General features: G+C 44.3%; 3 protein-coding genes across 3 annotated transcripts; all 3 read left to right on the top strand.

The window, feature by feature from the left end:
* Positions 1-27,319: 27,319 nt before the first annotated feature.
* Positions 27,320-97,747, top strand: UBASH3B (ubiquitin associated and SH3 domain containing B; the record flags this gene model as incomplete). Its single annotated transcript, XM_082493949.1, has 14 exons — positions 27,320-27,483; positions 75,704-75,761; positions 76,363-76,545; positions 77,079-77,277; positions 79,481-79,650; positions 81,814-82,022; positions 88,421-88,556; positions 88,946-89,066; positions 90,025-90,147; positions 91,901-91,993; positions 92,516-92,660; positions 95,558-95,664; positions 96,615-96,724; positions 97,610-97,747. The coding sequence occupies 14 exons, from the start codon at positions 27,320-27,322 to the stop codon at positions 97,745-97,747; spliced, it is 1,956 nt and encodes a 651-aa protein (XP_082350075.1).
* A 6,878-nt stretch (positions 97,748-104,625) lies between these two features.
* Positions 104,626-119,289, top strand: CRTAM (cytotoxic and regulatory T cell molecule; the record flags this gene model as incomplete). The annotated part of the gene is made up of 12 exons (XM_082493902.1): positions 104,626-104,674; positions 107,909-108,055; positions 110,784-110,936; positions 111,143-111,274; positions 114,219-114,389; positions 114,949-115,020; positions 115,198-115,263; positions 116,598-116,669; positions 117,175-117,279; positions 117,688-117,834; positions 118,209-118,292; positions 119,159-119,289. The coding sequence occupies 12 exons, from the start codon at positions 104,626-104,628 to the stop codon at positions 119,287-119,289; spliced, it is 1,329 nt and encodes a 442-aa protein (XP_082350028.1).
* A 2,348-nt stretch (positions 119,290-121,637) lies between these two features.
* On the top strand, positions 121,638-139,780 carry JHY (junctional cadherin complex regulator; the record flags this gene model as incomplete). The annotated part of the gene is made up of 8 exons (XM_082493882.1): positions 121,638-121,978; positions 124,945-125,443; positions 129,393-129,503; positions 132,078-132,730; positions 133,540-133,801; positions 135,720-135,800; positions 137,069-137,194; positions 139,577-139,780. The coding sequence occupies 8 exons, from the start codon at positions 121,638-121,640 to the stop codon at positions 139,778-139,780; spliced, it is 2,277 nt and encodes a 758-aa protein (XP_082350008.1).
* Positions 139,781-144,179: the final 4,399 nt, after the last annotated feature.

The following is a 144,179-nucleotide window of genomic DNA, read 5'->3' as shown; positions in this document are numbered from 1 at the left end:
ATTTAGAACAAGAGGCTTCTTATTCTCAGTACAAGGTGCACCGAAGGGATTCAGTAGAGCCTCCAACAAAGCTCTAGTGGGAAAACATCTGCCAAGGGACAAACCTGACCTGGAGAGTGGGGATGGACTGCAGAGCATCCCCTCTAACTTTATGATTATAAAGAAATTTTTAACTCCTCCATTCTGCAGAGAGGGCAAGCTTACGTACAGACAGGTGAAATCATGAGAGACATCGAGTCCTCAGAGGGGCTCTCATTACGAATTTACTGGTTTTTCTTTTCCTCAGATGAGTATTAAATGGAGCAATGCAGACCTCACACAGTATTTGTTCATTACAGCTAAGAGGGAGTGAATATCAGAGACTTTTAAAGTGGGAACAGCAAAGAACTTTCAGTGAAATTAAAAATTTAAATGTATTTCTGGTATCGGTTTCAGGTTCCTTCCCCCCCCCCCCCCACTTCCTGAAAATTAGTGTATAAGCCTCTGCCACCAGATTTCCCAGATAGCTTCCTGTAATACGACTGGAGGCATATGCCATCAGCACCTGAATATTACTTTGTTGTTAGGGACCTGCCATATGTTTCCTATTTAAAAAAAATTACTTTATATCACAGGAAGCCACTTTTTCTAGCAACAATAGTGGAGGTTCTTGTAATCGTTTCACCCATAGAGGGAAAAAATAATGACTAACCACCAACTATAGCAGCTTTATCAAAGTCACAAGTGTAACCCCTTTTTTGAGTCTTCATATTCAACAAATCTTATGTTCTGATTAATTTATTCAGTGAAATGGTGCTATTGCAACAGCAGCCAGGGGAAATTAAAAGACTTCAGGATATGAACAACATGTTGGAATATCCTCAGCTTCCTCAGTCTCGGTGCCTCCTGCCTGAAACCAAAACTCAGCTTTACATAGGGACAGAAAACTTTAAATCTGACAGAACCTTTGGCTCTTTGACAAAGGGACACCTCTCCATCATGAAAAGTGAGACCCAGTCACTTGACACAGAATTTCCAAAATCGTATTAAAGCGAGTTTCAGATACTACACACAAAACCATTACGTGGAGTATCTGGAATGGAAGGCAGCTGGGAGTTTGCCAGAGTTCTACTACGTTTTTCATTTGAAAAGGAAACTTTCTTTCAAACAACATTGATTTTCCTCCTGAAAAACATCCTGCGTACATTTCAATTTGACAGACCACTGCATCACACCGCGCCTGAGACGGGAGGCTGGGCAGCATCATGGGAGAGGGAGCAAAGTGTCTCCCATATGAAGAGGGACCAAAAAGCACTGCATTTACAATTCATAAGACACCATGATGTCTTATTTCTGGAACCTAAATCATTTGGGTTTTCAACTACAATATTTAGTGTTTGATTTCTAGCAGGAACAAAAAAAAATTCTTCTTCCTCAGAAGCTCTTCTGGAAAAGCTCCACATCCCGTTCCTCCTCTGCCAGCTGGCCAAGCTTTCAGAAACATGGCACTAGGCAGCACTTGCTTGTGGGTATTTATTTCCCTTCGATATTGAGGTAGACATTTGATGCGCCTCTTGACAGAAACTGAAAGTGTAAAAAGTTTTTTAAAAAAGTGACAAAGATAAGGAAAGCCTTCCAAAGATGGAGGGTGCAACGTTTCGGTATTTTCAAGGTATTCTGATGGGGACAGGTACATCTTCCATCTACTTTACGAGAAGAAAGGTATGAGAGTCTCAGGCTCTGCTTTGTGAGAAACAACTTTATTTCACTTTTCACTCAATTACAGCTGGGATTTTCAATCGCCAATGTCAGAAAATTTCCAGTCAGACGCAGCCAAGTGCTAAAGCTGGTTTGTCATCGAATTTAGGTTGTCACAACATGTATTTGAATTTGAGTTGAAATTCTCATGATATTTTTTGGAAAATGAAAATATATGACAAACTCTGCCTTGCTCTGAATATAAGCATTTTAGCTTTTATACCCCATTCTAAACTTCCTCCTGAGGAGTAAAAGTACTGCTCATCATGTAAAACTGGCACACACAGTCTATCCTGGTCTCGCCACACAATTCAAACTTGTCCCTCTGAAATGCCCACAAGTTCAGAGTCAGACACAGGAGACCCTTCCCCTCAGAGCTTTGGCTGAGCTTCTCTCAAGATATTTTGATGTTTCCAGTCCTAGATGAAACCACACAACTCCCAAATGCGTGAAAATTAGCAAACAAATACTTAGGGTTAAAAAAAAAAGATATAGTATTTTTCTGCCAAGTAGATATTTTGGACAAAGATCCTGGTTGGCTGCGGGTGTGTGCAAAGTGGTTCAAACTGCCATCTGCATTAGAGATGGTAATGGGATGTGATCGGAGCGCAGACACAACACGGCGAAGGCAGCTCTGCCTCGCTCACGCTATTGTCTTTCAGCCTCTGGGAGCTCTGCCTGCATCTGGCAGAAAAGTTGATCAACTTGGGGTAGCTAATCAGGCTGCTGCAATTTCCGGCCCTTTCTTTCCCAGATTCCTCAGATCAAAGTTCAAGTCCCAGAATTATTATTCCCCGAATGCTTAATGAGCTCCAACCGAGGGACACCAAAGGCAAAGCTAAAACATTGACCGTGCACTTCATTGAGTTTGGCCAATGTGGCTAAAAACAAGAGGGTGGGATCCATAGCATGCAAAATCACAATATACAGATTTGTATTTTAATCCAATTAAGATTCCTACGCGCGAGCAGGGACAGCAAAGGGCTTCAGTCACTTTGTAAAGAGACGTCTGCTTTCCTCATTGCTTTCCCTATATTAAAATTTTGCAAAGGTAAAAATTGGCCTTGTCGTCAATCATTTCTAAAGAACTCTCTTTTGGGAGAATAGCAGAGCCCCACAAGCACAAAAGCTTCCTTGAAGACTAAAGTTCAGGATGTTGAAATGCAAAAGTCAGATTTTGCCAGGAGGCACGATTTCTGAAGCCAGATGATTCCACCTCAGATTAAGTTATTGAAGATCTTTGCATGCAGAAACATTTCTTTGTTCTGGCAAACACTCCCTGAGTTTTCTATTCACAAACGTGACCCCTAGGAAAGCCAGCCAAGATTCTTTCACGTTATCAGGTCAGAATGTTCAGGGCCCAATTATTTTAATAGTTATAAAAAAACCCCCGACAATGGTTCAGTACGCCAGTGAGAATAGTATTCAGGGACTTAACAAGTCACTCTAACATCTGGCATGTTCTTTCGAGAAGACTAAACACATGGAGAGTCTTGCTGCAAAAGTCAATGGAAAGGAATGATAATTGCTCATTAGAATGCCTCCTCCACAGGTTATTTTTAACTTCCCCTACTCTTTCTAATCATGGTGCATGCATCAGATGATACTGAAAAGGGTCAGTGCATAGGTTTCTCCTCTCCAAAAACACACTTTTAACAAAGCCTTTTCATGAAGCTGAAGATTCACATGCTACACCAGTGGCACCTGTTTTGGTTTTAAACTACAAGCCGGGGCCCAAACAAAATCCTCCCAAAGCTCCGTGCTTTCAGCCAGCAATCCAGATTGCAAAGGCGCAGACACCGACTATAAAAATCAAAAGCTTTATTTTAATCTACGATGAAGACAATCGCTTTCCCTCTCCCTCAGCTTTAAGAGTGCTGTGCATGGGAAGAATACGAGATACCCAAAAGCAAAGGCATTAGAAGATGTAAGACACGGAGAACAAGGACAGAGTCCTAATACCAGGTGCCCAGTGCCAACAAAGCAATAAAGCAGAAGCCACTAAGTGTCAAATGAGGCAAAACAGCTATTCATCTACTTTTGAAGGAAGAAAAATTCTGGCTGAATTTCCACAGTGTATTTCACCTCACGTTTTCAATACTGGGAGCTGCAGGTTCTTTGCGTTCTTAACATCGGCGTTACCAGAGCATACCCACGAGTACACAGAGAAGAGGCAGCAAACTGGTCAGGTCTGCACACTGTTCTTGAAAGGATGGACTGCATTAGCCTGGCTTGGCAGGGACACCGATACATCCCTAGCTGTGTCTCCTCTGCCTTTCAGCCAGTGCAATGCAAAAGCATCTCAGCTCAGCCCTTCCTAAATGAGTTCAGGTCTTTTCGCTGAACCCATCACCATAGCATCTGAGCCTTTGTAAGTGACACAAAAACTATTTGCATGGGTCACCCCACTTCCTCTCAACCTAGTTACATAAAACTTTTTCTTTTTTTTTTTTTTTTTAATGGGGGTTCAGCAGAGCATTAGGAAAAAGGGGAGATTCTTTGTGGTGTAACATCAAAGACTGCACACAAGGAATCTTGTTCTGAAGCCTCTCACCAGGAAAAGCCAAACGAATGAAAAGCTCACATCAGACAGTTAGAAGACAGCAAAGGCAACAGACCTAGAGGCACAAGGAAAGCTTAAATCCAACAGTTTACAGCCAAGACTCAGGAGGCTGTGTCCTTATTTAAGGCTTTTTAAAACAGCAAAAAGCTGTTTGAAGAGGAATTGAAGGACATGCTCATAATGGGCTGTAATTTGTTTGTTTATCTGTCTGTTTTTAATGAAGGAACCACAGAGCCTACTGGAGGATATTTGAGTTTCACTTCTGTCACTGTCCCAGCCATTCTCCAAAAGCACTGGGACCACATCAAATAGCTGCCAGAGCTCCCTAAGAATGGGCCTTCAGAACATGTTTCAGAGCACTGGGCCCTGGGGGAAGGCAGTGGCTGGACACTCCTGGAATGCAAATCCTCTCCCGGCAGCCGGCCACCACCCCGACAGTAGCCGTGCGAGCATCCCTGGCGCCTCCTGCACCAACCTGCCCCCGGACCACCCTGGGAGGATGAATCGCCGGCAGAGGAATTGAGATCAGACGTAGAGGGGCTTTTCAGCCTCGATAACTGGAGCGAAGCTGCCGACAAGCCGGCCACCTGCGCGGCAGCCGCGTACGCCGGGGCGCTGGACACCCTCCGCTCCAGCTGGCCCACGTCTGCCAAACCCCTCCACCTCCACCAAACAGCTGTCTGAGCCGGCGAGGGAACACTCGGGCCAAAACCAAGGCAATGGTTTGGAGGGGAAAGCCTGCAGCTCCCAGGACCAATTCAGCCCTGAGCCATCTAGCGTCGGTTCCCTCCGCAAAGGGCCCCCATCCAACCGCGCTCCTTTTGCGGTTGTCCCTTCACACTTGTGACAAATCCCCCCCGCCTCCCAGGAACATATTCCTCACCGACACCGGGTTGTGCCGAATACAGAAGTAAACCAGGGTGGCAAACGACCCCGAAGGGCCCAAGAGCCTCCCTTCTGGGTCAAGTTTTCCTCCAAGGCCATGCTGCTTTTTTGCAGCCATATCCACAGTGCAACACTGACCTCCTGTGGCAGCCGCTCCTCACCCACCACCCGCAGCTCTTCCCTTCTCCCCCGGCCACCGATTATTTGGACTGCCTGGGCAAAAGGCGCTGAAAAACTCCCTCCGTGCGCATCCCTCTCCTTGTGTTGTCTTCCGTGTGTCTGTCACCACCGAAGGGACGAAGGAAAGCTTGCCTTTACTCGACCCCTGGCACCAGTCCCAAAAGAAAACCTACATGTTTTTTCCTACAAAATCAGGCTCGCGCCGTTCGGGGCCCTCACAAAGTCATCTGCAAACAGATGAGTTCCACCCATAGTTCAGTAGCAACGCTGAAGCATTTCTGTTTTTTCTCATGGCTGCCTAAATTGAAACAGAAATGGCCCCTTGCCTGTGTCAGAAGGGGGTCTCGGGGAAGGCAGAATGTACAGCCATTCCCACAGATACCACTCTTCTGAGCATTGGGTGGGAAGGCAGCTTGTTTGGGTTTTTAAGGTTGTCACAGCTAGCAGGTGTCGAAACAACTTCCAGAGTGTGTTTTCTCTTCCTGCAAGCTTATGCTCTTTTACTGCAGGTCATATGAAGATCCCTTCTGGGAGACAAATGCAGATTGTCCATGAGTTTCCACCTGAGAAATCATGCTGACCTGCCGTACAGCTCAGAGCTCACAGAAGCAAGTAATCCCACGGCAAACTCATGTGCTTTTAAAAGGTCACCATGGTAAAGACTTTCAAAACCTACTCAAAAAACGTCTGGCCTGCACTCGTGGCATTACCTGCCTTAGTTTCGCGAGCAAACTTGTTCCTGAAGAGCTCTGTTTTCTGGCTGGCACCACCACAGAGCGTGTTGCGAGTGGGGAGAGCGTCTCAGCAGCAAACCAATATCCCCATATGACAGTCCCAAGACACATGCCTCAACTCTATGAGAGCCCAAGACGAAGCAGGCTTTGGGATCACCTTGCGGGAAGAAGATGACAGCGGATCCTCCGGGGAATTTCTCCGTTCAGGACTATGGTAAGCCTGGCTACGCAACTGAGCTGTACACAAGCAGGCGATGCTGGCCTCAGCCACGCTCTCAGGTACCCTCTGGGATGCTCAGCAGCACCCAGTCCTCTACTGCCCAACTCCCATACTCACAGAAGCCACACACGTGTTCCCAGGAACCACAGTTTGACTATCTACGGAGTATACTATCTCCAGATACCTTTTGTTGTTGCCGCCCCCACTTTGCTCCAACTATTTTAGGATCCACTTTAAAACATCCTGGTATTAGAAGACTTTTATACTGAGCAGCAGCAACACACCCCTCAAAGACAAACAGCTGCCTCCTGGATGCGACAGGAAATCAGTGGGGACCACTGTGTCTCACAGAGTGAAACTGTACCTGTTGGGTTGCTCTGGGTAACCCCAAAACCCGACAAGGTCCTGCAGATATGGCTTGGAAGCCGTACAGAGGGTATGCTCCACTGACAGCAGTAACGTGCCACAGTGAAAGGGCACTTTCTCTGCCGTGCCAGCAGGAAGCGAGAGGGAACCAAGAACCGCTGCCCTTGCCAGAAGCTGTTAATCAGTTGGGTTTTGCCCCGGTGCAGAGCAGTGGCTCCTGCTGAGCTGAGAATTATAAACCTACATTTTCACTCCCACTGCCCCCAGCTTGCCCCTCATTTTGAACACTGGGTTGTAAATGATGCATAACCCTTCTGGGCCTTCTGCCTGGGCACAGAAACTTTCCCATATCAAGGGAATTAAAAACTAGGTTAAACATACTTGTCACTCCAGTAAGTTCCTTAAAGCAGATGCAAAAGACTTTTTTTGGTCACTTCTCATTAGAGTTTTGTGACAAGATTCCCTGCAAAGGCTGGAGGTGTTAGATCACAGCTGAAACACTGCAGAGAGGGGCTTGTGGTGCCCCATCCAGACAGCCACCTCCATGTGTTTAACAGGCTCGTTCTCCAACAGCTATCAGCCCGTCCAGAATTTATCAGGGTAAAGCCATAAAAGTCACATAAGAGATTAAACTGACAGTATACCTGAGTGCACACATTCGTTACCCTGAACGCTTGATCCTTAACTGAGCATATTGTAGCTCTATCACCCCTAAGGAAAGCCGGATGGCAATATTGATGTTCAGATATGAAGCGTCCCAAAGTACAAAAGATCAGGTTACCACATGGGGCATCTTCTCCACCAGCTCCGCATTATTTAAAGCCAAGGTAGAAGCATACAGAAGATTCTTTTTTAAAGCCCTGTTCTCAACACATGGTACACGTGTCATTGATACACAATTAACTGCATGTGTGCAATGACGGAGACATTGGCAGAAGAAATGTACATCTAAAGGAAAAGAAAAGCAAAGAGACATGCCGTGACATGTTATCATTAGGGAGTCATAATTTCCTTCCTGTAGTCATACAACAGCTGTCACTAACATCTTGAACACAGACCATGTATTAGAATACCATAGCAAATGCCTTTTCAGGCAAAAGAAAGAGAGGGCATGTTAACTGGGTGAATAGCAGGAAGAATATTTTGACAGCTTGAATGCATTAACCTCCCCGTAGAACGCCCACAACCTTTGCTAGAACTTGGCTTGGTAGATACCTTCCACATGCCGGGCCAGGAGCGAGGGACTCCAGCAGCTCTACTGCAGGCAGTCCCAGAGGCCTCAGCTGTCCAGGGGCCTGTTTTGGTAGGCAGAGGAGATGCATTTGCCCATAGCCACCTCTGGGGTGTATCTCTCCATCTCCATCCTCCCAGCTTTGCACTTTTAGCTTGGATTCAGAAGGGCCAAAGTGGATGTCTGAAATAGCGTGAATGTCCTATCTCGTAGACAGAGGGAATGATAGCATGAGAATCTATCCTCTAGCCTTGTCTTCAGGAGGAGGGAAGGCATTTTCTTACCTTCTAGCTATGACTGTTACCCAACATAGAGGTCCCACCAAAAATGCTATAGTTGCTGTTTCAAAACAGAAGGAATTCAACCTAACTTCTTATGGTTTCTGCCTCAGTCCTGAGAAAGCTGCACACCACTGTCTTCCCTAGCGATCTGCCTTCTCTTAGTAATGTCAGCCAATGCATCTTAAGAACACATCTTCCTCACATGGATGAGGTTCTCAAAGGTTGCCGTGACAGGACCACGTTCAGGCCCCTTGAACGTTTGCCGTAAGTAGTTTATCTAAGGCAGACTGATTATTAAAGCTTTTCAGTGCAGCTTTTCCAGGAGCGGTAGTTCTCATTACAAGGCAGGCTGCAACAGCTCATCAATCTTAGGGAAAAGATAATTAATCAGCACCCAGAGCCATTTTTGCAAATACAAAGCCTGGTTGAAACAAACCAAAATGGGGAAGGGGGGCAGGGGGGGAGAGGGACGACACAGACCATGACAGAGCTGTTGGCACTTGCCAACTCCTCTTGATTAAACTTATTTTCACCTCCAGGTGCATACACAGGATGAGTTTGTTAATTAAACCTGCCAGTCAACTCATTATGCATTCAATTAAAAAAGCCTGATGCCTTGATTTTATGCAGCTGGCGGGCTGCACGGTGACAGGCCGTGTTGTTATAGCGCATAACTTCTAATGGGGAAGGGAGAGGAGAAGCTCCAAAATATGGCTAAGTGCGATATTTGCTAATTGGACATCCTCTTGGTGTTTTGTCTTTTTTTTTCTTTTTTGGGGGGGGGGGCTATAACGGATAGGATTGTTTATCAGACATACAGCCTGGCTGTGTAAAGTGAATGTCGAGGCAGAGAGTGGAACAGCGTGTTCAACTCATTTGGAAACCCATCTAGATGCTCAGAATATTCATGATAGACTCTGGCAAGGTTAAGAGATGAGGAGAGTGGCACCTAGATGCCATGGTGATGAATGCTATGTGCATAGATTAGACAGAGGCCCTGAAGCTTCTATAAAATTGTGTGGTTTTAATTTAGATGAAAGATAGCCTTTATTCTTCAGGCATCATGCTGAGAGTTGGCAGATCTGGATGCAGGCCCTGGCTCTGCTACAAACTCCTTGCATGACCTTGAATAAATCCCAGAGGACCATGCTTTAAAGGTATCTACAGTTATATCTTTCAAGTGGCAACCCTTAGCCACCTCTGTGTTCCTCATCTATCCACCAGTAACTGAAGGCTATTGCTTCTGCTGTGCCTACCACTCTCTGAGCTATTTATATTCAACTGCCTAAGAACACACAGTATCTCTTATTATACGCTGCAAGAAAACCTGTTACAATGGATCTCCGATCTCAGATGACAGAATGAAAACCTCTAACATTTGTGACAAAAGAATTTGTGGTTGCATGCAACAGTTTTACAGTTACCTCACACTGACATTTCTAAGTCTGCTTCATGCTAGCCACAAATATGAGAAATGACCTACAACAGAGGTGACCCATCTGTTGTGCTCTGAGCCACAGAATTAATTTCCTTTCCACTGTTTCTGTTGTTTTCTTCAAGTTTGCAGGCTTTCGATATAGCTGCTTGTACAGACAAAAGGTATACTATTCCAGTACTATGTTAATGTGTTAATGACATCTCTCCATCTCAGACCAGGCTCCAGTTCCTGGAGCATTAAACTTTATTTAATGCATATACCCTCAATGGAAAGACCTTATGACACTGGCAATAGCACTGATTTCCCCTTTTTTGGGGGGAGGATGGGGGGTGGGAGGGTTGTGCAGTGCTTTATGATTGGGACTTTTCACGTTTTTACTGCAGCTCTTCATTTTGTTACTGGATATTTTGTGACTGATGAGGAATGACCCAGGTGTTCTGTGGAGCACACTAAACTACACCTCTGTTCTAGAGTTGACTGTAAGTGTGAGGAACTGAACTTTGACCAAGGAGATCCCTTGAGTCTTGTATGTTTTATTAGACCATGAAATGGAGAGGGTTTTGTTATTATTATTGTAACCTTCTTTGCTATCTGGTTTCATGCCGCCTGCAACTGCTGGAAGCAACGGCCCAGATTCACAAGGATGTCTAAGGACAAAAAAGATAGACCAAATACTTGGTAAAACCCAACAGATATCTCTAGTGACCTGAATCCCATTGTCCACCAACATATGAGAATCGGTCCAAATCCAGAATGACTCTTCCAGACTCCAGCTAAATGCAAATCAAGTCAAGCCTCTTTTCCCTTGCTAGATTTTTTTCTATTAGCAGCTGTGTCCATATCAAAATAAAAAAAAAAAAAAAAAAGCAGAGCAGCAAGGCAATTAGTGGTTGGCAGTAGCTATTGCAGCTGGTCTGAATTTTTTATTACAACTTTCATTGAGAAATACTAGTTTGTCAGAACAAAAAGAAGTCGTGAAGGATGTAGAGTCAGATATTCTCTGTTGGCTCCAAAGCACAGGACGGATCATAGTCTGAAGAAGACGCTGACCTCTATCCAGCCAAACCCTTGCGACTGAGTCTGTTACTTGGAAAATGCCATGCTTTGCTTCAGATCCGTTTTCTGACTCAGACTTGGACCGAAGCCTTCCACATCCCAGGTGAGAACATGGCCCACTGGGCCAGCAGCTGCTCTGTTCAAGGAGTCTCATTTCCCTACGAAATTTTTCTAAAAATCACAGCTTAGCCTCACATCTGGATGGAATAAAGTGATAAAAACTCAGGCTTTTTTAAGCAACCTGTGATTCTTGAATTCCAGCCAACCATAGATGTTTATCACCTTTTCCAATGGATGATGGTTTGCAATTCACCCATGTGTGAAGAGTTTATTAACACATCCTAACACAGAGAAACCAGCAGCTACTGCTAAACTATCTTAAGACAGGACAAAGTTTTCTGTCCCTCCTCAAACTCCCAGTACATGAAAATGGTTAGGTTTGCGTGGAAGATACCCCGCCAAAGAGTTATGGCTGTTTCATCTGAAGGCAGCCCAGATCAGATGTTGGATCTGGTTCTCTCAAGAGACACAATGCAGGCAAGCGTGTGTGTGCACTGCTGTGTACGTGGAGGGGAGACTATACACGTAAGACGTAGTCCATCAGTCCAAGTATGGCCATGGCACTAGGGAAGAATACAGGAATAGGATACATACAGAAAGATCCTTCCATGCTCTGTCTTTCCAGTCTTGGACACAGGCACTTTAGGGATTTTCTCAGACAGAGGGTACACCAGGTTAAAACCAAACTTGCTACCTCAGAGGAAATTCAAAGTGAATATAAAATAAAAATAACAGATATCCAAGAGAAGCTGGAAAGCCTTTTTCCATCCCATCAGTGTAATTGCTGCTGTCCTCTATTCACATACATTTGCAAGGATAAAATAGAAAAAGAAAATCATTGGTCTACAAGTAATTGCTTTCTTCCCCTGACCTAGAAAATAATAATAGTTTGCATTTCTATAGCCCCTCCCATCCAGAGATCTCAAAGCGCTTTTCAATCACTTATTAATCACTGCTGTCAGACCCCTGCAAGGTAGGTAACCAAAGTACAAAGTACTTCGTACATGCCTGGAGATGCACAGAAAACACACGGCACAGTCACAAATAAGCACATAGGGAACCTGACAGAGTGCCTCTCACCAAGGAATAAGCTATATACCCAGTTGAATGGGAGCAGCCCCATTCCCCTTTACTCCAGTGCAAACTAACAGCACAATGGGAGGTGCACATCTGCACAGGCTGGGGCAGCTCAGGGCACGGTCCGAACTCCAGCATCCATGAGAATGGTTTTGCAAGGCTGTTCCTCGGGTCCTTGTAAACCATAAGGGTTCTCTCTGTGCCGCTTATCTCTCTTCTGATCTTGCTCTACACTCTATGGACTAGAAAGCTGGATGCTGTGCAAATTTTATATCACTTTTGCAATGAACGGCGACACTCTGGCTATACGTTCAGCATGCCTTCCAAATAATCAGCCTTCGGGCAACTGAAAATTGAGCATAGGAGCTGAGAAGGACATGTTGAGGGTCCATATATAAATTCGTCTCCAAAAACCTAATGTTATTTCGGTTCCCTATTCCTGTAGGCAACAATTGAAAATACTACCCTTAGCACAGGTCATTGTCAGCAAATTACTGCTTTCTAAAGATGAGGAAAGTGACTTAAGCAGCAAGGAAAGATTAACATAACCAGAACAAATTCAGAGTTACTACACTTTATAACGTTAGGTCCTCATTCCTCTAGCTCTTTTCTACTTGAAACACTGTTATTACTCTTATGCTGTATTGTGTCCAATACTTAACCAGATTAAAAGTATGCCTGAAAGACTATCTGTTTTAGCGTATTAAAGTAAATTAAATAATAATTGTTCCCTTACCACTCTGACTTTTTATCCAAGAACTGTAATAATATTTTACGTGTATTAAATTAAGACTCAATTTCTATAAGGTACGAAATATTCCCACTTGGTGGAATCGAGAGACAAAGAATCAGCTGCTGTACATAATACTACAGCCCCTATGCGCTCTGCTGGGTAGGAAATATGCCTGATTTGCAAACGTTGCTGAGTCATTAGCAGAGCAGAGCAGCTTTGGAAAGCACACAACTGAACTAGGAGCTTCAGTTCCGTTTTCAGAAGTGTCTCAAGACCTTGCAGTTCACGTTACTTCCCAGCGATAGTGGGGTCCTTAACACACTTTTGGAAGTGAAGCTGTACTCCTAATTCACGCTCACTACCCTCAACCCTTGCACCACACCTATTACGCAGTTTCTTCCATCTAAAATCCTCTACCGACCCTCAAGCCAGACGGCCCGCTAGTACCAAGTGACCTTTTAGGCCCAGAAGCTAAATACGTTAACAAAATTTCTTGCAAGAAATAGCCCTCTCTCTACTGAGGTCTGGAAGTGATTTCTCCCTGCTGGCAGATGTCAGAGCTGCCAAACAATTCACATCTTGGCACCGCTACAGGCTGGCCCTGCCAGGGGTCTTCCGGAGCACAGGACCATTACGAGCTTCACAGAGAAGTTTGGAGGGACTCAGTGATGCAGAGGAAGATGGGGAGGAGCCTTCAGGTCTTAAATGTCAGTGCCATGATGGTATTGCAAAATAACAAACAATGTTGAGGTCAGATAGGGTATTCCAGACATGAAGCACACTTACAGCATCCCCAAGAAAGCGAGGTTAATTTTGTGCCAGCATTTTAATATTTTACCCTGGATGCAAGTGAATTTGCTTAACAACTAAGAAAACTATTTTATTCTTATTTATTCTCATAAATGCCAAGAATAGCCTCATCGCACACTGAAGAGTCCCCTTGCACCTTTTAAAACTGCAACATGAGTAAGTCCTTAGCATTAGCTTTTTAAAGGAGGGACCTTCTCCATGTGAGTGTAGCTGCTCTGGAAAAGGGATGAGGAGGGGGAAAGACCTCTCCCACCCCTCACACGAGGGAGAACATGCAGCACTGATACAAAAACCATGCTACAAAAGCTGCAGCCCAGGAACAGCTACCCAGCAACTTGTTGTCTCCCCTTTCTGTCCCTCACGAGGGTCTTCTGGGACTTCCTAGCTCCTCCTCGACAGGCCACGTGCTCGCAGTAAGTAAACAGGACAGTCACGTCACGCGTGACCTCTGCCAAGGCCAAGGCAGCACCAGAGCTCACAACTGCACTTCTGTCAGCTGGGCTGAGGTCAGCTACACGGAAAGGCTCACCCACACCCTGCTTGGTCAAACAGTCACTCTCGTGGCCAAAAAACAGGGGTCTCGGCTTCACGGTCCCAATTCTTATCTTTCCTGCAAGCAGGAGGGGCAGGGAAAGACTCGTAATACACTTCCCATGTCTACAGTAAATCCCTGTTTTCCACACCTTGTCTTGCCTTTTGCTCTGAGGCACAGAAAACCTTTATTTCTTCGAAAGCAGAACACATACAAATGTGGTACACAGCAGAGCGTCGCCACCCTGGCAAGGTTACAGCCAGAGCCACCAAGCATTTGTCATTTCAACATTCTTGATTAACAAATCCTCCCGAGAGAACTCTTCCTCTGAAATGTGTTGGGCTGCAGAAGCACACATTTTATATTCTCTAAATGTCCTTTTGTTTTGTTCTTTCCCAGTTCTGAATACCCATCCTTTTAAGCCCATACCCTCACCTAGATAATCTTGACATTTTCCAAGCTGTGCGTTTTGTAGTCTCAGTCTGCCAAAAAATGTGCCCTATTCGCTCACTGCTTCCTTTGTAACTAATGCTTCAGCTGTTTCCCTGTGTGAGAACTAACCCTCTCTGTGTATGTAACATGTACAAGTATTGCTCAAACAGCCAGAAGGCAACACTAAAATTGGGGACTGAGAGCTGCATTAGATAAATTGAATGCTGGAATTAAATACTCCAACAAACTCCAGGTTCAATACATAGTGTACCCACTAGATGGGGCAGAAAGCTACATTCTGGGTTTTTTTTTATATTAAAAAAAAAAAAAAAAGAAAAAAAAAAGAAAAGCAAGCTCTCCAGGTGCTCCTTTCACTACTGTTTCACCTGGCCCATAGTCTAGGGAGAAGGCCAGGGCAGAAAGAGCTCTGGGCACTAAACTGCTTTTTTCACTCCTAAAACTGCTCCAGGCTGGAGCAGCCCAGCGCCGTGGCTGTGCTCCCATATTCCCCACACACACGCTGACCTGCCAGGCCTGAACTACTACAGCCAGGAATTAAATAACCCAGCCAAACCTACCCTCCCCGTCAAAGCTCTCGCTTAGGAGAGGGATCCTCTGACGAGGCTGATGTGCAGGGGACGTTGCAGAGGACAGACGGGCGTGATCCTTTGAAGAAGTGTATGTTCATGACACAGAGCTGCCCCGACTGACAGATCAGCATGTTGTAAGTGCCATGAACCCCACACAAACCCTCAGCTCCAAAGAAGCTGAAAGTAGCTAGAGGAAACGAAAGGACCTCAACTCTTCCCCTGCCAAAAATGTCCCTCCTGCACAAACGTTTTACATAGCTTAATGCGCCAAACCATTTGCTGAGCTTGGACAGTTGTCTTCATGTGTTGGTCACAGAAGAGCCTTTTGTCTAGCCAGTGTTGGTGTTAGGAAGTGTTGGAGGCTGGGCCCTGCACTCAGCCGCACTGCAGATGGAGTAACTCTGCTCACCCCCGTGGAACTGCACCAGCTTCACACTGATGACCCCGCGGGGGCGATCAGGACATCTGCCTCGTAAGCAATCGCTCTGGAAGCTGCATTTCCCTTCTCATCACAACTATGTCCAGTAATTGCCTTTCACAACATGAGCATGATATTCTAGTCAGAGGAATTTCAGGTACAGAATAGGAACAAATCACATATATTCACTAGTACTGCACTAACAAGCTCCCAGAGCAAGCAACCTCCTCCATTTTTTATGCTTCTAGGACATAGGAACTCACACACAGCAATGTTAGCAAACAACACATCGACCTGGTGAGGCCATGAACACTTTGGATCAGGATTCTGTGCTAATCCTGATCCAAAGCCCATTAGAAATGAGTAAGAATAACGGAAAAACTTCCACTGATCTCCCATGGGCCATCCAGAAAGAAACTCAAGGCTACTGACACACTGGGAAGCTCCTTTCACGTGGAGGATGAAGTTCAGGTAACAGGTAGGCTTTGCTGGCTGAAATCCCATTACCAATTGCATCATCAATCCAAACCCCACTGTCCCAGACCAGTAGCTTCTTCAGCACCTAGAAACCAAGGCTTTACGGGCACACGCATCCGGTATCTCTCCTCCCAGCAATTCCCATGACAACTGGAGTGGGCATTAGACCCCACTCCGCACATAACAAAATAACGTCAGTATTTGCTATAACCGCATGCTACAAATGAGCTTTCTAATCACCAGTCTCCTCTCCAATGGAAAGGCCATCAACCCACACCCAGAATTACCAGCTGATTAACGAAATTTTCCCACCTCACAAGGCTTCTTTTCTTCTTTATGCTTTAATGAGACCACGTTACAAGAAATGAAATAAAACTTGGCGAAGCTCCACGAACAAAAACAAACAAAACCTCAGTTCGAGTTACTGTGAACTTCCACTCTCCGAAGCCAGGAAGATCTGATTCACCAAAACAGTCGCTGTGTCCCTGTAGCTCTTTTTATAGCACAGCTCTGGTCTCTGCTGGGTGCCTGATTGCCTGTTTCTTGTTATACTGAACACCTGTGCAAAACCTGGCACAAAAGTTAACTTTTTGCTTCTTTTGACATGCTTCGTGCCTTCTTCCCCCCTCCTGCAGTGACTCATCACTTCCAACAGACCTCTTGAAAACGCGCAGAAAAGCCTGAGTCAGCACCCGAAACAGAACGAGTCGGCTCACTGGAATCCTGTACATCTCACTATCGAAATGCAGCTGCTCCTGGCCAGAAGTACACTAATATTTTAAGAGGGGTAAGTTTAAGGGAGGGAATAAGAAATCTTCAGTCCAGAGCGAGTGGGACTGACGAGCAGGCTGGATGCTGACTCCCAGACGGAATCAGAGCGCGTATGAATGAAGCCAGTTAATTTAGTTTGCCTTGCCTGTGGCTCAGACTGGCTTAGGTTTCTTATTTCTATGCTGAAAGCTCTCGTGTACCTCCAAGGATGGCAATTCATCGCTAACAAGCCGCAACCCTTTCTCCACCACTACCAAAGCACCCTGCAGTACTCGGAGGCAGCATGTGGCTCACAATCTCATTCTAGCTAAATATACTAATGCAGTCCCATTAAAGGTCTCGCGTCATGTCTGAAAACCTCATCTTCAATCACGCTCTTGGCCTGCAGATACTGTACCTCGATTCATTTTTTTCCCCCTCCTTGTTTTGTAATAAATAATTGCCAGGCTTTCAAGGAGGAGGATAAATGGAAACAAGTCGTTTGAGGCCTGCATTAAAATCAAGTGCTCTCATCTCTCTTTACCTGACCTGCTGGAAACTTCCTCTTCGGCCCTGCTCCAAATCAATAGCTGAGAGCAGCATGGTGCACGCTAAATAGCATCAAGCAAACCTACTTTGTATGGGAAGAACAGAAAGAAAGTCCATACTTAAATGCCCTAGGGGAACTTTTGACAAACAGGTAACCGCATCTCACCACAGATAAATTTCAGCAGAGCAACTCCCAGTCTTTTGAAGACATGCCTGGAAAATATTTCTATGCAATATTCAGTGTCAGAAGTCCCTTTCAGCATAGTTAAGCAAGGGAAGCTGATCCAAACTGATATCTATATATATGTCTGCCTTACTTATGGTGTCAAATCCAGAGCTGAGGGAGGGAGACAGGCATCTGTCTGTACATACTATAAGGATGCCTGATCTTGTGTGCCCCATCTGCTATAAAATGATGTGTTTGGATTTGCTGGGGTTTTCCGATTTGTCAAAAAAGTACCCAAATGTTGTGCAGAATGCAGTGAAATCTTTCTGAAATAAAGCAGAATTTCCATATATGCCATGGCAGCTCCGCCCTTTGAAATACCTCTGTGGGAGTACTGGTGGTCTGAGACTTTAACCTCTGGCAAGTAGCTTAGGAACAGCAAAACCAGGAAAAGAGTCACCATCAGTTGCACTGTAATTAAGCAGCTCCAACCTCCCTATTCACCCTGGTGAGAAATAATTTACTGGAGTCACTGTAGTTCTGGGGTTTTCACTACTGCATGATTTTTCTTTCAAGCAAAAATTACAAAAATGTGCTGGAACACAACTGCTGATAGAAAACTTCATTGCTTCATCTCTTCCCTAAAAAAAAGTCAGGGTACACAACCAGACTTAATAGCTCTGGGACGTGATCCTGATTTTGCCACTGTTTACAGGCTGGTTTAAACTCCGTGGACTTGAGTGTGTAAGGACGGGCAGGACCTTGCCCTCTTGGGAGAAATCAGTGTTCCCCCTTAAATGGACTTTTCTTTCATAAAAAAAGTCAAAATGTCACCTTCCCAGGGCAACTCCTCTTCTTGTGACCTAAGCCATATGGTACCCAAGCTGGCCAGAATTATCTCATGCTATGTTCAGCACGCAAAACCAGGGCTCCTGCCTCAGGAAAAAAAATCAACAATGGCATGGAGAATCGTTCAGTTATTCCAGCAACTCTTAGGAAAGAAGAAACTCAAGGAAGGGTAAAATAAAAGCTGCTCGCCATTCAGCAGGATTTGGGGGGACTCCCCTGAGGAGTGCGAGGCGCTCTGCCCGCCTTGCAAACAGAGAGCAAATACAGTATTACCAGCAAACACAAGAGGGAAGTGCAGCACCAAAATCCAGCCCTTTGCAGGGAAAAGAGCAACAGCTTTCAGTCTGGGCTTAGAGGTTTGTGCTCACGCACTGGGGCACAATGGTATAAAAGTTGGGGTCGTTTCATGGCAGAGCCTTTTCCCCCCTCCCCTTGTACTGATGCCAGGAGCCCTGAAGAATCTCATTTGCTTTACATGGCCTGCAGGAGGCCATTTTAGTGAAGAACACTGCAGGCTCAGGCTGAGCGCAAGACGTGTTGTAACCACAGCCTCCCACTGCTTCAGCAAATGCTGTCATTTAAGCCCAAGGTTAAATTCAGCCGGACCGCGTGAAGGTACCTTTGTAATTACCCATATTTTTCTTCTCTAAATTCAACTATTCCATCAGCTACTCTTTGACAGAATGCCTCTAAAAAGACAATGTCACGAGACCCTAGAGCAGGAATCTGAATCCAGCCACTTAGGACTTGGTCTTTGGTATTTCAGCGGTTGATACGGGAAATCCTACCAGATTTAATGGAGATAATGAGCTTTCAGACTGTACTTTGAACACAACCACAACAAATCTCCATGTTAATGATGCTACAGAAGAATTCAAAACCCCTTTGTCAAACAAAAATTTTTTTTTTTTTTTTTTTTTAGATTTTCAGGGTGTAAAGAGGATTTCTGCAGGATCCCTTTGCATTTCCAGAAAACCCAAAGGACGACTGTATTCCAGGAACTCCAGCAGTTCTCTGAAGACCCTTTCTCAGAAGAGAAAAGTCCTGCATGCTTCATCCCACACGTTCACTGAAGTAGCACATCTGTCCAGGCAGAGAAATGAAGGGGCCACAGCTGATGAGCTAATTGGGGCTGAAAGCTCCTGCACAGCAGCATCAGTGGCTCCTGTGCACATTCCTCCGCAGCCCCTCAGCTCTCCCTGCCCTGGGCTCCGGATTTGGCTGCCGAGCCCTACTGCAATCACACCTCCATGTCCTACTCTTTTCCATTTCTGAGCAGCTCTGGGCTTCACTAACTGTGCAGTACGTGTCGGCCCCTGCACCAGGGGCTGTCTCCTCTATTAGGCAGCAGCTTAGAGCTCAGTTGGAATTACTCTGGGGTTGCTTTTAGCCCAGAGTGACACCAAGGAAATTCTTTACTCTGAGGGTGGTGATCCCCTGGCGCAGGTTGCCCCATCCCTGGAGGTGCTCAAGGCCAGGTTGGACGGGGCTTGGGGCAACCTGGGCTGGGGGGAGGTGTCCCTGCCCAGGGCAGGGGGGCTGGAACAAGATTATCTTCAAGGTCCCTTCCAACTCTAACCATTCTGTGATTCCTGCAGGGCCATGGGCCATTTACACAGATCTGAGTGAAACAGGAATCCAGTTCAGAAGTAGGAAGCTCAAAGCGTTCATCCAGACTTTGTGTTCTTTAAAATGAGATGTATACAGTGTGGAAATGTTCCCTGGAGTCAAACAGAATGAGAAACAGATGGGAAATTATTTGCAAACAGGAACTCTTTTCTTTCCTTGTTTGCCTGCCTTGTTTTGTTTACCCCTCAAAATCCTAACAAGAAACACAAGTAGGATAGTACCACTGCAAGCTACTTCATACTAGCAGAGCTGGATAAACAAAACTACAAAGCACTGACAAAGCAACACGTTTATTTTTATGTGATGTGTTGAGTAAAGCATCAAGTCTTACCTTGGGCCCCAGTCCAGCGGACGCTGATGCATGGACTTAATTTCATTGCTGGGAGTACAACGGGGCTACGCTGAGCAGTAAAGTTAAACATATGTGCACACTTTTAGGACTGTGGCCTTAACCAGTAAATCTTAATTATGCTTTTTGCGGATGACAAGAGCGAGGTTTATGCTAAGTATTATTAGTGGAGATTAGAGTTTTGACTGAGTGTATTTAATTTGATGCCTCGTTCAGTCAGATAAAGACAGTAGCAGCTGAAATCAAAGCACCATGGAAATTTATGCTCTAAGTATGAATGTAACATTTTCATAAATGATTGCAAAGAGTTACACATGGAGCCACATACTGTGGAATTTAATTTACAGAGAACAGCCTCTATCTTTTAGCCATTCATATAATGAAGATTTAAATATGAAATAAATTGCAAACACTTGCAGCTGAAGCAGGATGTTGGATGATGTTCATTCATATTGAAATTACATCTTTAAGTTCCTCTCAAGCTACATGAATGTATCTATAATGGACATACACGTACATGTAAAACAATCCCCTTCTGTAATAAAACATGTATTAATTAAGTGTTGTTTTCCAGACAAAATTCTTATCATAAACATCAAAACTTGGTCTCTCATGCTCCTAAGCATGTTTGATGACTGCATTAGAAACATTTTTTCAAATTTGGTTTATCTCTACCATTTCTGCTTTATTGCTTTTTAATTATTTCTATTTCAATGAACTTTGTGAAACTTAATCATTTTCACTTTTGCTTGTAAGCACTTTCACTCTCTTCTCCATTCAAAGGCTGTTGCCGTATCCAAAGAGAGGAAAGTTTAAAAGCAAAAATAACTAGAAACATAAGAAAAGGAACCAAAGCAATCCTTAGTGTCACTCAACTGCTTTTAGTTTGTCATTGCCTGTCTTTGAGACTAAACCAAATCACCAATCTGCATACCTTTTCAAACAATTCTACAAAAGACTTAGGAAGATTTCAAGTGACCATAAACACCCCCTTTCCTTCCTTTTCAATATTATATCAAACAAATGCCTTTTTCTTGAAGTAATCTGACAAGGGCTGAATGCAGCTAAACAAATCACAACGAAAAACAATAATTACAAGAAAAGCAAAAGTCAAAAAGAAAGGCCTTTGCAGAAATGCTGCAGACTTTGTACAACCTCCTACAGATCAGCATATTTTACTGTGTGGGAGTTGGGGAAATCCCAGCAGCTTTCTATTGTATCGCGTTATTTCTTGGCTCGTTCCCAAGCAAATAAATAATCATCGTAATAAACTGGAGTCATACAAGTGTAGCAGAAACAGACATGAAATCCAATAGATAAGATAGCCAACGCTCAAGATGTTTCTTGCACATGGGCTAGAAGTTGGGAGCTTATTAATCTTTCGTTTGCTCAACTGTTCTTCCGCTAACAGAGAGCGCACCATGGCAGGAAGGGGCTAACCCTGCTTGTCAAGCCCAGAGTAAAAGGATTTCATACCGATGCGCTAATTCACCGGTGGCTTTAGTTCCCTTTGACAACCCCACCTATGTTACTGGGCAGGGACTGGAAGCATTTTTCGCAGCACACCGCACATGCGCTTCCCCGGCCGGCTGCGCTGCTGCCGCGAGCAAGTCTGCACGGAGAAATTAAAAGGAAGATTTGCTGCCTGCAACTATTTGTCGTATATATGAAAGAACTCAGTACTGCACAGGTTAGGAGAGGGTGAACTCTGTCTTTGCAAAGCCTCAGCTACTCACTACTCCTGTGTCCGCAGTTTGTTCATTTTTAATGACCCACGAAAGGCCGCTCCACTAAGACTGCCGAAGGAAGCTGCCATCCCTCCCAGCAGGCAAATGTTGCTCTCCGGTACCCCGAGCACCCTCACTCCATGGGACCACCGAACCGAGAGAACAGGGCCCCAGAGGAGCAGAGTTGGCACAGCAAATCATTTCCCAGGCACATCCCGCGAGAAAGCCAGCAGTCCTTCCTCACACAGAGTCCTCTGTTGCCTTCTAACCAAAAACAGCTCAAAGCTTTTTAAAATACAGATGTTATTTTATTTTTCTTTTACACTGAGAACCAGGCTTGAAAGTTAGGCAAGATGCACTGGATGTCATCTCCTGCCCCCTGCTCTCAGAGCGAAATATCTGAAGGACGCTTTGCCTCTTGGCTCATACCTGACGGTCCTGCTCAACTCCACAGCACAAATGAAGGGATTATGATGAAATCAAAGTGGATTTTGTTTGTAATGAGGAAAGTACACTCCAAATTTGAAGGAAATCCAAGCTAGAAAAGCAAATTCTCCTGTGCCTGTGGCCAGCTTGGATCCTCCAGGCCCAAGCTCCAGCTGCTCTCTAATGAAGCCAACAGTGCTGTGACCAGCCCGGGGCCCGAATCCACCCCCACACCTCCACGGCTGCAGCAGGGTTTGGAGTTACAGCCTCGGGGCAATAAAAGCTGGAGATGGATAAAAAATCCCTGCTCCTCAGGGAGTGCTCCGCAGCCCTAATGAATCCTCCCAGAGCCCAAATCTCATGGCAGGGGTTTGAGGTGAGGTACATACGGTGAAGGGTGAGAAAGTCTATTCACAGCCTTCTGGACAAAATAGAGAATCCCATTCTCCTATAAACCAGCTGCTCTTTCTATTTTTAAATACTCTGGAGGGACTCAAATATTGCGGTGATGAGAGAAGAGGAGGCTCGTGTAAGTACCTAGGCAGATGGACGCTTCGCAAAGGAAGGAAACTATCCCTGCGGGACACGGCCACAAATAAATGCTCATTCCAGCTCAATCATTGAAGCCCAAACAGGTAAAATATCGGGACAAAGGTGTTTCAAGCTTTAAGGCTAAGCTGCTCTCGGGAATGCTGTTCTTCCACTTTCACCAAGGCCCAGCGGTTGTTCCAAACGTGCTCAGATGAGTGTTATAACACAAAGCCCAAGCAGCCACAAAACACTGCCCACAGAGCAATTAGCAACAACATAGGAAACAGGCTGAAGTTTGCTGAAGTTTCTTTGGTCTCAGCTTTGTAAAAACTCTGACTAATAATTTTGACTCAATTTTCATGCTGTTTTGAATCAAGTGTGAGGCAGCTGTTCATTTTTCTCAGTGATAAATCGCCTTTCTTGACATTTGGAAACTCGGGAGACAAAAATGAAAGAGGGGAAAAAGTGCTAAGGGTGGACTCAATTTTATTTTTAATTATTTAGCACATTCAGATGCTCAGCCTCAAAGGCATGTTGACACCACTTCAACATTGAAGCAAATAATGGAAGGATGGACTTGCCCAAGCAAGATAAGGGGGGAGGCTGTAGCCCTCCTTCCCACAGCTGCCCATGGACCTGAAGTTGCCATGAGGAGTATCTGTGTACGTAAAATGGCAGAAACATGGAAATCCATGCAAGATCAGGCTCCAAGTCCAGGAAAGAGCGATCTTGCTGTGTCCTTCATTGTTCAACTTTTACTCAGTGTTTGCCTCATGGCAGACCTCTTCTCTGGGGGTGGGAAGGAGAAGGGACAGTCTTTTCCTTGTGGCTCCTACGAAGGAGGTGCTGGCCCAGGAGAAGCTCCACATCCTGTCTCTGTCCCGTCCCTCCCTCCCCTCCCGCCCCCCAGGGCAACAACACAATTCAATTGGTAATAATTCAAAAACAGAGTCTTGAACAAGGACTTTCTGAAAGCATCTGACCCCTTTTTTAAGGGAGGAAAGTTAGGAAAGCAAAACCCCTGCTCTGTTTCCTGCTGTTGTGCTGTTTATTTCAGAATATTTCCATTGTTAGAGAGTAAACCGTTTGCATGCGAACGCGAGGAGGTAGCATCAGGCTGGAAAGACGGCTAAATTTGGCTCAAATTCCTTAGGAGCCTGACCTCTTCCTATTGAAGTATATAGTAACACTCCTACTGACATCCAGTGCGACATTTTTAAACAACCACCTTACCCCACCCCCAATTAATTCTGTTGCATTGAAGGAAGTGATATAAATAATCCCCCAAGAACGCATTTTCCTGTAGGTAAAGGGATAGTATTTGAGTTTCACTGAGGATAACAGTAGAAGAGCACAGAGAACACACACAAGCCTGTTGCTGCAGGAACTCGCACGCTTGCCTGGCTTTGTGCACCCGGAGGCTGTTGCACTGAAGTCAGGAAAATGATTAGCAGGAATAAGTTAAGCACACATATAAATTTCTAGGATCAGGCCAGCAGAGGGAAGGCCATGTGAAAAACACAAGAAAGGTTTTATGTGAAAATCTGACAGCATTTTAAAATAAACTGCCTATCACAGGTTTCATACAGGCACAATCTTTTCATATATTTCAATTTTTTCCTAAAAACTATTGTCAATTTCGGAGACTGAAACACAATTTTCTGGGTGTTTGCTTTCTACTTTTATTTTCTTTCCTTTTTCCTATTTGATCAGTAAGACACCTTCCGTTTTCAGTTTTCAATCAAAAAAAAAGGTGAGAGGAAGCATTATTTCAAGGCACATATTTAATTGTTGAAAAAAAAAAAGACTGCTTCCAAATGAAAGGATTTTAACTAAAGAAGCACAGCCAGATCAAATGCAGAGACAGTCACTCTAAAGTTACAAGGACATGAGGCGGTTTTCTTAGCAGGCTTGAAGAATCATTTCAAGCCCATATGCATCCAGTTTCACTGATGGACTATGAATTATACACTCAGCTCGCCTGGATGTGTAAACATCCTATTTCTGTTCCTTATTGTTTGTTGTAACATCTTTGATGCTTCCAGTGGAGTCAGTTGTAGGAATTTATCCAACCAACAAAACTCCAATATTATAACTTCTATAAAGTGGATTTTTTTTAATCGATCATGTGGATCTGTCACAGCTAGAGGAAAGAGATTCTCATCTGGGCAACGTCCCTGGAAGCTACTTCCATAGCAAATTACATTTTTATTGTTATTTCCTGATTGAGTAATACAGCTGGAGCAAAAAAAACACACACAAGTGAAGCACATCGAGTTAAGTCAAAACACAACAATCCTCACAGATTTCTCTTGGCTGCAAACCCCTGTACATCGATCGGATTCTCCTGGGAACGGCCGGCAGTGGTTGTTTGGGAGGCGGGAGGGTGGGGACAGCATTAATCTGGGATTTTCATCTTCCCCTGTCACAGATCCAGAACTGGCTGTATCTTTGTGGAGCTCCCAGCATGGCTGGGTATGAGTTCATCGGTGATGAACACTTCTGGGGGCTCTGGCAATATATGCTTCAGTAAAAATATTGTTATTAATAATCCTTAACTCACCTCCTCTGTTAAAATGGAATAGATTGGGTGCCTGATCCTGATTTCGCGGCTGCGAAATGTCTAACACGGCTGAAATCCATGACTAAACGCTTCTTGGTTTCACCCACTGACTTTAATGACGTTCTTGCCAATTAATAGTGGGGGTAAATGAAAGAATCAGTGCCTCAGCTACATCAAAGGAGTTAAAAGTGACTTCAAGAAATGAACAAGTAGCGCTTTGTGCAATGTCCTTCTGCAGCTTGAATTTTCATGGCGCTTGTTAGTTCAGCCAGTGCGAGGATGACTTGCCGGCCTGTTGTCCCTGTGGGAACACAGCCCCCAGTGTAGCACAGGAGTGCTGACTGCAGCATGTGGCTGCTTCTCATCATGCCTTTGGATAAAGCGGCAGAAAATAAACTGGCACGGGAGGGGAATAAGCAGAGAGCTGGGAGGGGATTTTTTCCCATCCCTGGCTTCATTGATACAACAAAATGGAAATGGGCTGTTTGTTTTCCCTAATGCTTATAATAACTGTAGTGATAGATTTGTCATTGCCAGCACTGCTTCCCTTCCCCAACGTAAACTATTGTACTTTTAAAAAATGCCTCTTAGTGGATTTTATTTATTTGCAGGGTTGTAATTTCATGCTGTTCTCCGCAGCCCTGCAAGATGGGCCTGCTCTGGGAAGATCAGTAGTGATAGCCACTTGTTTTTGAAGGGGAGAGCAGGGAGGGTGTGGGGTGTATGGTAAAGGAGGGAAGAAGAGGATGTCAGAAAAAAGATAAAGGAGGAGGATGCCCCTTGCCACACACAAACCCCTTGGTTTACACCTCAAACATACCAAACTGAAGTCTGAACTCGAATACAGCTAGGAAGAAAGCAGCAGTATTTGTCCCACCCAGCCCTCAGGCACACGCAGCTTTGGCATGGGAGGGGAGCAGGGGAGAGGAGCCCAGTGCTGTGTCACTGCAGACCTTACCCTAGGAAGGACAGTCCCTGCCCTGGAATCGACATGCTCCAAGGCCGTGTATTCCAAGTGACGGCCTGGAGAGGGCTGAGAAGGATGCAGAAACGCAGGATTGAGGCGGAAATTTTGGAGCGCAATTCTTTTGCTTCTAACTACATCTACTTTAGCCACTGGTGCTACCACATCAAAGCGGTGGACAGAGCCCTGAAGTCATCATAGAATCAGAGAGTGGTTTGGGTTGGAAGGGACCTTAAAGACCATCTCATTCCAACCCCCCGGCCCTGGGCAGGAACACCTCCCAGCAGCCCAGGTTGCTCCAAGCCCCGTCCAACCTGGCCTTGAGCACCTCCAGGGATGGGGCAGGCAACCTGCGCCAGGGGCTCACCACCCTCGCAGCGAAGAAGCCCCAGCATTCTCGTGCAGAGCACCCTACCTCCCCCTGCTCTCCCGCCTGCGTAGTCAGGTCAGTATCGCGCAGAGCTTCTCCTCAAAACAAAAAAAAACCCAACCAACCAACCAACCAACCAGCTAAATAAAACCCCGAAATAATAGCACACGTGCTCTTGTTTTTTAAAGCAAGCCTTCCCTTCCCCTATCTGCTCCAGCAGCGGCCCTGCTCAGCGCATCCTCCCTGTGGGTCACCCCCAGAGCAGCGCCCGCTGGACTGGACCACCCCCCCATCCCCATCCCCATCCCCATCCCCATCCCCATCCCACGCCCCGATCCCCCGTGGCCGGCGTGGGGCTGGCTGCCGGCCGGGGCTGCACCCGCCCTCCCGGAGGCGGCTTTAAGAGCGGGGGCGGGCTGCCGCGGGGCCGCGGCTTCTCCTCGCCGCCCGCCGAGCCTGTGCCCGAGTCCGCCGGCGGTGGCGGCGTGGGCTGCGCGGGGCGCGCACGTGTGCCGGGGCGGCGGGGGGGCGCGCCCGGCGGCGGGCCGGGCTGGGGGCGGAGGGGGGGCCCTGCCCCGGCCCCCGGCGGGTGTGCATGGCCCTGCGCGGGCGGCGATGGCTGCGTGATGATGGCCCAGCGCGGGCAGCCCGCACCGCACGCCATGGCTGCCAAAGAGGAGCTCTACAGCAAAGTCATCCCCCGGCGGAACCGGCAGCACCGCGCGGGGACCATCAAACATGGCTCGTCGCTGGAGATCCTGCTGTCAATGGGCTTCCCCAAAGCCCGGGCGTAAGTCGCCTGCTCGGCCCCTTTTTCCCCGCGGCTCTTCCCCACCCCCCACCCCCCTTCTCCTTTTCGTTTTACGGCGGCGAGAAGCGACGGGCGCCTTTCTGCTTCGCTGCTCCAGACGGCCACGGGCGGGCGGAGCCGCGGGAGGGACCGCCGGGGGATGCCGGGCAGCGGGGGGCTGCGCGCCCGGAGCGGCCCGGGGATGCTGTGCGGCCCGAGGGATGCGGCGGGTACCATCCCCCGGCGGCCGCAGCCCCGGCTCCGGGGATGGGGGGGGGGATGGAGGGGGGAGAAGGAGGTGGCGGGTTTTGGGGGGGGCGGCAGGTGCCGTCCCGGGGCGCACCGTGGTCCTTGTCCCCGCCGCCCGCCGAAGGGCCTCGGAGCAGCCCGCCCGCACCGCCCGGCGAGCGTCGCTGCGAAGTTTGGGACCGGCAGGGAGGCAATTTTTTTGCACCCCTGGTTGAAGTCCAAGCCCCGTGCTCTGAAAATAAGGAGCCCTTGGCGCAATTGCTCTCGCGAACTCGGTCACCCGGGAGGTTTTCTTTAATCCGCGCGTAAGTCAACCAAAAAGGAACGGAGCAAGAGAAGAAAATTTCCGTAGTCCAAAGTGGGAGGTTTTCCTTGCCCGATTTAGCAGTGCCCTGGTGTAATCTCCCTGCATGTGCTTATGCTTTAAATTAATTAGGCAGCAACCTAATGACAACTTAATAATGACTCTCCCGGTTTTAAACATAGTGCCTCCTGAAGTGGGACTGTGCGCTTCAGAATGCAAATGAAACCAGTGGGGATTTGGATGATTCCTTGATCTGCTTAAGTTTTCCTTTTGTTGTTGATACCAATCAGAACTCGGTGGTTTTGCAGCCTACCTTTGAGCAGTTTTGTATACACACATAAACACATGCAGTTTTAAGGACATATGTCAGCTGTGGATTCATGAGATTGCCGTGGATCCACTAGCACATCCAGAAAATCTGATGTGTTTTCCATTGTCCTACTTAAGCTCTTTATGTCTGTCAGTGATCTATAGTTATCTACTGAAATCAACATACAGCATTTATATACAATGCCTGCAAACAGAGATAGTAGGAGAGTGGTGAATTCATGCTTTGCCCGTTTGGAAAAGCAGACGTGCATCTTTCAGTGTAGCTAGAGAAAAAAGCAGCTCGATACTATGAATGAAACTAGTTATTACCTGTACAACAGTGCCATCAAGGCTGACAGTCAGCCCTGGTCTTACCTAACCGTTAGTTGAGGAACTATGTCTATGGTTCATATTTTTGCCCAAGAAAACGCTAACATTTGACAAAAATGAACCCAAAGCTTCATCATACGAGATAGGGAAGGTTAAACACAGAGAGCAAGCCAGAGAAAGAGGCAGAATATCCCCAACTGCAGAGAGTACTTATTGTAAATATAACCAGGCAGATGTGTAAAACTGTCTTGATACTAAATTCAAGACGCTGCAATATAACCTTGTTTGACACCTCAGCTCTCTGCTGGAAGGGGGACTGCTTTCCCCATCTGAAGTAGCAATTAGAGCCTCTGTTCCAGCCTGCTGGAAATACTACAAACAATTCATCATTAAAATTCAGATAAGAAGCAAAATGGAAATAAAACCAAGCACTAAGTACTGCCACCAAGGGCACGCTATGGAATGGCACACAGGTTCGTAAGCGTGACAGATAGGACCGCATGCCAAAAGGACATTCCCTAAAGGTCACTGCTTCGCAGAAGCTGCTTTTCAACTCACGGCATATTACTCTGGAAGTGTGAATGAAAGATTACAGAGTTACCAAGGAGGTAAAAACACCCCGTCTCCCAAATACGTTACTGAGAAGTAGCCTTAGAGTAAAGCCCTTTTGAGTCTTCTCCCAAAACTCTCCCACCCCTGTTTTCTCCCCCAAAGCCACAGTTACAACAGGAGACAGAGAATTCAGTGAAACGGGGGATTTCAGATCTGTGCCTGTAGATCCCGCGTACAAATACAAGCCAGGCTGATACTTAAAAGTGGTGACCATCTGTTTGGATGGCTTATGCGAAACAAAGCTCCGAGTTGTCAGACTAGTCTGTCAGGCATGTCACAAAATGCCATCGCTGTTGGCATCCGTGGCCTCCTGGCTTCTTGTCGGAGCCGGGGGGACTGACTGGGGCAGGGGACAGAGAGGACTGTTGGAGCCGGGGTCAGAGACACAGGAGCTACCTGGAGATCCCGAGAGTGCCGTTTTCAGATGTGGTATTGAGAGAGTACCGAGATCCTGGGGAGCACTCGCATTGCCTAACTTTCAGCTTCTAATTCAGCTCAAGTAACTTGACATACCTTGCACCCCTGCCAATGGACAGGTCAGCTTTTGTCTCTTCAAAACAGAAATCATTAATTATTTGGCAATACTTCTCCATGCTGACGGTGCATAACAGCAATCAGAGCTGAGATGGCCAGGGTGATCCTGGGCTTGCACTGCTGACAGGAGCTGAGGATTCTTGTGTTCTTTTTCTTTTCCTGGTTCCGTGTTACTTTGGGCAAGCCACTTCCACGCTATGTATGCTAAAATAATCAAAGATGAAAGACTAAATATGATTTTCAAGTATTACTGGATGGTTAGTCTAGACTAGCTGAGCTAAGGGTAGAAAATGGTATGAGCCAGGCTGAAACCACGAGAGGATGTCACAGGCATTTACGCTTCAGGTATCAAGTGCAAAACTGCCATAGATCTTTTGTTCAAATTGAGGCATTATTGAATAAGCCTTTATTGGTCCATTCTGCTTGTGGTTTATGGGGGACTGGGGATAAAGGGTCCATCAAAGAAGGACGTACCCTTCCTTTCTGAAGTAAGATAGAGAGCAGGTATTGAAATTAACGGAGCTCCACTGATGTCAGTGTCCCACCACACAGAGCGAGACCCCGGAGGTTTTCCTCACTCCCCCACTGAAGTCATTGTCAGCACAGAGAAGAGCAGCTCTGTCGTGTGCTCCTGGACACACGTCTGTCTGCCTCTTTCCTCCTTCCCAACAACAACTGATTCAGCTGGGCTACTCTAAATTACACGGTGATGCAGCAATGTAGAAACCACCTTTGGATGCATTTATCTGTGGATGGCCATTGCTCAAACCACTGTAGTATGTCATCGCTTTGGACTCTGACTGTGAAGAGATGCTCTATTTTGCAGGGGTTTATGTCAGCACACAATCATTATTTTTTTATTTTGCAATTAGTCCATTATATTACGTACTGTCTAGTCACGCAGGAGGAGGCTGTCCCTATCCCTAGTTTCTCATTTAAACAAGGAAGGAAGGCAAAGGTGATGTTATGATTGCCATTTTGCAATTCGGGCACCAAGACAAACATTTTACCCGGGGTCACACAAAAGTCTAACCAGATCCCCACTGTCTCAGGACCCTAAAGACAAGAACAGGCTTCCTCTAGAAAGAGATTTTGCACAACTAACGTTGTACCTCATCTTGTTATGGATCTACTGTCAGTGGCTGCACCCACAGATCTGACGTGTCTGCCACCACCTCTCATTCTTGTGTGATAATCCCTATTTAGGTGTTGATAGTCTTCCTGAGAGTAAATAGTAAGGGGAAGCACAATGTAGTTTACAGGCCATCGAAACCACAGCAATCACTTAAATCTATTATGCACGTACAAGCAATTTAAAAATCTATGCGTAACATGTATCTCTGTAAAATGCTAAACAGAGGAAAATTTAGTGAGGAATGCTGTTTTTTTTTCAGGGTGGAAGAAGGCCTTTGACCAAACTAAAATTAGTGGAACTAATATAGGGATAAGCAGATGAAATTCTCTAGCACAAATCAGTGTTGCTCCAGAATCTGTGAGTTCAGTGATTCAGTTTTAAAAGCTTCATGCCAGCATTTAGATTCCTCCAAAACATCCTCAAAACCAGAAAGTTAAAATTCTACTTTGAGAAAAAAATCCTGCTTTCATTTTTTTAATTCTATGTCCATATATGTGCATGAATATATGAAAATACATGTGTGTGAATATATTAAAAATACAAAATTTAAAATGTTACTTGAGTTTCTGTATACAACTCTGAATTCAAGCCACCGCCTCAAGGGTACTGTTTCAGCAGAAATCCAGACATAGAAAAATGAAGATAATTCTCTGGTCTCTGTCATTACTCAAACTGGGTAAATCACTGTCCATAAACAGAACACTTAAATTAGAGGCATCATGCTTTTTTGGATGCCATCCTGTGTGATAAGCGTTAAGAGATGAGCGCTGGTCTTGAGACAGGTGGCAAAGCTTTCCCAAACTAAACTGATGTTTCTTTCCATCATCTCAGCCTGAAAAAGGGGGACCATCTTCTACAGACGGGTCCATAATGTTGGTTCAGTGTGTAACGCTGTGTTCCTGGGTGGATCTGATGATGCTAGACATCACTGCAAACACTTCCCCCTCATAAAAATGGGATAGACAGGAATATTGTACGGTTTACCATGAATCAATTTCACTGCTTCCCCTGTGCTACACATTTCCTCCTCCCTCCCTCCCTCCTACAAAAGACCACCTGGGTTTAAGGCTGTGTTCACGGGCATGAAGAGGAGTTAATTCACAAAGCTGTACCACATTTCCCCTGGTCCTGAATAGAACCAAGCCAGTCTGATTTTGATTTGCTTTCTCAGTAACTATGAGAATTTAGGAGTATTAAGAGTTTCATTATTCTCAAAGAAAAGAAGCTCAGATCCAGTTTACAAACAGTAAAATCTTCTCTTGTGTTTTGAAAATGTTTTCGAGGCTGCTAAAACATGTTTTCCCTAGTAACGGACTTAGCAACATAGCAGTATCTCAGCACAGAAAGGCTGCAAAGTCTCTCATTCCTCTAGGGTTTGAGCTGGATTTGGGAAAATACTGCTTGGAAAAAAGTGCTGCAGATAATCTTTCGATTTTGAAGTGGTTTCTGTTCCTTCATGGCCTTGCCTGCAGGGTATTAGTTTTCTGCAAATACTCTTGGCTGAAATTCATCTTGCTACAAAGGACCAGCCCAAAACATAGGCATCCCCTAAGTCCCATTTAAGCCCAAGCTTTAGAAGGGTTTTCATGAGTCACAGTGACTTGTGTTGGTGCAGGGTGGGGAGGGAAACCCCATCCCAGGTGAAGAAGCTGAAGGACAGAAGCGTTTCAAGAAGCAGCAGTTCAGAAGGCTGCACTGAAAGTGGAGTTCCAAGTTTGTTAATAGTACCGGAGGAAATCCAGGTGGTGTAGCCACAAGGGCTTAGCAAAAGCTTCCCGTAATGCTCTGTGCCCATCAGTGAAGACAGTGGGTTTCAGGTTTGGATAGAGCCACTGGACCACGCAGTAGAGAAACCCATCTAACCAAAATACTTCTATTTCCAGTACTGCATATCAGCCATCAGACCGATGGACATTTGAAAGCAGGAGCTTTGCAGGCAGCATCTGTGGCCTGTTTATGCTCTACAAATAGTGCAAGAGGAGGAATTTGCTGGAGGTGTGCCCTTTGGTCTATCACTTGGACAGGACCTGCTTCCCCTGCTGTGACCCTCCCTTCCTACGTGCCTGTCAAAGCTTCTGTGAGAAGTGGTGGGGCCGGCACCTCGTTGCCCACGGTGGGGTTTAACGGATGAGATTCTGCGTTGTAACTTGAGCAACAGTTTGAGCAATTAACTGGTCTAGTTCACGTATTGCAATTCCTAGGTTCAGCACTGAGGCCTCTGAACAATTTTGTACATCTGTGCTGGAAGGGCTCCAGCAGGTCTGCACTGCGCAGTGGAACACGGATGCTGCAATTGAGTTAGCAGCTGGCGGGAAGGTGCACTGGAGAAAGGCTTGAGCAAACATTCATTTGGGACTGTGTCCCGTGGCTGCTCTGCATATGGATTTTTTTTTTTTTTTCCATTGGCTTTATTGCAGATTTCTGCTATGGGACCTGGAGATGATTACTGCAGTATTCAGACTGTTACATGCCAGCGGCTCTATTGTGTTTGGTGTAGGGGAGATCTCTATCAGACAGTTCTTTATTTTAAAGATCTAAACAGATAAAACATAGAGGGCTTTTTATTTCCACCGTATAGTCTGGAAACTGAGGCACAGAGAAGCTTAGATGTATACATCGAATCTGTAGTTAGGCTGGCACTTGCACCTCAATCTGTAGAGTTGCAGTCTATTAGCTTAATCACAAGACTTAGATATCTGGTCTAAGTAGAACATCTATTTCCATGACATTGTATAACATTTTCAAATGGAGAGAGACCCTCTCTAATCAGAGGCTGAAGAAGTCATTCCTGTGATAACATCCCACTCTAAAATGATAATGGCAGCTGTAGCGCTCCATATTACCTCAGTGATTCAGGATACTGTATACATAACTGCCATTAATCATATCTGATATTGTGGAGAAGTGGAACAATCAGATATTCAGGTCTGATATCGACAAAGGAAATGCTTCTGCCACAAACATCGAGAAAATTGTTGAAGGACCGAGCATCCCTATAGAAGGATTGCTGCCAAGCTCAGGGAGTCACCGCACTGCTTGCTGCGTGAGTGCTGGCTGCCCGGAAAGGAAGTTTGCTCGTGTTCAGGGGAGGAGAAAAACCCGAAACCTTTATAGTGCCTTCACACACCGCACTTCATTGGGATCTCATACTTAAATATCTAAGTATCATCACCTGTAGCCATGAGTTCCTGGTTCAGTCAGAAGACAGCAATCCCTGGATTTCTGAGATTTTTTTTTTTAGGGCTATCTAACTTTGGCAAACACTGTAAGTGATGTCAGAAAGTTTCCTGGTCCCCGAGTACTTAGCTCATTTTGGTATTAAAATGACATGGTGACAGGAAAACATTTGCTTCTGCTTCTGTCTCTTCAATGATTTTTCTGTCTTGGAGCAAAGCCCCTGAACTTGATCCCACCCTCTACACTGGGAAGGAGAGGAGCTTCACAAAGCGCAACCCAGACCCCACGTGTCACTGGCAGAGCCCGAAAAATTACTTTGTACTGCAGCAAAAACCCATGGAGTTAATAACTTGATCCTTAGTGTGCAATTCCCTTTCAAGCTACATATCAGTTTCGAGCGATACAGATACCAGTGTTACCTTTTCCTTTTCTGTCCCTTTGCAGACTTCACCTCACAGACCTGACACTATTGCCAGGAGGCAGTATAAATTTACTGACGAGATTCTCAAGACAAAGACTCGCTGGAGAAACTCATGATTTCAGATATCCAGCATGGGCTATTTGAATGGAGCCTTGTTTGCATAAAATGCTGATTATTCTTCCCCTGGGAGGCTTGGTGACAGCGGCAGCATGTTGGCCCGTTTCTGCAGAATTCTGCAGCACCTCCTTATGAAGCGCTGTGGGGGTAATCACTGCTGCCACTTTGCTGTGCAAGAACCCAACTCGAAGGGCGCTGAGAGCACCCGGGACCTCCTGAATAAATACACTGAGAGGAGTCAGGGGGGAATCCCGCTCTTTGAAAGACCATGAGCAAAAGTTTCAAAGAAAAAAAAAATGGTGCTTTTAAATGTCTAGCGCTAACCCTGCTGGCTCCTGGTGAGACTTACGTTTTTAAGTCACCTTTGAAAGTGAATCTTAGACTCCCAAGCCTTGCCGGCGCTCAAAAACGTTGCCCTAGGTTTTAACTGGCGCATATAGTGGATTCACAGCATGTGCTCTGCAATTGCAAAAAGAATAGAGACATCCGTGTGTGTGTCTGTACTGCACCAGTCTAATTATCCTCAACAAGCAGAGTCATCAAAAGAGCTGTAGTTTAGCAGCTGACAGCGTTTTGGATTCCATCACCAAGACTCGCTGCAGGCTTTGTGCATTACAATGGGGTGCGCCGCGGCGCCTGTGTCTTTACTCACCCCCTATATAAACAGACCCGAAAAGAATAGGCCTCGGCTTTGCTTGGCATTATTCTCTCCCCGCCGTACGCTACGCTGCCCGGTCGGGCACAAAGACTGAATCTGGAGAGCAGCGTAAAGCGGAGGGGAAAAAAAAAACAACAGCAAGAAATAAGAGGATGAGTTGAGGGAATTGCTAAAGTCACCGCACCAAAGCAGCTGACAACCTACATAAACAGTGTTTCAGACATCCCGTAAACTCTTGTCTATGTTCATAAGACACAGGTGCTGCCCCTTTCAAGTCCACTCTCCCAGCATTTCTCCTGCAGCTTTGACAAGTCCCAGCAGCAAAAGGCGCTTTTTAAGGTACTCCTGAAAGTCACAGTGTGCAGCTAAGAGGTGTCGATCTCGCACACCTCAGGAGCAGGAGCCATCGCTCCTCCGCTTCCCGGGAAGCCTCAGCCTTCCTTTTTTTTTTTTTAAGAAGGATTCCCAGAAGAATAAAGGTAGGCACGGAGAGCAGAGTTGCGTGTGCAGATATGACAACATCCTGACAGGTATTGTCAGGACCTGAGTGGTTTCTGTCACCCACCAAGCAGCAGCGTAAAATTTAAACAGAAAGCAAGCAATTATAAACTGGAACCTGGAATGAGTGACAGGAGATGTGTCTGATGTCTCTGCTTTCCCCAGACACCAAATTCAAGTCCTTGGGACTGAAGTCTCCTGTCACTGCCAGCACGAGCACCTTGGTGGCCAGTCCCTGTCAGCAGGAGATGAGCAGAAGAAGGCGAGCAAAAGGTTACGCACGTGGCTGGGCAAATAGCAGCCCTGGGTAAACGTTGGGATCTCTCTCTTCTGTGCTAGAAATGTGGAGGCATACCCAAAGATTGGTAACTGATGGACACCCTGCCTTCCATAGCCTGACATCAAAAGAAGTTTTAAATGTGTTTCACTCGCACCCATCACCTCCCTGCTATTAAACGCACGGCAAGTGTCCCTTTTTTCGCTTTCGGGTAGTGTTAGCTCGGCTCTGCAGTTCATGATAGTGCAGAATTAATCATTCGTGGTTGATGACTGTGAAATAATTGCCAGTGTAGAGGCGGGTGTGTTTCAGAGAGATTTCTCATCTCCTGATTTGTGAAAATGACTATTTTCTTTTCTCCTCTACCTAATGAAATATAGCAAGTTCTTACACGACACAAATCTCATTAATGGCCCGATTCAGCACAGCCCTTGAGCACGTGCTTCTCTTGAATGGCTGAGATCAGGATGTTCCATACATTTCTACCCAGCGTGCGTCAGATGGCATTGGAAATACCTGAAATAGATAAAGTGGTACTGTTTCTCTTCTAAGCTGTTCCTCGTTTTATTGAGAGCGATTGAATCGGTTTCGTGACGCAAATTTCAAGCCCCGAGTTTGCGCTGACATGAAGCACTAGTATCGTTTTTCCCTTGTACGGCACCAGTGAGTAGAAGGCTGATTTTTATGCACCGCAATCCTGTTGTGCTGGGGGCTGTGCAAACAGAAAGGAAAACACCATCCCTGCTCCCAGAGCCGGCAATGTAAATAGAAGCCAGAAAGAGCAAATGTCTCTAGAGAGGAGGACAGGGAGAGGCCACACGAGGAAGCAGACAGTATCATCTCCTGCTGACAAGCAGCGATCCCAGCGTTGCCTCCAAAATCCTGTACTGCCAGTCGTTACCCGTAGTTACAGCGAGTTAGGTTGATGGGTGAAATTCACAGCTGCATGAGAATGGCACTGTTATGAACAGCGACTCTAAAATACGTATCATTCCCATTTTACAGGCTGAAAAATTTAAAATGAGACAATATATCAAGTCGCTTGATGCCAGAGAGGGCACCTTAATTAACATTTGCCGTCCACTCGAGACAAAGGGCGCTCCAGAATTGCAGGCTGTAAACGGTGTCAATGATGTCCTGCTCCCTTGTTCTACTATTATATTGAATTTATTCTTCACAATCAATATTTCTTTCTGAGAGTAGCTGCCAAGTCCTAGCGACTGTCAAATCACAATATATTACCCACGGATAAGTTGTAGTCAGTTCTCCCAGGCACCGTTCAAAGAAATCCCAAACTAAACAAGAATTGGATCTGGTTCATGTTCACACTAGTCCGTGGGCAACGGAAACAAGCCTTAGAATAAATGTAACTTAGAGCTACACCTTACAAGACACGTTTACATCCCCTTTACAGTCTCTTCGACCCCCTCCCAGTGTGCAGCTGTATCATAAATGAATTCACGTTCTAAAGGGCAAAGCCTCCAGTAGTGTAAATGAGCCCGGCACCATTTACTTCGTCGGAGCGATACTAATACACACCAGCTGAGGATCTTGCCCAGAAGCAACCCGACTTTCATTGCTAGAAAAGCTTCCTTTAGAGAAATAGGGGGGGGTTTATGTCTTTCAGGTAACGCAAAGAGCCTGTGTGTGAATAAGAATCAGTACCAAAAGCCTCTGGGAGAAAAATATAAACCTCCGGTGTTTCTCGCCTATTCACGGTGCATTTATATGTTGGGGCCACAGAGTCTTTTACAAAAACTAGTGACTCCAGCTCTGCGCCGCAGCACAGCTCCTCGCTGCTGTGTGCTGGGGGAGCCCCGGGGCTCACGGAGCTTAACCATGCACATAACCACGTTTTCCCGGGCAGCGCGGGTGCAGCTGGCTCCCCAGGCACCCTCATTATTCGGGGCCGAAACACGTCAGCCACGCGCAGCAGGCTGGGGAGAGGATGAGTCAGGATGGGTCCACGGAGACCCGAATCGTGCTGGCTCCCCGCGGCGGGCAGACAGCTTGTGCTGGGATGGCGCAGGACAGCTGAGCCTGTTTCCTTCCAATATTACAGTGATTACAGGTTGGCTGCTCCACCAGCATCCGTCGTCTGTGCTGTTTAACCCCCTCCCTTCTCAGACTCGGCCCTGATGTGTACAAGAGGCTTCCAGGGAGGGGGGGAGTTGCACAACTGGGCTGTCTTACACCAACCTGAAACCAGCTGCGTGGGGGTATTTTAAGTCTCACTGACCCACTCCCCCGTGGTACTTCCTCTTTTCTCCCTAAGGTAAAATTTTCTACTTGAAAATGGGAAGGTCAGCCTTTATAAGAATTCTCCATCTCATCATCCAGCTTCCCAAAGAAGCTCATCGGATGCCATCTCTGAGAGAGGAATTAACTCCCCATGAAGACCCTGACTTTAGGGCTCAACATATCTTTCCAGCTTCCACCAGTTGCTGCCCCAAAGCTGCTGATCCTCATCAGGATCAAAGGACTTGGGAATTCTAAGGGGGGGAATGGCGTGTTAGAAGAGCACAGTGCAACTGGGGCTTGCTTTGATTCCCATATGCCTACCAACATTTGACAGCCATCCTTCGCACAGCCCTGAGGCTCCTCAGAAAGCGCATGGCGCAGAGAGAAACTTCTGCTAGTGCATCGCCCCTGTGATTTCAGCCTAGGCTGTGTCTTAGCGACTCCAGCGCCCAAGAAACATGTCTCGCCAGGCTTCTTGTGTGAGTCAGCCTAACCAAGGGCGCTGGGCAGCCTGCTGCGATCCTTTTCATGTTCTCCTAGGAAACTCCTGTGACCAGCTGCTGATTTCTTTGCTTGCGCTCGGTGTTTAGACAGGCCCATCTGCTGCAAAGTGAACTTTAAAAGGCTAGAGCCAAGGCCGCCCAGCTAAAATGGGACAACAGGCAGGAAAAAATGAATAGGTCTTTTAGGATGATGCAGAAACGGGCTGCAAGAGCCTGAGGCCGGACTGGCAGAACTATGTCTGGAAGTAGATACGGGGCTCCTTTGGGCTTAGAGATCCCTCAGCATGGGAATAAGATTGCCATGTCTTAATGGTCCTTCCTCCCTCCATTTGCCCCACCTCTGCCCCACCAGTCTGCATGGCAAAGGGAGATAAAATTCTCCCACTGTTGGTGCTGCCACTGTCTCTTTCCAGTCATAGAATTAGGAGCTTGCTGAGGTGTCATAGGATTTCCCTGGACGACAGCTTAAGAATTTTACATACTTGCTGTCACCAGCTTGTTCTAGGGGAGAAGGATGGCAGAGACATCATTTCAGTCCTTCCTGATGGCCAGTGGGGTTATGCAGATATGGGATGGGATGAGGGCAGCGTACGCCAGAGCGTGCAACCCAAGCCGAACACCTAACACCCTCTCTGACTTCTGTGGGAGCGGGGTGCACAGTCACCAGGGTCTGTTTATCATCCTTTTCTGACATCTAAAGGTCAGTGGAAAACCTTGTCCCATCTAACAGGAAGCTTGAACGAGCAACGCAGCAGGGGCCGCAGCGCAGCAGCCTGCGCCACAGAACGGCTGCTGCCTTAGGAGGACAAATATCTACCTTGGTTCCTTGCACCACGGCCGGCTTCGAGGGCAAGGTGCTTCCTTCTTTTGGCTTCAGGTGCCCATTGGTGGAGGAGTATAGTAACTCCCTGTCTCACGGGTGCTTCTGACCATAAATACGTTAAAGATTGGGAATATAAAGGTGCAAGCTATGATAGTGATGGGGCACAGGGGTTGTATCTGGACCACAAAAAGGGCAATCGTGCCCCCCGGATCACCAAAAGCCAAAAAAAAAAACCCCAAACCCAAAACATTACTTAGCAGCACACACTGGAGGAAGTTGTATTACTGAGTTTTGGGGTTTTTTCCTTGCAAATGGGAGCTGATTCTCTGAAAGAAATTAACTATGAAGCCTGAGTGCTTTGCAGTGTCTGGAAACCGAGCCCTTTTCAGAGGTCCAAAATGGATTACCTGAAGTCAGCAACCACTTTGGAAAATCTTGGCTAACTGATGCTCAGTGTCTCTGCAAATTAAACGCCTCCCAACAGGCATGAAAGCATTATAAGGTATTTGCCTGAGGACACATGGAGAATCTATTGCAGTACTGGGTTTGGATCTCTGTAATTTGGATTTGCCATCAGGCCACAAATAACACGAAAACGTACTCTTATGTGGCAATTAGATACTGTTTCAGGCGTCTAGCTCAACTTTCCACCTACTAAATATTATTTGAATTTTGCTGCAGCATATCCCCAAGTCTTACAGGACCTTTCATGTGACTTTCATTTCAGTAATAGACGTGAAATTTTGTGGTTTCTTAGGTTGGGTGTAAGTAATGGTAAGGAAGGAATCCTTTTTCCACGCTGCTTTATCTTTCCCTTGCTTGCAACACATTAGTTTTGAGTGTCAGGAACATGCAGTCAGTTTATTTGTGGAGTATTTTTCTAATCACAAAAGTATTTGAAGCAGTTGAACAATTCAGATGAGATTATGCAAATGGGATTGAATGTTGTGACTAGATAATTGTCCCTTTGCTTCAAGGTATGCATCAAAGCAGAGACAAGTTTTCGGTTGGAATGGAAATTCCTGAAAACTATGGGGTTTTTGTTATTGTTGGTGGTGCGGTGGTCGGTGCGAAAACAGTTGGTGAATCCTAGAAGCATCCCGTCTACACCCTGCAAGGTCTGGGCAGAGTTGTTTCCACTGCCGAAGAGTAGTTTAAGGCACGGCTGGTGTACAAACATCCCTGCGGCTTTCGAGGTTTAAGGCAGAGCTGAGCTTTGCAGCAGCACGCTAGGCAGAGGGAATGCCATCCTTTGAACAGCGCGCTCCGAGGAACCACGCAGGTTTCCACAGGCTCAAGGAGGAAAGCAGGATGAATTTATGTGCCGACCTGGCAATGGATTCAAACGTGTTGCTCAAGTTCAAACACGTGAATAATTCCATTGGTTTTAATTGAGATTACTCAGGTGCGTAAGTGCATGGCTAGCTTGTGGCCTTTGAAACAATTTTGTTTTTAAATATTGTGGCGCAGGGTGGAGTTTTGCTGATAGTCTTTGCTGTTGTTGTTACTATTAGCTAACTGCCATCCCACATTAGAACTGCTCAATTTGGTTATCTGGATTAGTGTCTCTCTAATTTCATTTCCTCTTGGGTGTTAATCAAGAAGTTTTTTTCTCTTATGTGTATATGTGCATCCTGTTTGTTCTGAAATGTGCCATTCCATTCTTTGGCTCTAATTACTGCTGTACCCGCTGCCCGTGATGTTGCCCATGTCCCTGATCTGCTACTTCTAAAGGAACAAGGTTTCAAGTACAGACATTGCCTGTAATAACTGTGAATGTTCTGCCGCCCACTGCAATGTAAGGAAGGCAGAGAAATTTCCGGCAGCTTGCTTTGCCATCAGCAGGGTCATAAGTGTTATTGCCATCCCCATTTCACAGATATGGAAACTGCAAGTACAGAAGGATTAAGCTTCTGTTTTCAAACCTGGCTTTCGGTTTTTCAGTGTTGAACATGTAAAAACAGGCACGCGTGAGCACTCACACATCCAGTCCCAGATGCATCACGCTCACCATCTTTGAAAATCCTTGCACAACTGAAATGGAAGCATTCAAAATCAGCACCTGCTTTTGACATGCTGAGTCTATGTAATCTGTCCAAAGCCAAACTACCAGTCAGTCCAATTTGCGTATACAACCTAGTATGACACTTCTAACATAATCTACAAATACAATGGCTATTTTCAAAAGTGATTTGGGGCTACAATTTCAAAAGTATTTAGGCATCCAGACACACAACAATTCCATCTTGTTTTCAGCTATCTTTTTTAAAAGAAACCATAGGTACAGTCCTGCCCTAGTCCTCATGTGAAACCCAGGACCAAGGCGGGATGGGTTCAGCCATCACCTCCTGTTTGTTCTCAGCGGTTCTCTCAGCACCGTCTTGGCTGCTACCACGTTCTGCACCGTTCTGCACTTTCCTGCCTGCCAGATTTTGCTGTACGTCTGAAATGGCTCCACTCCTACCTGCGGCGTAAGATCACATTAATGTGGCATATAAGCCGGAAGAAAAAGAGGCTTATATGCTACCTTACTCAGGTTAACCTTTGTTTTTCAATACTAGTGCCTAAGATCTTCTAACCATGCGGAGGAGGCAAGGGGATCATCTAACAGAAGAGCTTTCTTTAAAGATGTAGATTGCATTATAGGAAATGAGACGCAATAATCAAAGGAAGTTCTTCATTCTCATTATCAGTTCTCACCGTCTCGTTTCTCACAGTAGAGTACTTCTGTATATCCAGCACAGCCCCTCTCAATTCTCTTCATTAGAGACTGGAGCCTGCCTGCCTCTCATCATCGCAACCTCTGCACAGCCACAATCACCTTCCCCAAGCCAGCATGGATTTTGCCTTTACTTTTAAACAACTCATTTTCAAACCTAGCAAAAGACACGGCTCCTTTCCCTCAAAAATCAATCGCTATCAAAGCTTTCTTTTGTCTAGCCTCATTCAGAGCCTGCTGGCTTGAAGAGGAATTCAGCAGCCTTTGAATCGGGTTGTAAGCATTGATTTTCCTCCCTCACTTGTGCGCTAGTGATATCCAAGTCATCTATAAACCAGCTTCAGCCAGAAAATGTGATTACTGGGCAGGGAGATTGGCGTGGCTTCAGCTGGTGGGAAGACCAGGAGGAGAAGAGAATGCGTAAATGTTTGCAATAATTGGTGACAATGAATCTTCTATGCTGATGGCTGAATGGGATCTATTAAGACGTGCAGAGCAGGACATTTAGCTTCCCATTCAAGAGAGCCCTAAACGCATGTTGACATCCCATTGATTGCAGCGAATGGGATGGACTGAGGTAGAGCAATATTTTGCGCTCTCCCTCCCGGTGCAGCGGGCAGCCTGTCACTGCAGGAGTCGGTTCCCCACTTCGCGTGTGTTCAAAATGGCTGCATAAGCGACTGTCAGTAGGAAACCCAACCCTCCGGCTTCCAGGGAGCGGTGTGCTTTACTGATAGCGGTTGAAGTTTTCAGAAAGCACTGTAGTAACTGGCGGGTTTGACTTTTGGGAGGTTTCTGAGTCACTGTGAGCATCCAGCTCTGTGCCCTGTTGGGTTCCCCCCGGGGCTATCAGTGCCAGCTAAAATGTTTGCAGAGGTTTATGTCTGTGAGCGATGTTTGGGGGTTGTTTCAGTGGAGATGTGGAGATGGCCATAGCCACCGTGACCTCCCGTCCAGCTGCAGAGCGTACCCCTCACCGCCTTCCTTCCCCACAGAGGTCGTTCAGCATTAGTGTAAACACGTGGCAAACCTTTCCTCCCCATCGTGCTAACGCTCTCCAGGCATGCCCCAGCTTTTGCTGGGGCTATTATTGGGCGTATTTTTTTCCTTCTCAGGGTCTCTGCTTTTGCAGAATCTCCTGTTCCCGTGATGCGATAGATGACAGCAAAGCAGCATCGCACGCGTCCCAGAAACACAGTCCCTGGCTTCCTTTCCATCCCTTCCCTCTCCCAGGAGCGCGTCGGACAGAGCACGGCACGCAACCGTCCTTGCTCTGGGCAGGAAACAAAGGTCAGAAATCTGGAGCTGTAAATCTGCCACCAGTGGCCATTTCTGGTTTTAGCTCTGGTTGCAGAAATACGCTCTGGTGACAGGTGATTTCACTGGCCCACCTTAGGTGAAAAGAAATGTCGAAATACAGGTTTTTTGTGTCTTCCGCTCCCCTCCTCTTTATGACGCATTCCAAAGAGAGAAACAATAACTCTCCCCCCCGAACTCTGCTAGTTTTAAAACTGCTATGACTGTTTATAAGTCATATTCTTCTGGTTTCTTGCCAAGGCCAGTGCAGCCCCTGGAGCACTTCTGACTTTTACCCATTTCCATAATCTTTACAAGCCATAACAGGAGCACAGAGTATCTAGAAGATAGTGGAGGCCCCTTCCTCCACCCAAACACCAGTACTCGGCTTTGCGCCCTGCGCTGCCTCCCCCACCATCCTGGGCAGCTTGTCTTGGCACAGCACGGGGGCAGTTTGTCTCCTGTGTAGTTCTGAATCTGGGAAGGAAAGGAAAGGGCTTCTTCCATCTCTGCAACCCTTCTGCAACTGTCTAGCTCACCCAAAACATCTCAAGGCAATTGCATATCTATTCAAAACCAACGTATCTATAATGCTGAAAATCCCTGAGATTACTGAGGGTTAGTAGCTGTAAAAATATACAGCAATATACCTACTTACTATATATATACAGGCATATGCACACATTTATATACACATACACAAGCATATGTTCCTACAATATATACAATGAAGCATGCAGGGTATGTACAGTTGTAGTTAGCAATTTGTGGCCAATGTGTGGTTTTCATTCTTTTTTTTTTTTTTTCCCTACAATACAAAACAAACCATCAGAATTAGCAGTAGAAGCCGGGAGAGCTCATTGGTTCAGAAAAGAGCCTGGAGACCGATGGCAAACAGCACTTACAAAAGCTGAAGGACGCATCCCAACCAGCCAGCCAGATATTGCGGAGGGTCTGCAGTGTTAACCAGCGATTCCGACCGCAAGCAAAGTATGTGCAAGGGCTGGCACCAGAAACACAAACCTGTCCTACAACATACTTGTTCTGAGGAGGTACGTCTTCCTCACCGCACTCGTAGGAACTTGATGCCTGATTAATAAAATCTTACCTTTGCACAACATATTACGTTACTATTTCACCCGTGCTTTGCAAGTTGTGGCCTGGATTAACAGTGGGCTATTGTCAAACAAATCTACAGGACAGGGCTTAAAAAGAACAGGACACTCAGCAAATCACCCTCAGACCCTTATTGAGGTGAGCGGTGCTTTGGGGAGAGTGGTGTGTATATATTGTCTTGCAAGGCCTCGTTTTCTGTGGTTTCATCTAAGAGATGCACACCACTGCTTGGTTGAACATGTACAGGATGTGAGCCAGTGGTTTCAGGAAATGAATGGGCTTAATTCTGATCACGTTTGCACACTGATAAATGAGCAGTCCAAATCCCCTGCTGCCAGTGGGGCTCCACCACGGTTATCACACTGAACTCAGCGATCAGTCCTGGCCTGCTACGATACCAGAGATGTCAGAAATCATTCGTCCATGCTGTAAAGACTAACGTCTTGCCCTTCCTCTAATGCGCACACATAAAAATATATGACTTGCACAGCCTGTTAGATGAAAGGTTCATTTAGCTTAATATGCCGCTCAGAAGTTCTTCTGCTCTTAGTCTGTGCCAATCAGCAACTTGGAAATTTCCTGAGCCAAACTTTGCATTTGGCCCACAAAGTTTGAAAGCCACCATTAAGCCAATCCTAATTTGTATTTCCTTTTCTTAATACATTTATACTTTAACCTCCACAACACTACAGGCCAGTAATTTCCACCACTCGGTAACACATTATCTTAAAAGCACTTGAGTTTGTTTGCTTGTGTTTTTAAGCACAAAAGACTTTCAGTGCTCTTTAAGCTGAGATCTCGGGTTGCCTGAATAACCATCTAAATCAACTCCAGAGGGGTGCCCAAAGCTCGTAAGCTTTTCTTTTAGGTGGCTCCATTAAACACACCTATTCATGTGACAAGCATCCAACCCTGAGTTTAGCAAACAAGATTCAGTAGAGAGGACTGAATTTTACTGGTAAAAAAAGACAAACATCTGCCTTCCCACTCTCCCCAAAGATACCTAAGCCCTTTACTCCTCAGCAGCTCGTGTGGGTGCTGCTTGTATATTTTTAAAACTGATAGACCTGGGAAAAAACATGGACACGGCATGCCCTTGGTTCTTTTAAGTGCATTTGACAAAGCTTAGCTATTTATCTTAGTATAAGTTTTGACAGCACAGAAGGTATTGGGTCACATATATTTTAATCCTGGCCTTCAGTGGGCATTAACAAATCCATAGTTCATCTGGGCTGGGCGTCTGCTTGCTCTAACTCCATCAAGTACTACGCTGAGGCCATGAGCATATTATGGAGAGATTTCAAACACAATACTGCGAAGCGACATGAAAATCAATGGGAGCACAATTCTGACTTGTAATCAAATCATAGTGAATACAGTTTGGAAGAGTCCAATCTTACTGATTTTTGAAGGAAATAAGAGAGAACCGGGGATGCAAGTTACTGCAAGAGTCCAGACAAACAGAGATCGGTGGCTATAATTATTTAGCTGCATTCGCTTTTAATGGGAAGCAAAAAGGCATCCAGTAGAAATGGGAAATCCCCCTTCTCCCTTTCAGATAAAAAATGAGCTTAAAGTTTCAGCGTGAGAACCTTGTCTCCTGCCTGCTGCTCGGTATTCCCCTATTTTCCAGTCTGCAACGAGGGCTGTGTAATACTTCAGTATTAAAGTATTCTGAACTCAGCCTAGGTTGAACACCCCAGAAATTCGTCAGCAAGACCGGGAGTGAGCCATTATCGGGCAGAGTCATGTGTTTCTCCTCTGAGCCAGCTCTGGGATGAACAGAATTATAAACCGGTTTACAGAATCATGTAAAAGCGTGATATAAGCAAATCCCAGTGCCTAATGCCTTTGATTCTTAGCTGAGCTTGTTATTGGATGGATGATAAAGGTTAATTGAACGTGTGTGGGGGACACAATACAGGGATAGTAGGAAGCAAAGTCTGCCCCTTTGGTCTGTGCAGTTTACCCAGCAGAAAATACCCCCATGTGGGCTTACATCTGCACAGCCACGGCACTGGAAGGACCTCGGAATTTGTCCTGCACTTAACATAGACTACAACCTGAACAAGAGCCAAATTGTGCAATCACTGGGATCCCTGCCATTCAGTTTCCTCCAACCTGAATGGAAAGGTCACAGCCTCTACATTTTAAAAGTGACCAAGACTAATATACAGCTGGTCTACCTTTTGGGAGCAGAATAAGGTGTCATTGTATCTGCTATGTGGGTGGGAAAACTCCTTACTTCTATTTGGTGTCTCCTTTGTCTAGTCATTTGTCCCAGCCGCTTGGTAACACAGCTTGCTTTAAAAGCCGTGGCTTGTCCCTGGAGCAGCGGGAGGTGTGCGGACCCTCAGGGGGGTCCGCAGGTGAGTCCAACGAAGGCCATGAAATCATGCTATGACCACCAGTGACTTCATGCTAGCTGCACTCGTACCCCGCTTTCTTCAGGACAGGTCACTTCAACTGCACGAGGACTTTCCCTGAGCATAGTCTGCAAGAAAAAGATGATCCCTGGCAAAACAAGAGAGGCCAAAAGGTTGAGGGACAGTTGCAGGGCTACCGGGACAGGGACTGTACCCAGAAGAGTTTGGGCGGAAGCACTTTGACAGTGAAGACTGAAATCTGCATGTGTCGTATGAATGAACCTTTCTTCTGCAACCAAATGCGCACCAGATGCTGGGATTAAACTGAAACTTTTCCCTACGGTCCCAGGAAGGCGGAATAAAATCTAAACATGGGCCACTTCAAAGCCCAGCAGAGTTTGAAAGCTACTTCGCTGTGATCTCTGGTGGTTCTCCTCTTAGCAGGTGCAGCGGTTGTAGTTGACAGGAGATTCAGCTGCTGACGGTATGGAAAAAGCTTCACACAAACAGGTCACTTTTCAGTTTGAGGGCGAAGCTGAAAGTCATGTGAATGACCAAGTACTGGGCAGTTTTACAACCACTGCCTCCCCCCATCACAATCACACATCCTGCACACGTCTTAGGCTGCAGGGCGGACGGGGGGTTGCCAAAGTCTACCGGATTACAGTTTGGGGAAATACTGAAGGCAGAGAATTAGCCCACTGGCTTCTCTTACAGCCTGCAGCTAAAACTATAGATTACAGCACCACGTAGCCCACTTCCTTGGGTGTTTGTGCTGAGAGATGATAAATCTCAATATTCGCCATATAAAGTCCATCTGCCTATTGTTGAGAGCGATTCCACTGACACAACAGCCTTTTAAGCAAGAGCCTCAGAGCATTTTACAGTACTGCGTGGCCGGTCCCTAAGAGTGCAGCAAGCTTTGCTTTCAGTTCCGTGCAGCAACTCCAGCCATTACGGATTTACCTACTTGGTGGCTTCTCGGGCAGCTGAACACCCCCAGATACAGCCAAGGGCTGTGCTCGTTTATGTGGAAAGGCAATAACCGAAATGATAGTGCTACTGCAGAAATTACACTGCTTTGTGAAAGGGAAGCTTAGCACAAGAAGGGCTGAGACCTATGCAACACATCTGACCCGCTCCCTCTTTGATGCTGGGAGGTCCCGAGGATGATATACTGTTTACTCCACTCTCTGTTTAAGCTGGGAGTAGTTCAGGGCAGGGATTGTGCTTTATCCGTTGAACAAACAGCACCTCCGGGCCTGAAGGAAGAAGTTAAAGCCTCTCTCCCAGCCTGCATATTTTAGCATGCCTGAGGAGCCTGGCTGTGAAAGCTCTGGGGAACGGCACACCGGGATCAGCTCTTAAACTAACAGAATACACAAGAAGGGAGAACATATAGTAAACAACACTGCGTTATTACTCTTTATTTGATAGGGGTTTGGGGGATGTAGGTGGAGTGATACGTGTTTTTTTTTCCCAGTCAAATCATAGTTTCTTGACTATTGGGCTGTGCCATGTTACAGTGAGAATTGATGGTTTGTTCCTGTGGAAATAGATGGAGCATTCGAAGAAACAACACCCTATTAGTTATGAGCAGATTTAACACTCCTGCAAAGCTACCATCTGCTACCAAGAAAGGGAAATTAAAGCAAGATGCCTGAGATTCTGACGGCTGCCAGGGCTTGACTGCCTCCTTGCCTTCTGCTTTCCCTCTAAGCAGCAATTCGTTCTAGGTAAGCATCAGCAGAAAAGAAAGCTGACACGTAGTTCAGGTGTTGTGCCATTAAAAGAGCATTTCTGTAACTTCCTGAAAATTAGAAACTGTTGGGTTTGTTTGAGGTTTTGTGTTTGTCATAGGTAATTGTCAGCCTTGGGGCTATAATTAGCTTTTCTGGACGATGTATTTATACAGGGGAAAACAGTGCTTTAAAGATCACGATTTTCCCTCTGTTAAGAAAATGGTTGTACCACATGCTGTTTGCTCTTTGCTGAGTCTTTCGGGGCTGGGATGAATGCAAAACTAGCAGCGCCGTTCATCTCGCCCCATCGATAGCACAGGAAGTGGTTCTCTGAGTACTTCCTAGACAACTTCAAGAAGGACGTACTCACCAAGGCAAGAGTCCCCAGTGGCACACTCCGGCTCCAGACCAAAAGGCTGAGGGGAATTATATTTGTATGGGGACACCCACGATATATCACAGCCTACAGTCAAGGGCAGCGCCTGTTCCAGAATGAGCTTAACCTAAGCTTGGAGGCAGAAGAAAGGAGAAAGAACCAGGTGTTATTATACAAGTCAGATGGGTTCACTGCTGGCAGAAAGAAGAAATACTTTGGTCTCTGTGAAGGCATGCAAAGGGACTGGAGTAAGCAGGGGCAGCGTTTGGATAAAGGAGAGAGGAATTTCACAGGACTCGAGGAACTCTGCATGAATTTATAAATAGCTGCACGTTTAGACTGTGATGCTTTTCGGTATTTCCAGGGAGGGTTGCCAGACTGCAGCCACAGCTGGAGACTGAAGGTCACATCTGTGGCACTGCACTGGGACCTTATCTGTGCCGTGATATCTCTGCGGCGCCTCACTGCACTGGAATGCAGCATCCCACCATGAGGGCACTGAGCTCTTTCAGGGGGATGGGGAAAATGATGCCAGAAGTGTAAGTTTAAGTCTTCTCCCTTTGCTGGGGCTGTACTGTCCCTAGCAAACTGTAAGCACAGAAATGACCAGCCAAGCTTGTTGGGTTTTTTGGTTCTTTTTCTGTATTCCAAATCAGTGAACACGTTGTGGTAAAAAAGCAAGCACACCAGATCTTGGTTTCATCAGCTCTCCTGCCCATTTGCAAGGTGAAAATGACTGAGAACCCCTACAAAGCCCACATTCAGGATTATTTCTATGCTGATGAAACACAAATTAGTTTTTGCAAATGTACTGACATGCTCAACACATGGAAATCAGAATTTCCAGGAAGTAGCTGGACCAAACTGTGACCATTATCAAGGTGATGGTCTTTACAGAAAAGGACAGACAATTCCAGAGACGTGAACTATTCACCATTATTAATAAAATTCATAACATGACTCAGATGTTTTCATCTCTAATGAGTTTAGCTAATTCCAACGTGAAATTTTACTCCATATGCTTCCTTTTTTTCTTCCATTATAAATGATGTCCCCATCATTCTACCGCTAACAGTCCTGTTTAACTTTTTGCCCTTAAGTCCCTGAACATATCATTATCTATGAAAAGACAACTCTTGAGGCAACAAACAATAGAAGCAGAAGAAAGATGAGAGATATTTTTATTCTTTTAATTTTCAGCGAGCGGGACAGGGGAATTAGCTCATTCTTTGTTCTCTCGCTGAATTACCATGTTCTAAGTTTAGTTACTAAACGCATTTGCACTGTGGTTTTCTCTCTGTTAATAGGGGTAATGACTACCTGAGACAGACGCGTAGAGTTTAATCCACCAAGTACTGTAAAGCATTCTGAAATTCTCAGAAAAGAGGGTGCAGGAGTAATGCTTACCTTCAAATTATGGAAAATTCAAATGTATTCTTAAGCAAAACACTGTTCCTTTAAGTCATTAAATATGTAACTGCAATACAGACACAAATAAATTATTTAAAGTTATTTCTAGTTGTGTGTGGGAGGTGGGTGGGCGATGAAGTTGATATTTAGTGGTTAGAGCAGCCTTTAGCCTTTACATTTCTCCCTGCTTTTGCAAGTGTTTTTTTTTTTTTTTTTTGGCTTTTTAATTCTGTCTGATACAGACAATTGAGCTTGCTTTGATCAAACATTTTTGGGGGGTGCATGAGGTTATTCGCATTCTGGAGTTTTCTCAGGCCTATTTCTGCACCATGAAAACGTCGGTTTGCAGCAATACAAAAGCAGTTTTGCTCTGTCCCCTCGGTGACATGACGAGAGGCCGGGAAAGACTCACGCTTCGGAAGGCTTATTAGACTCTTGGCTTCTATACTTTTCATTTAAGGATTAAAGCATACCATTTCCATGGGATCCTAATGGCTTTTTTCATGAAACTTCATCTGTCTACAACCAAAACTCAAAAACCGTTCCTAGGCCTGATTTACAGCCCTGTGAACGTTCTTTAATGAACCCAAATTTCAGTGCCAGTTTCTCTCCCCATCTATCACACGTCTAATCACTGTGGTACCCAGGTACAAATGTTCCTGCTGCAGGGGACAGAGTAAATTACACAGACCTCAATACTGAATTCTCCATTTGCCACACTTCTTTACCTTCTGTTCCCTCTTATAAAAATTATTGTGAATTAAAATTGTTAGGAAAAATTCTTAGCAGACAATTTCGCTTTTTTGCTTTTAAACAAACAAACAAACAAACAAAAGATTTGAGGTTTTGCCACTGAATTTAGTACGAATAGGATTTAGTTTCAGAGAGAATCAGCAATGACAGAAGATGAAAAGCAATGATTTGCTGAAAAAAAAAAGATCAGAAAGGTTCCAACAGGATCAAAAAATGCAGTTGCAGCTGACTGAGATCTGGACCGAGAAGGAACTAGAGACTCACGCACTGAGGACAGACGCATACACTGACACCTTGAAAGCTGACTATATCATTCCTGTAAATGGCTCTTCATGTGTATTTGTTTATGAGTTGCCTTCCTCGACCCTAAAATGAGCCTAGCATACATTTTCTGTCTTTCTCCACAGTCTGCTGGTCCCCATACAGCACAACCACAATCCGATTTTGTTGACAGGATATAAAAAATTCTCACCATTTAAAAAAACCTTTCTCAAGTTAATAAGAAAATTACTGAAGTTTTGAAAATGCCAGCATTTTTAAGGAGCTGTAGCTTAGACACAGCAAACGAAGCCGCTTGATCTATCCTCTCAGACCTTTATATACCATAGTACAAGGGAAGAAAATTCTGGTTACTCACAGCTAGTTGTTATGATATTTGTATTAATAATGCATACGCTGGTAGAACCAAAAAGCCTCCTTCTGACATCAAGGTCACAAGCTAGTAAGCACTGTTGCATATTGATGCCCTTGACTACAAAAAGCTCCACCTAAGTAACGGAGAGGTAACACCATGCGAATACAGGCAGGGAAAATTCAAGGAAAGGTGGGGACTGTAGCGCAGAACTGCCCACTTCACCATCCCACACAGAGATGGGCTTTGCATGGCAAATGGGAGTGCGGGGCTGGAAGCTGTTTACCCATAGAGCTTCCTAGAAAGACAGAAAGATTAGCTCTTGTAACGTGCCACGTATGTACAATGCGATTCATTTCCCTCTGCAAGTTACGGGCCCCACACTGAGCTGCATTTCAGCATGCACAGCATGGACATTACAGATGAGCTCTAACTTACGAAGTCTTTCGCGGATAGAGTTTTCAGAGGAGGCTAAAGAAGTTAAGCAATTTAGATCTTTGCGAAACAAGGTGATTTTTAAAACCAAAGAAGTTGTTTTGGGAAGCTCAGACTACAGGGTGCCTGTAAGAATCCCAGCTCAGATGCTCCAGAATGCCCAGGAAGAAAAAACCATCAAAGACTTTGTTCTGCTGAAGTACGTACAGCAGAGAGCTATTGACAAAGCAAGGAAATCCAGAGAAAAGCTGCAATGAATGAATGGAGGGAATAAAACGTACATTGGCTGAGTGACAGGGATGAGAACCTCATGCCCTTGCTGGAGCATCATGCGCTGGGGAAGTGGTTGGTAGGAAGGACTAACAGCCCAGCGCTGTTACCAGTTAGCGGAGACACTCCCTTGACATGACTGCCAAAGCTCTGTCCTCTGGCTCTGAGGGCCCTGGCTTCAAACCCTGCCTTCAGTCCATGCAAAAAATGCCCTTCCTGAAGCAGCCAGAAGGGAATGCAATTAAGGTTGCCTCGTGAAGTTCATAAAGGGTAATGCATGAAAATGAGCAGAGACAAATTACGGCGAAATATCAGGAAGAACATTTCTAATTGTAAGGTCGGCTGGCCTCGCTCCTTGAGCCTCTGAATGCTGAGCTGAGGAAAGCAAATGAGACAGTACTACCGGGAAGAATTCCGTGCTGTCTGGGAGATGGGCAGGATGAGTAACGTGGAAACTCCTTCTCTTCGGCCTTTCTCTAGAAATCCAGCCACAGTTTCTGGCACTTATTTATGAACCTGTGTCATTCAGAAATTAAAATCTTTTTTTTGTTGTTGTTGTTTTCTCTCCTCACTGGCACGTTTCCCTAGCATGGTTTAGGATGTTAGCACGGGCTTTACTGATCCAGGAGAAAGAAATATCTCCTGTCCTTAAACTCTCAGTCACTGCTGGAATTGGTCTCCCACTCATGTTAACATATTTGGCTCTTCTTTTTGGTTTGTTTTCAGAGTTTGCCTGTGAATTGAGCTTGAATTGCAAAAATACCACATGCGTGCACTGAAAAAAACCTCTTGTTTTCAATGTTTCCTGCCATGAAGAGACAGATATTCTGCCTGTTCTGGCCTTCTTGCAAGCAGCTCTTGTAGGCTTGTGTGGTTCTCGTAGTTTAGTTCAAGGAGGGAAGCGTGGGAAACCATCACCTTGACCCTATCTCCAGTCTTCTCACTGCTTAGGATCACCCGCTAACTTCTTTGGTTTTCCCTCTGCCTGTTTGCTGAACTGTAAAATGGGAATATCCCATAGTAACTCTAGCAAAAACCAGCAAGCTTTTTCGTGAGAGCGTAACTGTGGGAATTAGCGTATTTGTCACAAACGTACCAGTGATTAAAACCGTTTCAGGGTTCATTCATGCCTCGGTGGGGAATGTGAGCTGAATATGAATATGTATGTACAGTTGTATTCTGTTTCTCATATCTTCCAAGACAGCTGCGGGGCAGGGGGGTGGACAAATAGTAGCATTATCCTGAAGTACGTGTGAGTATATCTCACGCACTCATGTACAGGGGAAAAAAAATCATAAGATGGTGGTTAAATAAGTCTTTGTGTAATTTTTATCTACGATTTTCCACTGTGAGTCACCATAATTTACATGTTATCTAACATTGAGAGTCCCAAGTTTATGTTACTGTATGTTCTATTCAGTGCTCAGTGGGAGAAATCAACTTCTTGAGGCTCATCCAGCCTGCTTGGAAGAAGTCCTCTCAGGCTGAAGGAGTTAATGGTTTGCTAGAATAACTGTCATCAGACGATTGTGTTATAAAGAGCAGCAGTTACCGAAATACATTTTAGCCTGCAGCATACAAGAACAATACCGCTATTGTATGGTAACCACAGAACTTGGCACACAGATAAGCTTGAAAGGGAATCATGTTTTGTTTATTACGGAAGTGATGGAATCCATTGAAAGGTTATTGTTTGACTCCTTTTGAAGAAAATTCCAGCCCCTTTGTGAAGGGTGTTGGCAATCTTTGGGTCAAAGGCAGAAGGGAGTTTATTCAGTGATGTTACCTTTCTTCCACCAGCGATAGTCTGGAGGATAACAAACCTGCCTCCAGGTGACCCCTCAGAAATCCCGAGCAAACCACAATTGCTATTACAAAGGCAAGGAAAGGCTGAAACGTTCGGTAGAAGAGTTTATCAGGATTTTCAGTTTGCATCATAAAACCCACTATTAAAAATAAATCCAGATTTGAAAGCAGAACATTTTCAGCTCAGCAACAACAAATGCATGTTTTGTTGGCAAACTTAGAGCTCGCAGGCAGGAAGACAAGGCTGATTTTCAGGCAACATAAAACCTATACTCCTCATGGAAACAGACAAGGTGTGAGGCTGTCACTTATTTGGCTTTTACCCAGCATCGTGTGGTTCTGGTCTTAGTAAAGGTCCTCCATCGCTCGAGCTGCAGCTCCCTAGTGTATTATACTGACGGTCTCGGTTAGCGTTTTACACATTGCTTTGGCCACAAGCAACGTAAGAGGCTGCCTGGGTCCTACAGCTGGTGCAGGAGGCAAAAGGCTTAAAACAAGCTCAAGGAAGAACTTTTTCACGCAGCAAATAACTACAGAGTGGAAATAGAGGGAGGGTGTTGCAAAGGCAGAAGGCAAAAGTGGGTTCAGAGATCATCTATCACAGTCCTTCAGATGCACTTTTTGGCTCAAGAAATATTTAAACTGCCCATTGCTGAATGCTGCGAAGGTGCAAAGGTATGGGCAGAGGAAGACGACTTCTGCGTGCCTGCTTTTATACTGGTTTTAAGCACTCACTGCTGGCCACCGAACGGGAAAAAATAATGGTCTGTATAGGCCTTTTTATCTGATCGAATATAACACTTCTCATGTATCACAAAGATCAAGTGTCAAATACTGCAATAAAACCAAAAAAACAACAGTGCGTTAGAATGCTCACAGAGAAGGTTTTTTCAGCAAGTACAGACTTTTTTGCCTTTTCTGTATGAGTAATGTCTGAATTGATTCAAGCCACTTTGAATTGAGAGAAGAGAGGAGGAAAATGATGGGGACTTCAATACAGTGAGTAGATTTTTAAATGGTAGTGGATTGCCCCCCAAAATGCCCTTGCAGGTCTCCCTGTTAATGGCAGGGAGGGATACAGAAAATTATCCACACCTTCACCATAAACTGCCATATATGTTTAATTCCTGTGGGGAACTGCCACAAAGTTGGAGGGATGGAGGAATTGGAGTTCCTGACCCCTTTTTCTCTCCATCTTGCGCCTACTGCAATAGAGGACTGCAAAGCTTAAGGCTTATGAATAAGGACAGAAGCTCATGAGATTTGCTCAAAATTTAATAACCAGAACAGTAAAACTTGAAAATTTTTTTCTTTATGGTCTCCAAGGTTTTTAGGATACACATAAGTTGTTTTCTTAAGCTTTTCTCCCCAGCCAGGCAGGATATGGATTGACTTTGCTTTTTCTAATGAAACTCATTGATTCTGAAATAATCACTTGATATTAGGAGCTGTGCCATTAAAAAAAAAAAAAAAGGAAGTAAAATTACAGGATTGAGGAACTCTAATAATACGAATATGAAAGGGCTTTTAAACTTCTTCAAAGGTTATTATGCCCTCAACGCTTTGCTAATTTTTTTAAGTGCCTAATTTCATTTGAGTCATTTCCCCTATAAATTACATACTTAAAAACCTGCTGATGTTGCCTCCAATACTTAGAAAAAAAATCCCATTTTAGGCTTTTTTTCCATCCCCCACTGTATCTCAATTTTACGTTGATAGATACTTTCCATCATTTTTTTAACCTCAGGAGCAGCACAGATGAACTCAATTACAATTAGCGATCACACACAATGCAGAGCCATCTTAAATCTTCAGTCCTTCTAGTTATTTTTCAACAGAAGGTTTATTTTCTGTGATTTTAATTAACTTTGGAGGTGGTATTACTAATTTTAAGCCAGGTTCAGTAGGGAGCAGTGGCATTTCATATACTGTGGGATCTTATCCAAAATGCCTACACCTTTAATTAGGAATATTAAAGCCAAAGACATTTAGGCTTGGGTTTGTTAAGTTAAGCAACAACATCCATATAAAGCATAACAAAAGCAACCCGGTTTGACAAAAATACTGAGTGCCTGCTGATCCTCAGAGCTACAGATTTTAACACCACCTTTGAAATTCGAGGCAATTTTGTTTAGGTTCCTATTTGAGATGCCTGACCTCAGTGACTGACCTTTGAAATGTTTAGCCCCAAAAAATGACAATTCACAGTGCCTTGAGCACCCCACGGCTTATAAAACCCACCTCCGTCTTACAGATGCTGAAACCCAATACAGAGAACAGATTCTTCCCTCGTGTAGCTGTATCGAACCAGAGCACACACATAAAACAATCCTTTAGCCCGTCGTGAAAGAGTCACACCGATTTATACAGATGTCCCAAATGTTTTTGTAAGCCACTGGGATTTTCTCCTGTGGGCTTCAGCAGATTTTAGAAGAAATCTGTGGTAACCTAAAGAATAGCAGCAGCAGCCAGAGACCTCCCTACCTCTATTTTGTTCACAGTATAAAATGCGCCCAGAAATAAATAGATTTGTCAACATCAACCAGCAAAAGAGAACCAAATCCAGCACTGGATCTAGCTACTCAAACCCCCTCACAACTTTAATAGTCATGTTTCTCCTTGAGATTTGCTTGGCCTTCCTTTTCTGTAACGAAGAAGCTCCTCCATTAGAAAAAAAGCTACTTTAATTTCTCTTTCACCCATAGTCTGTCCATCCATCCTTTCATCCATCCATCAGGGTACCACAAAGAACTGTGATTTCATGACACAGGTGATGTGCCGCAGGAATTAATGAGATCTCATCTGTACTGGTGAATTGCCCAACAAAAGAGGTTCTGTATTCATGTAAACACCCCAGAGACAAAAATAGGGAAAACTCAGAGAAGTATAAATGTGTTTATATCCAGAACAGTCTCCACAAAGAATACTTTGTACAGTTTTATTATTGGTTTTTTTTCCCAGAAGCATCAGCAGTTCCTTAGGCATGTAATTTATACGAGGCTAAAATCTAAATTATGCATCAAAAAGGGAGAGATGCAACTAGAGGGTAATAACGCATTTCAAAAATAACTTCAAATGCGCAGTTCAGAGCAGCAGCCTATAGCTGGAAACGAGTGCCCAGTCAGCAAAGGCAGCAGAGGAGTAAAAATGACTATTCCCTACATTAAAAAAAAACAACCTAGTAAAGATCTTTATTTTTAAATCTGGCAGCAGCAGTGCTGTATCCTGGAATTCAGAATCTATTTGAAGGACTTATCGGAGGGAGTGATCCTTCAGAAATACACTGTACAAAGTAGACAAGTGAGGCTTGCACGTGGGGCAGCCGGGTTTGCAGGACTGAAGTCTTCCTTCATACATGACTGGATATCCAAAAAGGATGCTGCAAATCAACAGTGCAGGAGCTACCTGAAATCATGTTTCAAACCGAAAAGAGTCCCTTCTATTTAATAGATGCAGCGCTATGATACGGGCCAGGGCAGACATTCGTACAAATAGGAGTCCTAAAGCCATCGCTTTGAAATCTGAGAGCTCTGCAAGAGTACGATCCCTTTTAGTCCTCCGTGAGCTGTTCTTCACCAATGTACAGCAGGGTTATAACTTGCGGCTAAACTTCACTGAAACCTAGACATGGGTGATCTTTTACTAATAATTTCTATCAGGCTTCTTACAAGGGGTATTTGATTGAGGAGAAAGAAACTGTGAGTCATACGTAAAAGCTGCTTGCACGGCTTGAGGTAAAAGAACTTCCCCCTCCGCTCTTTGGATAGCATAGAGACCACACTATGAATAGTTTATCTCTCACAACTGATTTTTTTTTTGCTGTCTGCTTGTACTCATTGGAAAGTATTGTACTGTTATTTTTGTGATGGTACCGCTGAAAGATCCTGAGATAGCGTCACGCTGACGTCACGCGTTCCAGGCGTTTACAGTGCCGAGGAGAATTCGTGATCTAAATATACAGGAGAAAAGGATAGAGCGCACCAACAAGAGACAGAGAAAAGGCACAGACAAGCAGAGGGCAGGAGTACTTTCACATAACCTTCCATGTCAGCAGGCGATGCCCGTGTCTGGACTAGTCCTCGCGCTCTTTTTCCAGGCAGCGGGGAGAAACCGGCACTTGGAGCGCGTGAGTCATCTGACCTATTTTAAATGCCTGCCCTCGCCAAAAGTACACATGCCCTACAAGTGCCTCCATCGATTGTAAAGATGAATCTAGGTGCGGGTATCTACGGTAGGGATAACTATATTTAAAAGGAGGGATGTCACCACCACCAGATTAGTTCGTTTCCCTGAAACTACCCACAAAGTGAGCAATTGGTGCCACTGCTGTTGGTTTGATAGAGCGAATCCCCCTCCACCTTTCCTTGAGGCAAAAGCCCGTCCTACTGCCCTATCACGAGCCTTTTTAACTGTCCGCTTTTACTGCCACAAAGAAACAGATTCAAGGCAAGGTGGAGAAATCTAGGCATAAAATGATGAAGAGCCACCAGAACAGGATGATACAGATTCTCCTTCCATGTTGTCTCACTGTTTCCCACTAACAGCTGGCACTCAAAATATAAGCCAGATTCTGCTCCCGGCGACCCAGATGGAGTCACTCCAGATTTGCTGCGAATCCAGCACAGCTTCTGGGGATTCCTGCCAGGATAACTGAGAAGAGCACATCCTCTGCAGCTCCCTTCACGCTGCACTGTAAGAGTAAAAGTGTGAAACACTTGTTTGGGAGGTGACAAAGTCCTGTGCTTACAGGTGGCTGCCTTACACTCTCTTGGTAGACCAAGAAAACCCCATTTTTTTTTTTTAATTTGGGAGTGCTAGATACAGAAAAACAGCAATAGGGAGAGCAATAGCTCTGAGAGATGACTTTGGACATGGAATTTCTTATCTCTCAGGCTTTAGTTTCTCATCAGGGCTGTGATGCCAATTAAGGCTTTGACTATCACGGTGAGCAAATTTTTATCCTTCACCGATATTGGGGCTCCAGTTAGGTGTCAGGACCAGGGCTGGAGCTGGTCACAGATTTTTCCCTTCCTCTTTTAATGGAGTTTCTCATTTTCTTCCTGTGACTAGGTTTACTGCTCTCAGGGAACACAGTCACATTGAAATACTACCAGAATATGTGACCGTAATGTAAGGAGATACAACAATAATCACTGATTAAAAAGGAAGAATGAAAAGAGTAAGAGCTGGTGGCAGGATTGCTAAATGCTGATCAGCGCTGTAAGACAGCCTTTGATTTTTTTAATTAATTATACATTCCCTCATACTTTGTACTGCTGTTGATTTAATTGGACTCCTTATTTTTAGAGAACTACAGCAAGAGGAAGATAGGGTACAGCTTTCAGAAGCTCAGCTCTAGCCTAATTCTGCCTCATTCAATACCCCTGGGAACAAAATTAGGCTAATGCTGAGCTCTTCTGAAAGCCTCGTGGTCTTGATGCAGTTTAGTACGCTGCATGCTTATCTGTCTTGCAGGATGCAGTAATTTCTATGCAGTCCAGTCAGTCCACACAGGAATCCATGCGGAACGGGACTTAGCATCCACAAACATCCCAAAACCTTAATGCAGGAAAGTGTAAGTGTTGAGCAGCAGAAAACAGTACCGAGGTCTGTCTCCTACCAACAGAATTTGCCCCGATGTTCACTTTAACCTCACTCCATGCAATTTATTTTCGCCCTGTATAGAAACATGTCTGCCAATATGCTTTGCAGAGATAAATGTTAAACTGCAGAAGAGGCAAAGAGGAATGCACTGAGGAAGGTCTGTTTTCAGCTGCAGCCTGAAATCATCTATTGCTACATGTGAAAGGGAGAGAGAGAAAATCCCTGCGCGCGCACAGTAATTCATATTTCATGGAACCTCCTTATCTGTGCTTCCCACGGGTGTTTAGTGAAATTGTTGAGAGAGACAGGAGCCGTAAGAAGCTAGCAGAAGCAGGTCTGTTCAGAGAACAGGGAAGGACTGAGGAAAGGTCCATTATCTTGCGTGCCCCTACGCACATGGAACGGCAGCCGCTAACATTGGGAGCACAGGAGCCTGCGGGTCTGCAGCTGCAGGCCGTGATCCTGCAATACTTGGTGACTTTCGCTAAGCCTCGGTTCTTGTAGTCGTGGGCTCCACCAGACACGTGTGTCTTGTTGAAACACATTCTCCTCTTTTGGCTTTTCCAAGATAATTATTTCTGCAAAACTTTCTCAATATATCTGCAAGTGTGGCAGTATAAAAGTGCTCGTGTTGGTACAGTTTGTGCACTTTCAGTCCTGAACTCTTGTCCAGTCCTGATCTTGCTTGGGCTTTCACTGTCTGCACAAAAGCCCCACCTGCCCTGATGAATCTACAGCTGAAAAATGCGTAGAGCATGCTGTAGCTGCCTTTGAACCTTCACTGTCTTTGAACAACCAGCTCCGGGAATGCCAGAACTCACAGAGCCTCGTTTTGTGCATGTCTTTCTGATGGTTGATGCTTTGCTTATGACTACACCGTTTCTGTGAGGATCCTCTGATGTCTAATAACATGTAAGCTCACCTCACAATCTTTTCCAGCTGGTGCACTCCTAAGGTTACTTATGGCTATCCAGGAACCTATTTTTACAGAAGCTGCAAGACATGAATTATCCTTGATAGCCCTACGTCTCTGTCACACTGGGTTTAAATATACCAGCAGGTTCAGAAGTTATTGTAGGAAGTTGGAGAGACTCACAGACACATGCGTGGACACAGCATGGTCCTATAAGCCTCAGCTCCTTTGAGAACTAGACTAAAGAAAGGCCTCACTACTGAGAAAAGCTTGAAGCATGTTCTCAGGATGCCCTCAAATTTTAAAAGCTAGAAAAAATGCAAGAATAAATCACAATTTTAAGAACTGGGTTCCATTTTTTCAACTCCTTTGACTTAAAATTTTGTATTTTCATTTTTTGCTGTAATCTGAGGATCTCTAAGCCTGTCTCCTGGTTCGGTGATGGCAAAGCTGACTTGGGCAGCAGAGTGTAGGGCAGCGGCTCAAATGGGCAGTGACTCCCTGAATGCGTTTGCATTCAGGAGGTAATGCTGGGCAGGTATAAAAGCGGGGCTGGAGCTTTCTCTTCCTGTGAAACCCACTGGAATGAGTTTGTCTCTTGGAAGAATGGGATTCTGGACTCCAGAAGGGCCATCTCCCTTCACGCAGCACGCTTACATGCATGATTTACCACACACACCTTGCTATTAGCCTCAGAAATTTACTGCAAAGAATTATTCTTAACTGATACTTCGTATTCTCCTTTCTTGCCAACTTTTAACAAGGCAGCTCTTAAATATTTACCAAGAAGGGAGGTCATGTCAGTCTAGGTCCTCTGCCATAATCACACAAGCCTGCATAACAAAGTACTCTTTCAAAGCCAAGGGGACTTTGTAACCCATCCGTATCCACACTAAGCACCTGCCCTTCGTTTCATTTACAGCTCTTCCTTATTTCATCTCCCAAGAGCCCACTCTGACCGGGCAGAGAGAGGGGGTCTTGCTGTGAGCACAGCTGATATTTTGCAGTACCAATGCTGCAAGGTGCTCTCCCAGGGTACCACCGCTGACATGCCGCACTTGCTAATGCTGCTGTTCGTGACAGCTGCCTGGCCAGCGAGAGCTGAAGTGGCTCAGCGACACGCAGCACAAGGCAGGCTGCCTCGTCAGCGTGATGGAAATAAAACCTGCACTATTATTACCATTCTTTTTGCATTTAAGGAAAAAAAAATGCACTTCTTAGTATGCTTTCAAGCTATCAGACACACACAAAACAGATAAGAGAGGGATCGGTTGTAAAAGATTTGCATCGTGAATAATTTTAGAAGTACACCCCCACACCAGTACTTATACTCCAGCGCGGGGGAGAGCTACACTATGGAAATGAGGTGATGCTAGTGTGTATGTGTGTCTGTCTGTCTAACAATACCTGCCTGAAAAGATCAATCTGGATAACAAGGTCTTCAAGGCAAGCATCCAAAACTTGGCCTCCTACACAACCCTGGCAATAGGATGAAATGTGCCTCCACATGGGAGATGCTTCTGGTAAAGTGCTAAGGCGAAGTGCTAGCTGTCTTTGGTGACTGGCAAAGGAAAAATCATGAGAAAAAACACTTCATACTCAGACAACACATCTCATCTGAGAATCCTTATGGTCAAAACTCTTAACTCAAGGGAAGCCCCAAATCTCCCACTGTTTAGGTACCCAAGCAATCACAAAACATCAGTAGTCATATTGGCCAAGCATATGAATAGAGGACAGGCCGGGTTACGTCTCGATCCTCATACACATACACAACGAGCTTTTCTCAGGCAAAAGGAGCAAGGACTATCTCCTTACTCATTCCCAGTCCATTGCTCCCAGTACCTGACTTCGCAGGTGTCAGAAATTAAAATGATAATGCTGAGAGGAGGAGAAGGAAGGAGACAACTACGCTGTGGGACCCGCACATTGATTCTTGATGTGCAAGACATAGAATAGGAGTTGAGCATTTTTATGGTTGGCGCTGTAAAATTTGCAGGGTTTCAGCAGTGCTTAGCCCCTGCGAATTCCCATCTCTTGCAGTCGGATGAAACTGTGTGTTGAACACTTTTTAAGACCTAATGCTGCTTGCGTTTACTCAGGTGGCTCAGAAGAGACTGAGATGACTGGGGGAGAGACCCGCTGAGCTGATGTTTCATGATCTATACTGTGGTTGTGCCCTACTGAGGTCTCTGAGCCCCACTGTGCCAGGGACTGGAGAGTGCTGCAGATACAGAGAGCACTTTACAGTGTTAAACAGGCATCTTGGAGCAGAGAAAGGTGAAGTTATTCCTCCACAAACACAAGAACTGAGCACTAAAGTAACCAGTGCATCACGATACCCGCTAGATTTGGGAGTCCTTAATTGAAGGCTATGAACTGGGTCAAGGAGAATGCCACGGTGAGGGGATGGAGCGGGGCCGTGCGGGTGATGTACTGTGCTGAAGGTTGCATAGACCTTTGCTCAGGTATGCTGCTCTGGGTTTTTTTGGGGGAGGGGTTGAGGGTGTTAAGTACAGTCCTGCTCCAGCAAATACACATCCATTTGTTACTTGCAAGCATCAAACCCCCGGGTTTTCAGTGAACTGAAAAAAGTTACTTTTATCATGGCAAACACTTGTTTTAAAATCCTTAGAAATTCTGCTGGAAGAAAGAATAGCCCCAAAGCCTTGATTTGCAATAACCTTTCAGCACATGCTTTGCAGAAGAGCAGTTGGCGTGCGCATATGCCTCGCTGAAGTCTGTAAGTACGTGCTTGAAGTTAAATATATGCATAAGCACTCTTTGGTGTAGGGATAATTATTAAATCCAGGTCTCCTTAAGGTCTTCCTGTTTTCTTTTTTGAATTCACTTATTTATTCTGCATGAATATGATCAGATACAGGAATAAAGAACTGACAGGCCATAATCAGAAAAGTACACAGGGAAACATTCCCAGTCTGTGGTAAAGTTTTCTCATTACATTCTCAGATCCTTCTTTATCTCATTGTTTCTCAGTTTATCACAATTCTTCATTTCCTGTTCCCTTTTAAACTTCAAACATATATATTTTTAATGTGGCTTTTTTTAACCCTTCCATAGTTACTATTTAAACCTTTCAGAGACTCTTGGCTAGACCTCATGTAGAAATTCCAGATAACTTAACTGGACACTACAAGGACATTTTTAATGTAGAATCTGGTATTAGAGTTTAAACTCTGGCCAAGAGTTTATCGCTTCTCATTGTTATTAATATTATAACAGCAAAATAATTGTACTGTGCATTTTTACAGCTTCTGCCACTTGAGGCTGGTAAAGGACAGATACTAATGCAGCGATACTTCATTCCCATTTCGCTATCTTGCCTTACTTTAGCATGCAGGACTCTTAAAAGCATCCACATTTGCCTAAATTTCCTCCTCTTGCAACAAGAAGTAGAAGAGGCAAGCCAAAACTGAACTAACTTAAAAATCGCCACCAACGTTTTTGTGACGGCTTCATTTGACTGGAGTTTTCCTGATGCCCTGGTGCGCAGGATTACTTTAGAGAGTTCACCACAACTAGCAAAGACTTGTATCAGCAGAGGACCACAGAGTGATCTGAAGGAGACCAAATACAGTTACCCAAATTGAAATTCAGACCAGAGATGGCTAACTAACTTTTTTTTTCCCCCTAATGGAAACTTTGACATTAGCTTTAGCTTACTGGTTTAACCACACACTTCAAAATCTCTGAGGCAAGAGGCTGAGACCTCTGTGCAATTTCTCACCCCAAGATGGGGCTTCTAGTACCATGACACTCCCAACCCCAGCACTGTTCGGGGGGGGTGTTGCAGCCTTGAGTCAGTGGCAAGTGTGCCTCATCATCTGCTGCATTAACCCTCCTTTCCCCCATTTCCTACAGTGCTTTGAGATTCTTGCCCGGGTCTCACATACAAATATTGACACGACTTGGTCCTATCTAGATGGCAAGAAACAGTAAGCGAGGAATAGTATTTGAAATCTTTTGAAATATTTGTATTATTAAGAACAGCAAGGCTTAAAAAATTTCCTGAACAGAGCTGTCTAGAGCAGGAGGCTATTTTGAGTATCTCTTTTTGCCTTTAACCCAACTATCTCAGCACCCCACCCTTCTTCCTTCCACCTTCCTTAATTTCTTAGACTTCCTTCTTGTTGCTTTGCGTGAGTCTATTTTAGGTGTGAGATCATGGTTAGCTTCTCGCTAGGCATCTACTTCCCATTTTCTTTCTCTGAGGTTTGCCTTTTCAGCAAAGTTGTGAGTCCATTAGTACATACAACATGTTATTATCCTCATGATAAATAGACATTGCCCATAAAGAAGAGAAAATAACTACTTGAGAAGAAAATAAGGTGACAGAATGAACAGAGCTAAGCTCTTCCAAATGCAGGAAATAATGCAAAAACTGACTAGTGCAAAGAATACCAAATCAAGCTTGCCAAGTCCTGCTGTCAGGACATGGATGTCTTAACTCCTCCATCTCTGGCAAACAGATATTCAGACTAACCACAAAATAGCATTGCTTTGACATTAACCATCGCCTTTCCTCTTGGTAGAAAGTTATGCCAACTCATGCACTGACCAACTTTAATATTAAATTCCAGATAGGCCCATGAAGCCTTACTGTGGAGCCCACAGTGGGATTTAGTTGTGATATATTCCCTTCCCTCTCCTAGATGGGAAGGGACTGAAATGGTGAATGGATTTGGCTCTGCAGGCCAATGCTTCACCGTCTTTGAACAAAACTTCAGGGGTGCTGCTTGTTTGCATGTAAGTGGACAGTATAGTCCAAGTCTCATTGCTGTCAAGTCAGAGCAAGTTCAGACAAACATTCAAACTCTCCCTCTGAGGACGCGCATGATACAAAGACCTGGACTCTAACCTAGAAGGAAGTTTGCATCACAAGTTTCATCACAAGATCCAAACTGAGTAGTTCGATGCTTTGTTTTCAGTCTTTAGCTATACCATGTTGACGTTGGTCTATGTTATCTCTACCCGCTTCCTCTCTGTCAGGCTGGGAAAACTTCCCCTTAGCTCTGGGGTTTACTCTGTCTCTGGAGTCAACCCTCCACTGGCAGTCAAGATGAGCTCAAACCACATGGCTCCTACTAATAGGAGCAACACATCAAAACCTCCTGGCATCGCACCCAGAATTAGTCCCAGAAAATGAGGTGGCCTGCAGGGCTCCAGTTCCTGGTACAGCCCAGTGTCACCGGCTTCACAGAACAGCAGCTTTCTGGCAAATTGTGCAACTGCACCGCCCCCAAACTTCCTGTTTTGAAACCCCAAGAAGCTGGAAAATGTTAACACCGGCACTTTAAAGTGCTAGTTGTGGCTTTTTTTTTTTTTCTTCCTAAAGATCTACATTATACTAAAACATTGTACATACAAAGGAGTAAAGTGGGGCTGCCGTAAGGAACTGGGGGCAGAAAAGCAAGCGCGTGTCTCTCCAGGGAGCCCCAGGCTGGGCAGAGCATGGCACGTCAGAGCATCCATAGCAAAACCATCCCCTCTTCATGGCTTGTGTGGCATTACTGTCTCGCCACCTCCCATCTCGCCCTCTCCGAATTTGGCTGTATGAGGTGTGCTTCGTCGGTAAGTTTTTGGGCAGCAGGTCCTGGTGCTTCCAGCTGGAGCTGTGCTGGGCGCTGCGGACACGGCTGAAACGGTGGTTGCCAAAGGCGGGATTGTGCCACGCGGAGTAAGCAGGGAGGTGACAGATGGAGAGGCAGGTGCTGACGAAGTGGCAGCGAGACAATTGCAATTCACGTGTCGAGCGGCGCTCACTGGGCACCACGTGCCATGAGCAGCCACCTGGCCCGGCTTCCCGCTCCAGCAACCGTGTGGCAGATCCGCGCTCTGCCCCAAAGCCACCCGCGATGGGAAAAAGAGGCCCTAGCGATACGAGGACCCTGATACAGAAAACAGAGGTACAGCAAATCTCTGTTCCATCCCAGCTCATTTCTGTATAGGAAGAAGAGCAATTAGAAAGAAGACAGCATCGTGTTTGCCTTGAACACTGCAAGGGAACTTACTTATTTCCAATCAGCATGACAACTGCTTCCTTTTCTGGCTATCGCTGAAACTCCAGATGGTACATTTGAGCATACTTAAACCTCTAACTTGGCTCCTTGCGAAGACATTGTCTTCCTGGTTAGCTAAAAATGTATTAATAGTATTGGGATGAAAGCTCTTGCTCTCCTGCACTGCGCTATTTGAATAATGAAATCTTGGTCATTCTGCTGCATTCTGGCTAGTATAAAAATTAGCCGTTTGAAGGGGACGAGCCTCTGCTTGAATTTGCTCCAGTTATAAGCACCTTCTATCTGAATTTATTGATATTAGCTGTATTTGACTATTTTGCTAACACTCAGAATTCTGCAGACCCTTTCCCAGCAGAGCTTATTACCTGTCTTCCTTAACCCTGTCATCGTTTTCCAGTGATTGCTCTGCAGTAAAATTTTGAACCTTTCTGAATCAGCCAGCTGAGGTGCTGCCAACTCTTGTGGTTTTGTTAGGGAGTTGTGAGACATCATTTTCTTAAATCTGCAGCTTCAAGATTCCCGTTATTTTCAGAGACTGCTGCTCTTTGTTTGAGCAGCAGCGTATTTCTAGATTCACACATAGGGAGAAAAGCTTAAGCAAGTAAACTAGGAAGCCAGACAACAAACGTAATCCAAACCAAAAACTAAAAAGAAAACCGCTATTATGATGGTAAGCAAAACTAATAACAAGTTTTTGCACCTGAAGTGTGGAATAAAAGGACAGAGAAATTTTGATGGTGTGGGGCCAATTCAAATTGGCCAAAATACCTGTGCCTCGTTTCTCCTCTGTCCCGCGGGGACCTGGTGGAGCGGCTGGCGACTGCAAGCTCCGGACTTTGACATCTAAGCCCATGCCTCGTAAAAAGCTGTACTGTTATTGTTCTAAAGAAAATAATATCCTGTTTCCTTTTTAAACTGTGTATCTCTTTAAAAATGTTAAATGGCTGCTACATTCCTGCCTTTATCCCGGACACTTTTTATGAGTCTGTACTTCCCTCTTCTTTTGCTTTAACAAGCCGGCTAAGCAGAGGATTAGGGGAATGACTTGGTGCACATGTGCTAAAGAAGGGGGAAAAAATCCGCCTTCGAAATCTTACATAACTTAAAAAAATAAACATGTAAAACAGAGACACACGCCCAAGCCCTCACTCTTTGCACTTAAAAATAATCATCATCATCATCATGTGGCCAGGCTGCAGTTTGCCAGCTGGACTGTCCTCTGAAAAAATGAACATTTCAAATTATGGAAACGAGAAATACATAGCAGCAAGTTTCCCAAACTTATTTCTGATGGTGTTTCCTATTTCGCTCTCTTTCCTATGACCAGAGCTCAGTATTCAATAGCTGGGAGTAAGCAGCCACCCCTCGGGAAGGAGAAGAGCACTCCCGAGCCCTATCATGCTGTCAGGCACCTTCTATAAATATTTATGTGACCTACGGGATATAGCACAGTTTGAAATCTTGCAGCCTCCGTAGCCACTGTGCAGTCAGGCAGTTCCCCGTACTCCTCTGAAAGTTCCTGTATTTCAGGCAAGACCTGGGTCTTTACATAGCTGTGCTCTGCTTATAGCATTCGCTGACCTAAATTGGGGATGTTGTACCGAACGGCGTGTTCCTGAGGGGATCTCGGCGTATAGCAATGAACTCGCGTTTTGTGGAGGATGTGGCTGCAATTAGAGTAGCTCAATAAACGTGAGGAGGACTTTATGTCCTCCATCATGTGCGGAATGCAACAGAAGGATAAGCTAAGGTAATGTTTGAGGGATTGAGCCAAAGCTCAGTGAAGGGAAGAAAAATTCTTCTGCCATGCGTTTGTGTTAGAGTGGTTTCTGTCTCGCAAAAACACCCAGGTTTGGGTTGGTTTATTTTTTCTGAACAAACTGCAGAAAAGGAACCTACCCAACCCCCTACCCTAAACAGGAACTTGATCCCTAGTGATACCTTCCTGTCCTCTCCCTATTTATAGAAGTAAGGTCACCCAAATAAGAACAGAAACGGTATCATATGCTTTTTGGTGACCAACTGAATTCTGCATATTGACAATTCAGAGGAACTCATTTGAATAACCCACATCAGAAACCATTTGGAAAGAACACCTCACTGTGCCCATTTTTGTGTGTAGAACAACTAAGCAATTCCTGAGACACAGTCAGTTATTTGGAATTTGGGTATCTCTCCCTACATTGAATACAAGTCATTAAACGACATTAGACTACAACCCTACATCAAGTCATTAGACGGACAGAAATTTTGCTTGCAAAAGTGTTCAATGTGCAATTGTTTATTGAAAGCCTAAAATGGACACATTTCTACTATTGTACCATTAATGGTATAAAAGATGAAAACTGCAAAAATTAAGGAATTTGTAAAGTCACTTGACAGGTAATTTGAAAACACACATACACACACAAAAAAAAAAAAGTTAGGATTTTTTCTGTTTGCAAAGAATTTATAACTGCTTCCCTATACTTATAGCTATACAGCAGGGTTTGGATTCAGGACCTCCCGCACCAGGGCTGAGTTTCACGTGTAAGCGAAGGGGAAAGTTAACTATTAGGCTTCTGACCTGTACCTGGACTGACAGGCGTGCTCCAAACAGCAACTGCAGCCACATCCAGAAAAGGCCTATTTTCTGTCATTCCCTAGAGCCAGGCAGCATTTTATTTTCTATTCTTTTACCATAAACCAACACAGACTGAAAAAAGCCAAGCTTTACATAGATACGTATACCTATTTGAATATACGTTTACATAAATACATATTTTATATACACACACAAGCAAAAATAAAGGCGCCTATTTTATAATCCTAAGAAAAATGTTCTATTTGACAGCATTCGTCTTTCAAACTCATTTGGCATAATATTCCTATCTTACCGCGTCAAGCAGTCCTTTGAACTGAACCTAATGGTGAGGCGAGCCAAGTACTTCCATCATGTTTAATGCAGTTTCCAAAAAATCTTTATTTACACAGCTAAATATTTTATGGGCCAAAGATTCAGGGCTACTTGAAATGATGAATTCATCCCTCCGAGGGGTTTTGTTCATAGAGAAGAAGTTTGTCTAGGCTTGAGGCACAAAATGAAAGGGAAGATTTAGTCATTCCCTTTCTTTTACAGGCTGCCCCCATCCTTCCATTGCTCATTCACAAATCCCTCGGTGCCTCCGTAGGCAGACAAGCCGTAGGTGGATCTGAGGTAGAGGCTGCTGCTAGCATTTTCTGCAGCAGCATGCAGCAGAGCAAGCTCCCTCTGGCAAACGGAGAGAGGTCAGCTCTGCCGACGGCAGGGTTTGAATCGCTGCTTGTTATGGCAAAGGGGGAGCCGATGGAAACGGGGAAATTCAGTTCTAAGCAGCAGCCAGAGGGGCCAACTTTCTGTGAATTAGACATTGCTTCTGGAGAACAATCCTCTTCTCTCAACTACGCGTATAGATAGATGGATAGATATATGGATACTAAAGTGGACAATTAAGAAGTCATGGGAAATTAGTCTTCCCGCCATGGAAATAATGTAGTATGTTCAACCTACACTCTGTTAGTTCAGCACATCCTTTTCTGTTTGCCCAAATCTGATATTAGAAACATACATCTTATACATATATAGGAAGAAAAATTCAGCTAGACAGTGTTGATATGTTGGCATAAGCACAGATGAATAGATAGGTGAATGCATGTGTGTGCTGTCATAGCACATTTTTGAAAGGGAGTAACCTCGCAGTTTACCACAAATACAACATAATGGATGCACAGAAAAACCCAAGGTCAGGTTGGACGGGGCTTTGAGCAGCCTGGTCTAGTGGAAGGTGTCCCTGCCCAGGGCAGGGGGTGGGATGAGATGGTCTTTAAGGTCTCTTCCAACTCTAACCGTTCTGTGATTCTGTGAATCTCCTAAACAGGCTCTCTGGCCCCAAGGGTTCAGACTCAGCCTTGCTGTATTGAACGTGTGAGGAGGAGAGGAGGCTGCCGGCAGCGGTCTCTGCGCTGTACGTGCCCGAAGGGGCAGCGCCGAGGGCTTGAAGGCCGCAGCCCCTGCAGGCCAGGCTGGCCGCGATGGAGGCTGGGGACCCTGCATGGCCGCGGTGCGCAAAGACACTCCTCTCCCCCGCCCCAGCGCAGTGCCCTGCACGTCGGCTGGTCTCTGCTCTGGGCTCCAACACCCCAAAGTTTGCATACCTTTTTAGTGATAAAGTATAACACAGGTGCAGATAAAGAAATATCTCAAAACAGTTCACCCCCATCCCTTGCTCTTGTGCTGTTTGCATTAACTTTCCCGCGCAGCAGTTCATTACCCCACGCACTACGGCACCGTCGGCAGCCACACACACACTCCTGCTTTAAACTGGACCAGAACAAGCAAGCTGAGCACTAACAGAGGACGGGTTTCTGTGTGGTGCTTCTGAGACTGAAGGTTCTCTTTATGGTTAATGCATCATTCCCCATTACAGTCATTTCCTCTGAAGTAAATGGGATTTTGCCATTATACTTTATGTTTATTGACATATATTTCCTAGCTGAATTGACATTGCCCCGTTGCCTTTTTTTTTTCCTACCCTGAAATTGCAGCAAGCCAAAAATCCTTCAACAGTAATGAGTTAAGTTCTGTAACATGCAGAGCTGTGTGCTCTCCCCATTAAGTGGGCTGGGGTTAAAATGGGCACCATTTACACATTAATATGTATTCCAGGGCAGCAACAGGGGTTCTGCTGTAATGTTTCAGGCTAAGGGGTCAACTGTTGAGCTGGGATGCTTGCTAGCAATATTTTGATACTGTTTAACCAGTGATTGAGTAGACAAAGACTTTCCTTGTGACCTGACATTGAAGAGTGTCACAAGGAGGCCTTCGAGGTTGAAGAATCAAAAAAATCTGATTCTTTGTGGTGGCTTAAATACCTGCAGTGCTTTTGGAAGACACTTCTATTAGGATCTTCTTTTCCCTTCCCTAAACTCTCCATCTCCAGACCTGCAGTTGGACATAGCATCTCCCTTACTCTCTGTTCAAAATCGCTATTACGCATTGTTGTGCGTTGTGAAATCAACTCCCTGTACTTCATCTCAGAGGCAGCAGAATTTTAGAGATGGAGGAATTGGGTGGCTCAAGGAATGAGTAATGCAACACAAAGCCTATCTGAATCCAGCTGCAATTTTTGCATGACAAGAAATGGTTACTGTGCGATGCTAGTTTGGTAGATTCTGAAAAAGAAGTTATTTTAAGGCTTTTTTTTTTTTCTTTTCTGGTGTATCTGAGTCAGAAAACCACTTCTTACTACTAGCTACAATACTACAGCCAACACTTGCTACCCAGCATGAGTAAATCTGAGCACCTAAGCCATAGCTAGTCACCTAATTAAGTGACCCGATTTTCTGCAGAGCAGAATATGTCTTCCAGCTCCCACTGCACTCAGCAGTTGTGAAAATCAGGCCACTTTTATAAGTGGCCAAACATAGCTGTGACTAGTTTTGAGTACTCATCTTTTAAAAAGTTGATCTTGACAGGGCCTGGGGGAGCTGGAGCACCCGGAGGATAGGTCCTCTCCAGGTTCTGGCTGGTGGCTACAGAGGAGGGTGTTTGGGAGGGATGCAGTGCATGACTAACCAGGGGCTACCAGTTGTCAGCACCATTCCCAGCATTAAATTAAAAAAGAAAAAAAAAAAAAAAAAAAGAGCCTCTCAGCTTCAGGTCCTGTGATAAAAATATACCTTGGCTTTTGTTTGTTTTATGCAGTATTTCCTCCTTGCACTGAAAATTAAATTGAAAAGAGAGTTTATTGTCCCCATGGAAGAGACAGGCACCTTTTGAAATCACTCATGAACAAAAGCGTGTGGGGCCCAGCCTAATGTTTTCTAATGCCCTTTGGGGTCCTGGGAGCACAAAGGCAGCGGAGAAGGAGCTGCAGTCAATTCCAGCAGAGCTCTATTGTGCGATTTGTTCCAAGGAAACATCAATTCATTAAGGGAACAAGTCAACAAGGGTGGGTGGCAGAACCGTCTGTCCTGCTAGATTGTGCATGACTCCTTCAGAGATCTGCGCTGGGGTCTGGAGGGAGTAAATAACGAGCGCGAGCCAGCTTGTCTGCCCTCACTTTGCAACAGGAGAAACTGCTCATTTCAAAGCCAGAGCTTTACTGGGAGGGAGGTTTTAATTCACTGCCTCGGCTGCAACACAGACAGATACACTTTAGTGGCAAGATATATGGTTAGGAGAGTCGCATTTTAGTCGCGTTTTAAAGAGCATGAACAACCCAGGCAAGAGAGGAGGTGAACTGAGCAAAGGCAATATAACAGAAACGGACGATGAAATCAGGGTCAGGAAAATCCACGGCCGGCCATTGCTCCGCACAAGGAGCAGCCTCCCTGAAAGGTTCCCAGCCTGTGCGAGGGAGAGCTTTTTGCGCTTTGCTCTCGTCTGAGCTACTTTTCAAAGCAAAGCAGTGGCTGTTTTGCATAGTGCATCTGAGCCAGACTAGGGAAAGGTCAGCACGATAGAACAGACCAAGCTACGATGTTGAACGTGCAAGATACATCCTTCCAGAAGGCAGGTGCTTGGACCAGCGCTGTGCTGATCTCAAATGAATGCTGGCAGATAAGGGCAGCAAAACGCTTCAGGAGGAAGTATTTTCATAATCACACATTTGCAACACAGCCCTTTTTTGCAGCATTATCTTTCTGCCTTCCTCTTACTCTCAAAATGAACAAAAATATGTATATTCAAGGGGTGGGGAAGCCAAGGGCAGAGCTGAAACACAGCTGAGTCAACAACATATGTCTACGAGCCGGTGGGTAACGTTGCATATTCCCGCATGGTTATCAGAGTGCTTTCGAAAGTCAGCGCCGCAGACAGAAAGGGCAACAGAAGCGCAGTAAACATCCTACACAGCACTATGGGTAGAAACGAGAAATGCCGGAGGGTCCCAGCTGCCCAAATCCTAAAGCCCTGGAGTCATGGCCCTTTTCCCTCACATGGACCAGCTTCCTATAACCAACCAGCAGCACCTTCTCACAGCAGATAACACAGGGCGCATAGTACATTGATCTTGTGCCTTTGGTCAGACACATTCCCTCTAGCTTAAAGATGTCAGCAGGTCTTTTGCACTATTATCAAGCTGTAACGTACCATGTTTAGTAAGAATAGGTTATGGCTTGAGGCCGGCCAGCGTAAACTAGAAGTTTTCCTGTCCTCAGTCAGATTTTCTGTCGCTAACAGCAGGCAGCTCTGAGACGTGGCGTACAACCCACAGAGGAAAAGAGAGGCAGCTGCTTCGGCTAAATTAACAACAGGAGAATACCACTGGCTGTCGCCTTTCCCCATCCCTGGGCTGTACCCCTGCTCATCCTTCGCATGCTGAATGGCAGCCAGCGGGGCTTTGCCTTCGGTGGGAGCTGCACTGACGCCCGAGTGCAATCCCTGCCGTCTAACGCTGGGAAAGACACCTCTCTGTAGGACGTGGATCCTTTCCTGGCACTGCCCATCTGTAGCATCCCTTGTCCTTCCCTGGCTCCAGCTGCCTGCTTCTGCGAAGGCTTCTTGCTCTCCACACCTTCCTCCACCCACACCCTTTTGCACGAGCGTGTGCTGGTTAATGAGATTAAACCACCATCTCATTCATTTTGGCCTCCTTCCTACCAGATCCATAGCACTTGTTTGAGGCAATACTGCCCTTCTTCCCTTAAGTAGGAAGCTCTGAAATCACCTGTTCACGGGGAATTTGCCTCCTGACATCCAACTGAGGGCCTGACTTCTGCCCCACGACCCCCTAACATTTCTATCCTTTTCTGCCTTCTTCATTCAGAATTTTGGCTAAATATTTACGCCACTTGGATTCTGGGTGAATTCCTCACGTTGGCAGTCTCTAGTGTTACAAAGCTGAGCTGATCCACAGCTGCGTTTCGGTGCTGATGTCCCGCGTTTGGAAAACACTATCACGTGTCTACAAGTGAAACAGCACTGTGCTGGTTTGTTCTGCAACTGGGAAACTTGCTGAACAGAAGACTTGGGTCTTCCTAGCCGGAGTGAAAAGGGATTTATGGGCATCCTGAAGGGAAATAAACAAAAGAGCGCTTTCAATGTAGCAAGGACTGAAGGGAGCTAGCAAATTTTGGCAGGTTATTGTAACCTGAAAAATCTCTGGTTTGTGCCCCCTGGTGGCAGTTGAATTTTTCTTGTCCTCGGTGCTATCGCAACATCTGCGCGTCCAGACCCAAACCTTTTTGATTTTCATGCTGAGTAAATGACCAGCAAAGAGGTCATTAAATGCCAACAGCCGGTGCTTCGCTAGCCAGAAAGGCACCAGGCCGAGCAGGGAGAACCCAGAAGTCCCTATCTCACGCTTTGAACAGGCTGCATGGCTTTGCCCCTCAAACAATTTGACAGGTAGCACGTCCAAAAGAAAGCCCCAGGGCTGAGGGAATCAGTGTGGAAAGCATATCCTGAAGGTTTCTAAGCACCGCGTTACAGCCCTTCCCCAGCAAGGACCCAAGGTGCAAGCAAGAGATGTGACTACAGCCACATAATGCAGCACCCCTGAAATATTCTTTTTTTTTTTTGTTCTCTCTTCAGACAAAAAGCACTGGCATCGACAGGTGGAAGAAGTGTTCAAGCAGCATGCGACTGGTTGGTATGAAGTAATAAATGTTAAAAAGAGTGAAATAAATTAGTGAATTTAATGTCTATCAGTTTTTGAATTTAATGTTTTTAGCCATTAGAACGCGGAATGTTTGAATGTTGGGGCGTTATCTGAAAAGCACTGGCAGAATTAGACATTATTTAAGTGCTGTAAATATGCAATCCAGAAACAAGCCTTGTCTGAGAGAGTTTGTGATCTCGAGTAATAGCAAAAGACGGTGACAGAAAGGAACCACTACTCTCTCCGACCTAGCACCTAAACAGAAAGCTGAGAGCTGCCTTTTCAAAGATATTGAGCAATTTCTAGTGCTCTCCTCCCTGTGTTTTGTACACCGAAAGTCAGAAAGGCAGAAGCAGTGACCCAGGTTAGATCTTCAGAGCCTCGGTCTGAAACTAAAAACCAATTTTCTGTATTACTTAGTAGTGGTAATGGGCTGCAAGTGAGACAGTGCAGCTCTCTGCCTGACCTGCCAGAGCCGATTGTTCCCATAAAGGGAGAACGAAAGGGAGTGAGGACAGGGGAAGCTAATGTTGCTGAAAAAATACATGTCTTCATCTGTCACTCTTAACAGTTGTTTCTCCCTCTCAGGCTGTTCTCCCATGTGGGTGACCCATTCCTCGATGACACCCTGCCCCGGGAGTACGTCCTCTACCTGCGCCCCACCGGCCCCCTGGCTCAGAAGCTGTCTGAGTTCTGGCAGCAGTCGAAGCAGATCTGTGGGAAGAACAAAGCTCACAACATTTTCCCACATATCACCCTTTGCCAGTTCTTTATGGTAAACCAGAGCTCCTCTTTCCCTTGCCTTTATGCATGCATTCATGAGCAGCCCTTGCCAGCTCCAGGCTGGAGACGTTACACACTTCATTCAGTCCCTGCAGAAGGGGTTGTGCTCGAGAGTTCGGGGGGGTTATTACCAGAACCGCCTGATGCCCGGGCTTGTTGAGGACATAATTGGTTTTTAAACGGGTTGTTTTCAGGGAAGAGCAGCAGCAGAAGACCAAATTCTCATAATCTGAAGTGATGGTTAACATAAGAATAGACGGGGGGTGGGGTGAGGTTAGGAAGGTTACTCGGGGACAGCTGATCCTGCTTTGAGGACAAGGGAGGGGCAAACAACTTCTAAACATCCCTTTTTCTATGACCTTGCACTTTTTCTCACTGCATTGTAGCAAAGGTAGACCATTCACACACCCCCACCCCCCCAAGCCTTTCCTGCCTCTACCGAGCACAGAGCGCACCGCAGAGCTCGGCGCAGGCAGAAGGAATGCTGCTGCACCTGAGAAATGCCTGTTCCGTTTCCTTTGGCAGTGTGAGGACAGCAAGGTCGATGCTCTCACTGAAGCTCTGCAGGCCACCGTGATGCGGTGGAAATGCAAATTCCCTGCCCCTCTGCCTTTGGAGCTCTACACGTCCTCAAACTTCATCGGGCTTTTTGTCAAGGAAGAAAGTGCTGAGGTCCTCAAGAAGTTTGCTGCAGACTTCGCTGCAGAGGCTGCTTCTAAAGCAGGTGAGTGACTACACTGGCAGCTACAAAGAGCTCACGACTTGGTCAAGGCCTGGGCATTTTCAGAGACCAAAGTTTTGATGGCATGGAGAAATTAAGGTCATGAAGCCAATACCTGAATTTTAAAAGCGGCCTGAAGGCTAAGAGCCCGAGAGGAACACCCCATCAGGTGCTTTGGGTTTCAGTGCTTTTTTCAGTTGAAAGATCACCTCACACTTAGTCTCAAGTGTTATCTCCTGAAAGGGAAGTTGACATTTGGTGGTTCCTTAACCTTTCAGATAGATGCTCTGTCTGCAAGACTGAGCATTTCCTGCTCCACTCACTACTTCAAGCCACTGTCATAAAACTTTCCTCAGCCATGTAAAGGCTGTGTTTGATTTTTCACTGCATTTCTGAGATGCAAACAGGGCTCTGTGAGAAGACCTCAAGTACCCTGGCAGTCCGGGAGGGAACCTTTTCAAATAGCCCTATCTCAGTACCGACATGGCTGGCTCCGTTGCCTGGTCCTCTGCTGCTCCTGGAGGAGGGAACCTGTCAGGAACTGGGAGGGGGAAATAGCCAGAGCACCCTGTGCTCCGACGGTCTCTGCTGCTGATCGGCCTCTCCGGGTGTCCTCCAATTACCTCCAAGCTTGGAAGTCAGAACAGCATCAGAGCACTATAATAGCTCCCTGACTAATCCTCCCACCTTCCATTGCTGTAGCGCTCAGCCCGGACTAGTCACAACACAACCGGTTTAGTCCTTCATTATCACAGGCTTATTCCTGAGTCCCTGGGGTGTTTCCGTGCTAGACAGGCACCCCATAACACCATGAAGAACAGCTACAAGTCTCTGCCCCTGGTTGAGAGGAAGAGATACAGACATGACGTAGGCTCATCACGCCTCTGAAATGCACTGCTTTCACCTGACAGTGACCTAGAACTTTTCTTCCCTTTAGAAGAGGGAGGAAATGGCTGTTACCTTTACAAATGCACATTTTGGAAGGCAGCAACAAGCTCAGAGACGTTAGGCGGGTCCAAGGACTGCTGCAGCCATGTGAGAATGGTACAAGTGTTCCCCTGCACAGCATAGACGTACCCTCCAAACCATCACAGTCAGAAGGGGCAGGTCTTACTTCAAAAAACCCCTGGCCCAGGAGAAGGAAGCATCAATGGCTTCCAGCAAGCTTCTGCCCCTGTGACTGCTCCAATTCAGACCAAATTGGTTCTTTCTTAGGGGAAGCCGATTGCTGCATTGCAGTCCGCAGCTTGGTCAGGTTATCACGTTAAAGTCTCTGGAGGTTTTTCAGAGATCCAGAGCATATTTTTTCTTGCTGATCAAAAAAAAAAAGATGGATGAGTTTGCAAAGCTACCCCTGGCTGGCACTTGGAGCCAAGTCTCTGAATAGCTGCAATTTTGACTGAATAATCAGTCAAATTTAATTGCAATTTTTGGTTGAATAAGCAAGAATAAATTATATGCAAACAATGTATCCTATGATTTCCACATCTACTGGAAGAGTCCCAATATTGCACATACTTTCACCTTTCTACTTCCTGGAATCTTTTCCTAATACAGGGGTTTTTTCTGCAGGATCATTTTGAATCATTATCATATCAATGTCTGTTTCCACAATTCTGGAATACCTCATCCTCAGTGGGTAAACTGGTAATGTCCAGTGAAAAGATTTAATCAACTCGCATGAACCTGTAAATACCACAGATTTGTAATTGCTACGGTAGGAGAGGAAACAGAGGAGGAAGAGTAAAAATTACAATTTTTAACTTGCTAATTTTGGAGAGATCCTCGTCTGCTAATGATAGAAAGGCCACCCCTTTCCTGGAAAAGTGTCTTTTTTTGACAGAAGACCCAGTGGGTTCGAAATTACAATAATTGTTATCACACCATCCAGAAACCCATTGTTTTCTGAATGCAAATGAGTTCTGGCAGTTTGGCAAGGATGCTTTGCCTACCACCCTGGTGTGACTCAGGACTGAATCAGACCACAAGTCTTTAATAATTTGGTCCAAGGTGCAACATATATAGGGAACTCACATTTGACTTCCCCTAAGCCTTTTCAGAAACTGGCCTACACTTTGTTCCACTTAAGCTATCTTTAAAAGGTCTGCTCCCAGCTCCTGTTCAGAGGCGATAGACACTCTTACACCTTCTAAAAGCTGCTAATCTCCACAGTCACTTGTTGTTAACGGACATCTTCTCATTGCAGATGTTCACGTGGAGCCCCACAAGAAGCAGCTCCACGTGACGCTGGCCTATCACTTCCAGACCAGCCACCTGCCCACGCTGGAGAAGTTAGCGCAGAACATCGATGTCAAGCTGGGCTGCGACTGGGTCGCCGCGATATTCTCCCGAGACATACGCTTCGTTAATCACGAGGTAAATTTTTGGAGCTTGTTTCAGGCCAAAAATTAAAAAAAAAAGAGGACCTAGCAGAGCTGCAGGCTGTTTTAGCTGCATCTGCAGCTCAAGAGTGCTCACAAGCAGCGAGCTGAATGAGGACGCCCGTGTCCCCTGCTGAAAGTTGCACAGATACGCAGCACAGACTATACAGACATTAAGGAATTTGCCTCAGGTCCCACAAGGACACCCAGAACATAGATCTCCCCCATCCCTCCAGTCATCTTAACCAACAGAACATCCTGCCTTTTTTTGCTTTTTACTCATACTCTGTAGGCTTGCTATTTCACCCACCTCATTTTTTGCATCTTGCAGGAACAATGTCCTGCTGGATTAATTAATTCTAACGACAACTCTCCTGTTAGCTCAGCGTAAGCTGGTCTGATCTCTCAGGAACCAGGCCAGTACCATAACCTGGCCGCTATTTCTTTCTGCTGTATAGACTTGACATTATTATTAATCAGAGCATTTACTTTCATCGCATAAGAAATGTTTACCCCCGTGGCCTATATACTTCAGTTACTCTTATGGATTCTGTAACTGCAGTATCTGAGTGTCTTAACATAGTTTTCTTAATAATGCTGTTTTCCAACACAATATACAGAAAAAAATATTCTATTTTGTAGATTGGGATCTTGAGCTTGGAGAAACCACACATAAGATTGATCTCACCTCCCTGTAAATATCCCCAAGTTAGACCTCTAAGTCTGAGCCAGTCTGTGGCTCCCTCTGCTCTGAGGCTCAGTGCGGAGAAACAGGCACCTCCAGAAAGTGAGTCATCTGACCCCTCTGAGATGTCTATCAGGACGAGATGAATCAACTTCTGGAGGAGGGAAACCCCAAAAGGTGCCTGCTCAGGCAGCAAACTAGACTCCTGAGGTGGAGGTGATTAATCCCACCAAAGTGCATTGTCCAGAATCAGACACACAGAACCTGTGGCGGAGTGGGGAAAAGTGATTTTAGCACACAATACACCACAGAGTAAACAGATGCCAAAGCTGAAGCCTCTCGTGCACAGCGCTCTGACCAGGCCATGCTTCCCATGCGTGACAGCCTCCTTTCCTATCCAAAGAGTCATCTTGTCCTTTAGAAGCTGCAAGTAGTCAACACTATTGCTGATTGCAAAGGGAGTCACTGATGAAAACCAGCTCACATCTTTGCATATCTAACTTCAGGCAGCCATGTGTGAAAGTTTTGGCCTTGTGGTATCAGGTGACAGTGAGTAGTTTCCATCTTCCTTTGAAGATACCACAAATAGTCTAGGAGGATTAGTGAGCAAATGGGCTGACACCATCAGGAGTTCAGAGCTGCTCAGCAGATTATGGTTTTTCTTTGCGTGATGCCATTGCAGAAGTTAGGCTTGGCCAGGGACAATAACATGTTTGTTCTTCTTTTAAACGGGGGACTGCTGCAGCCAGTTCCAAGGAGAGTTACTGATGTACACTTAATACTTGTGGATTCCTCATGCTCCAGTGATGAGAAGATTACAGAATTATACTCACTGATCTTCCCCCCACCTTTTAACTTAATACTGTTCATGTTCGGAAATACAAAGAAACCAATGTGGCCATATCCCAGTATTTCCCACCCCCTGTTTTTTCCTGTGCGTTCTCACGAACAGTTTTGAGAGCAGGGCGTCACAGAGACAAACCTGTTAGCCCCCTAACAGTGTCTCTGCCTTGTCTTCAAAAGCAACAGCAACAGGGAGAATTGTTCTTTCAGATCAAGCACAAGTAGGTAAACCAAAAATGGTCACTAACCACTAGAGCTGTGTAAATTCCAGGTCCTAATAAGTATTGTTTCCATTTTTAAGAGTGCTTAGATTTAAGCACATGGTCACGTTTTTGCTCACTCTCAAAAATCATCCCCCCTCTCCCCGCTGGTTATCAGACACGACTGGAATCAAAGAGGGAAGAAGGAGTAAATATCTAGAAAAGTTTTCCAACAGCAGAGTGGGAAGTGGCAGGAATTCCCTGAAGGTAAAGCTTTCCTGGCTAAAGCACAAAGTGACACATTCCAAGGAGAGCCGTTCAACTTACTAAGGTTATAGGTCCAGTATGGGAGCGCTCCTGCCCCACTGTGCTAAAGGTTCCCTTCCATTAACAATCCTTTCATTCATTTGTGCTTCTCTTTCTCCCCCAGACTCTGCAAGTGATCTATCCTTACACCCCCCAGAATGATGATGAACTGGAGCTGGTCCCAGGGGATTTTATTTTCATGTCCCCAGTGGAACAAACCAGTACAAGTGAGGGCTGGATTTATGGCATTTCCCTTGCAACTGGCTGTTCTGGGCTACTGCCTGAAAATTACATCACGAAGGCGGATGAATGTGGGACCTGGGTGTTTCATGGGTAGGTAAAGATACTCAGTCCAGTTTCCATCACTGTAAAAAGGGGGCTCAGCAGCTGGGATTTCACCTGGGTAAGTGAAGAGTTTCCCAGGGCTGCTGAGAAGGTCGCCTGGGGGAAACGTACTGGCACACAAAGCCCCATCTCATAAGCAAAGGAAGAGCAGATGCTATCCCTGTGCATGGGATTAGAGGACGATGTGATTTATTTAGCTAAGATGTTGCAGCAACTATTACTCACAGGATCGCTGCTGCTGGTTAACGGAGCAGAGCAGATGGCCACTGTAGAGCCACTGCTGTGTAGACACCTCTGTGGTGGGACTAGGACCAGGAAGGTTTAAATTTGAGCAGTATTTTGGGAAGCAAGATCTTCTGTGCATAATTCCTTGGGGAAAAGGACTTGGGATCAGCAATGTTTCTTAAGATAGTTAGATTTTCAGAAGAGGTTAGTTGCCTGCCTGCCACTGGCGTCAATAAGAATACAGACCTCACCTTCTGAATAAGGTTATACTTTATGCCTCTTGATTTTGATGGGAATTAGTTAAACAGCAATAAAAAACTAGTGCTTGAGGGTTCTGGGCACTCCTGCAAGGCTGTCTGCATCTCTAAGCACCCCAACACCTTTGACAAATCTGGAGCATAGGGAGCAGTTTGTATGTAGGAGCAGGAGGGGAGGGGAGAGGCACGTTCCTGCCTGCTGCCCCTCTGCTGAGCACCGTGCAGGTACAGGTTACGGTCAGACCAGCAAGCAGGTTAGTTACAAAGGGGAGGGTTGGGGATGCAGAATAAAACACAGACAGTTTGTATTTCAAATTTCAGTGGGCAAACATGACTTGTGGGGAGAGAGGCTGAGCAGAAAGGGAAAGCATTTGGTAACCCATGTCAGCACAGGGCAGCCAGAGGAACTGACCTAACTTGGCACTTAATAGAAACCGATCCAACAAATCCTCAAAATGAGCAAAATGCAGGAAACAAAAAGAGAAAAAAAGGGCAAGCAGTCTTTTTCTTTGCCTGTGACATTTTTGGCTTAACACATGCAACATGGTGAATGACAGATGGAGAGCAGGCACGGGGCGATCATAGTTTGCAGGGTGGCTTCCAGATGTGACTGTCACCGACCACTGCCCTCCTGTAAACCAGGCCTGGCTCAGCCCTGAGTCCTCCCCAACCCAGAAGGCAGGGACAAGCATATCAAGAAATCACTCATTTACCCCTCTTTTCACAACCATCTATTCTTTTTTTGCCTGCCCTCTGAGAAATGAACACCACTAATAAAGGGCTTTCATCCATACGTTAGCCAAAAAAACCAAACCTATTTATACCAAGTCTATCACCATCAAACTTCAGCTCACCTTTCATGATGAGGAAAGAAAAGACCTCCAGTAACCATGGTTTAAAGAAATTAAAATCAAGACAGATGGGCAAAGTCCATCAGAGAGTATGTATGAAAACGAGACTTCATCCAGACACCCTAATCTCCAATCCAGCAAGACCATCCTTTCTTCCTCTAAAATTTGCCAGCCAAAATGGTCTCAAGTCCACATACACTGCAGCAGCCTGCTACTGTGGATTCTGCTTTTTTTTCTTACAGTGCCTGGAAGGGTTTTGAGGCTTAGGGACTAGCATAGGAAAGAATTACTATTGCAGCAGCAACTAAAAGGAAAGCCAAATGTTTTTAACTCCAGCACCTCTGCCTCCAGACAAGCAAAGAAAGGAAATGCCCCTTCCCTGATTACTGAGAAAGACTATAAATCATCAATTGGAGCATGCAATGTGGACCATTTATCAAAAACATTATTACATACCCGGAAACAGTCTCATTTTACACAACGGCTTCCCGCAGGGAATATTATGTTACAGAATGTCATTTGGTCAAAACAATATAGCAAGCTAAGGACAACCTAAGCTGCCGCCTGGGCCACAGTATTCGTGACAGGATCCTTGTGGTGAGAGCAGAATGGCGCACAAATCCCTTCATTTCATAGACATGAAAGTAAGCATGGCAGTACTCACCGGGAGTGCAGGAGATGGGACCCAGCTCAGGGGGTTGGACCGAGGATGCTGCTGGCAAGCGATGCTGTGGTCCTGGGGGCTGGTTTGTGCTGTCTCTGTGTACGCTGCCGTGTCCTGTTTCATCCCTGCAGAGGATAAAAAAGAAAGAAATAACAGCCATGGAGCTTTCCTTCCTAGTCACAAGAGACTGCATTCTTCAAGTAAAAATCATGCATTATTGAGATCATCACGAAAATACAGCTCACTCTGGGCTGCAGCACCCTGGTTATACCACGCAAGAGACATGACAGGCATGCTATTCTGGGATATTTGATCAAATCTTTAATACAGCAAAACTAGATTGCTAGTTCCTGCACATTTCACCTGAAAAAGGTTTCCCTGTTGCACTGCTCAAGTGAGGCAGAAGCTGAACTGTGGGCCTTTGCAGGACATGGGTTTCATGACTAATATCCAAATAGTGCCTCAACAGCCCTGCCCGGCACACGGACCTTCCTGGCTAGCACTGTACAAACATACAACACAAAGATGTCCCTGCCCTATAGTAAGGTCTGTACCTCGGCTGCAAACCAACAGGCTGCCATCACTAAGAAGACAAGCTTGATGATCTATTTAATAGGGGAGAACAGGCTTTGCCTTCGGGGCAGTGTTACTGCCCATGAAACCAGGTTGTGTCTTGAGAGACTCCAGGTCTGAATTCTTTCTCTGTCTACTAAAAATAGGAATGGTATCACTTCTATTCTGCAAACACCAAGGATTTTACGTACACCTAAACGACCTTTCCTTGCTGGCTGCATGATTTCCTCTCGTGCTAAGGACTGGACCTGCTGGTAACAGTGAGGAGAAACATTCGATCGCTGATCAGGGCTAGAGGTTGGAAAATAATTGAAGATAAATTTCTTCAGCATACCACACAACGCAACCCAGATCCTAAGTCTGTGTAACCCATTCTTGCCATCCCCTCAGTAAGGGTATGCACATGAAAAATAACGATTCTGAAACAAGCCCTGGACTCTCCTTGGAGGAGGAACTGGTTGTGTTTGTATCAGTGTCAGGAGATCTGTTCTGACTGAGCCTAGGAAAGGACCGGGCCATAGGTATGTTAAAAACAAAATACTTTTCCCCCTGCATGGTATCAAGGTGTAAATCCTCTCCTGGTAGCAGCAGAAGCTACGGGTGAGCTGAAACTACCTGGAATTAATCCAAACTACAGATCCAGTATTAAAGATATACATGTGTATATCCACCTTAAAAGCTCCCCAGCAAATTGCTTGCAGGGTATTTTCTAAGTTGCCTTTCACACCTGAAAATTAGTGGGCTACCCAGTCAAAAGAAGAAGCTCTCCATCCTCAGCACACGGAGCCCAGAGGAGGTGGGAAGCCCAGCAAAGGTACGAGAATTTACTTGCCCCACGGAAACCACAAAACCCAAGCGTTCAAGACCATAGAGCTCTCCGCATATGCGCATAAAGGCATATGGCAGAAGCGAGTGTGCTATCTTTGTGTCTGTGGATCCAGCACCACCCAGAAGCTAAAACTTGTGATGGTTCCCCTGCACTGCTTTTCCATTACCAGCAGAGCCAGAAATAGTCACCTCCTCTGCCCCAAAAAGGATAGAAGCCCTGTAGATATTACGCAGCAGTCTATTTCAGCTCCCTGCGAGATGCCAAAGCTATTCCTTGCCCCTTTAATAAGACTGCGAAATCAGACTTGGCACAAGTACCAGGGGGAGGAAAAGCAGCCCTAATTCTTCAAGCTATATTTGGGCCTCAGTAGGTTTTTTTCCACTCTGTCTTCCTCCCGTTCTGCAACAACGGCTGGTTCATTTTCCCCAGGGATCCCTCTCCTCTAGATAATGATGAGTGATGTGGCAGAGGAGTCTTTTCCCACACAGAGCTGAGGACCAGCGCTGTTGGGCCATGAGGGGCCTTTCCTGCCTGGGAGGACATTGCCTCCAGGGACACAGCAGTATCGCTGACAGAGCAATGAAGGCATCACCCAGAAGACAGTAGATGATGTTGTCTGCCTTCAGTCCCTGTCTGCCAAGCAGAGGAACCACAAGCCTTTGGGAAAAGCTTCCAAACAATGACCTATGCTTAGAAGATGACTAAGCTGAAATAGCTTCAGCGGTTTCTGTTTTCCAGCAATATCAAGGAGATACCACTCAAGTCAGACTCATCATCATTCGCAGTGAATCCTACCATCTATAAATAGATAGTAAAGCATTCATGGCCTTCTCCTTCTAATAAGGGCTTAGAGAGAAAGAAAGTCTCAGAAATTGTGCAGCAGTTCCTGGGGGCAAAGGGAAGAGGGGTCACCAAACAAATCCGTAGTATTCTCCAGGCCAGTGTCCTTAAAAGACTGTCATATGGGCAAAGCAGGAAAGGGCTGAGACGGGATGAGGGGCTGGAAGCTGCACCACCGAAGTAAAGGCAGAGAGCTCAGGCTAAAGGTCCGCTTTGTACAGCAATAGAGCTGGGTCCTAGCTAAGAAATTCAGGTTCTTCTCATATTGAGATATTCAAGTTTACAGGTCAGTGAGGATGTATCTGTGCCAGCTGCGCCCGCACTCCAAGCTGACCACTTAATACAGTGATAAATGTCTGTTCGTGCTCCCTGCTCAGGGCATAGCCACCCTGGGCTCAGCACACACCAGTGCACTCGGGCAGCTTTTGGATCAGCGTTGGCCTTATCCTGCCAGCTGGAAGTGTGGTCTGACTGTACTTCTGCCTGCAGCATATATTCTGAGGAGGAGGGTTAAACATGATTTCCCACCCCAGCACCCGATAATATTTCCCCCAGCTTAGCCACAAAGCTCTCCTGCCTACATTTATCTCCTCTTCAAGGTCCACCAACCCTGTTGTGCCTCAGAGTTGTACCGTGCCTAACTCAGATGTGTTTGCTGCCCTGACCTCTGGTGCTCTGTCTGCATTTGGGCAGTGAGGGGAACAGTTCCTCGGAGCAAGCCCAGTCCTTGCTGGGAACTCACCATGTATAAAATAAATACAGTTATGAGAATCTGTAATGCTAGAAGGTCAGGTCTGAAAGAGTAAGAGCAGGAGGCTGGAGAGGTTACCTGCTGCCAGAGGGCTGTGCCCACGGTGGCTGTTGGACACTGTTGGACGGGGATCAACAGTGCCACGGCAGGTTCCCACCTCCTGCTCCCCTTCCCTGCCAGCTGCATGGCATCTCCGCCTGACCCAATAAGCCAGTAGCTCGGTCTCACCCTTGTACCCTAATTCCACCAGATAAGGGACTAGCATTAGGACCAATAGTGTGGTATTTTTTTCTTCTTTAAACTGGTGCAAATCACACGATCTCACAGAAGATCAGTTCTTTACAAAAATGCAGATGACCTATTTTTGTTCCATTGGTAGAGGCACTTGGTGTTATTTTAACAGCTGTGAAACCCCTCCGAGATTTTATCCTAACTAGGTGCTAGTCAGGAAGCAATTTCTGACATATTTAAGGGACTGAAAAGTGCAAGCACCGGCAACTATTTCTGTCAAAGTAAATGACCATATACATTATCTGACAATGTTTTTTTTTAATGACTAAGCAACATAACCCATACAATGCATCCGAATCAGCAGAGCGTCACTGCAGCTTCTGTAATTGCCTGTCAGAGTTTACTCCCGAGGGTCCTGGTCAAAGTCCTTAAATGTCTGGGCATGAGAGCTTTATTCAGAGGGACCATCATTAGATAAGCGCCTTGAGGGAGAATGGGATCTATTATATCCTTTTGGCTACACTTAACAGGAAGTGCTGGTGAGAATAAATTCCCACTGTAGATGGGAAACGGAACAGACAGCACTGAAAAATGTAGAAACAATAACCCAGACTGAATATGTCGTGTCCCTACCAGGGGTTACAAGCTATTTTGTGCGCAGGAACCCTGAAAACTGCCCAGCATGAGAGGCAGGGCTGTGCTCCAGCTTTCTACTGAAGGAATAGCTTATGCTACAAAGGTGAGTGAAAACTCCCGGTAGCCATTAGTTTCCAAACTTTGGTCCACAAGCCTATGGTAACTAACATGCAGCTGGTTCCCAGATGATGTTAGTGAGCATCCTGTGGCTGCGAGGAAGGTCTTGGCATTTTCCATGAGAATATTTGAGGGCTGACAGAGACTCGCAGACCAAAGTTTGGGAACTGTTGTTCTGTGAAACTGTTTCTAAGGAAACAGAAAGCCTGCTGAGATGGGATTTGTCTCTTCATGTGTGTACATCACCTAGCAAGGTGCTCTCTAGGCAGCACTAAAATACAAATAATAATGTAATAACATGACAACAGTAATTATCATCAGTTCCTGAAGACTACAGAAGTGTCCTTACTGCAGCCTGAGCACACGAAGTCCAAAGCATTCCCAAAGCCAACATCCTTCTATTTTTTGGCAGGTCCTACTCAATTCTGAATACTACGTCTTCCCCATCCCTTCATGCCTTCACTGACGGAGCTTTGGAAAGAAGACAGCAGGAAGACCAAGGACCCGGGGACGCGGGGCCACTCACTATCATCTGCCAGAACGTGCAGGTAGGGACACACACACACATAAATCACACACGGTTTTAGCGGCAAGTTTCCAGCAACGGGGTTTTCCCAAAAAACTTATCCTCTGGTCTCCTTTCACTGCCTGCATCAGAAGTTACAAGTGCTCTACAAGCTTTTGAGTGACACAGCTGACCACAGGTACAGAAGACAATCCCTGTCCCCAAACCTGCTCTTAGCGTGGGGCGGCAGGGCCCCATCCTCTGCTCGCTTTAGCAGTTTTATATCAGCATAAATTTACCAACTTCAGAAGAGTTTCCTGTACCCGCATTTCCATGAGGGTAAAGCAAGAGGGACCTGGTCCTGATAAATCAGATCTCAGAAAAACCCATGCACTTTGATGAAGGTCAAACATCCTGTAATTTTTCTTCCAGCCCCTGAGAATAGCCAGCCAGCCAGGGCCTCAGAAACGCTGCCTGTTTGTCTGCAGGCACGGGGAGAGGATGGATGTCGTTTTTGGGAAGTACTGGTTGTCACAGTGCTTTGATGCCAAAGGTGAGTCGGCTCCCGCGGGTCCCTCAGGCTCTAGGTTTAGATGAAGGAAGGAGAGTGGCAACTGCCTGGGGCAAAGCTTAGATGGAAGCTGTGGTTTCCTAACACAAAACATTGCTTTGAGCGCTTACCAGCGGCAGAGCACCTCAGTGCAGAGCTCTGCGATGGTAGGGCTGCGGTCAGAAGCAGAAACACAAGCCAGGGAGTAAACACTACATTTGCTAATATTTGGGAAACTACTGCAAGAAAAGATTCCATCAAAGTAACATCGCCAAAGAGCATTTTCATGTGAAATGAAGTCATGGTGTTGGTAGTTGGTGTCCAGTGCAAACATCTACCACAATCAGAAAAGGCTTCTTTTGCATGTTTGGCGCTCAGTCCTAAAGGAAATAACACCACTACGGGTACACCTCAGAGTGCCTTTTTGGGGCATAAATTGGAATTTGCAACCCAGTAATAAGCTTGAGTTTCAAACTATAGATAACAAACTATAACTTCAGGCGCTGTTGTCATTAGAGCGGATCAGGAATTTATCAAAAGTCTTCTTTCAATTAAAAAAATGCCAGTATCCTGTAGCCAAAATAACTGGAATAAAGGATGATTTCACAACTACATGCTTTCTAAATTATGTTTGAAGAGCTCTGACATTTTAGCATCCTGTATAAGTGTCACGTTTGAGGTTTCATTTGTTGTAGGACGAAAATTACTTTTGTTTGGGGCATTAAATCTGTCCTAAAGATAACTTTTTAAAGACAACATTAGCAGCATTCACTGCTGGTTTTGAACTGATACTTAATTTTCTCAGATTCCTGATAGTTTTACACAGGAAAAAATGCTCGACAGCCAGGCATAGGCAGCGCCTGCAAGGTGCAGACGTTGTGGCAAAGGAGGGTAGAAACAGGGGTGATGCTCTCTGCCTCTCGAATAATTCCAGCAACTGCTTCTAACCTTTCCCTCACAGGAAGGTATATGCGTAGTAACCTGAATATGCCTCACAGCTTACCTCAAAGAAGCGGCGGTTTCAGGGATTATGAAAAAGACGCGCCAATCACCGTGCTGGGCTGTACGCAGGCAAGGCTTGTTGGTAAGTTGTCCTCAGCAAATGAGAGCTTGCCCGGGAAGCTTTGCTAATGTGAACGAACCAGGCACCCCGAACTAACGGGATTTAGACGTTTCAAGAACCTTTGCAAAGTCCCTTCACCTTCCCTGGCAAGCCCCCTCTTTCAAAGGAAACCTCATCTCCTTCAGCTGCTGCAGCTGAAGAAAAAACAAAGCGCAAAATCTGGGACGTGGTGTGAAACCAGAGCCATCAGCATTCACTACTGCCCTGTAAACGTGCCACGCTGGAAGACGCTGATATTACCAATGTTGGTGAGAAATGCAGCAGTGTGATGGTCACTTCATGCAAAATACGCTTTATCCTTGGTTTGACAATCTTAAATTTTGATCTGCAGTTTGCTACACCAGTATACTTTTATCAGCCTGTCTGGCTTTATGTTTATTTGGGAAAAATAGTCCAAATTATTTCCAGTGTTCTCCCACCCCCCATCCTTGTCCCTGACTTCTGAGCCTGTTGGTGTGTGTGTAGACAGAAAATTATTTGGTAGTCAAAGAGCACATATTGAGCGTTGTGATTAGGGGAGCCCAGCCCCTTAAAGATGTGAGCTTCAGACAGCAGTACTTAGCATTTTCTCAAATTCAAATCCTTTAGAGGACTTCATGTTGGTCGCATTCAAACTAGGGCAGCTAAAATTATATTTGCTTTATAAACAAAACTAAATCACTGCACAACAGCAGGATGCTCAGACTCCCGGCCACATAGCATCAGGGTTCACAATATGCACGTAACAGAAAGCGAATCTGGGAGCAATCACAGCACACTTTGCTGGTATCATTAAATGGGTCCACGCACGCAACTGCGTCCGTGACCCAGATGCCATCAACCTGCCGGCGCGGCTGCGGCATGCCGGCCATCTGCAGGCAACCGCTCCCTGCCGCAGCGGCACAGGCTCGACCTTGACGATTGCCGGAGCCATAATTCCTCCGACAACTGAAGCAAACGAGCAGCTTCCCCGTGACGGAGATGTGCTGCACCTTCTAAATTACCCCACTTCTTGCAAGAGATTTATGGATCTGTTTGACATGGTTACAGCCATCATTAAACACGTGAAGTCAAGGTTAATAACCCCTTCTTGCTCCCACTTCTTTGTCCTGCCTCTTCAAATATAACAAAAATATAACTCTTTCTTACTACAAGTCTGTGCAAAGCTGAGTAGAATCCTGTTCTCATTTGATTCCCTTAGGCATTGCAAGAATATTAATAACCCTAATAGTGGAGTTGATTCTTATCTCATTTTCAGTGATCTTCCACCTGTGTAATGAAATGGTAATTTATACTAGTGAAGAATCAAGCCAATTGAATTAAGTTGGGTTTGAGTTAAGTTGAATCATTCTGATTTACAGCTTATAAATGAAATGAAATTAAATTCAAGGTCTGTACAATTTTTCTCAGCACACTGTTTGCTTTTTGGCTAAATCTAAAAGAAGCAGAAACTGAGCAAAAGCTGCTGGGATTTCTCTGCATATGGGTTAAGTACCTAGATGCATGTGGAGCAACACAGAAAAAATGTATTTCGGTTCCACAACTGTGCCCATCACACTGCCCAACACACAGCTGAAATAAAATAGGATGGGTACACATATTTCCCAAAAAACAAACAGTGCAGCTGGGAAGCTGCTTTAGCTCCTTGCTGGGCGGCAGATACCCTGCACGCTGCTGTTGCTGTTACAATGCCATTTGTCTGGTTTTATTCACGAGTGTCAAAACTTGCTTGCAGGTGAAGCCTTGCTAGAAACGAATACCATTGTAGACTACATCTACAGCTCCCCCTCCCTACGGTGTGTACAGACAGCACACAATATCCTGAAAGGTAAGAACCCAACGAGCAGGAAAGGCTGCGTTCTCCTCACTTTCTGGGAAAAACACTGCCAACCAGATAAAAGGGAGCCTGGCATGGGGGACCTGTGCCTTTGCCTGCGCACGCTCCTGCAGCCGCTCGTTGCTGCGTGCTCCCAGAGCAATTGCTACCAGTGAGAAACTTGCTACCCCCAGTACGAGTAATTCACTGCAGAACCTGGGAAGCGAAATAGCAAGAGCGGCATGAGAAGCCCTGGCATTGGAAACGGTCGAAAAAGAGCTCCAAAATACAGTCACGCCTAGCTTCGGTGTATTGCATCTACCCGCCGGCCAGAGCTTTACGTTCCTTGGCATATCACATGCCAAGTACATATATCAAATACTTCATCTTTCATACCTACTATTAATCAACTGACAACTTAGAGAGAAAAAGATATAATTTACAATCAAACCTAAGTAGTAAAGCTGCAAAGTCTTGCTGCTTTCCTCCCCAGCTCCTTCTGCTGATACCTGGTCTCCTTTCTTCCTTTTCCAGGTATGCAACAAGAGAACAACCTGAAAATTCGAATAGAGCCGGGCTTGTTTGAATGGACCAAGTGGGTCTCTGGGAACACACTACCTGCCTGGATACCCCCCGTGGATTTAGCTGCAGCTACTCTAAGCGTTGATACAACCTACAGGTAGCAGAAAGGGGGGTGAGAGGGTCTGGCATTGCTTTTTGGCTTTGTTTTTGAAGAGCAACACTGCTGAGTGTTTAAATTTAAGCAGGGACTGGAAGAGCTGCTGAGGGTCCCAGAATAAACTTAGAGCAGGCTCGATGCTGCTGTGTTGAACATGACCTGAGAACAGCTTATTATAAACCAAATTTCCCAGATCACTGGCAAGGTCCAGCTTTATTACTGATCATGGAGGTTCTCCTTCCAGAACTGGGCATCTTTTAGGTGTACAGGAAACTCTCGTAGTATTTTTGTTTGCTTTAACCCTTTTCCTAAAACTTAGGAGCTTGGGCTCTGCTAACAGAACTTGTTTTGCTGACTCAGTTCCCTGACCATCATGTTCATAGACTGAACCGGATCCTGGGCTCATTCACACCCGCCCTTCCCTTCCCCAGAGGAAAAAGCTTGTCTGTCACTCTATTATGATTAGCATAGTGATGGATCTTAATTGTAAGTTTCGCATCACCCTGGGGAACATGTTTACATCTGTCAGCAGCCCAGGGTCTCCTGTGACATCAAAATTCAGAGGTTTTCTATCAAAGAGCTACCCCTAAGCATTTATCACTTCTCAGCAATTACACTTGAAAAGTTTTTAGTGGAAAACATTGCAGGTTTCTGACTCAGATTTTCATGGTGTTGAACCCAAAAACAGTTGGTGAAAGCAAACAAAGTAAATGTCTGGTTAAAAAAAAAAACATTTGAATGGCAAATGGATAAGCATCACTGATCTTTCCTCCCACTTTGCAGAAAAGGGAAACGCAAAGATAATTCACTCAGCTGACCTTCCCAGAGCTCCGCGTTTTTGCCAGCCACCCCTGTGGCTGCACAGGCCAGTGCTGGTGCCTGCTTAGGCTCCACATCCCGAACTCGCGCCCTTGCTGCCAGCCTATGCTGCTTTCCTTTTAGCCACAGCCGCATGGCTGGACCGCCGCGCTCCCAACATCATTGCCAGCAAACCCCGCGGGGTCGCTGGGAACAACCTGCACCCGGAGTCTGGAGGGCAACTTGAGACTCCTCTGACTCCCCAGTGAAGCACCACAGCCGTGGTGCCCTCCAGCCTAACCCATAAATGTTCTTTTACTGTAAGCTGCAGAGAGAAAACCTAAATAAAACCCAGCAGAAATAGTTACGTGGCAAAGAATAGACAAGATGATCTGTTCCGGCTTCCTGCTCTCAAATTTATGATTCATTTATGCAAGACAGACTCAAAGAGCTCCCACAAAGAAGGAAACTCCAGAAGGGTCACACAGTTCCAGTCCTCCTGCACCTCGCTGCTGAAATACCTGTATCGCTATGACTGCTTGCAGAGATTAGCACTTTCTGTCTTAGTGTGAGCCTGATCACCAGCTGAGCAATCTCAGATAAAACCAAAACTTTTATAATACACACATGGTATACACACACAGGAGTTCCACCTACATGGGCTTGGTGACAAGTACTTTGTGGCTGGGCTTTTGTGGTTTATGGTATCACCAGAAACACTGGTGTTTCCTGGTATCCCAGTGCACCCGTGTGTTTAAGAACCCTCAAGTTGAATAAGCACTTGAAACATTAAAAAGAAGGAAAAGAAGAAAAACATAAAGAAAAAAAAAGTCTTTTTTTTCCCCATACCTAATTATATCATAAACCACTGCCATTGTGTCCTTCCAGTCTGCAGCTAAAATTCCAACACTCTGCGGGTATCTAAATGGAAGTCCTTACACTGTATTTATCCCTGAAGGGATATCACATGGCTAACACTCAGCAGAGCCATGGGACCACAGGAGAGTCTCTGCTTCAGAAAACACGTTCTGGGAAAGCTGTAACAAATATTCTCAGGGCAAGAAAAGAGCCGGCTCTCGTGTGGTCGGCTGGTTAGGTGGGGGACTGGGAGACAGCCCTCCTGGTGCTCGTTGTCTCCTCTTACAAGGGCGATTTCCACAGATTGATCAGACCACTGGATAGAGAGAAAAGTTAGGTCTTTTCCTCACGAAAACACAACCTTCTGCATCCTTCCCTTGCTTCGCTGTGCACATCCACCTACTCCAGCTGATACAGCTGGCCAGAGTCCCGCCAGGCAGCTCCCCAAAATGCCCTGGCCCGGGAGGAGGCCGCCTAATTCCAAGTATTTCCCAGCAACACAGCTTCACAGATGGCCAAAGCAGCAGTTTGCCTCTGCCCTTCACCGTGGAAGCATGAGCAGTGAGGAGAGCCGGCACCTGCTCTCCTCACTGCTTCTCCACGCTCCACGTTTCTCCCTGGAGCTGCCCGGTCTCCTCAGACAGACACAGATGCTGTCAGCCCAGCCCCTGAGCTGGAAGCCGTGGCAGCAGAGTGCAGACCTCGCTCTGGCAAAGACGGCTTGAGTGGTGGCTTGTCACCTTGTCGCCTGCTGGGACCACCAGGCAGCTGCAGCGAAATGGCCCCTGTCCCGACGTCCCCTCCTGCTCACCCACTCCTGCAGGGTGCAGGTCTTGTCCTCCGGCCACTCACGAGCTTCACGTGGGTGGGTGAGCCCTGGAATCTGCCCATCAAAGGGCACAGGACTAAATAAACACCAAGTGGCACCGACTTGCTGCATGCCGTTGGCAAAAGTAACCCGAGTATCATCAGCATGTCGTGTGCTGCCTCCTCCAACTGGTCCACATTAGCGGAAGCAGTTACCGGTTTTCCCAGCTCACTGAATTACCCTAACGCAGGGATGGTAAACATCTTGGTCTCAAAGTTTAAAAATCGTCATAGTGGTCCTGACACAAGACGCAGTTCTGGGCATTTGAGGAATTAGGAGAGTTAAAGAAACAGATACTTTCAGATGAATCATAACTTGAGCTTAATACTTTATTGTTTCTTCCAATTAACCATACTTGTTTTTCTGCTCACAGACCTCATATTCCTGTCAGCAAGTTAGTGGTTTCCGAATCTTATGACACATACATAAGTAGAAGCTACCAAGTAACAAAAGAAATCATCAGTGAATGTAAAGGCAAAGGTAAGTGCTACAGAGGGAGTGAACAAGACGACAGGCGCTCTGGGGTGTGAATGCCAGTATCCCTCAGCAGTCTTTCCCTCTTCAAGGAGATGAATCCCCATACCTGAATCTCTCATCCCTTCCCCCAGAGATACTGGAAACTCCTGGATGTGTCAGAACTATGAGTTCAGATATGCTCAGCTTACAAGAAAGGTCCATAAACTTAAGTAGCGGAAATATTTTAGGGACCCCTGCCCAGTGCAAGCTGTTTCTCAAGGGAATAAATAAGCCATTTGCACTCTGCTGTCTGTTACCAGCATCAGATGTGGCATCTTCCATCCCCCATCTGAGCTACGCTTCTGAAATATATTACCCATAAAGACTGTGGAACATTTCTCCAAACACAATATTGAAATAAAAAAAATCTCTAGCTTTTATTTTTCATTCAGAGTATAGGAATAGGATGTTTCTAAGTTCTGGTGATTTCACTAATTTAATTTCACTGATCCATCTCTACATTGTAAACTTTTATTTTAACAGTTTGCACACAAATTTCAATAGCACAGTGTGGCGCTGGTTGTAAAACATCTTGGAAATGGAAATCTAAAGCTATCACTGTGGAAAACCAGCAACTGAAATTAAAGTGCGTGTTATAATCAGAATCAATTTTTGGGTAGGCAAAAAGCATTTGCTTCACAAGAGAGCTGACATCTGCTGGAATTCTTGTTTTCTTCAGAAAGCCGTTTTAAAACTAAGTAGCACCGAGTTAACCATTATCCTGAAAATTGAGAAATGCTCTAAATATGTTAATAAACCATACTTTCTTCCCCTAAAATACATAGCTTAATGTGGCATTATATGATAAACTGAACCCATTTTGAACATTTGAAATGGTCTGCTTGATCTTGGGCACCAGTCCCTAAAGCTGGCTTCATCTCCCTCCTCCACCTGCGTTTCTCACTTTATTTCAGGAAATAACATCCTGATAGTGGCACACGCGTCCTCCCTGGAGGCTTGTACCTGCCAGCTCCAAGGGCTCTCACCGCAGAACTCCAAGGACTTTGTACAGATGGTCCGAAAGGTAATTACTGCCCAGGAGTAAAGCTGGCTGGCTTTACAAAGAGAAAAGAAATTTGCAATCTGCTTAACCAGGTAGAGGACACTTTGTTCCTCTCGCCTGATTGTTTCCCCCATTACAGAGTTTCACCCGTTTCAGGAGTCAGGAGAGTGAAGCAGATCGATTTCTTTCAGAGGGTTATCCTAACGTGCCCCTTTGTAACAGATAGCAGAGGATCAGTGCCCACCTACAGCTGGGCTTGCAGTGACTCTGCTTTATGCCTGTACATACCGGGGGCTGTACAGAGACTCCCGCAGTGCCCTCCGGTGCCGAAAACACCCTGACCACAGATAACAGGGCACTTCTGCCCTACAACACTTCCCCTTCTCACTTCAATCCAAAGAGCTGTTAACCGTCAGAGAAAAGGACTGAAAATTACAGTGGGGTCTCCTGCCTTCGTTCCTTCCCTCCGGCCCTGGCTAAGGAGGTGGCGCTGTGCACTGCCAGCCTTGCAGGCACTCGCTGGGATATTCCCAGCTGACACTTGATCCGAGGGCACCTGAGCCAGACTCGCATCCGTATTTCTCCTCCATAGCTGCACTGGCCTTCAGGGATGGGACCATTGCAGCCAACAGGACATCTTTGGTTCGGACTGGCCCATATTTAAGCTACATTACAGGGGTATAATCTGTCTTTCCCAGTGTTTTGCATGTACAGTGGTGCACATCTGGCTGTCACACCTGAGTCCTACAATCATCTTTTGAAAATGGACTTTGGGGAGAGGGGAAGAGAGAGAGAAGACAGTGAAATGCTTCAGTAGCACAGCAGGACCTCAGCCCTTAGGGGACCTCCCTCCTCGCACAGCTGGATCCCTGCTCATTGCCTTTATTTCCATCTCTTCTCACACAGATTCCGTACTTGGGGTTTTGTTCGTGCGAAGAACTGGGAGATACAGGTGTTTGGCAGCTTACAGACCCCCCCATCCTCCCTCTCACACATGGACCAACTGGAGGCTTTAACTGGAGAGAAACCTTACTACAAGAATAGGCAAAGCTACGTGAGCAAGGACAACCCATGGCCTTTCTAAGCGTTGGAGAATGTCTCTTCTTTCTTGTGTTTATTGGCAGCAGAAAAATAGTCATAACATGTTCAGTGGATCACACAAACAGCTGTTCTAGCATATCTCTCACACAGCCACAGTCGTGCAAAAATTCTCATACACAACTAGGCAAATACAAAAGGGAGTGATTTGAGGGGAAATAATATTAAAATACAGATTGAAGCTCTTGCATCGCAGGGAGTCTCTGTTTAGTCAGTAGCTCAGGTAGATTTTGCCGCCTTGAATGGAGCTCTGATAACACCAGTAACTTTCACTGCCTTCTGCACCGCGTTAGAAACAACTAGCACTGTGTAAGAGTCGAGCATTCAGGACGCTGGGATTTTTTTCACTACTATTTCTGCAAAGCATTAGCAGGCTTGTTCAGGACCACATGTTGAGACACCCCGCCCCACTCACTACCCCCAAATTCTCAGCACCTTCCATAAAGCGTACGACCACCAGCTGGAAATAAGGATCTGGCATTGCCTCTGTGGGCAGCATCAGATTATTCCTCTCCTCTATTTGTGCACTGTGTTAGGGGTTGTGTTGGGCATACCATGGGTACAAAGATTGATTGATTCTGATCTGCATCAGAATAAAACTCTGAATTTCACCTCAGTTACAGATGAAGTTTGCACATCAAGACAGCACCGTTGTGAACAAAGACTGGGAGCAGTTTCTTTTAAGTGAAGGTGAAATAAGCATTTTCAGACACAGCCTAAAGTGTTTGTGTCATTTAAATTCCCATCAGAAGACCCTGAAAAAGGGTTTTCCCTTTTATACTGCGATTTTGCGCTGGTCATTTACACAGCCGTGGCTTTCTGTGCTACATGAGCTTTTCCGTCAGCCCTGGTAACGTTCTGCAGTAAGCAGCAGTCTTCAGGAGCTAATGCTGAAATCAAAAAGACGCTGAAATTCAGCCTCCACTGCATGCTTTGCTTCCTTTTCCTTAATTCCCAAGTGCCATCTGTCATAAGGACAAAGCAGAGCTGAAAAAACAGTACACTTAAATTTAGGAGCAACATGCTTTGGCCTATTAGGACGCTATTTATCTGGTGCAGGAAGGGTTATGTTTTGGGGAGAAAGGAAGAGAAGGGTTTCCATCCGTAGCCAATATCTTTGAGATCACAAGAAGTGTCCTCTTAGCGCAACAGCCTGCAAGATCCCAATAACAGCTGCTTCACAGGAGAATGCAAAATACACCGCAGTGGGTAGTTTATGTATAAACTGGCTCCAGAGCAGGTTTCTTTTAGATTAATATTATCTTAAGTCATTGGCCTTGGGTCAAAGTGTTCCTGCAGACATTTGTACAAGTCTTATCAGCATAGGTTCACTTTGAGAAGGTACTTAAAAATGTGCTTAAGTGGGATGAAAGAGATTTAGGCATACTCCTTTCTTGGCTTGGGCCATAAGTCTGAGGATTCCCATAAATACCATCAAGAGTAAATTCAGAAGTACCAGGAAAGAAATTCTGGCACCCCGGGTACCCCTCTTCTGTCCAGCTTTCCCTCCGCAGAAAGCATCCTCATTTGAAATGTGTATATGGCACAGAAGTTTCTGCTGGCCAACTTTGACAAAGGCTTATTCTTCATAGCACGATCAAAGTTTGATTTTGTGTTGGTCTCTTTTAACCTCTCAAGCCTTGAGCAGGACTGGTCTTGCCTTCAGTAGGATATGACTGAGCTGCACATTCAGCAGTCCGAACAATTAAGGAGTGATAAATTGCAATCCCTTCTTCCTAAATGAGGCAAAACACTCAGCAGTTGCAATGTAACAAATCTTAATGGGTTTTAGCTTAGCTTCGTCTCTGGGTTCTATTGAGCTTGCCAGGGAGCGTACACCAGATTCCGTACAGATTTTGAGTCAGCAGAGAGCTCATCCTGTGCAATATGTACATTGTCACGATCCATAATGATAGTCCATCATTCATACGTTTATGACTATGTAATACACAGTAGGCCATTCATAAGTGCATTATTATACCAGGGCTGTATACTGAAAAGTCAGGGAGATAATTTATGAGATGACAGAATAAACTGCTCCTGTGCAGTTATACTGCTGTCACTTTAGTTTTTAACTGTAATTTAAACTATTTTTGGCTGTGTACAGACATTCTGAAGAGCATTTCTGTCCTGTTTTCCTCCATGCTTACTCACTGCAAAGTCACAAAGAGTTTAAAACTAGATGACAATCACACCAAAATTAATTTGGTTATTGATGCATGTGTAATTCTCTGCTGCTTTTTGTTTCATGCTACGGGCCAGCAAAATGTAGTTCGGGGCAACAAATATTGCCTATACAAAACAGTAGAGGCTGCTCAGGTCCTATCGCAGGTAAGCGGCATTACAAGGAGTTTACTTAGACAGAAGCATGAAACAGAAAGGGAACAAAATCTGAATGCACAATTTGAATATTGTACTAGCTGATCTTCACATATAGTAAGTAATATAGAAAAGAGTGTTCTGTTTGAGAAGGTAGATGTTAAAATACTCTCTTCTTTAAAAAAGTATATTTTTGGATGTTTGGGAAAGTATTTTGACAATTGTAGTCTTATCTCGATTAGATTTTTCAGGTGTCAAGAATCTCAGAAAGAATCTTATTTTCTTCTAGCATTTTGATTTCTCATGGGGGTTTGTGTTAAGTAGTCTTATGTTGATAAAGCTTATTGGGGGAAAAAAAGAAAAAAATGTTCCTTTTAAATTTTTAATTGAGATGTTAAGAATACAAAACAATTGCTGCTTCACTTTCACTCCATTGCTGCTCATTAATGTGTATTTACGTGTTTTGTCCCAGAAGAACATAAGACTTGACCTATCTGAAGTGTGTGCAAGTCTCTTCCTTGCCTTCACTGTGAGCTGCATCAGATCCCAACAGTTTAATTAGGGTACAGGAGGCAAATAGCAGTTCCTAGATTTTTCCCTCTCTTCCCAATTAAGGAGTAAAGCTGGAAATCTGCCAAGAATAAGTTGTTCATCCAGTATTTTCATAAACTGCAACTAAAGGGTTGGGCTAGAAAAATACAAGAATCAAAGTGCAGAGTCACATTCTAGCACAGCAGCAGCTGAGGGGACGACAGTCGGCACCAGAAAGCCAACACCAGGGGATTTGAGAAATGTTCCGATTTGATCAAGAGTTTGTCCTTGCCACTGGTGGGCAGGGGCTGCCACATGCCCCGACCCCAAGGCTTGAGCTCTGCCTGGGGATGCCTTTCCATTTAGTGCAGTGGCAGCTACAGCCAAATACTTAAGTCCTCTGAGCACGGAGCCAGGTTCTCCGTGAGTGTAAATACTCAAATCAACAGATCTTTGCCTGTTTATGCAAACTGAGGATCCAGGCTGTAACTTCAGAAAAAAAAAATAATAATAATTTCCCTTTTCACTAAGTCTGAACAGTTTCAGAAAGAAGTCAGCTGATGGTAGGAGCCTCCTTCTCCTCTCTGGTGATAGCTTCTAGTGTCAACCTTATAAAAGCAGTAATTTACATCACCAAATAAGTGGTTGTTCACAAGAATTCTGCAGGAATCATCATTAGTGAAGGCAAGGTGAGCAGTAATAGTGTAAAACAAAGAGGATGGAAGGGATGCTAGAGTGCAGTTTCCCAGCATATGTTTTTGTATGCGCAGTCCTGAGCCCCCAGGTAGCAATATCTCAGGGACATGGGTTGTTGTCCTTGACTGTGTGCTAACTGCAGCTCTCGGGGAAAAAGGTGAGAGGACGGGGAGGGTGTTGTGTACAGCACTGTGACAAACTCAGCCTCTCTGCTTCGCTCCAGCACCGGGTGGGAGGGATTGGAAACTTTTTCCTCTGGGTCCCATGGGTCCTCACAGCCCAGGGAAACAAAGAGGAAGATTTCTTACGATTTCCTCGGGATGAAGCCACGCAAGGCCTGGTCCTACCACAGGCTGCTCCCCCCCACCTGCCACCGACTTAATGAGGAATTTGAAGGACTCATATCTCTGCGGGGTTGAGCCCTTCCAGTCCCAATTTAAGAAACGCATGCAGAAGTAGAGCGACATTTAGTGTCTGACAATATTCACGTTCATTTCAAAAAGATGGACGCTAGATACTTGAGTTAGGCTGTAGTCAACTAACCCTTATTTAAACCCAGAGCTGGAAATTAGTTTGCAATGCTTCACAACTTCAAATGTATTGAAATTCTGTATGAAAACTATCGCTTAGAGAGGGAGCCTTAATAGGTTTGGCTTGTGGGGTTTGATTTTTTTTTTTAAAAAGAGGGCCTAAGCACAGGGGATATTATTTGATCTTTAAAAATACATGTGAAACAATGGTGGTAGCAGACGTGCTTAAAATGCTGAATGAATGAAAAAAAAATTAAGCAGTAAATGTGATTGGTTGCATACACTCTAAATCGCTACTTACTTCTCACCACTTCCTCAAATACTTGTTCCCTGGGGACTATTCATGAACCATACATGCTACATAGCAGAAAATACACAGCCAGTTCCTTTCTATTACTTCCCATTAAAATGCATTTTCTGAAGTTTCTCTCTGTGGACATCTCTTAAAACTTGATGTTATCGATGGATATTTTTTTTTTTTCTTTTTAAACATGTATCATTCTGTTTATTATGTTTTTTAGTGTAAGCAGATTGTATTTATTTGAGAAAAAGTTTGCTGTTCAAAAAAAACCAATAATTGTATTGCCAAAAATAGCTGTAATTACCTGTGACATCTGTATTTTTTTTTATTTTGGGGGTTGGTTGGTTGTTTTTAATCTCAGTTTCAAGTGCTAACAACTGTTAAAACAACCACTGCATTTTAATTTGCTTATTGCATTAAATGGATTTCTCGGAAGTTGGACAAAAACATCTCCTAGATGATTTAATAAAGATGCCACACACCCACACCTTGCCCTTCCAATTTAAATTTTCCCCTCAAGCGTGTTGGACTCTGCCGGAGTGAAAATGTTCACACAGACCTTCAATGAAGTGCCCCTTCAGAGGGGCCCATGCATTGCTGGGGTGCACGTGAGCAGTATTTTCAGTGGCTCCAGCAAGACGTAGGTAGGAAAAACTGCTTGTTACGGGCACGTGCCTAGAGAACAGCTTTATCGGGACCTAGAAACAAGAAGGGAGCCCGGGCTGTTTCTCAGTTGGGGTGGCAGTGCTGCCCTCACCACATCCCATTTTGGGATGCCCACCCAGATGGGGCGTAAGCCTCAGAAGCATCAAAGAGAAAGGGGAATTCGAGTTATATTTTTCTTCCCTCCACTCAAGGTGAAGTTCATTTATTTGACAGCAGATGGCACAAAACTATCTCAAGTCTGGTTTCCCTTCTACTGCACAGGGACGGAGTTTTCCCCCTGGGTTGGAGGCAGGTTGGCTTCACTGTCTCTACTGCTTGATGGCTTTTCCCCCCCCCGAGTTATTTTACTGTCAGGTTTAGATATGTGGAACTGGAAGCACAACTTTTAAACGAAAGTAATGCTTACCTTTACAACACGTATCTTCTTTCTTGACCTAGATTTTTTAATCCAGCAGTAGTTTTATCAGCCGGTGAGACTCTTTCCTTTCAAATCAACTAACTACATTAAACCTTATGGCCTACAGCTCTGTTTTCCAGTAAAACTGATTATATTACGATTAACATAAAAGCCATAGCTTTTATCAATCAAATATATACTAATAGAGTGATGCACTTCCATGCACCTGGAAGTTTCATGGAAACAGGTTCTAATAACTTAGAAGTGAAATGCATAATGTATTTATAATTAACCATTTTGTCCAGTTCACTCAAACCCATGTCCTGCAAATACACACAGTTTTTAAACCATATTTCTTATCTTATTAAAGTCAGCTCATTTTGACAGCATTAGTAATTTGCACTAAACGTTGGGCAGTTGCAGAGACGTGTCAGAAAAGGATCTGCCAAAGCCTATTCGGAAATCAGTACGTGTGGCTACATGGTGAAAAGAGGCTCTGCCTAGAACAGGCTTGGATAATTCTTGTGATCTTTCTGGGCATCACGCCCAGGAGATGCAAAAAGCTTCATCACACCCCAGACTAGTCCCAAAACCATCAGACCTGCAACGGGACACAGGAAACCCAGATTCCGCCACCAGACCTCTGGGACCTCCTTGTTGTAGTCATCCCTCCGCCCAGTGAACCTTTCACAACCACCTCACCAATACTCTTAATTCCCCAGAGAGCCACAAACCGCACGCAGCGCATCACCTTTCTCTCTTTACTTGTTTTGCCAGGATCCCTGCAAGCAGAGCAATGCAAACCTCCCACGCATGTGACGGTACATAGAGGCAGAGTGACACAAGACTATTTTTCCAGGGATATAAACCACACAGTGGGGTTGTCCAGCAACCTTGCCAATTACTGCACTATGGTGGTGTCCACCAAATAAGTGCAGCCTTCCTGGGTGCCTCCTCACCTTGGGGAATTAAATCCTGTACAGTGCACATCACTGCCGCAGGGGTCCCCGGCGGGGCTAGCCCAGGTCCCCGGGGTCCACATTTCCCTTCACCTTTACCTGCTTCCATATACATCTCTTCCCCGCACTGAGGGAGACAGAGCTGGAGGGGGTGCAAGGTGAAGTGCCCCCAGTCCTGTCACCCACCGGTTCCACTTTAGGGACCCGTGAGGTCACCGATTTCTCAGCAGTCGCCAACACGTAGGAAAGGTGAGACGGGGGAGAAAAGAGCGGAACCGCAGAAGGAAGGAGAGGAGGCAGAGACCCCGGCAGTGATGAAGTCATGGTAAATCTGCTCCCCCGTGCTGAAAAGGGCCGGGCTACGCAGTGGCCCCAGCAGAGAGAGGAAGCCGGCACACACCGACTGCCTGCGCCCACACCGCAGCATGACTTTCACCAGGGTGCTGCACCTCGCGGCTCTGCTCCTGATGCAAGGTAAGCGATACGCCTTCTCTTACACAATCTCCCCTTCACGAGCAGCCCGGCCCAGAGAACTTGATTTCCAGCACACCACACACCAGGCAGCTTTGCTGTTGTGTTCTTGTTGACAATGCTGTTTTGTCACCCAATTTCCAAAGCACACTGGTGCTGGATTCCAGCTGACTCCTAAACCCAGTGTCGATGAGACCAGTTCCCCTCCTAGCAGCTGGCGGCACGCTCGAGATGGCAAAGCATTGGGTAATCAAAAGATTTTCCCTTAAATTTCAATCACTGCTTACTTTCCACAGCTTGGACATCTGTGTATACCTTTGTTCATGCATTGTGTAAAAAGAGGCTCCTATAAGAAGTCAGAGTAATTTAGAAAGCTCTTGCAAAGTACTTAGAGCATTTAAAGTGCTTTTCATTTTCAATCTCCTTACTCCTACTGGAGGATGTAGCTTATACGTACTTTGCTAATCTCCTGTCTTTCATACACAGGAGAGTGTTTAAGGTTCATATTTGTGCATGTCAAATAGGGAAAGACTTAAGGAAGGAAAGTAACAAGACAGCTGTCTGCAGCTCCGGGTTCGTAGAGGTGTCACTGCTGACCGTTGCAGGAGGAACGCACGCTCGAGCCGCAGCAATAGTCCCTCTCCCTTCTCAACAAACGCTGGAGCAGAGGGCACAGTGGTGCTATTGCTGACGCCTTGCTAGTACTCACACATTGCTAACAGAGGCCACATCAAATCTCATTGTCTAAACAGCAACAAAGCATTCTGTAATACTGTATGCTTAGGATATTTTATTACCACTGATTGGGTTTAACAGGCCTCAGGGAGCTGCCAGTTACATCCTAGCTGAACTAGCACTTGCAGCGCCCTTTAGACTTGCTCCAAATCAGCAGCTTTCACTCTCTTCCAGGGTACAACCCCTCTTCTCCCAGTATTGCCACAGACTCCTGTGTGATGAATTTGTACCTGCTGACAACCGCTGGCTGCTCTTGGCCATCAGAACTCATTCAGACTCCCCCTCGCAGGTCTGCAGCCAGAGGTCAAAAATAACTCATTAAACGGGATGTCTCTAGAGGCTACCATTTTAAAAATAACTCTGAAATGATGCATTGAGTGCACATCACCGCAACGAGTTCTCTGTGCACTCTGATGGCTAAAATAATAGCAACCAGAGGCACGAACCATTCTGCTCAGTCCCATCATGCAATTTCTAACAATAAATTATTGCCCTTTCTTGCCAAGAAGGTGGATATATCATTGTACGTGATGCCAGACTAATTTTTCCCAGGAGCTGGGGCACCTGGTATCCACATGGTACAAGAACTGGAGCTGGTATGGGGGCATCTCCCACACCCCAGTGACTGTACTGTGGTGGGCTACAGTGGCTTGAAGACCACAACCACATCAAACTGCACCTTATACAGGGACAGAAATTTGACCTGTGAGTCATGGTCTGAATGAAGCCATGGTCCCTCGTGGAAATTACGAATATGCTCTGATCTGGAGGCTGCTTTTTTCTGTTTTAGAAAAGCAAGCAACACCCCCACCTTTTCTTGTTCAGTCTTGTTGCTCTCACCTCAAAAAGCGTGACTTGAAAGACCCCACACTGCTGTTAGCGGCAGGAAGCTGTCACTACGAAAAAATGTAGAAGGGCCCCGTGGAAAACCACAGACAAGGCCCTCTCTGCTGCCTTAACAACATGCACCTCCTGGCGCAGGTCTTCAGAAGTGTAACCCATGCAACCCATTGCTATGGCTCCTCTGTGAGCTACCCCCACGTGGCACAAGCCCTGAGAAACCAGCTGAGGCACTAACCCTCGGAAATGGAGGTGGAATCAAGAGGGAATAGAAGCCAAAGGCACTCATGTGCCATATGTGATGGCAAATCAGTTACGGCCACTCAAGTTCAACAGGGCTTTCCCAGTGTACAATGATTCTGTGGAACTCAGCCCATGGTGGCCCCTGGTACCGGGCAGTAAGGATAGACGGCAGATCTGTATCGCACAGTTTCTCCTTAGCCTAAACAGCATACATCATACTTACAAATTCAGAAGTAAAAATACTGAGATATTACAAGGAAATCTCTTCTACAAGCTTAGAGACTCCAAAGATTAGATAGTGAAGAAAGAAGAGGTCCGTGGTGTATTTGCTATTTGTAGAGTCCCAGGCTACATCACCGACCATTTTTCCGTGCCACCTCTGGCCCAGGAAATGTCAGGTGTGCTCAGTGCAAGGGTGAGGCATGGCATCCCATGGGAAACTACTGTCTTACAGGGAGACAAGTCCTTCCTCCGATTTGTGTGGTAAAATATCAGGTCCGGCAAGAACGCCCTACGATAGCTTCATTTCTGGTATATTTTAAAATGTTTTTAAGAAAATGAAAAGCTTTCCTGAAGCCCAGAAAGATTCATTTCCCCAAACTGCAGTGCTCATGTATGCAGTAGGAACTTGCAGCAGACAGCTAGCTGGAAAATAAAATCAAAACACACAAAACAGGAATGAAAAATAAAACCCTCCTACTGCCTATTCACTTAACTCTGACCCAGTCACTGCTCTTAGTAATTTCTCCAGGGCATGCTTTTTTTCTGGAGAACGCAATTCATTCCAGGTTATCAAATGTTTTTACAAAGTGTATTATATATCTTAGAATGTCTGGACAGAAAAACACACTTTACTGCCTGTCTGTAAAATGAACTGGGAGGAGAGAGAATGAAATTTCATTTTAGTAACCTGCGCCAGGCCACGTTTGTGGATCCTATCTTCGTAAGAAGTTTCAAAGCCAATTCAAAGGAGTTGCAGCATTACTATTTCTGAATACAAAAGCCTCATTTTTCAGAGGTGCTGATCATTCACTGCTCAGTCACACACACTTGTAAATCAGGTTCAACAGCTCCAGAAGGGAACATGGAGTAATAAAAATTAGTTACAGGGAGAATGTGCATTACATGGGTCTGCTATCAACCCTTCATTGACTCACGTGGAATAACACTGAATAACTAAATCTGGTTGTGCTAGCAGGTGAAGATCACAAACCTTTGGTACATATCTTACCCAGCGACTGTGATGACCTAATGACTGCAATTTATTTATACCAGTACAATCATATTGGCAAGTTTCCTAATGTAGGAAAACCTTTACACCCTTGAAAGAAGGAAAGTTGACACCCTGCTCTGTCGAAACATTGTCACTTTGCTTCATGTCATGTATTAATACTTGTTTTTTCCTGTCATGTCTGGCAGGGGATTTTCCAGGAGCTGGCAGCGAAACCATAACTCTAAAGGAAGGAGAGGACCTAAATCTCCACTGCACCCTCACCAGTGACGACGATTCTGCCCGGCAGTGGTTAAACCCTCACGGGTTTGCCATTTTTCTAAACACCCAGCGGGGTAAGTGTGAAAACTGAATGCAGCACTTTCCACGCGGGGCTGGGGGTCGCTCCGAAGTGGGCTTTCTGAGCTCCCACCCATGGCCAGGCTGACTCACCTGCTACCCAACCTCTCGAGGTGGTTTTACATTTAGCCCCTTTCTGGCAGGAAGCTGATGAAACGGAAACCCCCACAAGAGTGGTCTGGCACCAGAGCTTTTAGCAATGAACTGTAGTTACCACCAGCACCAAGAGATTAGCACAGAAACCCACTCTCGCCTTACAAGAGAGACAGGAGTGGACGTGCCTGAAAGCCCTGCTACATTTCTGCTCAATTCGATATAGTGCATCAAGAGGAACTTTTTAGAGAACAGGCAGCGATTTCTAATATGTGCTGACAAAGCCAAAGTTACAATTACCGTGTTCCCTTCCACTCCCACACCTCGTGTCTCTCTGTCCTTATCTATCCTCCTATTGGTCCAAATTCAACAGCTTTGCAAGATGAGGACTGCCTTGGTCTTCCCCATTTTTACAGTACCTAGTCAGTCAACATCCCTGCTTGTTGAAGCCTTTAATGACAGTAACGACTAGAACTTATCCAAATGACACCGGGTACCCAGCTCCCACTGAAACTGCCCAGGAACTCAGGGTCCTCTTCAGTTGCCCTGGGAATCCCAGCCACCGGGTCTTGCCACCTGCATCAAACCAGCCTACTAATATTTCCCGCTGGTATTGCCAGTATTTCCAAGTGGAAAATGTCATGAGTAACTGTTGCTCCTATATACTCAGTTACAAGAGCAAGTAGGATGAATGTTCTTTAACAAGTTTAAATGACTCCCACATGTATGTATTAGAAACTGTTTCCTGTGGAACCCAGGGTCCCAAGTTCCATACTCTCGATATAATGTGTAGGAACCATTAAATTCAAATGGGATCCAAAAAAACTCAGTGCTGAGCCACTGACAGCTAATCAATATGGGAAGCAGGGTTATTGCAACCCGCCTGGGGCTGCTTTGACATCCAGGCTTCCAAAAACCACAGCAGGCTATGGCAGGGGTTCCTCTCTCCTGCTACAGTCTATTAGTCCGATCATGCACCTAAGAGCTGCAAGACCTAGGACGACATCACCTCTCCATCACTTATCTCTATTTTTGACATATATATATGTTCTCAGTATTTTACACTGTAGAGGTAGGCAAGAGTAGCAAGAATCCCTACATTTATGCAAGTTCTCTATGGCCCTGGCTACAGCCACGAACATTCTCTTTCTATGCAAACAATTTTGGACTGAGACACTTTATTCTGCCCATATCCAGTTCTAAACACCTCCATCTTTTAATGGCTCTAGCCCTTTTGATGATTAAATTTTTGCTGAGTTGACACAACAATTTAATAAGGTTAGGGAAAGAACATATCTATTGGTATCTATAGGACCTGAGTGAACAAAATGGTATCTGTCTTAAATCACCTGAGGATTCAACACATAGTTTCAACATCCCATGAATATCCTTCAGTAAGACGCATGATATAACACCCACAAGGACTAGAGTTTGCAAAGCATTTGGACCCTTGATAAGTCAGACATACCGAATATTTGCCTTTTGCAATACAAAAGAAAACTGTCCTCATTTAGAGAGAAACCAAACTTCACACTGTGCATGGACATTTTCATTTTTTATTCTGAATCACCACCGTGAATCTCTGTCACATTGCTTCTCCAGTAAATCACTTCATGAATCAGTTCCCTCCAGTCTCACTGTAGCTAAAAATATGACAAGCTAGCTCCAAGTCCTACATCATGGCGATTTCAAAACCCTTTAGTATTTAATCACTTCCCTAAATTATAGTACTGCTGTGATTTTCTCCCAACTCTGTACTTTTACAAGACCTCAACTAAAAAAAAAAAAAAAAAGAAAAAGACAGTTTTTGAGGTCGTTTTCTCCCTAATGACTGGTGCACATTCCCAGTTTCAGTTCAATTTAAGGGCAGAAAGTTACACTTTCTGTGCTGCGATTGTGGGAAAAGGCCATGTGACTTGCTGACCTGACCCTGAGGACTCCCGTGGGTCACCCAGCAGCAGGAACGAAGCAGAGACTAGAAAGTCAAGAGAGAGAAAGGGGACTGTACAGCAAAGTATCCTAGGAGATAGTCTGATTAAAATCAAGGTAATTAGGCAAGCCAATTAATAAACAGTCAATAAAGAGGTGTGTGCTGACTATAGTGTTCATTTATATATCATAAAATACACCCAAAAAGGGGTGTGATTTTTTCAAGGCCAAATAAAGGCTTGGGGAATGTGGAAGGGAAAGGTCCTCAGTTCATGCATCTATGCTCTGTATTCAAAGGTCCTGTGACTTTTCTGACTACATATCATGTCCCCAGACCCCAATGTTTGCTTACATTTATCCATCTTGACACTTAAATAACCCAAATTGCTATAATACCAATAACCCAAATTGCTATAATACCTGGGATCACAGGAATAATACCACCTGAAAATAAAAGCGAGAAAAAACATGTCATTTTCCCAGCTGGCAGCACACACACCCCTTCTTCAGTTTACTGTGGCCTCTGTACTAGCGCAGCACCAGCTAGGAATGCTTTGGGCTAGAACTGCTGCCTTAGGTCAAGTGTTGACAAACTAAAAAAATGCAATGAAGAAAAGTATCCTCATTCATTACTGCTGTGATTATCCGTCTTGCTTTTATGTACCAACACACATAGCATGCTGGGTTTTATTTTCCTTACAGCTTTAAGAGATGAGAGGTACAAACTTATCCATTATTCAAAGGATGAATTATCCATCCAACTGTCTAACATAACAGTGCACGATGAAGGCATATATAAATGCTTCTACTACGGCACCCCGTTCAAAAGCAAGAACAAGGCTGTTAAGGTATTAGGTAAGTTCTTTCACCTGCTTTGCTCCAGAGGAGCACCACAACAAAGCCTCAACTCCTGACCTGCATTTTGCATGCAATTGTACAGTTCTTAACACAACGTAATCCTGGTCTTTGCCCAGTCCCCCCAAATAATGCTGTGTATGCAGCCATTCACAAAACCGAGTAGAAAGATGTACTATGACTGATTCTAAATCTTCTTACTGCAGCTGCTCCTTCCAATCCAGTACTGGAAGTATCCCAAGACAAGGAAAGAAGCATTACACTGTCTTGCCATACCCAAGGATGTAGACCACAGCCTCAGATTACCTGGCTGTTGGACAACGGGATAGAGCTCCCTGGTAAGTGTTAAAGGACCGGGGACTGATTACTAACAATTTCTCCTTATCAGCCTTGGGCACTTTTAAAAATACTGGAGGGTGAAACACCTGCAACACATCAGCTGGGACTACCACCCATCCTCCACTCTTTTACTACAACTTGGCCGCCATGGTGCAGGTTTGGAGAAAAGCCAGCACTAAACTCCAGTGTTTGTTCAAGGGAGAGTGCTCATCTGCTCTGCTCACGTTCAGTGCGGAACACCACCACTTGGCACCAGAAGGGTGAAATTCCACTGAAACAAAATGAAACCAAAACTCCAGAGGCACAATTTTCCAAGGCCCAGTATAAAGTCAGTTAACAAATCCATTATAACTACTTCCATGTTGTAACCGGTAGACAGATTTTCCTCAAGCAGCTCCCAGACACACCAGCAGCCTTTCCCTCTCACGAGCCAGTTTGGAGCCAGGCAGCTTACTGGCAGAAGCAAGAAGGGAGCTCAGGAAAACACAGCCCAAGCCGCCCTGCACGGTTCTCCCCAGTGAGAGGTCTCCACGCGTCTGGGTGGACACATGTGAGGCGGAACAGAGCCACCACATAGCTCAATTTAACTTCTGTACTACATAAATAGCTGCTTATAAGACCATATTCTAACAATAGCTACCTTATTAGCTGCAACTGTAGCACAGTGGAGTAGAAACGCGCATCTGTATCAAAGCATGAGGAAAACACCCATAAATGCAAATGTATTTTCCTTCACGTATTAACAAGCTCTTATTTGTACTTTGCATCATCAAACAACATATACAAAGCTTAGCTTGTAATCTCCTCCCCTGTGCTGGCCTGAATACAGCTAGAAATCAAGACTAAGGAAAAAAATCCAGGCTGCCAGATACACAGGCGTTAATGCAACCGCATAAAGCTCTACACTTAAAGGAACTGCACTCGCAGGAAGCAGCATAGCTGGTAATGGAGCCACACCAAAGCCAGGGCAGACAGCTATCTGCTACTGCAGGGGGAAAGGTGCTCTAGAGCAGTGCACGGGTCTTGGAAAAAAAGCAGGTTCTAAAATCCTGCGCAGCTTTGGGAAGAACTGGGCTGCATGTGACCATCAGGGCTTGGGGGAATACCAGCTGTGAAGTTATGAGGAGCTCAGGGAAGAGATATGTCATCCCTATGTTTTTATACACATTTTGCCCACTGTTCTAGAAACAGGGGTTTCCTTGAACTTGAAACAACCTCAGTTCTGCCCTGATAAAGTATATTATTTGTAACATCACAACACAGACACTAAGCACCTCCCACAACACATAAAGCCAGCGCTGCATTTCTCCACTTATTTTAACAAAAAACTTACACTTACCTGTATCTCCTCCTTGCCTTTGTAGCACTGACCCAGTGAGGACTCCCTGACCACCCCCCTCGCCCCCCAGGCACCTGGGAAGGCAATTAAGCAGCACAGGGCCGCTGGGGGGTCTGGTCGGTTGGTTGGTTTCATCTGTGGCTGGGTTTCAGGCAGGAGCATTTGCATGCAGAGGTGCTGCTTTCACCGTGTGGCCTGCTTGTGGCAGACACAAATTGAAATGTTAAAATTGAAACTTTCTGCATGAGCCTTTCCTTTTTTGAAGGTGACTGGCTTTGAGTAACACTCCTTTCCCCCCCTTCCATTCTCAGCTTTAATCACTTACTGCAAATATTTATACTAATCAGAAAATAGCTAATACATCTTAATTACTGGCAGCACCTCAGTTCCACCAGGGCTCAGCAGGGGCAAACCAGCTGTAATTACTGAGCTGTTACTGACAAAGATTATTTTCTTCCTAGCAAAAACACTTTGAAATCATTTTGAGCACTTATGTGACCCTGCTGGGGATGGAAAAGAGGGTTGAGAAATACTGGTCTATGTGATACAGCACGTTATCTGTAAGGGCTAATTTGGAAACAAGGAATTTCTTTCATTTAAGAAATAAGGGTGTTACCAAGGGTAACAGATCAAGAGACAGCATCGGTCTGTTTCCAGAGAACCTCCACACTATGAACAGACAGTAGAAATCATTGTGTCACCATGGGCATTAAAAGTAAACATCTGAAAAAAACTCCCTCTCCACCAGAGCTATTCAAACACGTCTCTGTCACAGGAAATACACCTGTATTTTTCCATTTCATATAAATGAGTAGAAGTCAGTATTACCTAGAGGACTAGGAACTACATCAGACAAGTTACGTGGCGCTCTCTAATTCATTAGAGCAAGCAATTAATCTTTATCTTTAAGTACCCCCAGTTGCAAAAGGGGAAGAGTCAAACCTGCTTTGTAGGGATGATGGAGGACTTGCACGGGATTTCATAGAGTTATATAAATGTTTATTTATTACAAATGTAAATATTGCACATTGGTATTTAATGTTCATATTTATCAATATGCATAAATATTGCACAACTCCTTTTTATGTTTGGGGTAACAAATCCACAGCTATTAAGACAAAAATGCAATGCCCTTGGATATCACATAGCAGAATCAGAACTTTTCTAGATCTCAGTCGCACCGCAGAACAGCAGATCCTCGCCCTGGGGCCCCCCACTGTGGGCCATAGGTGGCTGTGGCACACAGCAAATCAATTTATTCCGTTCGGTAAGGACCAAAAAGTGGCAGTGGGTGTTTGGACATTTCGCCGCAGTCCTTCAGGGTGCTGCAGGGGAATTTCCCCATGGCAGTCATGTAAGGGAGCGGAGGCTTTGGGCTGAGCGCAGGAGGTGTAGCGAGGTTTGCACTTAACTGCCAAGGAAGAAAACATGACCTTGCTGCCTTTGGGCTCCCACGTAATCCATTTACACAATGAACCACTTGTGCACAGCAATCATGCGCTGCTTTAGCACAGCAAAGTAATGCAGATTGTGACTGGAAGGTTTTTCATTAAATTGCTCTTGACTAGAAAGCACTTAAATGTTTTCTTCCAATGGGTGTATAGGTGACACTAAGCACAAGTTAGAAGCTGATGGGAAGAAATGGACTGCAACCAGCACGCTGACAGTCCTCGCCTATGGGCCCAATTCAACAGCCAGCTGCATTGTCCGCCACCAAGCACTAAGAGAAAAGAAGCTGATGGCATCTTTCCGGTTTGAGGACCTCCCTAGGACGGGTACTGCAGACTCCTTCAGCATGCACTGTCCCATTTTACCACTCCGAGGTGGTGAAAGTTATGCAGATACACATGTAAAGCTGAAGCCCGTAAATCTATTTTTAAATGAGAGGGCTACCTGGGGCAAAAAAGAACTCCAAACTAAGATTTGGGAGCTTTTTTTGTGCTTAACTACCTTAAAACTCACTAAACATTAAGCTATGGCAGCCCAGGCAGGTGAGTTCCCCAATGCTGCTGCTAGAATTGAACTGATGTTTGTCCTAAAGCTTTAAAGATAATTTAAAGATAAAGCTTTAAAGACAATTATGTTCTCAAAAAGCCGTGAGCTTCCCATGTCTTCTGCGCATTAGAGACATCCGCCTGGAAAGCCATCAGGGTGTCAATGTACTGAATTACCACTGATGCTGCTTGTCTAATAATTCCTGGAGGAAAGTTTGCCTTCTGCCCATCTACTCATCTGCAGGATAGATCTAATTATTCTTACCTTGTTCTTCCTTAGATTGCTTAATTCAACAAATGGTTATGCTCTAAAAGTTGTTCTCTTGTTGGGTTTTTTCAGTGACAAATACAAATCCTGCACAAGCAGCACTAGAGGTGGATACACGTGTCTCTGAGAATGAGAAATCTACAGGTAGGCATTAATTGCTTGGTCTTTTTTTAATTAATACACAGGTCAGATAAATACAGCATCTACAAGAAACTATCGTGCAGTGCCTTTACCTAGAGCTAGGGCTGCAAAAGAGCAGTTGCCAGCAGTGCTGGGGGATCTTTTGCTTGGCCTTCAGAACCACTTTGTTTTTTTCCACAGTGACCGCAGCAGAGTCAGATCTGAACACCAGCACGGCCTCCACACCAGGCTACCCACAGCATACTGGTAAGGGTTTCACTTTCTTTTTTTTCCGCCATTTCATAGCGTTACACATATTCAGAGGACGGGGAAGCTGAAGGTGGGAGGGTAGGACTGTAAGTCTAACCACAGATCAGATAGAGCACCCAAACAGTCTGGAGCATGAAGCATACTAGTGCAGGTTCCCTTTTTCATGGATCAGTTCAGTGGCAAAATGCCTTTTCTGATTTTTATCTCATGTTTGGGGGGGTTCCTTTAGAATCCAACCAAACAACCGTCCCTTCTGCAGTACCAGAGGATCCAGCAGTTACCAGCTCAGTGTCATCACCAACCCAGCAAAACCTCCAACCTGATGTCACATCTACTTGTAAGTTTGGTCTTAGTTACATGAATTTACCAAAGTAGGACAGAAATGCTACTGAGAACGTTACATTCCACGTTACAAAAAAGCATGTAACATAAACCACAGCATTTCTTGCTTGTGCGGGGAGCCCTCAGTTTTACAGCCATGAAAACAGAGTCTCTCTCAACAGATGCAGAAGAACATGAGCATTAGCAGCAGCAGCCAGACAGGCCAGTGTTGCAGCATGCTGGGAGCCCAGGCTGGGCTTTCCCTGGACGGTTGCACTAGGTGGCACTGTGCAACAGCGGTTATCTGTGCATAGAGCAGGCTGCAGGTTGCAGATGCTGAACTGAGGAGTTGTGCCCAGGGGAAGGATGAAGAGTTCCCCTGCCCAAATCGGTTGGTCAAAACCCACTAAGGTGGGCAAAGGTGCCTGCTTAGTGTGACCGGCCCTGCAGTAAAAAATCAATCGGCTGGTTTACAAACACATGAACTCTTCGTTTATATTTGTTCAAAAGTGTTACACTAGTGATTACAAACATCACAGAATGGCTACATCCTGATAAACAATTTGTACATATGTTGATAAACATACATTGAACGCTTGAATCTTTTAACAGGACTTTCACTAGGTGTGCTTGCACAGAATCATAGAATAGTTTGCATTGGAAGGGACCTTCAAAGGTCATCTAGTCCAACCCCCCTGCCATGAGCAGGGACATCTTCAACCAGACCAGGTTGCTCAGAGCCCCGTCCAACCTGACCTGGAATGTTTCCAGGGATGGGGCATCTCCCACCTCTCTGGACAACCTGGGCCAGTGTCTCACCACCCTCATTGTAAAACATTTCTTCCTTATATATAGTCTAAATCTTCCCTCTTTTAGTTCTCTTATGAATATAAAGTTTTGGCAGGCACAACATGCAATATCATTTTAGTTTTACAAATCAATGTTCGTTATACAGGGATATATTGTCTGTGTGCATAAGAAAGTCAGAACTCACCTCTCTGTTTGTACAGGGTCTGAAGTAACATCAGCTGCAGCAGGAAAGGAAGAATCAGCTGGTTCTTCGAGTTACCCTGTCCCCAATGGTACGACCTCCCATCATCAGACGGGGTGGTGATGGCAAAGGACAGGGATTCTCACACTGGGTGACTGCACCGCTGTGAGCTGTGAAGACAGTAAAAGAGTGGTCAAGGATATGAAGAAAAAAAAAATCTTCCTTAAGGAAAAGGATACATGCTCATTCCTATTATTTCAAGCAAGCAAAGCAAACTGGTGGACAGGGAAAGCCCCAAAATGAACAGAGAGTTATTAGGTCAGCTTTGGTTTAATTCATCTGTAGGTGGGAACCACTGAGTTCAACAATGTGTAAGAGAGTGAGAATTTTCTGTTCATAAAGCCTAGGTGGTCTTCAGATTAAAACACAATACAGCGTTAAGGAAGTGACCGCAGGGCTTTAAGTCAAGGGCTCCAGAAGTCCCATTCTGCCACATTACCAGGTGTCCTGGACATCAAAGCTGCTGGGAAAATATGCATTTCTTAAGCATCCCTTTGCCCTTCAGAGAAACACTGTTCTCCTTTCCATTCCTCCAGGGACTGAAACAGCATTCGATGGCAATGTCACAGAAGAGGAACATTTCAGGACAGAAGCCCCACTTCCAAGTGAAAACGTAACTGTGGTTTCCATTGTCACCTTTGGTACGAACTCTTTAACGACAGCTTCCAAACATGTAACAAGCTTCCTTAAACCACGCTGGTTCTCTCTGACCACGTGTCCACCTCCAAACCTTTTGTCAGTACACTAGGGTAAAGCTGGCTTGCAATCTTGGGGACAGACCACACAATCATATTTACCATCAAGTAAAAAGCTAAATTTTACTGTTTGTTGTGCCAGAGCACAAGTCCACTGATTTCAATACATTCTTCTTGTTCATACAAGAAGAAAAAAATTTGACTTCATGTCCTAAAATTAAGTCCAATAAGGGGACTTGTGCTCTCCAACCATGTGTATCTGGCCTGGTTCAGGATCTACAGTTCTTGTCTTAATTACCAGAGACTCACAGGAAGCTATTTAACAACACAAACATACACCTGCCTCTTTTACAGAGCAAGATCTGAAGTCTGAAGGCATCAAAAAGAAGGAGAATAACCTCCTGCTGCCGATCTTGGTGGCTGCTCTGATTTTCGTGCTGCTCATCATTGTCCTGCTTTTTATGAGGAAGCTGAAAAAAGCTCATGGAGTGTGGAAAAGAGGTGGGTGATGGCCCTGTCTGAGCAACTGCTGACGCTGCTTTATTCAGAGGGGCTGGAGAGCTGAGGAGCCTGTTAAGGAGGGACAAGACATGGCTCCTCCAGCCACCGATTAAATGTCCTTCTCCCATAGGCAGTGACTGTGACTTGTTGCAAACAACAGTTGAAGAGCCCCCGCCTTGGGCCACACTTCAGCTGACATGAGGTGCCACAAAAGCCGACAGAATTGTTGTCTTGGGCATCTCTCTCAGATGATCGGGATGACTGAACCCCCATTTTGTAACTAGTCTCTCGGGATTTTTATGCTCAAGGCAGAGAGTGAGTAAGAGTCATGGAAAAATCTCTCATCATCTTAATTACATTTGTTTTCTGCACAGAAAATGATGTTTCAGAGCAGACACTGGAGAGTTATAAATCCAAATCTAATGAAGACAGTCTGGGCCATGAGAAGAACGGACATGGTAAAAAGCTTTAACCAGCATAAACTAATTCCTGTTAGAGCATTGCTATTGACCACAGCCAGAGCAGGCTGCAATCAATCTTACTGTACAGATATATTTGCAAATTGCACATTTTAAACCTGAATAGTCTGAACTCATACCTTTCATACGCGGAGGTCCACCACAGATATTACAGCTTCAGCAAGAGTGATGCAGAATGAGAATCATTGCTTTTTGTTTGATAGGTTAGACTGGATAATCACAATGGGTTTATCCAGTTTTTAAATATAATGCAATGAAACACTAGTAAAAACAATGTGTGGTATGTACCAGGAATGCTACTGTTGCTAAACCGTCCTGAATGACTCTTAGCTGATTTCACCACCAACAAAACATCAGTGCTTTATCAGTCCTCAGCCAGTGACTACTGATGGAGGCAGGTCTGTCACCACCCTCACCTGGGGTATTTCTGCCCCACACTTGGACTTTTGTCTAAACAAAGGCAGCTGACAGCAGGTGAATAAGCCCAGATAGCAAGAATGAGGGAAATTTGCCAACAACTTTCAACATGAGTTTATTGCATCACCTAAGTGGTATTAAAAGAGAAGGGGGCTTGTAATTATTGTCAAAATACCCGTCTTTTTCAAATATTTTGAAATACAAACTATTTAAACCACTTCTTGTACAAACTAGTGCCTTGAATATTGTGTAACCTGCATTAGATCACATCAGGCATCTCAATCTTTGTTGCAATGGCTGCCCTAACAATTTCTGGGAATGCATATCATATTTTATTGTTCCGTGACACTCTAATTAATACGTATTTCAAGCAGGTACACCACCACTGCCTTTACAAAATCAGTAATAAACGTGTGCTTATTTTTCAGTTGTCAATCAGAAGTCCAACACGCAGTATGTAACAGAAGGATACATGGAAACAATGCAGAATAATCCAAGAGACAAAAACATCCCAATAAGTGAGAAACTGTTTGGATGTGCAAAGGAAACGGACATATAGCAATGGCAAATCTGTACAACGTGCAGAAACACCACTGTTTCTTGATATTGATATTACAGCGTTCAGTTACCAGTATGATTTCAAGGAGCAGAAGTATAAACAGCTACCCTCAATCCAAAAGCCAGTTGGGACTGCTTTTTCCTTAAACAGTGGGACGGGTAGATGGGACGGGTGCTCCTAGAAACCTTTTAGCAATGAACACACTGATTTATCTGTAATCCTCAGGGGATTTAATTAACCACTGCCAGAAACAGAGCTCATCGATCCCATCTCAGGTCCCATCAGCAATTAGGGTCCTGGCAAGGGAACATTGTCCTGAGGACCGCAGGATACGAAGATATTCATGTGATGCTTCGGCCACCTCCTCCGCAAGCGTGGGAGCTGCAAACCACCTGGGACTTGTATTATCTCATTCTGACGCCAAACCTGGACATCCAGCTGGATTTAACCAAGCAGGAAAGCACCCTGATGTTCAAAATATTTTAAAAAAAGGAAAGTAACAATCCCCTTGTTAGGATTTCTGCCTCTGTTCCTCACCTGCACGATGGCAACATCCCGCTCTGCTGTGCAAGGCGGCATCCGCGCCAGTCTGAGAGGAGCTGTGATGCCAAACCATTCGGGTCCTGCCGTCTCCTGCATGGCCTAAGGTGCCGGGGGGGTCGCTGAGAACGTGGAAGTCTTCCAAGAAAGGGGTGGCCAAAGGCCAGGAGGACGCGTGACGTTACGCGTGGGACTCCCACAGATCCAGGCACAAACTGGCCTGCCGGCGAAGGGGCACGTGAGGAGAACGGCTGAGGCGTTACAGCCGCAGAGCCCCGCCATGCCACCACCACAGCCGCCCCTGCGGCGGAAAGATAGAACTCAATTCCCAAAATAAAGGAAATCTACATTTCAACAGAAAGCTGTGCGTATTTTTCCCGTCAGAGATTGTTATCTCTCACTAGACATAAGGAAACTGCTGGAAACTGGTTTTGAATACCGAATTCAACAGACGCGGGTGAAGTGACTGCCAGGAATAACCCCATTTTTAGGTGGAAAAGGGCTTCGCGCCGCAGCCCGGGCGCTACCACTCTCCCCGCGGGGAGGGGGGGGGGGGGGAGGAGCCACGCTCCCCCCGCCGCCCTCGCGTTGGTAGGTGCGGCGCGGCGTCCGCCGTGTAGCCATGGCGACGGGCCGGGCTGAGGGGCGGGGGACGAGGCTTTGGGGCAGAGCTGAGACCTGCGAGGGTGAGGGGACTTGGGGGCGAGGGGACTTGGAGGCGAGGCGAGGCGAGGCGAGGCGAGGCGAGGCGAGGCGAAGCGAAGCGAGGCCTCTGTGGGGCGCCGCACGCCTGGCCTGGCTTTTCTCGGGGGGGCTGAAGGCCTGCCTGCAGGCCGGAGAGGGGCCCCCGGGGCAGGGGTTACCGGTGAGGCCTCGGCTCCCTCGCTGGCTGCTCCCGGAGAGGCAGTTTCCAGCCAAAGCTTCCTTGCCGGTGCCAGGCGTTCCTCTGCCGGCTGCAGGGTGCGCGCCGCCTCCCATCAGCGATCGGACGGGAGCAGTGGATACAGGCGTCCGCCCAGGGGTGAAAGGCTTCCCGGAGGGTAAACTTGTGTGTGGCAAGCCGTGCTAACCCTGAAAAATTAGACATTATGTTTTGCGCTTCCATATCTCAACAGTCGTCCATGTACTAAAGTGAAACTCACTATGTTCCTTTAAACGGATTGGTCACGCTGTATGCGCTGGAACTGACTGATGTATGTTTCTTCACAAAACACTGTCTTTTTCCTTCCTCCCAGGCACTTGACCTTGTAAGTTTCTGGTGGTGCAAATGACTTATGAACATTTAAGTGCAATCAAATGAAAAGAAACCGTCCTTCTAATTTAAGAAGTGTTCTTTTCACTGTGTCCTTATCTGTCACACACTTTCTTCCTGATAGCTTAGATGTCAAGATGGTATAAAGTTGAATAAAGAGAAAACATAAAATTTCTTTTACCTTTTTGTTGCTTTGTCCTATCTTCATTTTCTTTTTCATAAGCTGTTTATACATTATTAGCTTTGTTCATAGCAGTAAGTCATGCATTTGCTGTATAGGGACCTTGATATTAACTGCTTACAGGAAAATCAGTGCAATGGATGAGAGTAAATAATTGTTTTAACTATAGAAGATCAAATTCTGAGCCCAAGCCAATAACACTACCCACAATTCCAGATTCTAACAAATATAATAATTATCATAGAGTGAACAACCTTTTTATGTTTACTCTCATGTTTTCCAAATACAGGATTGGGGCATACCATCAGTGCAAAACATGGAATGAATTCTTCAGGTACGAAGTATATTTCAGTTTCTTCTCCACACACTTGCAACATGAGTAAAAAACATTTTCCCCGAAGTGTAGTCACGCAACCAGATACTCATCCTGCAAACTGGAAAAGGCCATCTGTAAACGAAGGGGGCTTTGCCTCAAGTCCACATGACTCCCAAGAGTCTGATTTGGAAAGCCTTGTTCAGGAGAGAAACTATCAGTTAGAACTCCAGCAGCGGATTCGCAAAAATGAAGAGCTGGTAGGACTGTATTCTGATGAGTTGGAGAATGACAGCTTGGAAGAAGACAGCTTGGAGGAGAGGAGTTTAAAAGAACAAGAAGGAGCTGAGTATGACACAAATCAACATACAAATGGAATACAAAAGAATGATGGTAATGGAAGGTAAGGCACAGGATTTTAGCAGATGAGTAGAATAGTTCTGACACTTTAAAAGCTTATGCTCCTCAGAATATACACTACATATTCAAGACCAATTTACATTGTCGAAGTGTCTAATTTACATTGTCTATTAAGAGCACCTACGGACTTAGTTACACAGAGATATACTGTTTCATCTTACCCACATTCCTAATCATTATACTCGTTTCTCCACCGTAGCCTCAACTGTTTATTATGTAGGCTGAAACACCAGTGCGGGAGAGTAAGATGGAAAAGAAAACATCCCTCACAGACCTCTATAGGCTCCAGACATACCAGGTCTAGACACTACATGCAGAGGTGAATGCTACAGGCCTATTTAGTTGCCTCTGAAACAGGCAGGCTAGAAGCCAGGGAGTGCTAACCCCTACTCTTTTTACTGGGTAAGATAATGGGGGACCATTTAACTACAGTTTCTTCTGATAAAGGCCTATTAAATGTAGATCCCCTCTTATTCCTGTTTTCTTGGTCCAGAACTGCAGTCAGTGGAAGGAGTCCCATGACTGTAATGGTCTGTGGACCCCGTGCTACAATATTTAGCAGTACTTGCTCCTACCATCTTAAATAGTGCCATATAACTGTCAGACCTTCAGATGGTGCCGCAGCCCTGAGGTCACAGACTAGAGGGTTTCTGGAGCTGGGCTGTGAAAAAGGACCAGAGAGAAAACAAGGACTAGTACCAACACATCCTCTTTTTGTTCCTTATAGAAAGACCTGCGATGAGCAAACCAGACCAATTCCTGTAAGAAAACTTGCAGGCAAAAATTGGTGGGTTGAATAAATGCGATTTTGTCCTTATAGCTGTATAAATCTAAAATTAAAATTTCCAGGGTTACTGTCACCTTTAAACATTCTTTAGAAAGCATTAACTTGGTACATAAAATAAAATTTAATTTGCTGTCATATGCATAAAAGGTTTAACACTGTATAAATTGAGAATAATTCTCAAGTTTAAAGGGATTAAATTAAACCTGAAGCAATAATAATGTGCAGTTTCAATTTAATTGTCTAGTTAAAATAAAATGGCAAACAAATGAAGGCTAAATGATTAATAGCATGCTTTTATTCACCTCCTCAACAGGCAAAATGGCCAGTTATTGAATATTTTATTGTGAGTGCAAATGATGTTAATTGTACTAGAAACATGCTCTAATTTTTAGTAATTTTTTTGACTGAATACTATGCTGAATGTGAGGCTCTTCATTAAATGGAAATTTGATTTTATTTTGTTTGAACTTAGCCTAGTAAGTACTCAAATACAGTCCATTAACCGGAGCAAATATCACAGCATATACATATGAAACCCCCTCTCTACATCCATTACTAACCTCGGAATTTGAAGAGGAAACGCTGCATCTGTTGTCTACATACAACACTTTTGTTGATGAGTACAGAGTCCATCTAACCTTTATATCAAGTTGCGGGGAGGAATAAAAGGTGCACTTTTTGTCTGCAGATGATTAGAGATGAAGGAGCTCTTCACACTCATTTTGTTCCCGTGCGGTGACCTGGCCTGCATAATACAATTGAGCCGCTGTGCACACATTTCCACACAATAGAACTCTTTGGCATTATACTCTGTTATTTGAATCATTGCAATTATATCACATATTTCTGTACTCATTTCAAAATATGATCACCTATTTCTGTTTACCTGCGGTGTATGACAACTATGAATAATAATGTTTTCATCGGTGCAAATCATCTAATCTCTAGTATACAGGATACCACAGCACCAATACTTACCTGAAATGAAAAGCATTGCTAGAGAAACAGGTTATTTTATTATTAGGAGCCACTTGAAATATAGGCATAGGCATGTAACTAATTTAGAAAGGATGAATAAATGATTTCTTGGAATGTTAATATAATTAACCATGCCACAGTTTGGAGAACCCAGCAGATCAGTACATTTCTTTTCATTGGGGCGGAAGAGTCAACCAGGTTTCAGTGCCTATAAATGTCACTCTGAAAGGCTCACCGTTTGTCAGTGTCCAAGAAACCAGGATTATACTGCAGGTTCAGTTAAGAAAAAACAGTGTTAAAAGCTTTTTTCTCCCATGCTTCTTATTCCTGCTGCTGCCCACACGTCTCCTGGAAGCCAGTTTGTATTTGGCTCCTGCAGTTGTTTTTCCTCCTGTTGGATCAGACCTTAATTCATAAACAGAATCAATTGTGGTTCTTTTAAGGCAGACCGTCTTTGTTAGCTTTATGACAAATGTAGTTCAGAGCAACGCTTTGGACACTTGTTAAAAATTAAAAAAAAAGCCAAACCCACAAACATTTCTCATTTATATTTTTCTATGCTTATCTCAATTACAGCCTGTTTTTTAATGAGAAGTTACTTTAAGTTTTTTACAGAGAGTTTTTATTGAAACATCATGATGTTTCAGAGGAATGAGAAGAGTGAATAAAAATACAGACCTGTAGGCTATTGCTTCAACAGTCCGTTCTACTGACATCTGAGAGGGATTTTACCAAGAATATCACTTTTCTTTCACACAGCAGAGTCTTTGAAGAATGAGTAACACATACTGTCTTTTGTAGGCTACATCATTCTGAAGGAAACAACAGAAGCAGTATGTTATAATAGTTTCATCGTTTAGTTGATTCTACTAGTGCTTATGATTTATATGCTAAATTTAGGATAAAGATTGTATTCTACTGTGATCTGAATGTTAGGCAAATTTATCATTCACTGATAATGAAAATTAAAAATTAAGAGAAGGTCCTGCCTAAATTTTCTGCTAAAAAAACATTTGATAAAACTGTTCTGATCCCGATCTCACAAATGGCCATACTGTTGTATGCACTCAAATAATTCAGTTGACCATATTTGCAGGACATTTGTTGGCTCAAATTGCACACCAGAAAAATATAGAATTTATACAATTTATACATTAATTATTTTGTGTTTCTTTTTTAAATAGAAAACAACAATCTGTGGACAAATATTTCAGCCTAAGATACAATCCTAATTGGAAGAACACAAAAGAGGTAGCAAAATTTTCTGAGGCAGAAAAAGCATGTCAGGTTGCTGGAGGAAGCAGTGTGGACTTTTCACAAGATTCATTTTACCTCCATTACAATGGCTCCCCAGAAGAAAAGAATCAACAGGAGGTAAAGTCACAAGATTCATCCTCAGAGTTTGGTACAGAATTACTAAGCTTTCATGAACCAAATGCCATGGTCAGCAATGAACCTTTTAGGCTACATACCAAAGGGAAGGAATCTGCAGATGGCTGTTATTTCCAAGATAGTCCCAGTACATATGGCAGTGCTTTTTCTCTTCAGATTCAAGAAGATCGACCACAAAGAGCAAAAAAAGACTTTGTGGAAAAAAATAAACAGACTTTAGGATTACGTTCAGAGAAGATCAATTCCTATCTTCAATTACACAGTAAAAAGCAAAAAGTTCTTCAAGAGCAGGTACGTAAATTTTACATGTTTTCTAACTGGTATAAACTGAGGACTGTCTAGTGTTAAAAAAGAATGGCTGCATGATCAGGTTTGCAGAGGAGGTAAGCAGATTTACAATCTATCATGCAACTGATAACTTACTATTTCCTGTGTGAATCCTGGAATAATTGAGAAGTCCTCAGTTACTCACAACCCCAGTGATGGCCTTATTACAAGCCTAGTTAAGCTACATATATTCTTGGCCACAAAGCATGTCTGCATGGTCACAGAGGTGGTCTCTCACTAGTTTTTAATCTAGATGCTAAGGAAATACTGTCATCTTTCTTATGGGATCTACATTACTCCCTAATTAGTGGTTCTTTTTTTGCTGCCTCTGATTTCTCCCTGCTTGGCCAGTGTTAATTTGGTAATGATTACCTCTGCTAATAGCATATTCCCAGTTTTGCTCAATGCAGCAAATGCAAATTGCTTCTGATAGCAGAACACTTACAATTTTTTAACTGTAGTAGGAAACCTTGATGTTACCATTTGGCTTAAAAAGCAGAGTTAATGTTTTTCCAACTGCATTGATCATAACAAAAAAACACATGTGAATTTACAATTGAGTTTGAGAACTAGAAAACACATTGTGGTCACACTGCTTTCAAGGGCCATGCACACTTTTGCTTACCGCTGTCATTTAGGGCCACACATGTAGGAATATCCAAGAAATGTGTGTTGGATTTGGGTGGTCAGACAACCCTTTCCCCCTGCTTGCTTTCTCACCCAGACCAAACCTTGTATTTGAAATCAGTCAATATATACTAGTCATGTACAGTACTTGGATTCGAAGGGCCTAGCGTTCTTATGATTGACTGCGAAATGTCAGACAACTTGTATTAAGGATTAAGTGGAAATGTAATTACAATTCCTAATGAACGATTATACATGAGTTTGTTGCTTTTACTTGCTACTTATTATGCATAATGGGAAGGTGGGAGTCATTGATCGCTTCATGAGTTGTAGCACAGAAAATTCTTAACTTGCAAAACTACAGAGACTTTCTGCTTCAAGTGACACATTTCCGAGGCTAATGAACAGTTGACACAACACTAGAGGGCATCTGCTGACTACATTACAATGAGCGTAACGGTGGACAAGCTTTTCTCTAGCAGAGCTATTAAGAGCACTTGTTTTTTTCAGTTATAATTTGGTTGATGGTAAAAATAATTACTGTAGATTGATGCTAATTAAAGCTGTGTTGATATGATTATGTTTACTATTTGGGGAATTCTGAAAATATTTCATATGTAAGTATTGGAGCCAGGGATCAGGACTTCATTGTGTAGACACTATTCAAAGATATGTAATAGAAAAAAAAATCTGTTAAAATCAGGGCTATGTTCTAGGACCACCTTGCTGAAGTAGCCATGGGGACAGCAGAGCTGTGACATAGCAGGAGCCAGGCAGTGTGTGTGTAGAAAGGTGTGTTTTTTTCCTTTGCAAGTTGATACAGCCACGGAAGCGTCACCACCTACTGTCAGCTAGCTTTGTATTTGCTGCGGATAGGCATAGAAAGAAGTATTTACCTCTCTTCTTCTTAATCAAGACATCCATTGCTCCATCTCGTTGGAGGGGTGAAAGAAGGTCTGATGGATGCATCTTGTTGACCAGAGCTGGCCCATGAGCCAACTTTGGTCACCTCACCTGGAAAACTGTAGCAAAAGTGCAAAACCACCAAGTATGCGAAGAAGCAAACAAGCCATATGTCTTCTGCTGGAGTGAGCAAACATGTTCTGAATACTGCAACTAGATTATTTTGAGCTTTGCAGGATGCTGAAGTTGTTTTTATTCATACGATCACTGTTGGCGATCAGGTACTGTGGTAGTGAAATAGTGTTTACATTGAAGTAAGTACTTTGCGTACAGCTTTTAGCAACTGACATAACAATAGGTAAAATATTTACAGCCTCATTCTGCAAGGTTTACAGCTGTTATCTCTGTGCATACAGACAGCAGTCTGTATGTACAAAAACATGCCATAAATGTGTGTTGATCTGTATATTTACTAATTTATATAACATTTTATAAAGCATCAAGTTCTTTGCAGTGTTGCCTGATTCTTTAAGAACCTGATGATGAGTTTCTTTGAGAGAGAGAGAGAGAGAAAGAGAGAGAAGTAGTGGCCCAATCTAGCTCAGCTGTACTCAATATGAGTTGCTTTCCTACCTACAAGCCCCTTACTTCAAAGCAAGGAACATAATGTACAATTTTTTAATGGCTCTAGACCAAGGCACTCAGAGTCTCTGTGCACTGCGCCTTGCCTCAGTGTAAACACCTAATCAAGATTGCCTGCGCTTCAACAATAGCAGCCAAATGCAATTCGAGAACCACAAGCCTTTGAAGTCCTCACTGCAAAGGCCGGTTTTCTAGTCTGGGATAATGACATGCCATGATTGCTGTCTTTGTTGTATCTTTTCAGTAGAGAAGCAATTATGGGCCTCAATTTAACAGAATAGGCATTACACAGCTTATGATGCTCAAAATGCAATTTCATTTGATCATTTTCTCAATTTGATTGGTATTAATAGAATAGTTCACAAAAAATGCTGGCAGAGGTTGTGTCCTGTTCCTCTTTCAAAGAGATAATGTAGAAGTATGCTTTACCTGCCCAGTAAACTATCAATACAGTGAGTCAGTTGGTTCCACCAAAAACATCTTACTGACTGCAAAGCTGCATCTACCCACAGTTCAGGAAACCTGCGTGGTAACTTTTAATTTGTGAACTTTTCTAGTCACAGCTAATAGAATCTGCATCACCATTTGGAGCAATGAGATCACCTGAAAATTCAGCAATAGACCCTACCTACCTTTTCCTGGTTATTCTGATCTCTCACCCCCAAAGATGAGAGGCTCAGCTCCCCAGAAGGATTTAGCACTTCCTTCACACTTATTTCACCGTTATGATTTTCAGTGAATAATTCTCATGGTCACAAATATCTTCTCAGTGCAAGTTCTCCTGTGTTAGCCAGTGTCACTCTGCAGTGGTGCATAGGTCCATCTAACACAAGCATGAGTCCTGCACATAGCTAGCTGTAGTCTCTTTATGGTGGGACTGCCTAATTACACACTTAATTGAGCTCACACCTGCTATAATACTTAGCAGGATAAGGTGGACAACACAAGTATAAATAAAAAATAAAAAAGCATTGTTTTTCATGAAGCTTCATAGATTGGAAAAAAAAAAGTTTAATGCTTTCAAGAAAAAATTCATTATTGCCATATTTACGAGGGTATCTCGTGGCTTCGAAATCTGTAGTGACAGCAGCCACCCTCAAAAAAATTGCTCAAATTTGATTTCCAGCCATTGTGCTACCACAACTGCGGCCACGTGCACATGTTGTTCTAGTTTGTGTGCTTGCTATTTTGCACAAGGTGATTGATATTGTTGCCAGGCTATGTGTATCAGATGTTTTATTTCTGCAGCTACTCCTTGTACTTTTCTACCAACATCACTGTGTTTTGCCGTCTTTTTCCACATGACTCTATTGTTCAAGACTTTGCTATGATGTGTGTCATCCATCAATATCTTGGTACACTGGCTGATTGTTTGCACAATGATGATTGTCTAGTTGCTTTTCTGTTATTAGGTACATCCACTGGCTCTCATATCAATGGAGAAGCCCAGACATTTGAGAGTTACAACTAGATTTCTGTGCTGCATACTTCCTGCAATTTTCTTTTCCTCTCTTCTTTTTAAAAGTAGAAGGACTACTCCCTACTACCACACCACTGTCAATTGGGGTTTTGTTTCCTTTTTCATTTTCTGGTTTAGCCATTCAATTTCATATCTATTATATAACACCTAAGCTTAGTGGTTTAGCTTTAATAGGAGGCAAATTATTTCTCGTTCTTTCACCAAGACTTTTAAATCCTTTCATCTGGTTGGGCTGGGGCCATAAACATTCTTGGTTTTTAGGTTGCAGATCCTAAAACTGTTGATGAGGAACGGGTTCAGAGTATCCTACCATTCCAGACTGTGAAAATGGAGCCTGAAGACAAATGGTACCTGAAGTCACAGCAGCTCAAGGTTGCTTTTCAATAGAACATGATAATTGAAATATATATGTAAAAGCATTGAAGTTTGAATATTTAAAGCTGTAATCTCATTACTTTTAAAATACCGATTACTGACAGTAAATCCTTAGATATGTATCAGAAGATATTCATCAAAATTTAATGCATATTCTTCTCTATATACTGAATTATTTTAAACCAAAATAGATCTCAAAATCCAAGAAATTCTGAGCTCAAAGAATCTTATCTATTTAGAACATTATTTGGTTTATAATGATGTAAAAGTGCAAAGTAGTACATGTTAGATGGTTTGTGAGGATTCTGAGCTAGAACTTTGCTACTGTTGATTTACTTGTCCCCTAAAATCCCCATGAACATCAAAGGGTTACCATAAACCAGAAAATGTTACAAGTAGAAAAAGTTGCACTGACCTCCTCCATACACATAAGTCTATAGATCCGTTTTATTCTGGCCTTTCAAACCGATGGATAGTCTTTGGAGCACTGAAAGAGACCGGGTTATCATCCCTGATGAAAAACCAAGAACTTGAGAACCAGAACTTCAAGCCAACTGGAATTATTATTGGCAAATCTAGTTGCAACCTTTGTATTACAAGTATTTGAAGTAATTCAGGCAGACTGTTTAAATTCCCTGCTGTTCATTTAATACTGGAAGCTGCACTTCTGTAAAGGACAAACAAGATTTTATGCTGCTATTCATTGTGAGGGATGTGCTTTATGTATGGAATTTCAGAATGAAGGAGGTGTTTTACAGGGCTGCTCATTCCTTTTAAATGGGAAAACATTGGCCTGTTCCCAGTTTGGCAGCAGTTCATGCTTTCTACCAGTGGCACAGTATGCCAGAACATTAATCGTTACAGCAGAGGTCGAGCTAACAAATCATCATCTTGGCACCAGGAGTCAGGATTCCCCAGTGCTAAAGCTTTCACCAAAACATTCTGCTCTATATGTGGATTTAATACCTACCATTAAGTAGTTATTCTGAGTGCATATGCTATGTAGTGATTGCAAGTGTTGCTAACAAAAGAACCCTAGAGAGACAGGAGGATGAAATGGAGGATTTTAGTGCTGACAAAGATTAAATGGACTGAGAATGGATTTGTAATATTCCCTAGAAGGAAAGCCATGTCTTTCCTCAAAATGGGCAACACCTGATGCTGTAATTGGAAAGTGATAAATCTTAAATCAACTCCAGATTTAGAGTATGTCAATATAGCTCAAGACAGTAGTCCTGGTGTGCTTAAATTCTTAAATTGTTTCTTATCATTTGGATAATGTTTTGCAGGTTACAGGCCAGGGAGGAGTGCTTGGTTTAGAAATGAAATCATTTAAATAACTGACATCAGTCTGTTTCTACTGTGGACCAATCTAATAGTGTGTACATAGCCATCTTATCCTGAAATCTACTACAGTTTACTTTCATTAGAGGATAAAAACCAAGAACTGATTTGATTTTTGAAACATTTTCCCTAGATGGTTGACAGTGAGCTACTTGTCTACAGAATTAGAAACAAGAAGTCGTGTGCATTTAAGGGCACCAATTTTTGCACCTGATTCAGATAAAACTCCCCTCATTCCATATTTACCACAGCATCATTTCTTAGATATGGTCTGCATCTGTAAGGAACCGTTTTTATAGTGTTCTGCTTCAGAATTTGTCTCTGGCCATTAAGCAAAGTTTTGATGCAGTATTATGCATTGTCTGTGCAGCACCTGAATAGCATCTGTGCTTCTGTTCTTGACTAGGGCTTCCTACATATTTTACTTTTGGATTAAATCTAGCCAGGCCATCGCCTGATCTAGCCACGAGCATAATTCACTGTGTCAGGGTTAGGTACAAGCAGCACAGAATGATTTTGATGGGTCTAATCAAACTTATGCAAACTGGTCTAACTCGTTATCATTATGTTTCAGAACTGCTACCATAGTCGTGAAGGACCAATAGTATACCTATATCTCTTTAGGGTCCTTCTATCAGGACATGTTTTGTTAATTTACAAACCCCAAACCCAAAGCCTTAGAAATGCCACAAAGAAGATTGTTCTCCATACCATACTAGACTTTGGGACACAGATGCTTTTCCTTTTACACTTCACTCTCTGCTAAGAGTTCACTTTTAAAACTAATTTCCATCACAATACTCATTCAGCTGACTAAAACACTGCTATAACCCTTTTCTAGTTGTGAGTGTACATTAAATAGGGGAGGTTGGCTTCATACATCCCTGATTTTTAAAGAGACAGATGATTATGCACTCCAGCCTGTTCCAGGCACCACATCAACACATGTTCAAAGTTCAGTATATGCTCAGAGCTCAGCTTCACTGTAACCAGCACAGCTATTTAAGGGCTGTCTGAAATAAGAATGATGTCCTGAATTAGAATCATAGAATATGATGTAATCTAGTCAAAACACCAGTTAATCAGTTAATTTGTAGAATTCTAAGAAATAGCTACATGAAAGACATTGTGACAGGGAGACTTACCCATACACTTGTATATTGTTCATCTTAACGAACATAAAATAGCAACCACTGAATTCACCCCACTTTTGATAACTTGTTTTAGGATCACCAGAATAAGTCTTCCCAGAGAAATAAAATAAAATCCAACCACGGTATCAAAGGGAGAGCTTTCCCAAGGAATGATAGCCAACTACCACCAGGAAGACCAGCAGAACCAAAGTCTTGGCAACACAGGCACCACCAAATACCAGAATTTCAGACTGCTCCCATGCAGGCAGTGGAGCAAGACAACAGCAGCACACTGCAGAAATGGCTGTATCCAAGTCCTTCTACTGACCCTGACACTAATACAGCAGCAAATTCAGATACTTGCTTAAATAATTTCCCAAATTCAAGATATGTTGTTAATCAGGATTTTACCGCATCTACCTATCCTTCTCACCCAACATTACATAGATTTAACCCAGCTGAGGTTATATCTCCAGCATACAACAGCAAGAAGAACAAGAAATATCAGCATGATTCTCCAAATGGACTTCCGCATGACCAGCAACGTTTGTACAACCATGCCTCTGTGCAGCTTTTTGCCAGAGATGACAGTACCAATGGTCAAGCACATCCAAATCGGGGGAATATTTCATCTACTTTTAATGCCAATTTTCAAGAATTGGTGAAGGATCAAGTATCATTTCAGGATTGCAAAAGATGGATTTATGCAGATAAAAGGTATCAGAACTATGCTATCAGTAGTTTATGGTAAGGATATAAGTATTGAAACAGTATTATAACACTGTGATGCCCAGAAAAAAATAGAATTTAAGAAGAAAATATTTTGAAGTCCAAAGTATAAAATTCTTTTGCTACAAACCTGTCTCTATAGATTACTACTAACTTAAGATGCATTGTAACTATTAACTTTTGAATATGGTATTGGAAAAGGACAGTTCTGTACCCCTGGTTCTGTTGCACATAGAATTTTCCACAATTGAAAGTTTCCTTCTGAAAAGCCAGAAAGTGAAGTTTAAAAAGTAGATAGCAAAGAGTACAGTGCATAAACTAAGTCTACTGCTAGCTGCAGTTATATCCAAACTTGCCTCGCAGGGTGAATATCCAGAGTCATTTCAGTACCAATACTGGCTCACTACACATGGGGAAGGGCATGAAAATCCTTAGTTATATAGAATTTCACCTGCCTTGATAAAATTGAAGGTTTTATTTCACATAGACAATTAATTCTTTCACTTTGTGAAGAAAAAAAGGTCAGCAGGCCTCATCCAAGGCCATTTAAAGGCAGTTTTCACTGGCTTAAGCTATCTTTGCATCAGGCTGAAAGTTTCCCCATCTATATTTTTTCCATTTATTTAAACAGTTTCCATACACTTGGGTGCAAGCAAAGTCACTCATTGTGAAATACCTGTCTTTCCATCATCACATTCCCAGTATATTCTGTGAGCAGGGATCATTCCATGTAAGGATTGCTTGTTGAGCTATCTGCTATATAAAAGTAAAGATATATTTTTTTCCTCTCTTTCTTTTTTGAGGCCTTCTCAATCTTCTGGTCACAGTTCAACAACAGCCCCTTGTACAGCCTCCCAATTTACACAAAAAATGGAGCGAAATCACCAAGAAATCACTCGTTTGACAGAAGCTCGCTTAGCTGACAGGCGGTTGTTCAGCCTACTTCCACCTATAATCCCACAGGTAAAAAGCGGTTCAGAGGTAAATCCAGAGACTGGTGAAGGAAATCAAGTGAAAATAAGCCGAAGCAAGACAGAGGGATATCTCATGCAAATGGAAAAGCAAAACCAGCCTAAAGTCAGTAAGAAGGTAAGCAAATCAATGTGGATTGGATGGTTATACATTTATATTTCCCCCTCTGATTAATATTTTTTTCTTAATAATCCAAAGATCTTCACACACACAAAAAGAAAAAAGCAAACTGAGGAATATTTCATTGCTACAGAACAGACACACTGACACACACTGACTTGCCCAGAACATTAAAAACCAAGGAACAAAGGTGGAAACAGACAGTAAAATCATTTTGGTCTGAAGAGCAAGGCAGAACACTACCACCTCTCCCTATGTCACTTTCAGCCTTGATTAGCTCCAAGAACACACAGAGCAGTGTTTGTCTTTTAAGTTATCCAGTGATAAAATGATTTAGAATAAAGCTATTTGTATAAAGCAGCAGGTAGCCAGGCCTCAGATCTGAGCAAACCATTATCCTGGTCATGCTCATTTGCTATCCAACTCAAATCTCTTGGTTTCCAAGGCAATCAAACTGAACAACAACAAACTTAGAGGATTTGTAAAGCTAACGGCATAAACATTATTACAAGTCTCTTGATGATCCCGTTTTGGTCCTTATTAAAACTTGGTTCTTTTTGTTTCTTCTGTGTGTCCAGTTTCATACTGTAACCAGTTAACACAGACACAGCGGAACAGCATAGAGATATCCCTGTGTGTCCCTGACAAATTAAATGTTTAAGAAGTTAGCTCCAAGTTTCAGGGCAGACAAACTAAGCTGGAATAATTACTCATGTGTTTCATCTAGGAGGCAGTTTGTGTATTGCTGCTTGAATGCCTCTAAGAAGAATTAGCTGGATTATGATAGTAACTGAAGGGCAGATTTCCTTCCCTTTCTGTTCCTCTGAGTTCAAACTGTTGTTTCTGTCCTGTATTTTCAGTAGCTTTCTCACACTTCATATGTGAGGAATGCCACAGAGAATAACCCTGTTTATGTCTCACAGAAAAATCCAGCTTTTTCTGATAAACAAATGCAGTCATACTCATCACAGGAAGTGAGAAAACCCTCATTTTGTTGTAGATAGCTAAATGGTTGACTCTTCAGAGTACCTTAAATTAAAAGTTAAGTGTAAATATTTCACAAAAGAATAGGGATAACTGATACAAAGAATCAAATAGAAAATTCAGTGCATAGAATTAGTTTCTTTGCAGTTAAGTTTAACTTGAACAAGTCCTGTGAAGAAATGCACATTTTATTTACATATAGACATTTCTTGGTGTTTCTGCATTACTCTGATAGAAATTACTTCAGAGCTGTTCATAATGAGTTTCCACTGACAAGTTTTTAAAATTTAGTCCACTTGTAAAAATTAATCTAGTGTACGTGAAAGAGATTAAAAAGATCCTGGAAGTATTGGGGTCTTTGTAGTAATGTCATGAAATATTGAAATAGCATCACCCATCACTCCTCTTCTGTCTTCCCTATGGATTTGTAAAGCTTTTGCTGTGCTGCAAGGCATGTATTTTTCAACTGTCTGTGAACAATTTTCCATTGTAGTTTTGAGAACAAAGAAAGGTTACAATTACTAATAACATTTGCCTAATTTTTTAACCACCGAAATCAGGTACTTTTATCTGCTTCTCTTATAACAGTTTCTTTGGTGTTTCATTCTAATAACAGTCAAATGGGTCACTTTAAGCTGTTTAAAAATAAAGCTCACAAAAGATAATTTTTGACTGAGAAAGTATTGCTTTGTGGTTTGGATGATTGGCAATTACCCATCCAGATTCAAAGGAAATACAGTGTAATTTGACTTGAGAATTAACTCAATCTTTTTGGTCACCTACAATCCTTGAAATGAGACATGGCAGAGGTAAGACTGAGATTACAAGTTGAATCCTGCTCTTATCTTGGGTGTCCACTACAAGACTGCTTTAATAATGCTCTCCATTAAGTCGTATAAAGGAAAATCTGCCACTGTTGTTTGTTTTTCAGCCATGTAGCTCAAAAGCCTACATAAATCTGAATGTGAAGCTTGGAGGCCTTGGACCTGACTATGAAGCAATCAAAGAGAAAGTGAGCAGTCCCTGTTACATAATCTGCTTTTCAGTTCTGCAAAGTGAACTTAGGCAGGGAAGAATGGCAAAGAAATCGCTGCTGGGAAGCAACTCATGTTTGTCTGGTACTTTATGTCCTTGACTCTAGGCCTAGCTTGAGATCCTAAGGGGAGATTCAAATAGAAGGAAAGACAACTGTATTGTGGATAATTTTAACCCTCTAATTTTGTAGTTCCAGAAACAAGGAGTAATTCACAGAATTCAACAGGGCTACTTGCACATCAGCAAATTGTACACTTAGGTGACTGAGTTGCATTGTCATTCCCAGTGTAGTTTGCCTAACCTTCAAAGTGAAAGACGAAGTTGTGTAAACACAAGAAGAAAATAGCTGGAAGCACATTACCCTGTTGAAATGGAGACAGATTGTTCAGAACAAGTATCTGAACAACTGGTATTATTTGACCTGTTCTCTGCTGATAATGAGGGTCTGGTAGCAGCCGTATATCTGAGGTGCTGCAAACTCCATCCTGCATGCGTTGAGACCCTATTAATACAACAACAGATGCTTTATATGGCATTCTTCATAGAAACATTGTAGGACAGCAGGGAGCAAAAATGATAAAGTGATCATCCCTTTGGAGTCATTGAGAAGCCCCTGTATTTTCTTCCTCCTTGCCATAACAGATTAGAGATCTGAAATTGGAATGGACAGAGTGGTGCATAGCCCAGGACTCCGTGTATTTTTAACACCATCATAACACTTCTGGAACCTGACATACCACTGGGCTATCATTGCACTGAAAGGAAATAATTGACATTGGCCAATAGCGGGGGCAAGGTAGAGCATACTGCTGAATTTGAGCATAATGAATTGCTGGAAATATAGAGACACAGAATATCAGTTAAGTAAATGGAGCAAGTCATTCAGGGCCTTAAAAGTAAGTACAGAGGTTTTAAAAGTCGTTGCAAAAGCTGACAGAAATTAGCATAGCCATTTTAGAACTGAACAGATATATTGAAACATTCAGAATAAAGATGCATCTGTCGCATTTCTGTTGAGCTCTAGCCTCAATACGGTCCAAGAGAAAGCTCTTAAAAATAAAGAGTGACTAAAAAAGCTGTGCCATTTATCGGGATTTCCTGTTGTGTTCTGCTGAGGGATGATCAATAGCATAGCCAGGTTAAACAGCGACAGACGTGTAAATGGAAGACTCCAGCAGAAAAAGTGTTTCATTGATGGATCCACTGAGACATTTAATTAACCATACACTTTTTTCCTTTTGTCAGAAAGAGAAGTTAAAGCAACAAAAGGAATATGCAAAGCAAATTAAGGAACACAATATGAAAAACATTGCTTTGATTCAGAGGTTACCTACAAAACCCCAGGTCGTATCTTCAGCATCAAGACAGAAGGTAAGAACAGGGTCCCTTTAACATGCATGCAGGGAGAGATTCTGGACTTTGCACAAAGAAAAAGAAAAGTGTAAATTTAACTCAGAGTAGGCTAAAATAGTTTCTCCATTTCGATTTTCCTTTTAACGACTCTAAGGACTTCTACTCTCACAGGATCCTGGTAAGTGCTCATCTGTGCATCTATTCTGTTAAATCTGCAGATGTATACCAAGAGTTGCTGATTTCTTTGCCAACAGCGGTTTTCAGTCCAAGCATCTGCCTTGCTCTTCATAAGAGTGTACCAAGTAGAAACAGAGCAGTGCTCCATCCAAGCTACCAGCACTCAACTTGGCTTAACCAGTTAGCGATGTTTTCCTGGGGAAAGGGTGAGAATAAAGAAGAGCGGGACCCCCCTAGGAACATACCCAGTGCAGCACATGCTCTGCTTCACATCAGCGGTAGAGGCCACACTACTGCAGAGTGCACTCTTCTAATGGACCACAGATATCCTCGTGTTAGTCTATTATCCACCTGCCTGTCAGTCTCACTCACAAACTCCTTTCAATTCAGTTGCGTAGCTACAGTGATTGGCCTTATTTTTCAAGCCCATACAACATCACTTTAGCCTTCACTGGTGTTCAAGAATAGCCCAAATGAGCAACAACTGACTACAGTGGCATACATAAACAAACAAAGGTAGCACCTTTTCCCTATTGCAGGAGGTAATAAAGCTCTGGAAATAGCACGTGTTTTACCCAATCAGTTCTGCAGGAGCTCACCTGCCTGGTGCCAAAAGCATGCTAACAGGCATTTCTCCAAAATGACGAACGAGAACTGAATGCTTCAGAAAAAAGTTTTGGAGTTTAGTATCAGTTGAATCCCTCGGTTACTTGCATTTATTCCCAAACCCCGCATAAACCACAAAGAGGTGAAACTGCATTCTTTGGATGTCAAAAGGGTTTTGGATTCCTTCAGAAGACTTCCCAAACACTCTTTCACCAAGAACATGAGATAACACAACTCCCACTTGAGACCTAACAGGTGTTTCCAAATACATGCGACTGAAACACAGGCACCAAAAAATGTCCCAGGTTAAACCAGGGCGCTCTCAGTTTCAGGGTTTCTGTAGTACTGTTTCTGTTCCCTCTGCAAGACAGCCTTCCAGGTTCCATTCATCACTCCATACTATTTGACGCTCCTACAGGTATCTGCTTTGCATTCCTCTTTCAGCATGGCCCTGCTCAGCTTCAGTGAGACATGTCAGATCTAGAACAGCAGCTTGAGTATTCTCATTTTTCTTTTTAATTTTGATAGTTAAGCCTGGCATGCAGTAGAACCTAAGCCCAGTTAAACAGAACTTACATACTTCTTGTTTGCACAATGTCGTCTTTACCTGCTTCTCACATTCACACATGCAAGTTTACCTACACACTGCTACAGAAAAACATACTTGGAAAGATGCGTGATAAAAGGAAACATTCAGCCAGTGTGGGAAGTACAGTTCTTCAAGATATGCTGTCCCTGTCAGTAGTCTGTTACTGCCCGCCTTTCCCTCTGCTTCGTGGTATATTTGTTCAGCATATACACTTTCAGAGTGTCTGAAGTAAAAAAAAAATTGGTTTGTTTCATGTTGCTGTTCATATTCTCAGTAGAGTACGTGTGGGTGCTGCACAGACTGGGTGATACTGGTAATGAAATTTCCAGTCACAATAGCATATGCATGGTTATAAAAGAATTCTGGGATCTCTGTGAGAGGCTATTCTTTGTTTTACTCTGAAACAGTTAAAGGTTGGCATGTCTAATACCATCCTCACTCATTCAGAAATCTTTTCTTGTTCAGAACTGTGTTAGCTTTGAAATTAACCAAAAAGGAATTTGGCAAGGGATTATATTAAATCAGGTTCCAGAGAATTAAAAACAATTACCTAGACTTCATTTCAAAACTCGTTATAACATTTTAGGCCTTTCAATACATCAATTCCTTAGAATTTGTCATAGGAGCACTTAGTTTCCATCCTTGTGATATTAACCTGCAGAACTCCCTGCTATAAGATATGACTGCGGACAAGAGCTTAATGAGACTGAAAAAAAAAAAAAAATAAATGTTTATAAACTTAGTAGACTTGCATTGCTTTTTCTTTTTTAAAGAAAAAACATGGCTTCAGTATTTAATGTGGCCTCCAGTGATAAGTGTCAGAAAGCAAAGCTCATTGAGGTGCATTATTTTGCCCACTGCAGAAGTTTCTTGCAGTCCCCACTGGTGTCTAGTAGTGAACACTGCCAAAAGCAAGATCAGGAATTAGGAGAACTGTTAATTTGACTCAACATAGAAACACCTAAATTTTCTTGGATATATTGGTCAGGTTTTCTCTTAATCAGTTACCCCAATTTTCATGTTTTTAGGCGCTGGAATACGCTAAGAAGATTCCTAGACCAAAGACTTTCACGGCAAGACAATCTGATGAGGAGGCGAAAGAGGAAAGAGTTCTGCCACAGACTTTAAACGGAGACAGTTTACCTCAAATTGCATCCTTGGAAACTTTGCAAAATAGACACGAGAAGGAGAAGCAAGTTGTAGCTGCTTTCAGAACCCTTCATATCTTATAAGTAATAGGAAGTGATTAGGGATATCTTGAAGGCAAAAACGTCTGAACTATTTAATCATGAGCGGTGACCATCATGTATTGATTAACCATTCCTTTGAAATATAAAGCGGCTTAAGTTGAATCATTGTTAAGTTTTAGAATCACTTCTACTCTACCTATTTTTAAAAAAAAATTAAACAGTTGCATTTTAATATGGTAATGTCTGTTGTCCTTTTTCTTTGGAATCAACTGATATAGCAGTTGCATCTTTCAGACTAATCAGCTGTTAGCTTGTCACAGCTGGATCATTTTTAGGCATATCAGATATGTGGACATATCCACAAAACATTAAAAATAAGCATGTTTCATTTGGTGATCTTAATACCAGCAATGTTTCTCTTCTGGAAGTGCAGAGGAGACTTTGGCAAACTGTCAAGAAATAAAGCCAAAAATAATCCATTGTTGGTAAGAAAGAGAACAAAAATGTGCACCAAACATAGCAGTTGGTAATGATACAATACTAATTATTCAAATGTTACTCTGTTATCTGTTGGTGAATAGTTGTCACATCAAGACCAAAATTTTGAAGCTTCATCTGGGACAAGAAAATTCAAAACAAGTACTGGCTGATCATGCAGACAATATGTTATTAGCCAGAAGCAGTTGGAAAATATATTGAGTAACTAGGGGTAATTGAGAGCTACATGTTTGAGAGGAAACAGCTTTTAACAGATTAAATCTATGAAAATAACAGCAAACAGATGGGTTTCTTACAATGGTTCTGTTTCTTTAACTTAGTAAATTATGAATTAAGTCAACATATGAAATGTGATTAGAACACACAGCAAGGGAATTTTGAACACACTAAAATCTGATAGAAAATAGGCTAGTTAAAAGGAAAAAAAAAAAAAACAACCACCTTGTGATTATGTGTAATTGCTTTATCCAATTTATTAGGTCCCCTTTCGTATGGGAGGAGAGAGACAATTAGTCTTTGGGCCTAAAAAAGAGTTCCAAGTCTCCTTGAAGGAGGCTAACAACAGAAAGGTAAGGTGGGGATTAAAAGAATGTCTTTGAAACAGCTTTCTCTTTTTCTAGATGCACCTTTTCTTAAAGGTTAAGATAGAGATGTGGGTTAACATTTCATTGACTGGATGTCTCGCAGGAAAAATAATCTTTCAGAAGGTGTACAGTTAGTCAAGTCATTGGAGATATGACATGTATTGCTGGAAAAGTCTCATACCTTTCATTTTATAGATTCCTGGGTGAGTTTGACCAAGATCCTGCACGATGCCTCAGTCCTCCTGAAAGTTGCCTAGTTGCTGAAATACATCCTGCAGGGTCTCCAGGCAGGCTCTCAACCCAGTATGGGAAAAACTGACCACCATACTGCAGCTCTCCATCATGGAAAAAGGACATGTTCCTTTCTTTAAAGCCCTCCTGACCCACCTGAGAGACGGGAATCTCTCCACCCTGTTGGTTGCTTCCCACCACTGCTGAATTAGACTGTTAGACTTCTCAGTTGGAAGCTTGTAATGTACATCATCTTTGGGAGAAACTTGGTGGAAGAAGCGTCTTCCAATGTGGGGAATGTGGGTCAGGTTGTAGGGGAAATGTTTTGCATATCAAAGTGCAGCAGAAGACATCTTCAAATGTCCACTGCAGCTGCTGGAACAGGACTGTTCTCTGCCCCAGCCTCCTTTCTCCTTGCCTTTGGGAACTGGGTTTGGCCCCTCTTTGTAGAATGTGGATGCCTGCGGTATGATCCATCCAGCAAGGCTGGGTAAATGTTTCCCTGCTCTGCCAGTTGCTGCTTTTCTACTGTTATTTTAAAACCGAAGGGTAACACTTTGAAGCATTTCTGATTAGGGAACCTCAACTTGTTGTTTCTGCTTAAAAGTGATAATCCCCCCTTAATAGAAACCTCAAGTACCTATTTTAATGAAACCTTCAGATGAATATCAAAGAGCTATTTACTCGTATCTAATATTTTAATTAGATTATATTCTCAATTTAACCCATTAAACCCCCTTTGATGATCTCCATGTTTAGTGTTTAGCCCCAGATGCTGGAGGTAATGAATATTGGACCTTTGATTTAATGAGAACTTCTGCCTTTCCAGCCTGACTCCCTTTGTATCCCCCTTTTTTATTTTCTGAGCTATAGAATTCAGTTAATTGAAGAAGTCTCTTACCACCACACATTAAGGAACCTAAATTAGCATCCCTTTTCTGATTAGAAAATGCAAGCAGACATTTTCTCTTTGATCTGAGGATTGAGTTGAAGTAGGCAACAGCCCCCTGAAAATGAGCTGATGGCCTTATTATTTGGCTGACATGCAGATGCGTCCATGTGGTGCAAAATGCTTAATGTCTTAATTGATCACCTTCCTCCCTATCTGTCATCCTACTACCTTTTAGAGCTCCCATAAATTAGGGTCATCTTTCTGGGTGGGTGGTGTGTTTCATTTGGTTTGTTTTGTTTTTAATAAAGCAATGAACTTTTAGGAAACGTTTAAATACTAAACCCACACTAAACTAGAAGCCATGTATACTTACATGATGCTGCGTCTGGGGGGTGGATAGATTTTTTAAAAAAAACACTGATCAAGATCATCTCACAAACCATTTGGAAAGGACAGAGTTGGGTTTTTTCTCCCAGAAAAAGACATTTGCAGCCTACGTGGAAAGAAAATCTTTTGATCTACCTCAATACTAATGCAAATTTTTCCTGCACCTAACAGATACAGTGGCACAAAAAGGGACCATACAAGTAAATGATGAGCATCCATCTGCTTAAAAGCAAAGGCCAAAACTTAATGTCTTTCAAATTAGGAAGGCAAGAAATTTAAATAAGAAACAGGCCTTGAATTTTGCATTAACTATTCAGGGAGAGATTGAGCTGGAGTAGAACCTGCCTGCCGTGGTCCTGCAGCTCCAGCACAGCTATCACAGAGTGCAGTGTTAGTCACCACGCACACAGGGTGCCTTCACAGGGGCAGAAATGTATTTACTGCCCAACAGAACTTCTCAACATTTACTTGACAGGCCCTTTCTAGTGCTACCATTTCTTAATATTTTAGATTCAGGAAGTGTGGAAGCTGAGACCACCTTCAGTGGGCAAAGACCCGGGGTCAGTTCTACTTTGGAGCAACGATGCTGCAATAACATCACCGTCACGTTTCTTTCGAAGATAACTGAAGTTGGCTTCCCACCACCGTCTCACAAAAGGTGTGAACAGCTGTCTCGTAGGCTGCTGGCTCTGGCAAAATCATACTGCTTTATCAGTTAAAAACATTAAATAAGGCAGAGCCTAAAGGCTGTGTTCCATCATTACATCTCTAAAGACAAGCTGTCGAAGATGAGGACTGTAAACCAGACGAGATCACGTCTAACTCCTGCAGCCACTGAACACTTCAAATAGGTGTGAACAAGCTATAATGTCCAAACAGCCCATAAGCCAAGCATTTGATCATTATCATCTCCTATTAGGGATCAGTTCTACAGTAAATTATAACAGCACAAAGAACATGCCTCTTTTTTTTTATTTTGCATGATGTCCAAACCTAAGTGCTCTCTGCATGAGAATAAGCAGACATGTGAAGAAAGGACCAACTCTGGTGACTGATAAAGCAGTATGGTGTGAGAAAGAACTCAAGATGCACAAAACCACAGTGATAGGTAAGGGCAGTGACTCTCCTCTGGTGACAGCTGGCAAGGCTGAGTTAAAGCAGCCTGCCTTACAGAAGAGCCCGCTTTGAACAGAAGTGATACCGAGCCAAAAACCTGGATAGAGCAGATGCTAAAGAAGCATCCAGCAGCTCAGCGAGAGCTTTGCATAATTGTGAGTGCAGAGCGGGCAGCTGCAGGTAATACCACAGGGCCAGTTTTCTGTGTGTCATAGGAGCACTTAAGGGTTTGTTCCAGCAATCACAGCAAAGCCAACAAGATACACAACAACAGAGAAAATATTCTACTTTAGGAAAGCAAGTTGAGTGGTCTCAGCAATAGCTGAACAAAGTGAGTCACAGAATTCAGTCAGCTTGCCTTTGCTCCTGGCATTTCAGAAACCTGTACCATAGAGTTACCTCATTATCGTGAGTTAAAACCAGCTTCTTCCTTGAAAGACTATCTGTACCCTAACAGGTAGAAAGGGCACTGCAGTTCACTGTGCCATCACCCTTTCTGCTCTTAAGCATACACTTTACACCCACCTGCCTTTATCACCAAGTGCAATGCATTGTTGCTGATGCTGGAATACCAACTTCGTCAGCAGCTGTAGCTGCCCCAAGGCACTTCTAGCAATGGAGCTACAAGTGTTTCATCTAAGCTTATTATGCTACAGAAACAGGGTAAATCCAAGACAGAAATAAGCCACTTTTTAAGCCGAGTAATACCATCCGAGCAGGAGTTTGCAGTTAA

Source organism: Vanellus vanellus, assembly GCF_965231255.1.
Source record: "Vanellus vanellus genome assembly, chromosome: 21".
Classification (NCBI taxonomy): Eukaryota; Metazoa; Chordata; class Aves; order Charadriiformes; family Charadriidae; genus Vanellus; species Vanellus vanellus.
This window is presented reverse-complemented; position numbering and strand designations above follow the sequence as displayed.